The sequence below is a fragment of the Anopheles coluzzii genome, chromosome 2, assembly GCF_943734685.1.
Source record: "Anopheles coluzzii chromosome 2, AcolN3, whole genome shotgun sequence".
NCBI classification, from domain to species: Eukaryota; Metazoa; Arthropoda; class Insecta; order Diptera; family Culicidae; genus Anopheles; species Anopheles coluzzii.
The window spans coordinates 69,476,387-69,611,902 of NC_064670.1; the positions used below are offsets into that span (position 1 = coordinate 69,476,387).

The 135,516-nt window shown below is 39.2% G+C and overlaps 2 protein-coding genes across 6 annotated transcripts; one reads left to right on the top strand and one right to left on the bottom strand.

The window, feature by feature from the left end:
- Positions 1-27,390: 27,390 nt before the first annotated feature.
- On the bottom strand, positions 27,391-59,578 carry LOC120953214 (regulator of hypoxia-inducible factor 1-like). Its single transcript, XM_040372973.2, has 11 exons — positions 59,429-59,578; positions 59,185-59,327; positions 35,291-35,513; positions 35,130-35,232; positions 34,663-35,040; positions 31,826-31,982; positions 31,678-31,754; positions 31,488-31,601; positions 28,274-28,424; positions 27,887-28,216; positions 27,391-27,820 (listed from the first exon to the last, which is right to left on the bottom strand). Exons 1-11 carry the CDS (start codon positions 59,505-59,507, stop codon positions 27,695-27,697), a joined length of 1,881 nt encoding a protein of 626 aa, XP_040228907.1. The 5' UTR covers positions 59,508-59,578; the 3' UTR covers positions 27,391-27,694.
- A 1,711-nt stretch (positions 59,579-61,289) lies between these two features.
- Positions 61,290-121,649, top strand: LOC120953212 (O-acyltransferase like protein-like). 5 transcript variants are annotated; one of them, XM_040372970.2, is made up of 10 exons: positions 61,291-61,467; positions 61,531-61,692; positions 63,018-63,228; positions 63,289-63,566; positions 63,631-63,803; positions 104,091-104,247; positions 107,043-107,236; positions 107,341-107,824; positions 119,541-119,679; positions 119,760-121,649. In XM_040372970.2, exons 4-10 carry the CDS (start codon positions 63,534-63,536, stop codon positions 119,789-119,791), a joined length of 1,212 nt encoding a protein of 403 aa, XP_040228904.1. In that variant the 5' UTR covers positions 61,291-61,467; positions 61,531-61,692; positions 63,018-63,228; positions 63,289-63,533; the 3' UTR covers positions 119,792-121,649. The 5 variants fall into 5 exon arrangements, with proteins under 5 accessions (XP_040228903.1, XP_040228905.1, XP_040228904.1 ...); XM_049605562.1 differs by having other exon boundaries at positions 61,292-61,467; positions 61,550-61,692; XM_040372969.2 differs by lacking the exon at positions 61,531-61,692 and having other exon boundaries at positions 61,290-61,490.
- Positions 121,650-135,516: the final 13,867 nt, after the last annotated feature.

A 135,516-nucleotide genomic window follows, 5' to 3' on the forward strand; every position in this document is an offset into this window, starting at 1 on the left:
GAAGTTGTTCAGAGCAAAATGACATTTCTCGACTTGACATAACCGTATTAATACACGATGCGCAATCTCAGATTGCGCATATATTCGTTTTATCAAAACATTAGTCATTTCGCGTAGCCAACCCTGAGCTATAAACGTCATTTCCGTACATTTTCAGATTGCGCCAAGATTGCGCATAAATTTTCAAGATTATATGTAGGAGATATATAATTTTTTTTTGACAGATAAATATATCAAACAGACCCGTTTGACAGATAAATATATGCGCAATCTGAGATTGCGCATCGTCTATTGCTACGGTAACTGTTCCGTGGGCTTCGGTATAAAAATCATGGAGGGCGGGTGCGGGGTAATGAAATTTGTATACAGAGAGTAACAGATGTTGTTGTTGTTAGTATGGTTTAGAGAGGCTTTGGCTCCTGCGGAGTTCTTTCGCCTCGTAACAGATGTCTCCCACAATGTCGCCCAGTCATTATCCGATATACGCTATCGTACGGGACCGAGCACAATAGCGTATCTCGAGTTTTAGCGTACTATAGCGGATTTCTATGGAAAAATAATTTACACTACCGGTTCGAGGGTTAAAAAATATCGTAAAAGAGTTTTGCATTAATGTTTTTTTATGTAAAACAGGTATCTTTTACACAATTTTAATGCAAAATGCTTTAAGAACATCACGGAAATCCAAAAAGAGCATAAAATATTTCAATGAATTAAAATAATTGCAAAAAACACATGGAGCATGAGTCCAATTTAGAGGAATCGCGTATTGTGAATTCGCGTATATCGAGTGTCGCGTACTGCGGATAATTGCTGTACATTATCCTTGGTCTAGATTCCCAAGTGACATTTGCTCGAAATTTCCCATATCTGCTCGATTAGTACTCGATACGCCTGAAATTGTGGATTTGTGTCTGATCAAGTGTGTTGAAAGCGCTAAAATTTAGTGAGTTCGTAAATTAGACTTGCTTCTATCAATGGACGATGCCGTCGAGCTCATTTTACACACATAGCTTAGATTTTTGATGAAAAACAAAAGCTAATTTTGTGTGACGTTATTTTATAAAAAAAATCAATATTATTCATGTATAAAATGGCTACCTGACCAATTATAACGATAGGAAACATCATTTTCGAGCGAATCTAGAAGAAAACAACGAAAAAGCCTCATCACAGTTGATTTTAAAGGCCTTTTTCTAATTTCCCTTAAACTGGTGCAGTTTAAGGGAAGTTTAAGGCTCCAGTTTAAGGGAATTTGCTCGAATTCCCGATTATTCGTGCTCGAAAATGTCAATTGGGTTATGTTACCCAATTGACATTTTCGAGCACGAATAATCGGGAATTCGAGCAAATTCCCTTAAACTGGAGCCTTAAACTTCCCTTAAACTGCACCAGTTTAAGGGAATTTAGAAAAAGGCCTTTAAAATCAACTGTGGTGCGGCTTTTTCGTTGTTTTCTTCTAGATTCGCTCTGAAATTATGTTTCCTATCGTTATAGTTGGCCATGTTCCCAATTTATACTTAAATAATATCAATTTTTTTTATAAAATAACGTCACACAAAATTAGCTTTTGTTTTTCATCAAAAAACCATAGCTATGAATGAAAAATGACCTCGGCGGCATCGTCCATCGATAGGAACGTTTAATTTACGAACGCACCAAATCTTGGCGCTTTCAATACACTTGATCACACACAAATCCAAAATTTCAGGCTTATCGAGTACTAATCGAGCAGATATGGTAAAACAATTTCGAGCAAATGTCACTTGGGTAGCCTTAGGGCTAGAATTAGATTCGAGTACCTGATCGAAAAAATGGCAAAACAAGGTGATGTTTTCATTTATTCCAAGGTGCATTCAAGAGATCAGTAGGTGAAATCTAGAATCAAATTGTATGTACACCAGGTGGTCTCATAGCATGTTGTATATAACCTAATTTCAACGTCATTTTTTCACAGGGCGAGTGAAAACTTTTGCTCAAACAGGCTTTCTGGTAGCTTGACGAATACACAAAACGCTCTTAAAATCTTCATTCTTCTGAAGCGATAAAAATCAGCCTTCTACGTACATACACCTTGTTATAAGCCCACTTTTATATTCTACCCACTTAGATAGCTGCACGAAAACTGCTATACAATGCTGAAAATAGCTGACAGGCTGAAATTTCAGCCTACTTATTTAAAACGGAAAGGGGTACATTTAACCATTTTTCGTACCATTTTTCGAGAACTATTCGAGCAGATTATGGCTACAAATTTAAAACAAATGTCAGTTGGGTTGGGTAGTTTTAGCAGTTATAATTATATTACCGTGAGAGCAGTTATAACAGAGCGATTTGTAGCATACTAATACTAAGCATACTGAATTCAATTGAAAAAATCCACAAAGTACAAACAATCATGTTGACAAATAACACAGAAAAAAGAAAAAAATTATGAAAAAACTAAAGATTATTAAAATACCCTAAGTTTTTGAGTTTCTGATACTACTCGCAACCCTCACAATATTTAACAGGTGTGCTCTAGTTGAGGAAATACAAAAGAAAAAATGTAAGACCGAAAATACACGGACCGAAATTTCGCGGCCGCAGAATTCCGCCTGCTGTCAAAGCCATGTACAAAGTGTCAACGCCAACTTTCCCAAACTGTCATATCCATACATTTTTCAGCAAGCGAACTTCCGCGGCTGCGAAATTCCAGTCCGTGTTTTTTCGGCCTAATAGTAAGGCTCAGCCCTCTACGTTACACTAGCGTTACGCGTAGCGCCTGTTTATATCAAACCCAAGCAGCATTTTTTGAACGCCTGGTTTAACCGCCGTGGATAAGCAAATTGATAGATTAATATTGATTATTAATGTCTTAATATTGATTATTTTTATATGATAAAGAGAAAAGCAAAAAAATGACCAAATATAAAAAAGTACAGCAATCGCTGATAAAGATAACATTGATTGATAATTCATGAGTTTAAAAAAGTGATATTATTATTATATTGTTAAATTTAACAGCAACCAGAGTTTAAAAAAATTAAGAATTACTGTAACAACAATTTTAAACAAGAAAATGGATTGAATTATAAAAAATATGATTTATTTATTTACCCACCTGATGATAAAACAAGATGTAGACATTTTTAAATGTATTTATTAACTTCATTTATCGCTTTCAAAAAGAGCCCTTACACCTAAAGTAATTTTTGTTCCAAATTGCCTAAAACATAAATTGAATAGGTAATAATTTTATCTCATATATTACATTTATTTACATATATTTTCAATATTTGATATTTTCTACTTATTGGAAATGTCATTCCTATTTAAAGCATTAAGGGTGTTTAAGAGTTTCCAATTTTCAGACTATTTTTCATAAACTAAAGTGCAGCAATGAAACATATTAAACCTGTTTTTATTTTTTATTTAAGAATTTAATCTCGATGATATCAATTCGTCTTAAAGCAATGAACTTTTTTTCATCGCATTTTAAAATATTTTTTTTATATAAATTATGTACACTGATCGGACGCGTAGTTGACAAAACTGTAATAAAAATGGTGCTTGGGAATATTTTAAGGAATGTAACGCTTCTCCAATGTAACGTAGAGCGCTGAGCCTCACTTTTCCCAAAATAATAAAAAAAGCAAAAAGCAAAAGGTATTTACCCAACAACACTACAACACTGAACACAATACTAGTAGGCTCTACAGTTAGTCGTTGATGACACACAGCTGCTCTTGGCTAGGTCGTTCAGAGTTCATTGACCTAAGCGAATAATGTAGCAGAGCAAAAATAAAGGAAAATTTGACAACCCAAAAAAGTGACACTCATACGCAATACATACCCTTTCTTTCTTTATATCCCTATCTTTTCATATACACTTGTAGTTAAGGGGAAGTTAGATACATGGTTGTGTGAGTTCCTACGCGACACAGCACACAGCAACTCATTTTGACCTGTGACCGCCATCACACAATACTTTCTAGAACTGTTAAGTATAAGATGGTGTTTTTAAAAATCACCCAACTGTTTTTTATGTCTTTAAACACCACATTTTTCATTATCATCGTTCTATAACTTCAAAACAATCAGAGCAAACTAAAATGTGTGAGTTCCATTTACCGTTATAAAATTGACATCACGAAGCGCGAGCGACAAACCGAGTTCTGTCATTATGGGTTTTTTGGAGGTCATTGCCCTTCCTGCGTTCATTTTCTCTCTCGGTTTCCTTGTATATACTCCTACTCTATATAAGTCTTCTCTCCCAACATTGCAATCTTGTTCTGTGCGTCTTTCTCGAAGAAAAAGTGTACCCTTAGAGTAACTTATTTTCGTTTTCTTATGAGAGATTGCAGAGAGAGGAAAATAAAAGATGCCAGAGAAAACGAAAGCATTAGCCAACGCGCCAAAATTACATGAGTGTCTGCCGTCATTAGTTCAGTGGTCTCCAACCTATGGTCGGCGGACCACATATAATCCCTACGGTTAACAAATAAAATATGGTTTGCGAATGAATTGATTTTGTAAATAAATCCTTATTTGAATACATATACTTAAATATGTTATCCCCATGATCAAGATTAAATTTTCAAATGGTATGTGTTGATAAGATATACCTAAATGGCCATATTTGACTAGGTATGTGGAATTATTTTGCCAAACCGATCCAAGCGAGCAATTTGATATGAAAATTCTACTTGCTAGTCTAATAACACGCAGCTATCAGAATTAGTTTTTGTGATAATTATTGTACTTCAACGATAAATCACGTGTTATCACGTTGAAAGCTTCTCTTTGTTTGTTTTGCCTTTCATCTAAACGAATATAAGCTCATGTTTACTTTTGATTGAGCAATCTGACAATTAAATTTCTCTCGGCACGGAAACTGCCACATGCATGCACAATTTCACTTTTCCTACTGTGGTAAAAGCTGTCAAATGTGTTTTGGCGAATTCCTTTCCACCTTCCGTGTAATAGGGCCAAAAAAGGTTGGAGAGCACTGCATTAGTTTGTTGTATATGCTGTCGCTCTCTTATTCCGATGTCACTATCTCTCATATTCTGGAATATTTGATGCCACATTTACAATTGTACACTCTTGTTTCTTTCTCCGTTAGGGTGGTTTCTGTACTCCATTGCATGCGATTTTATCGGGCGTGCTGTCAAACGATGTTACGATTCGTATTGCGATTAATTTGGTGATTTTTATAGTTAAACGATAATTTAGGATTGTTACTTCTAGGCCTACACAAATAGTTTTGACAAATAAAATCATATACGACCATCTGACAAAATCATAAACCTTTGATTCCGTCGTACGAAGAAATCGCACATCTTATTTTATCTGTAAAATCCTATTAGTAATTTTGACAGCACGCCTAATAAAATCGCATGGAGCTCAAATAATGATGAGCTGGTTTCCCAATACTGTGCTCTTTTTTTGTAAGAAATCAAAGAAACCCTTGATGGTATTTTGTTGTATGTTGAATTATTATTTGTTAATATCATTCAAGTTCAACAACGACAGACTGCACCAACTTTTCTCTTGCTAATAAATTGGCATCAAAACGCACAGCTGAATGAATTATTCCAAAATAAACCATGTATTATTCAGCTTTTGTTGGAGCGATGAAGCGATGACCGATGTTGACCATCGCACCTAGTTTATGCAATCAATGGCACATATTTCATGTAAATGTTTGCTTCTGGATTGGATCATCCGCATATATTGTTTTAAACACCATGCCGTTGCCTGACATTGCCACGATACTAATCCAAATAATACGCAGCAATTTGTGTTAATAACAATTCATTCAACTCAATTTCGTCGATTGAAATAAAAATGCAACCAAATGCTAGTTCAATAGTGTTGTAAGCAAAACAAACAAAAAAATAACATTTTTTTCAAAATTGTATGAAAAAGTGTATGAAAAAGCAATATTATATGTTCGACTTTTTTCTTATTTCGCCTGTGATTCTTTTTTTAATATAGGCATTATAAGCCTTTTTTATAATAGGCATTATAAGCGGTGTATGAAAAAGTGTATGAAAAAGCAATATTATATGTTCGACTTTTTCTTCTTTCGCCTGTGATTTATTTACTTATAACTACGGCATTATAAGCGATCTGTTCGGCTATGGTTCGTACGGTACATAATACAAAAATGTTTTTTTCTGATAGATAAAAGTCGTCACTATGACATTGACCATGACTAACATATCGGCCGGATGTGTAACATCGGCTGAAATACCACCGTTGGCGCAAATCTGAAATGTATGAGAACGAAGGCTGATAAGACAATAAAGAGAGATAAACGGTAAAACACGAAACCACTTTCTAGTCACACAGAAGCCATGTTTCACAAACTACTGATCTCTCTTCGCTGTATAACAAGGATACTGCTATACGAGCAACAGGATACATCGTTGAAAAGAGAGAATTCGTGCTCCTGTAAGAGCAGCTGCAGTTACATGAGCAACCATAATTTCGAAGAGCGCACACTAGGGTTCAAACGAGAAATAAGTGTTTCAAGAAGTTATATGCCGCAGACGGAAGAGCATAACTAAAAGAAAATACAAAAAAAAATCAACTATCTTTGCCAAGGGGACGGTCATTGACCTTCATTCACGGGCACGTCAACAAATGTCCTCCTCTCGTCTTATTCTTGCAAACACAGGGGTTGAGTCTCTTTTCCACTATAAGCACTTGCATTGCTCTATATTGCTATGACATGACACCGTATATACATTTGCTTTAGGCAGTAACGAAATGTTTGCGCAAACTCGCCCATTGCTATTTTGAGTTGGTATTTTGGCGAGCATATAATTTTATTCACATCCCGTGTTATTTCGACCGATTTTAGATGATCATATCGTATTTATTCGCAGTTTTTTTCAACACGATAACATATTACATCTGATACAAAAACATTTATCAGAAAACCAGCAATAAATTTCCTGATGGATCCAGGAACTAGGAACTCATAACAGGTGCTGATGTAAAGAAAGCAAAGGAAAGTGATAGTGCAAATAAGCGCATCCCGTTCTGTCATATCTGTACATACAATATTTTTGTTCATTCCCCTTCTCATCCTATAGCTCACAATTCACTAGCGTTCACAATGCGGACAAAGGTCAATGGCCTTTGTACTGCCGGTGCTCGTTTTCCCCATGTTATGCAGGCTACATGTAAACGATAACGCCCGCGCGCTCGGGATACTCCTCCATGTCTGGAACGAGCAAAGGAATGTTACAGTTCAAACGTTTAAACGTCTAGATTAAAAACATGATCCCATATTTGTTCAGATTATAATAAAACAATTATAAATAAACAAGTATGTTATTATTGTTTCTCTGGTTTTAACATTTGATTATCATCCATATTGCGCTTTTTCTGTAATAACCAATTCAGCTTAACACACGTAAAAATCGGGGAAAGGGAAAACATATTTCCCTTAAAGCGCCGCCTTAAACTTCCCAATTGACATTTTTGGGCACGAAAATCGGGGCTTCGAGTTATTTCCCTTTAACTGGCGCCTTAAACTTCTCTTAAACTGCAACAGTTTAACGGACTTTTAGAACAAGCCCTATAAAAACGACTGTGATATGGCTTTTTCGTTGCTTTCTTCTATCCTTGGGGTATAACGTTTCTAATCTTTATTACTGGTCGTATATCCTTTTTATACCAAAAAACACCGAATCTTCACATAACAACGCAACACGAAATTTGCCTTTTTTTGCTAAATATTAAAGCAAATTAATCTAAAACGAATTGAACGCCATCATCATCAAATAAAAGAAGGTCATTCGCACACACAAACGAAATTTTAACACTTTCCCTTCACACACAAATCCTCAATTTTTGGTATCTTGAGCGCCATTTGGGCAGATCATCGTTAAAAATTTAGAGCAAATGTCACTAGAGAAGTTTTAAATCACATTTCGTGCGGGGTTATTTTGTGAAAATTGGGTGTTTTTACAAAATGGTTATACAATTAGTAATACGGAATAGAAACGTTATTTCCCATCCCAATTTTCGTGCACGAAAATGTCAATTGGGTAGCAGTCTTCGGCGAATATTTTTCGAAAATCCAAGCTATCCATCGCTGGACGAATATAAGAAATAATTGCTTGCCATCTTTTCATAGGAAGAGAGGAATAACGTGTTTTATCATGTTTTACACCGCTTCTAGACGACCAACTTTTGTACCGCGACAAATTTTCTGTGAGGTCTGTTCTAAAATTTTTTTCGCAGCGCTCGCGTTTAGCGACCAGATGATCGAAGTTAGCTATACTTTCGTACTAGAAAATAGACCCTAAATTCGAATTTTCATAAAAAGTCCTGTAATAATAGCCCAAATGATTTGAAAAAATATACAAAGATCTAAAATAGCATTTCGCTTAATTTATACATACACTACTTTTTTCTATCTCTTCCGGATTTTCTACAAATCACGAAAAATGACTGTCTATATAGTTACGGTAGATGGTGTTTGTTCATGTGTGTTCAAGTTGCATCGAAAAAAAGAAAGAAAACGTACAAAGAATATTGTACAGGTTTTGGTTCATATTTTTCGTGCATGTCGTTCTAGAAAATAAATTGTGTCAATGATCAATGATGAATGCTGTTAAGCAATCATTATTGTCATAACCACTCATAATACGCAACCCACGTTGGAACAAACTCCCCATTTATCAGGTCAGAGCTGCATGGGGCACGCCTAACGGAATTTGGGGCAAGAATGCCCACAAGCATTTTTAGCAATTTATTAAAAGTAATTTATAAAAAGCAATCATCCTAGAACATGGAATGTGGGTTTAGTTGAAAAATACTTTCTTTTTGACACCGACAAATCCAATTTAAAAAAAGTTACACCTTTTGGGGCGAAAGGGCCATCTCTACTTTGAGCGGTACAAATTGTGATCTACAAGGGTTCATTGGTGATTTAAGACCTGTAGCAATACATACACTATTGTCACACACGTGAAAAGCTAATTAAATTATATAGGAAATACGTTTATTTTAACCAGGTCTTGGCTCATGCGGGTGGCACTCTTGCCCCATAGCCCAAAGACTGACGTCTGTCTCAGCCCTTTGTAAAACGTTAATTATAGTTTTTTTTGTACTTATTGCAAGCGAATCTCATTTGAGGAAATAGATGTAAAATGGTTATGATATTTAATTCGGCTTCGGATAAATAAGTTTTACTGAGTCCCAAAATCCGATACATTAAATTCCATTGCTATGGTTATTGTTTTCTAATTTGATAGGGGCTATATCGATAGTACGATCGGATTGTCGGTCAAAATAAACGCAAAACATGCGAGTTCGAACAAAAATAATGGAATGGATGCGTACGCGGAAGCTCAACTTATACTCACGACGCATACCTATTTTGTCATATTTGCGCTCGCATACGCATCTACAACCGATTTCATATCTGTAACACGAGTTCAATGACCTCCAGATAGCTATCTGACTCGTTCACCCTGCTCTAGCTATATCTTGCTGTCGATATCTCTTGGTACTAGGGGAAGCTTACCGCGACAACAATATGCTATATAATGGTCGATAGAGCAGGCAGGCAAGTACATTTGCCGCTGCTGATGTTGTTGTTGTTGATAATGATGATGATGTAGGTTTTGTGTTGATAGGCGCACGATGATTTTCTCCACCCCCTCTATCACACAGCGTTTTGTACCCTTGTGGGCAACTTTGGCAGTAAAATATCGCAACGAATGCGCAAGGCAGTAGTCTTATCAAGGTTGATAAACGAAGGTCACCCTCACATAAGAAGTGTTGCAAAATCTGATTTGGTTGTAGTACAACTTTTTAGAGACATCTGCGTGCAATGTTACATGTAAATAGGTTTAAACCAATTGTATATACATTCATAAATGAAACACACAATTTTATAATTTCTACTGATTTATATTCTTCTTCTTCTTTTTTGGCACAACAACCGCTGTCGGTCAAGTCGCTCCTGTACCACTAGTGGGCTTGGCTTGATGGCTTATTGATTACCCATAGCAGGATAGTCAATCCTACGTATGGTAGCTCGGTCCATTCGGAGCTTGAACCCATGACGGATATGTTGTTTAGTCGTACGAGTTGACGACTGTACCACGAGACCGGGTTTTTCTATTATATTGTTTTGCATTGTTTATTTAAAAAAAAACTGATTGGCCAGGAGAAGTGGCCTTATCATTTAAAATTACCCTAACTCTAAGATTAGCAATAAATAATACATAAAAGACCGAACAAAAACACATAGGCACAGTAAGATAATTAACACTAGGTTTACGAGCGTCTCTTATAAACCTATCTCTACTGACACCCGTTAATTTGACGGATGGATAAAAATACGATAAAAATCCGATTGGTTAGTGAGAAAACCTATTTTATTAAAATAATGAACCATTTTACATGTTTTGGTTTCCCATTTCCCAAGTTGATAACCATTTCCGTTTGAGGCCACTTTATTTAAATCATTGATCATGCTTTTTTATGATAATAAGTTCTCTTTCATTCCTACATTTACTTTTGTTGAAAAATGTTACAAATTAACTAAATAAACTATATGTAATCAATCCACCCGTCAATTTCAAAACTATCAAAGTGAGCGTTGAATTTAAAAGCAGTTATTGGGTCTTTTGCAATGTAAGCTCGTCTTACTAGTTGGGTTCTGAGAGGTCAGTAGTTGCGAAAAGTTCTAGGCAGTACATTCATGTTGATTCTTGCTAGTAGCTTGGGCGCGTCAGCCTCACCTATAAATAACTTAGATATAAATTTCGGCTGTGCAACGTCACGTCTCTTTTAAGCGTCTCTAATCCTAACAATCTATTATATGTACAACATTTTTAATTCCATTACCTAACTTTTATGTTTGCCCAACAATATAGGGCTATTAACGGATGAACTACTATTGGCTTTCAGTGACTTATTGTTACCGTAGCAGGATAGTCAGTCCTACGTATGGGGGCACGGTCTATTCGCGGCTTGAACCCATGACGGGCATGTTGTTAAGTCGTTCGAGTTGACGACTGTACCACCAGACCGGCCCTTCGACTAATCTACCCTTGTTAAAACAACATACAAAACAAAAATTTATCGATATACCGCACAAATACGGTGCTGCTGGAATAAAGAAAATCTCTTAAATCATACATTACAAACAACTCACCTTAACTTCTTGTAGCTAACCATTATCGTCGGCCATGGCGTGTTTCGCTTCAGTAAAACAAAATATTTTTTTCACGTGGGACACTTCACTGTTAAATTCATGAAGAAAACCTCTAGTTTTCATTCAGCTGATCATAAAATGTATAGAGTTAAAAATTTCTCACACAATTGTTTGCACACTACTACTATACTGCAAGTTTACCATGCGATAAATACACTTGACATGGATCATTTTTTACATTTTTAAAAATGTTAAGCAGATGGTTAAACATTGGTTTTTCTTGTTTACACCCAAAATAACAAATACTTCGTAATGATCTGCACAAATTATTCACATGCATCTTGAAAGATTGTGCTTTTGTGCAGACAAATATCACCAATCCGGCCAGACAATATTGTTCTAGTACTAATTTTTTTTTAACAACTTAGATCACAAGCACAATGTGGCACTGGCAAAACAATTTACTCACTGAAAATATAAAACATACAATCAAATCCATACCACTTTCCCATCATCACATATTTATCACAACGGGCCACTCTTGTTTATAACTCTTCTTGTAACTTTTCTAACACGAAGTAAATCACAAAAAAACATGTTCTATTCAGAGCGAGAACCCGGAAATGCGTGCGCTTGCGTATGTAAATTTCATTATACGAAAATAGATCCAACGACTAAGATTGAAGGAATAAACACTCGGCCCATTTCTGAGGTTACATTGCTACTAATGTTATTAAATCAAAGAGATATGTGAATGGCTAGTAAATATTATACGTACGATCGTATCGTACGTACGTATCCTGCCATGAATAACACTGAGAATAGAGAAATGCATAATATGAAAGTTGAAAGCGAGTAAAAAACCTTATGTCTACAGAAATGCACCTGGCATACGCGTTGCAAGTCAGCGCTGACTATATCAAGTTTTTCGGTGCAATGCTTCTCTGGGACAGGGTTGATGTGCTGCGTTGACAGCACACAAAAAACACCAACAACCAAAAAATACAAACATGCAAAAACGTTCCGTTTCGTGAGAACATGCCGGCAGAAGCGAACCACGCTTGAGATCGTGTCGTCGACAGCAGGAACGTTTCGGAAACACAGAGAGTATCCATAAAAGAGCAAACCAACAATTTTACGCTCGATTCTCACGGAGACGCTCACATCCGAGAGCTCATTCTCTCTCGTCTACGTACAATAAACCGGCGAGAATCGAGGGCAACATCCTCGAGCAACCTTAAAACGGCATGGAGAAAAGGCTATTGCTCTTTTGACACATATTTAATTATAAAACATGGATCCAGCTATCGCAGCGCGCTACGTCTGGCGCCGTTGAAGGCACGAGTCTGCGACGGAGAGGCTCATCGTGCTTATCGTAGTGTGCGTGTTGCCGTTATACTGTTTGGCTATTAGAAAAAGGAACCTCCGGAGAATTGTCGTCAAAGCAAACACTTTCCGGGTGCCTTTACCTTTTCATTCTACCGAAAGGGCTGATGTAGATCGGCAAAAGTTTTATTTTATTAAAATGTGTTAACTGTCATATATTTTTTCAACACTCAGTTCTATACCAATGGTAATGTATGTTATATATTTTAACTATCATGTTTAATATGTAAAAGTTGGCTACAAGGGCTGTTGAAAAAAGTCCAAAACTATCTACAATACTTCACATCTCATAATAATACGAAAGCAATAAAAAAATTGAAAATGGATTGCGAACGTAAAATGATAGGTAATTTGGTAGGTACAGGCAACATAAATTCATTATTTTTTAAACCAACCAAACACTCAAAAACTTGTAACTTCATTTCAGTCACTTAAACAGAGAAATCGATAAACTTAAATTAAATAAAAACAAATGAGAGATTCCTGTACAATGCTGTTGTTTATCTGAAATTCGTATTGAAAGAATCTTAACACAATTTCCACGAACTGTCCTACAGATATTCTTATTTAGTGCCTAAAACCTACGAATTCAAGCAAAATTACACAAAAGTTCGTTATAATTTCACTGAAAACTTTGAACATCGATATACGCGAATATTCGAGATAAGCGGTTTCCTCCGGTCGCATTAATAGCGTATATCGGGGAACACGTGCAATTTTTATTCCTTGTTCTATTAAGTATATTGTGGCACAATTATTTTATCTAACAACAAAACTTGTAGCTAAAAAAGTCAATTAATTGGAATTGCTTTTGAACTAAAATGTGTTGTGCAGTAGCATTTTAAAACACAATGCAGTATTCAAGGTGAACTTATACCTATACATGTACCACTCCTCGAAACGTTATTGAATAAAGATACTGCACTATGTGATTGAACGACAGAGAAAGCAAAAGACACTTTCTATTAAGAATGAACTCAATTAGAAGCATAAACCTGAATGTACAAAAGAGATGAAAGGACTGTTACATTAAAGTGTGTGTGTGTGTGTGTGTGTGTGTGTGTGTGTGTGTGTGTGTGTGTGTGTGTGTGTGGAGGGGGGGGGGGAGTTTATGTTTGTAATCTAGAGCAGCCATGAGCAGTTGGAAAGAGCGAGAGAGAACTAGAAAGCGTACGAGTGCCATAATAACATTAAACCACAGTGCCCGGAAGTGATACTGACGCTGGTCACTAACCTTTTCAGCACATTCCATCATGTACATATATTTCTTCTCTCAGTCCATTCCGCGCATACTAAGAACTCTTTTCGCTTTTATTGATAATCGCTAATTTTAGGTACTCTGGATTGTGTACTTAATTTAATAATGACTCCATTATATAACGCAAACAAAACATTCCCTCTTTTTAGCAATACAATCCCACAATTAAAAATGTTTACTTAAACTTACTACACAAATTACTTCGCCATGTACGATTGCACAGTTCATTGCCATAGTTGTTAACACAACGCGTTCATCCTAATAAATTTCACTGAATGCACTAAATAACCTAATATCAACGATTCCTTTGAATTTGTTGATACTTCTTTGTCTACCGACAACTTCGCACTCCAAACTATCTATAACGATTAAACAGTGTATTGATTGTATTAGAATTCCACATTAAACTATTTATTTTTTCCAATTTACAAACATACATCGCTACTTGTAACAACATATTTGCATATTTTTATGCCTGCACATTATTTGCTTAGTACTTCCATAGATTCTAATAATACTTTGTTGAGTTGTTCACGCATTTCCTTCCTGCTGTTGTACTATTAACACCTGAAGTAGCAGAATTGTTGCAGGGTTAATTCATCAGCGCGTACTGACTATGCACTCAAGTAACCTTTTCACACAGTAACACAAACCAGCCGATCAACTCAAATGAGCGTAATTGATTAAACTTGCCGAGCAGCGGACAAATTTCACATTGAACTACGATGAGTAACAAATGCAGATAGGCATTATCGCCAAGCAGCGGTAATGATTCTGGTGTTCATATTCTGTTTGCACTTTGAACCGTGCGTGAAGTTGCAACAGCACCAATCGGTTCTATCCAAAATAATGCCGGCCGCGAAGTGCAATCGACCGATCCAATCGACCAAACTGTACCGCTTGAACTGAGGAACTTAAAATGGAACGATGAATGGAACAATGGGCAATGAGAGCAGAAGCCAGGAGACGACGGAGAGGTACGATTTGTTCTGATCAACGTTTGCTAGTGCGAGGGAGAGAATTTCGCTCTCTTCTTAGACTTGCTATTTCATTTGCTCATTCGTTGCCCATTTCAAATAAGTTAACAAAAGAGAAGCGCGAACAGCAATGAGCAGTATTCGACAGAGCCGTATGAAAGATATTAGCCATTTCTCCACATGTCCCACATGTTGCGGATATTATTTTGCTGTCTTTCATAGGCGGTAGTGGATCACACTATTTAAAAATAACACACTATTAAATATCTAAAAGATTTGCCACACAAATTTACCTAGTATTTGCACGATTAATGGTAGAGATGACAGCCTTCTGACTGTGGGACGATTATATGTAGTGAGAGTGGTTCTTGTATGTGAAGGGAGAGAGAGAAAGAGAGCGATTCAGAGAACGATAGAGAGATGTAGAAAGAGAAAAAGCACAAACGTATCATTTTAAGTTTTTTTCTCGGCTTTTTGGGGTCAACGACCGAAAGAGCGCGTGTTTTCAAACATCATGTGAGCAATAAGCATCACACACACTAGCACAAACTATTGAGGTGTTAGTGACGGTTCGAAAAAATCGCTGCACGCAGGAGCACTCGTAATGAGTTCCACGGATAAACCAAGATGCTGAAAAGAGTTACCCGTATAATCGAAATTGATGCAAATGATATGCACAGTGGATTTTACATAAATATCAAAAAAATTTAACCGTCTTGAGTACAACCAAAAAACTCTACTTAAAAAATTGATTAAAGTAAGGCTCAGCCCTCTACGTTGCTAGCGTTACGCGTAACGCCTGTTTATCACAAACCCAAGCAGAACGCCTGTTTTAACGCCGTGGATGAGAAAATTAATAAATAATCATGTTTTATGTATCGTCCGGACTATTATTGCCCACTGTGCTCTCAACCCGAACCCCGAACACAGCATTATAAACGCCTAATACTCTGACTGCTGAAGCACCCGGTGTGCAAGATGAACGGTCACCGTTCAAATAGACATACAGCGAAAACGTCGCGCGCGAAAAAAAAGTAGCTCAATGTTGCAAACAAAGCTACTCGTCTCGCGCGACATTTTTGCTTCATCCGAAATAATCGAATTATCTAATTTGTTTACAAGCCAGATTAATGTCTAACGCAAAAAATTAATTTTGAACACATTTTGACCTATTTTTGTAAGTTTTCCAATATGAAACAAGTTAGTTGACTGAGTCAAATGAGCTACTTTGATATACACGGAGTGAAATTTTGAGCTATTCTTCGTCGCGCGCGACGTAGTTGCTCTATGTCTATTTGAACGGTAAGGCTCAGCCCTCTACGTTACATTAGAGAAGCGTTACATCCCTTAAAATATTTCCAAGCAGCATTTTTATTCAAGTTTTGCCATCCAGGCGACTGACCAGTGAACATTATTTGAATAAAAAATATTTTTTACTTTGCGACGATAAAAAAGTTGATTGCTTTAAGATGAATCGATTTCTACAGGATTTTATTTTTAAATAAAAAGTAAATAACGGGTTTAATATTTTTCATTGTTGTCCTATGATTTATGAAAAATTGTCTGCAAGAAGGAAGTTCATAAACACCCCAAAAGCTTTTAATTGGAGTAACATTTCCTATGATTAGAAAATTTAAAATATTAAAAATATTTATAAATAAATTATATATATGAAATATAATTATTACCTATTTAATCCTTATTTCCGGCCATTTTGAATAAAAATTACTTTAGGGCTCTTTTTCACAGTGAGGTTAATGAAGTTAATAAATACTTGTATGTATTTCATTATCCTGCTTTATCAATAGCTGGGTAAATAGATAAATAATCATTTTTCATAAGTAACCCTCTTTTATGTATAAGATTGTTATAATTATAATACTTGAAGTTGTTACAGCTCTGATTGCTGTTAAAAATGATAGCCTAATAGTAATATCATAATATATTTATACTCATGAATTATCAATGTGTTTTATGTTTATTAGCGATTGCTGTACTTATTTATGTTTATTCAAAAAGTTGTCGCTTTTCTAAATATCAAAAAGTAAAAAATATCAAATATGTTTAATTTTTTTTTAATTATTTATGTATATACCCTTCACATGTATAACCGCCTACCCGGGTAGGCAATACATTTTGTATGGAACAATGATGTTTTTCGTGGTTAAAAGCGTATATCTTTTGAATTACTTGTTAGATTTGAATGAAAATTGTCTTATAGGATCACAATAATGTTTTATAACATATCGTTATTCAATTAGAATTTTAAAACTCCTATAAACATTTTTTTCAATCGTAAATGTGCTGTAACTCCAACAACCCAACCGGCTTTCCCGCATGTTTTGAGAGGATGCTTATGCCTTTTCTCTTCTTTCAAATGTTGTATTACAGTGTAACCATATATTGAAATTAACACTGAAATCTCTTGTTTTAAAATGATACCAACCACTAAAAGAAAACGAAATAGAATTGGCTGAAAGTTAACACACACATTCATACTTTTGTCATAGTGTTACTGCCGAATAGGGATGGGTGTTTTGGAGCGCACCAATGGCTCCGAAGTCGGCTCTGCACCCACGGCTCCAGAGCCAGATCCACACCAACAGCTCCGGAGCAGGATCCGCACCAACAGCTCCGGAGCCGGCTCCATATCAACAGCCCCGGAGCCGGCGACGAATCAATGGCTCCGGAGCCGGCGGTGAATCAACGGCTCCGGACCAACGGCTCTGGACTAACGTTTCAATTAGTGTTGGGCATTGTGCGCGAGTGCGCACTGTGCGCACAGCACACCTCATTGTGTGCACACTTTGTACTGTGCGAGCACACTTCGCACAGTGCGAGCACTTCGCACTTTTCGCACAGTGCGTGCGCACTCCGCACTTTACGCACACTTCGCACAGTTCGGGCACTTTTCGTACACTCCGCACAGTGCGAGCACACTTCATGCTGTGCGAGCACACTCCGCACAGTGCGCGCACTTTACGCACAGTGCAAGCACAGTCCGGACGTTTCGCACACTTCGCACAGTGTGAGCACACTTCGCACAATGCAAACATATTTTGAAAATTTGCGGAGTGTGCTCACACTGTGCGAAAAGTGCGGAGTGCGCGCACTGTGCGAAGTGCGCGCACAGTGCGGAGTGCGCACACAGTGCGGAGAGGGCGCACAGTGCGAAATGTGCACCGCACACTGAGATGTGCGTGCGTGTACGCACAGCACACTTAATTGTGCTATTTTACCCAACACTAGTTTCAATAGAGACGGCATTGTATGATAGCCGAATCTATCTTCTCGCAAGTGTAGAAGCTAACACCAGATGTGATTGTGTGATTGTTGAACGATGTTCAAAACTTATCATTTTTTTATAAATTCTTTTACAACATTATTTACTAAGCTATTTACGGATCTTTCCCATTGAAACTTTATTGAAAATAATTTTTTTAGAAATCTATTAAAACCGACTCCGGAGCCGTGGGTGCGGAGTCGATGGTGCGGAGCCGGCTCCGGAGCCACTGGAGCGGAGTCAGCTTCGGAGCCGTGGGTGCGGAGCCGTGGGTGCGGAGCCATGGGTGCGGAGCCGACTCCGTTGGGTTGGAGTGGAGGAGGTTCCGAAATTGTCTGGAGCCGGTTGGAGCCGGTTTTTAATAAAACATGATGAGCTTATTTTATAGATCGTCTACATATATTTTTATACAACAAGCAAAACAATTGAAAAATGTATATAACTTTAAAAAAAAACTTAAGTAAAACTAAGAAAAAGACTAATCATCCACTTAAACATGCGGCCTGGCCAGTTATGGTGGTGGAGTTAGAACATATTTTTGACTGAAAAAAATCTTGATAGGATTTTTGAAGTTCTAATTTTACTACGATAAAACATTATTACGATCCTTTAAGACAGATTTCATTAAAATCTTACAAGAAATTCAAAATATATATTCTTTTAATCACGAAAAACATCATTGTTCCACACAAAATGTATGGCCTACCCGGGTAGGCGGTTGTACGATTACGTAAAGTTTTGTGGTCGTACACAAGACGGTTAAGAGATGATCATCTATTAACCCGGCGCTCTCCCGCCATCCCGTCAAACATTGCGAGGGTTGCAAGTGGTATCATCTGCACGAAATCTTAAGACAGTTTAAACATATTTTAAAATATTTTTTTTTATTCATTAATTCTTGTTTTGCTGTGTTATTTGTCGAAAAGATCGCTGTTTAAATTTTTGTGGATTTTTTCAAAATAAAATCTCAAAATTTAGGTGTTTAGTAAGCTATAATTTACAATGTTATACCTGCTCTTGGGGTGCTATAATTATAACTGCTAAAACTAGCGGCGAAAAAACTGCCTAGGCTCGCAAGCTCTTTAATGCGAGGGCTCTGGGGCGGTGAACTTGTATGGCGTGCGAGCCCTCGCGCGCCCTCGCAAATCGCTTTCAATTGCATGGCGGGTCAGTTACAGTGGAGCGCCGTTTATCCGGGCATCTCGGGACTTCCCAAGTGACATTTGCTCGAAATTGTTTTACCATATCTGCTCGATTAGTACTCGATACGCCTGAAATTGTGGATTTGTGTGTGATCAAGTGTGTTGAAAGCGCCAAGATTTGGTGTGATCGTAAATTAGACGTTCCTCTATCGATGGACGATGCCGTCGACCTCATTTTTCATTCATAGCTATGGTTTTTTTGATGAAAAACAAAAGCTAATTTTTGTGTGACGTTATTCTATAAAAATGGGTATTATTTAAGTATAAAATGGGTACATGACCAACTATAACGATAGCAAACATCGTTTCTGAGCGAATCTAGAAGAAAGTAACGAAAAAGGCGCATCACATTTGATTTTAAAAGACTTTTTCTAAATTCCCTTAAACTGGTGCAGTTTAAGGGAAGTTTAAGGCTCCAGTTTAAGGGAGTTTGCCTGAATTCCCGATTATTCGTCCTATAAAATGTCAGTTGGGTTGACTTCGCCCGGATAAGCGAGTAACACGGATAATGAGTCAAATGATATATTTTATCACCAAATCCTTGTTATTTTTTGGAAATGTTTCTTATTTTTTGATAAAAATAACCCAGTTTTTATTAACTTCATGTTTTTCGATAGAGAATTTTTAAAATTTGCCATGAATTATAGTGTTTTTTGTTATGACAATGTGGTCTTATAACCGCTTTTTCAAATATCCTCCTCATAACGCAATGTCACTTTTGTATTTAACTGTCATTTCTCAGCAGCACGGATAAACGGAAATCCAGATAAAAGGTACCCGGATAAACGGCGCTCCACTCCCGCAGTGCAAGTGACAGCGATTTGCGAGGGCGCGTGAGGGCTCGCACCCCGCCATGCAATTGACAGCGATTTGCGCGAGCGCGCGAGGGCTCGCACGTCATACAAGTTCACCGTCCTAGAGCCCTCGCATTAAAGAGCTTGCGAGCCTAGGCAGGTTTTTCGCCGCTAGTTTTAGCAGTTGTTGTTTATTGTATTAAGTGATTGGCCAAACAAGCGGCCTTATCACTGAATTAAACTAAAACTTAAATAACTAACGCAGTGTACAATGACAAAACGGATCAACAAAATCTAGTAGGTAGGTGCCAGTCAATTGAAATGTAACGCTGATTAAATTTACGGGCCATCGCAGTCATTGGGTCGTTCTCGCTGTATGCACGTCTTGTAAGGTCAGTTCTTATTAGTCTGTAGTTACGGAACACTCTAGGAGGGACATTTATGTTGACTCTAGCCAGTAGTTCTGGCGAATCTATCTCACCGACAATAGGTTTGGACAAAAACGTACATTGGGCATTATCACGTCTCCTAGCAAGTGTGTCCAGACCAAACAACAAACAACGAGTATGATACGATGGACGAGGGGTTACATTACGCCACGGAGTGAAGTGTAGGACAATACGAGTAACTCTCTTTTGGACAGCTTCTATTCTATTGGACCAAACACTAGAGAACGGACACCAAACTGTAGAACTAAACTCGAGGATGGAACGAACATAGGACTTATACAGAGTTAACAGGCAGTGTGGGTCATTGAGTTCTCTCGAATGGCGACGAATAAATCCTAGCATTTTGTTAGCTTTGTCTAAAATATCACAGTAATGTTGTCGGAAATCTAGTTTGCGATCCAGGGTGACTCCTAAATCCCTGACCGTATTGCACCGCGGTAGTTGTGTCCCTGATATGCTATAGATATACCTTATCGGACTAGCTATTCTAAAGAAAGACATTGTCAGTTATAATTATAGCACCCCGAGAGCAGGTATAACATTGCAAATTATAGCTTACTAAACACCTAAATTTTGAGATTTTATTTAAAAAAAAACACAAAAATTTAAATAGTGATCTTTTTGACAAATAACACAGCAAAACGAAAATTAATGAATAAAAACTAAATATTTTAAAATATTTTTAAAATATCTTAAGATTTCGAGCAGATGATACCACGTGCAACCCTCGCAATGTTTGACGGGCAGGTAGAACATTGCAAATTATAGCTTACTAAACACCTAAATTTTAAGATTTTATTTTTACAAAATCCACAAAAATGTAAAAAGTGATCTTTTCGAGAAATAACACAGCAAAACAAAAATTCTTCTTCTTTGGCTCAACAACCGATGTCGGTCAAGGGTTGCCTGTACCCACTTGTGGGCTTGGCTTTCAGTGACTAATTGATTCCCCCCCCCCCCCCCATAGCAGGATAGTCAGTCCTACGTATAGCGGCGCGGTCTATTTATGGATTGAACCCATGACGGGCATGTTGTTAAGTCGTACGAGTTGACGACTGTACTACGAGACCGGCAAAAACAATAATTAATGAATAAAAAATAAATATTTTAAAATATATTTAAAATATCTTAAGATTTCGAGCAGATGATACCACTTGCAACCCTCGCAATGTTTGACGGGGTATATCGAGTTTTCCCGTACAGGCGTGCCCCGAGTTACGACTAGTGTTGGGTAAAGTAGCGCAATTCAGTGTGCTGTGCGCACACGCACTTTGCCCTAAGTGTGCTGTGCGCACTGTGCGCACAGTGCGCACTATCGCACAGTGCTAGCCAGTGCTGCAAAATGTCACCATCAATATCACAAAAAAAACTGAGTGAATCAAAAACCTTGTCAGCGTCACGTACTCAATTGCGATTATCACAGGTGAAATTCTCAAGTGGTTGTAACGAGTGATATGATTGGTGACAATTTGGGAATAAACTTTTAGTCAATCACTGAAATTTTCTGGACCAGGAGCAGCACTGTAAAATATCACTGTTTCAGTCACCAACGCTCATGACTGAAACGAACCTCAAATCAGCTCACGTACACAAGTGCGATGATCAGACGCAAGATGAACATAGTCGTTGTGACGTGTGACCAGATTGGTGACATTGCAGCAACCACCTCTTGGTCGGTCACTTTGACGTGACTTTGTTTGTCTGTGATCAATTTCGAAATGTCACTGGTTCTATCACGAGCACTCGTGATTGAAATGAAATTCATTTCGGTTCACGTACACATGTGCGATGATCAGGGGTAAGACGCACATGGTCGTTGTGACGTCTGATCTGATTGGTGATATTTTGGTAACCAACTCCTGGTCAATCAGAATCAGGATCAGGATTGTCGTGATTTTTTGGTATTTTACTATCGCGATAAACTTAGAATTTACGTGGCGCGGGCGAGTGGTGTTTTATTAGCCATGTGCATATGATTACAAGCAGTAGTCGGTTCTGCTAGCTGGTTAAATGATCCCGCATCCTACATATATTGCCAGACTCATTTTGCTGATCCAAACGTTTATGTATGAACTCTCGTAAGCAGTGCATATGCAAGGATGCCGCGAGCGTTGCCTTTCTGTGAAAAATTCACAAACCCGCGACAATCACGGTTGCCTCTGATTTAGTTCTAAAACTGAGAAGTTGTTTTAGAACAAAGAGCTCGCAAAAAATTGTCGCGGAAGATTTTGTGGGTCGTCTAGAAGCAGTGTGACAGAAAGTAGCCCAATTTTGCAAACAGAGCTACTTGCCTAGCGCAATAATTCTGCTGCACCAAATAGAATCAAATTATCCAGTTTGTTCCAGCCAGATTAATGCCAAACTAAAAGAAAAATAAAATTGAGCACAATTCAACTTGTTTTTTATGTTTTTTTTTAACAAAAAACAAGCAGGTTGACTGGGTAAACTGAGCTACTTTGATCTACTCGGTATCAAATTTATCAATTCAATTCACCAAAAACGTGAGCGAAATTGTCGCAAAAAACGTTGTCGCTTTAAGTCTATTTAAACGGTTACGGGTTTCAATCATAATATGCCATTCTATTAAGTCACTAATATTAAGATGTGTCGTACAAATTTGGAAATTAAAAAACAGGCTATGAGCAGCCTGGTCTCCATACACCTTGGGCTTGGAGAACGATTGTTGTTGATGTGTGTTTAATATTTACATTTCAAGAGGCATAGCAAGCGGAAAACGGTTTGGTTTGTTATTCGAAGCTAGGAGATAAAATTGCAAACGGTTCGTGTTTCATACCATTTAACATATCAGCAAGTCAAACTACACGTAGAATGGAATCGAAGTAACGGCTTCATATTTTGGAACCATGCACCAGCGTTGGATGCTGGTGTCATACTTAGCACTCATACTTAATTCATGGTACGTTTTGCTTCTTTCTTTCACTCGATTGATTGATAAACATTATTATTTGCTATTTTTAGGAACGGTTTATAATGTAATAAGCTCGCGTGAAGTTTTTCCAGCTTAGTTAGATTGCGTTTCAACAGCTTCTACCGTGTGATGTAGCTGTTTCTCCGAGTGTTGACGGTTTCAAAGGATACCCGCTCGCTGTCGGTTACTAACCAACGCTGGATGTATACAGGAGTGCATTGCCACGATTACGACGGTGCAGGCCATTTGACGTGCCGGCTGATTCTCTGACCGATCCAGTTTTGACTACCACATTTGCTCGCTTTGATGTCACCATGCTGTTGCATGCCATCGCCGAGATAAGCATCTACTTGGCTGTGAATCCACTGGATTCGATATCGCGTACAATGAACCCAATACATCACCGACGCTGAGCATTATAACATTTACCGAGGCGTGCAGCAGATCCTGTAGAACTACAGGACGCTCCAGGAAATAATTCCCATCCTGACAATGAATGAGCTGTTCGTAGTGTTGCACATAGTGCATTGTGCTAGCACTTTTCGCACAGTTTGGTCTACGAGAACGGTGCGCTTTTTGTGCTCTTAACGTGCTTTGCGCTTTGAGTTTTTGAGCCCTGTCCGCTCTTTGAGCACTTGAGGTTTGGTCTCCATTTTTTCCACGTCCACGTAAAACTTTCCGCACAGTCGCGTACTTTAAGCGCTGTGTTGTAATGCGCGCATAATATGATGTGCTATGCGCATGATGCGCCGTTTCTAGCGTTTCGAATTACAGGCGTTTCAAGTCACAGAAGTGTTCACGGGCTATGCCGGCAAGCTGGTGAACAAAGAGAACATTATCAAGGTTTACACCATGCTCATGAACGGCAAACTCGACCAACTGACGGAGATTGCCTTTTGGTCATGGTCGGTACGATCGAGAATTTTGGCAAAACGAAGTAAAGCGGCTGGCCAAGGAACCGGCCTAAGAATCCGGTCGACTCAAAAAGATAAAGTAGGCAGTTTTCCAGTAGTTGCGTCGGCGTTCGAATTCGGTTGGAAAACGATCAAGCAGAGCTCCTCGGATGTGAACTCACTTCAGCGGCACCTCCTCATTCACTGTGCTGTTAGTGTAATAATTTTAATCGAATCGATGATATTCTTAGCATACGAGGCGTGTAATTTGTTAGTTTCTCCATAGTGCAAATATAAAAAGATGTTTTATAGATGGATGAAAAGGTAGATAGTTTTTGTTTTACATCCTGGTTTTATTATTTTCATATCCGAAAGCACTAACTCTAGACAAAGCCACCAAATTCCTGCACCTTTCATAATCCACCTTTGGCGCAATTGACACCGCGCACGGGTACGGATTTTGTAACGGGCACGGCATGCTGACTCCTAGCGTCTATCCACTGCCACCAACAACAGCCCGTGTATCCGCCCCCGGAGATCATCATTAACATAGGATTCCCGTTACCATCGAACAGCGTAAAATTGGTCATCTGGACAAGAAACTTAGGTAATGTCCGCTAAAAGTCATACTCACTCTTCCTTCCCTTCTTCCAAATCGCCTGAAATTCCAGTGCCGGCTGTTTGTGGGTCTAAGTGTTTTTCTAGAGTAATTAATAAATACATTATGAAGCGGTAATCTTTGCATGTGCACTGCTTACGAGAGTTCATACACAAACGTTTGGATCAGCAAAATGAGTCTGGCAATATATGTAGGATGCGGGATCATTTAACCAACTAGCAGAACCGACTACTGCTTGTAATCATATGCACATGGCTAATAAAACACCACTCGCCCGCGCCACGTATATTCTAAGTCTATCGCGATAATAAAATACCAAAAAATCACGACAAACTGATTGACCAGGAGTTGGTTACCAAAATATCACCAATCAGATCAGACGTCACAACGACCATGTGCGTCTTACCCCTGATCATCGCACATGTGTACGTGAACCGAAATGAATTTCATTTCAATCACGAGTGCTCGTGATAGAACCAGTGACATTTCGAAATTGATCACAGACAAACAAAGTCACGTCAAAGTGACCGACCAAGAGGTGGTTGTTGCAATGTCACCAATCTGGTCACACGTCACAACGACTATGTTCATCTTGCGTCTGATCATCGCACTTGTGTACGTGAGCTGATTTGAGGTTCGTTTCAGTCATGAGCGTTGGTGACTGAAACAGTGATATTTGGCAGCACAGTACACAGCCAGCAATAGTCATGATTATGCTTATGCGGGCAGTAAGCTAAGCTTGTCAGTCAGAGTATCGCGTTAGACTCAAGAATTCACATGTCGTGTTCAGCATGTCATGATGCACTTTTATTAACTATCAACAATGAACATCAAGCTACCACGGATATGTTGATTGTTTTCGTTGGTGAAAATCTCGTGATAGTCATGACATTTTGCAGCACTGGTGCTAGCACAGTGCTAGCACTTTCGCACAGTGCGCTCTCTGAGCACAGTGCGGTTGTGCTAGCACAGTGCTAGCACTTTCGCACAGTGCGCACTCTTCGCACAGTGCGCTCTCTCAGCACAGTGTGCACTCTTCGCACAGTGCGCTCTCTCAGCACAGTGTCCTCTCTCAGCACAGTGCGTTCTCTCAGCACGGTGCGTTCTCTCAGTAAGTTTGCATGCAGTGTGTGTTGCATTGCAGTGTGTTCAGAGAGCGTACTGTGTGAAGAGAGCGCACTGTGCGAAAAGTGTGCTCAGAGAGCGCACTGTGCAAAGTGTGCGCATTGTGCGAAAAGTGCTAGCACTTCCGCACTGTGCTAGCACTGTGCTAGCACTTCCGCACTGTGCTAGCACTGTGCTAGCACTTCCGCACTGTGCTAGCACAATGCGCACTTCAAGCACTGTGCTGTGCTGTGCGCACAGTGCGCACAGTAGCACTTTACCCAACACTAGTTACGACCCCCTCGAGTTACGACGATTCGCAGATACGACGAATTTGATTTTGACCGTTAAAAGTTGTCATTGACAAGAAATTGATGTATTTTTTTTAAATTTCTTGGCTGATAACCGTTATACACACATTTCCAAAGATTCTAAAACAACCCGATCTTTAATATCTATATTGTGTACGGCTTTTGGAATATAATTATTACATTATCGAACATTACGAATCGAATATACACGATATCATAAATTCAAACTCTTCAACTTCGGCTATAAACTTTATATTCATAGATATTCGACATAGAACTTTTTCGACTTACGCCTTGCTTTGGGACATTTTTTCGGTCCCAAATACAGTCGTATCTCGGGGGACACCTGTATAGTGGATTCATCGAAAAATAGTTTACACTACTGGTTTGAGGGTTGAAAAATACCGCCACAGAGTTTTGCATTTGTTGTAAAACAGGTATCTTTTGCACAAATTTTATGCAAAATGCTCTAAGAACATTTAGGAAATTCAAAACGAGCGTACAATATTTCAAAGAATTAAAAGATTTACAAAAAAAACACATGGAGCTGTCAAATTTATAGGAATCGCGAACTGCGGATAATTCCTGTATGTTTGTTATATTATGTAATGTATGTAGCCTGGTTTTGCTTCAAGAGGGCCATTTGCGGTCCGTTAAATATATGCAGTTAAATATAAATAAATAAATAACGAAATAACAAATAAATAACAATATCTAATGAAAAAATCGATTAAAAAATATTGTTTTCAAAAGGTGTTTTTCGCATTTTTAATGGAAAACATGTACATTTTTCTATCAAACGATGTATTACTCATTCATGTTAGCAAGAATTGTGATATTCAGCTTAGGATGGATATAAACACAGCACACAAAGAAATAGCTTTTTTCTCGTCTACTCGCGAAGACGTTCCGGGTCAAATAGACCGCGTGTTTATTGAATCGTCAACAAGACCAAACACGGATGTAAAAGAAACGCAATAACGTAGCTGTCACTCATGACAGCCGCACAGGGTGAAACGCGCTTAGGCTTCGCTCTAACAACTTGCCTGTTGGTTGTATATTCTAACCTCTTAGTATATTCTTCACTTAGTACAGTGATTAACATCTTAACTTTTTACTCGAAAACTGGATAAAAATCGGGGATAAAAAGGCAGCAAATCCGCCTGGTAGTGCTTATGTGGAAGGTAGCTCCTCCCTCCGTACTATCGGTGAAAGGATAAATAGAAGTAACTAAGACGCGATCATACTTTTTCTACAATCGCGTCATCAGAAGCTTTTGTGAAAGATGAAACGTTTACACATTTTGATTCTTTTTTTTACTTTTTTGCTGTTTCGTTTCTCGTTATTTGTTTAAGAAACAAGTTGAATGGGAGCTCAATAAATAAATGTAACATAAACGCTACACAAAATGTAATGTTAACTATGGCAGCTGTAAAGAGAATCTGTGGTGGTAAAAAAACATATAATCAATTAATAATATTCGTGTTGATCAATTCAGCAAAACTTACAATTGTAAAACTTTCGTACACTAACGGATATGTTATGTGTTTATATACAGCATAAATTATACCATATTGTACAAGGTATATGCTATAGCTCAGTTTAGATCCAACTAATAATATAGGATGTTGCAGGAAATTTACTAATAAGGAATGCTTTTCCTGGAAAGCCAAATAAACCAACAGTACAGACGGAAATATACCCCATGCACTTTTCAACAATGATCCGTATATAGCCAAGGAAAGTGAAGGTTGGTTTATGTGATCTGAAGGCAGCATGATTGTGAGACTGTTCAATAAAATGAACATAAAAGCAGAAGCTGGCAAAATGAAGTTTAGCTGAAATATAAAAAAAAGATGTAATGAACTGTGACACACAATTCACCATTACGTTACCTTTAAAATACTCTTCGCGTTTGGGTTATCTTTTAGGTGGTAATACGTAATCCCTGCAAGCATACCGAAGAAATAGTTACCAGCATTGGTCTCCGACGGAATGTAAACATGTAAATAGTAAGGTAAAGTTCGAATTTCTTGCAGAACATGTCTGAAACAAAAAATATACATTTATTTGGAGATATTAAAATATCATATTTCAACGAACTAAATAAATATTTCCCCTCACTCACCACTCCCTCCCACCCCCTCTCTCTCCCTCACAGATTGCGCATACAGTTCCCGAGTTACGCGGTTTCTGCGTTCCCGGCGAATCCGCGTAAGTCGAATTTCACATTTTTTGAATAAAATACTATTCATTAATCAGAGTTTTTGATTTTATTTAGCACTTTTATACACGTTATCATTTATTTGATATGATTTGTGCGAAAAATTCTAATATTTCTGGCTTTTAAGCGGTTTCAATTTGTTAGCAAAAATGCAATTCATACCGAACTTGAAGCAAATTGTACTGATTTGACATTTGATCTGTCAAATTTAGAAAACCGCGTATCTCCGAATCCGCGTAAGTCGAGAACCGCGTAACTCGGGAACAGACTGTATATTTATCTATGAAACGGCACGATTCGCTATATTTATCTGTTAAAAAATGTGTATATCCCGGACATTTTGGGAAACTGTACCAGCTTTCGGCAGGCTAGTGCAGTGGTTTCACAAAAACTGCTCACACACATCAACATTTTTTTCTTATTTTTCATGAAAGTGATGTTATTTTTGTTGATAAACTATCGTATTATGTTACGCTAAAAATGCAATCACTGATTTTACTCCTATTTTCGGCAGCGCGAATACGGGTCAGCAAACGTTTTTATCAATTAAAATAGGTCAAAAAAAAAAAAATGTTTCAAGCATTTTAACAGAAAATTACTCCAGCTCCAGGTTGTGCTCGTTCTTATAACTGTTTCAAATTCTCAGTACTAGCCGGTGTTAGTACTGAATAGAGAATAGGTGTTTTGCGTTTGTTTGCAAACTATATCATCCACATTGTTGGTAACAACGATCCCGTCAAACATTGCGAGGGTTGCAAGTGGTATCATCTGCTCGAAATCTTAAGATATTTTAAAAATATTTTAAAATATTTAGTTTTTATTCATTAATTCTTGTTTTGCTGTGGTATTTGTCGAAAAGACCACCATTTACATTTTTGTGTTTTTTTTAAAATAAAATCTCAAAATTTAGGTGTTTAGTAAGCTATAATTTGCAATGTTATACCTGTTCTCGGGGTGCTATAATTATAACTGCTAAAACTAGCGGCGAAAAAACTGCTTAGGCTCGCAAGCTCTTTAATGCGAGGGCTCTGGGACGGTGAACTTGTATGGCGTGCGAGCCCTCGCGCGCCCTCGCAAATCGCTGTCAATTGCATGGCGGGGAGCATGTATAACATTGCAAATTATAGCTTACTAAACACCTAAATTTTGAGATTTTATTTTGAAAAAATCTACAAAAATTTAAATGGTGATCTTTTCGACAAATAACACAGCAAAACAAGAATTAATGAATAAAAAATAAATATTTTAAAATATTTTCAAAATATCTTAAGATTTCGAGCAGGTGGTACCACTTACAACCCTCGCAATGTTTGATACTAAACATCTGAATTTTGACATTTTATTTTGCAAAAATCCACAAAATTAGAACTCCCGCCATGCAATTGACAGCGATTTGCGAGGGCGCGCGAGGGCTCGCACGCAATACAAGTTCACCGCCCCAGAGCCCTCACATTAAAGAGCTTGCAAGCCTTGGTAGTTTTTTCACTCCTAAATTTAGCAGTTATAATTATAGCACCCCAAGTGTACGTATAACAGTGCAAATTGTAGCATACTAAACACCTGAATTTTGTTATTTTATTTTAAAAATTGTAAATAGTGATCTTTTCGAGAAATACTAACGCAAAAAAATAATCCATGAATAAAAATCAAAGATTATTTAAAATACCATAAGATTTCGAGCAGATGATATCATTCACAACCCTCGCAATGTTTGACGGGCTAAGGTAACTGTACCAGTATTCGACAGTCTACCTATTTTTGGCAGGTGTAATTACGCAAAAAAGGTGTAATTACGTAATTACGGCAGGCAACAACGTGTAATTACGCAAAAACGCGTTGAAATTTTTCTCAACGCATATCTTTCAGATTGTCTCTTTTTATCAATGCCTGCTTTGTTTACAACTCACACCAAAGTGATTGTAAAAACTGCCATTCAATTGACCAAAATGGGCAAACAAAAAATTAAAAATTTAAGTACTCTTCAACACTAATCTTAGGAAAGTAAGAGTATAAAATAGTTTTAAACATTTTTGTCTGGCTATTGGCATTAATTAAAACATTTACCGACCCGTATTCGCGTTGCCATAAATAGGAGCACAGCCTGCCGAAAATAGGACCAAACTGCCTAAAATAGGACCAAATTGCCGAAAATAGGAACAAAAACAGTTTTTGCATTTTCATGAATATCGCTAAAAAATGCACTTGAAACGGCAAATAAAAAATAGCACAACATAAAATGATAGTTTATCGTCCATAATAATGATGCTTTCAAGAAAAATAATAAACATTGTAAGTGTACGAGCTGTTTTAGTGACCTGCGTAAACCTGCCCAATACTGGTACACTTACCCTAGTGATCTTTTCAATGAATGCTAATGTATGGATAAAAAATAAATATTATTTAAAATACCATAAGATTTCGATCAGATGATACTACTTGCAACCCTCGCAACCCGTTATACATTGCGAGTGTTATTTGTCATAAAAATTTGCAAATGCTGGAAATATGAGAAGCCTATGGTCAATTTAAAGTAATCTACTACAGCTATTGTTGTTTTACGTTTTTTTATGTCAATGATTTTTAAGCTAACTTTTGTATCGTAACTATCATCTAAAAATGAAATGAAAAGATCTGCTAACGACTTGATTTTTGAATCAAACAATATAATAAAAACTAGGCTGCGGCCCGTGCTACTATATTTTAGTGGCATTTTGGCCTGCAGGGTATAATGAATTTAACATCACTGGTCTAAACCGACCATTATTGCGCTATATTGTAAATAATCCATATTTTTTTTATTTTTACTATTGATAGAAATTTGTACTGGTTTAAAATTATACAATAATTTTTGTATTACAATAATGAACAGAAAAAAAAATCTTTACCTTAAAATCATCATTACTGTAGCATCTAGATGATATCGATAGATGATGCCAATCGGCACAACAAAGGCAGTAATCGTCATGCATATTACAATTGGTTTGAATAATCTTGGAATCCTAATAAACCAATATACATAAGATTTATTTAAAATAAATTGTGTAAATTTAGAAGCAAGTTTATATAGATTCTCACCGCATGAGCAACATCAGTATTGTACCAAGTAGGTACAGCTGAAAATCTGCACCTAAATACCAGGAAAACTGAATACACTGTAAATGAGATTAAATTGCATAAATAAAATTTAATGCTGATTCATATAATTTATTTTTAGCTATTATACCGGTTCGCTTGGGTTAATGTAGTTGTTTATGAAAAACACATTTGTCCACCAGTTTATAGTGCAATAATCGCGAAAACGATTGCCTATTAGACCTTCTTTCATCCGAGGATACCATGAGGCATGAAATAAGATCACAAATATATACAGTGGAAGTATTCTGAAATGAAAAGAGAAATGTTTGTTATCTTTAAAAGTTACCCGTGGGTTTAGTTCATTCATTCGTAACAAGAAAAAGTAAAACCCCGCTGAATTATACCCGCTATACATTCCCGTTTAACATTGCGAGGGTTGCCTGTTGCGGCTTTGATCATCTGCTCGAAATTTTAAGGAATTTTAAATAATCTTTATGTTTCATTCATTTCATTTCATTTCAACTGCTAAAACTATGGGCGAAAAGACTGCTTAGGCTCGCAAGCTGTTTAATGCGAGGGCTGTTAACTTGCATGACGAGCAAGCCCTTGCACGCTCTCGCTTCCCGCCATGCAACCCGTCAAACATTGCGAGGGTTGAGAATGATATCATCTGCTCGAAATCTTATGGTATTTTAAATAATCTTTGATTTTTATTCATGGATTTTTTTTGCGGCAGTATTTGTCGAAAAGATCACGATTTAAATTTTTGTGGATTTTTGAAAATAAAATGACAAAATTTAGCTGCAATTTGCTACAATTTGCACTGTTGTACCTGCTCTTGGGGTGCTATAATTATAACTGCTTAACCTGCCACGCAATTGACAGCGATTTGCGAGGGCGCGCGAGAGCTCGCACGCCATACAAGTTCACCGTCCCAGAGCCCTCGCATTAAAGAGCTTGCGATCCTAGGCAGTTTTTTCGCCCCTAGTTTTAGCAGTTATAATTATAGCACCCCGAGAGCAGGTATAACATTGCAAATTATCGCTTACTAGACACCTAAATTTTGATATTTTATTTTGAAAAAAGCCACAAAAATGTAAATAGTGGTCTTTTCGACAAATACCACAGCAAAACAAGAATTAATGAATAAAAACTAAATATTTTAAAATATTTTTAAAATATCTTAAGATTTCGAGCAGATGATACCACTTGCAACCCTCGCAATGTTTGACGGGAAACTAAGGGTGAAAAAACTACCAAGGCTCGCAAGCTCTTTAATGTGAGGGCTCTGGAGCGGTGAACTTGTATGGCGTGCGAGCCCTCGCGCGCCCTCGCCAAACGCTGTCAATTGCATGGCGGGAATTGACAGCGATTTGCGAGGGCGCGCGAGGGCTCGCACGCCATACAAGTTCACCGTCCCAGAGCCCTCGCATCAAAGAGCTTAGGAGCCTAGGCAGTTTTTTCGCCGCTAGTTTTAGCAGTTATAATTATAGCACCCTGAGAGCAGGTATAACATTGCAAATTATAGCTTACTAAACACCTAAATTTTGAGATTTTATTTTGAAAAAAGCCACAAAAATGTAAACAGTGGTCTTTTCAACAAATACCACAGCAAAACAAGAATTAATGAATAAAAACTAAATATTTTAAAATATTTTTAAAATATCTTAAGATTTCGAGCAGATGATACCACTTGCAACCCTCGCAATGTTTGACGGGATATCACTGTAAAAAAACATGGCGGGTGATTTTCGAGGGCGCACGAGGACTAGTGATGGGTAACCGGAATCGCACCCACGGCTTGGAATCGCTTCCGAGCATTGCTACTCCGGCTCCGATTCCGAATAATTTAAACCGTCGATTCCGCCCGGAGCCGTCCGGAGCCATCCGGAGCCGTCGGAGCCGTCCGGAGTCGCTAGTCGGCAGTAAAAAAATACAAAAAAACTTCAAAGCAATAAACGAAGAAGACTCTTATTTTATTCGAGAGCTGTTTTTAAAATGAAATTATTGCTGATATCGGGAAATTAAAGCGCTTCAGAATACTTCCGACTATTACAACGACTCCGACGGCTCCAACGGGCTCCGTCGGCTTCGATGGCACCGATGGTCCCAACGGCTCCAACCGGCTCCATCGGCTCCAACGACTACGACGGCTCCGACCGGCTCCGGACGGCTCCGTCGGCTCCGTCGGCTCCGGACGGCTCCATCCGGCTCCGTCGACTCCAACTGCTACGACGGCTGCGACCGGCTCCAGCTGCCGACTAATCGGTTCCGATGGCTCCGACAGCTCCAACCGGCTCCGATGGCTCCATCGGTTTCGACGGCTCCGACTGGCTCCGGCTGCCGACTAGCGGCTCCGGACGGCTCCAGACGGCTCCGAGGTCGGAGTTTTGCACCTGCCTTCCGGAACCGCTTCCAATTTTGGCGGAGTCATCATTCGGAAGCGATTCCGGATTTTTGTTGAATTTACCCATCACTAACGAGGATTCGCACACCATACAAGTTCACCGCCCCAGAGCCCTCGCATTAAAGAGCTTGTGAGCCTAGGCAGTTTTTTCGTCCCTACCCGTCAAACATTGCGAGGGTTGCGAGTAGTACCATCTGCTCGAAATTCAAAGATATTTAAAAAAAAATGTTAATTATTTATTCATAATTATATATTTTTTGCAGTGACATTCGTCGAAAAGATCACTATTTAAATTTGCAAATTATAGCTTACTAAACACCTAAATTTTGAGATTTTATTTTGAAAAAATTCACAAAAATTGAAATAGTGATCCCTTCGACAAATAACACAGCAAAACAATAATAAATGAATAAAAAATTAATGTTTTAAAATATTTTCAAAATATCTTAAGATTTCGAGCAGATGATACCACTTGCAACCCTCGCAATGTTTGACGGGCTTGTATTGCGTGCATTGTAAATCACTGAGAATTGCATGGCGGGACATTTCAAAATCAAATTATTCAATGAAGCACTTACCTGATTAAACGAATTTTCACACGCTCGAAGAAATATGCTACTCCAATCCTTTTACAATTTTTCGTTTGCTCAAGTATGTTTACTGCTAATAGTAAACCACCAATTACGAAAAAAAGCTGTACCGTATACGTATTGCCTGCCATTGCGATCGGAAACCATGGTTGATTGAACTGCGCTTCCAAATCATTTGCATTTTTTAGCGGCATCCTTATTAAAGGTATTGAGGAATGGGTTAATAAAATGATTATCATTGTTAGAGCACGTATTCCATCAAGATGGCGGAGATTCATTCCAGATTTTGTTTCTCTGTCTATTAGCGTAGAAAGATTTCGAGAAATCGAAAAGGACTGGATTAATTTTGTTGTGGCCAAACTACGCCTTAGGAGAAAAAAGGATACATTTTAAAAGTTAAGATATGATCAAAAGAATTAATTGTTACAGGAAGCTTATCATAAAAAAGTACTCACGTCTCTGTTGGATCATTTGTATTCAAACCGTCGTAAACTGTTGCAAAAATCACCAGCATTATTATTCCTATTGAAATGAATAGAAATGCAAGCCTGGCAACTCCTGCAGATATTGAACCGTTGATTAAGCAAGCTACAACATTAGATTTTATTTAATTTACCTGATGTTTCGCTGGTGTCGTTCAATTCTTCTGCAGTTATACAGTTTAAAACATTGATCGATGAATTTAGTTCATATTGCGACCAAATTTTAGTCTCTACACACTCATGCAGTTCTGTTAATAGATTGTGTTCTACACTTTGCATTGTACGTCGACATTCTTGAAGACACGTTCCAGTTTCAATCGCTCTGCGATCGAAATGACGTGGATGTGTAGAATATTCCTTACAGTTTATAGAGCCAGTTTTGTGTTCATAGAAAAAAAAAAGTAATAATAATATTGAAAACGGTATTTGCATATGCTTAAGCATATCAAAGCAGAAGCACCTAGTGATAAAGCCAACTAGGCCATTTTTAAAAGAAATTAAAGAAAGATGCACTTTTCATACGAAATATTACCATGTAACAACACATAACACATAACACCATTACGTTAATGGGCCTACATGGTTTGTTAAATTTTAATCATTGTATTAAAATTATACACACAACTAGAGCAGTAGCGTGGTGATCTGGTGCTCTTGGTAGAAACATAGTCATGTCAGTTATGTGTTCCCTCCTTACCCCTTATACCAGCGGTCGGCAAACTTTTGAGGCAATGGGCCAACTTTAGTAAATGATCGTGTGCTGCGGGTCAGGAGAATGAGGGTTTTTTTTATTATTGCACTTAAATTATTACAGTTGAATCTTTTAGAAATATTTTTGGCATTGTTGTTATTTTTCTGTAATTATATCATCCAAGTATAGTTCAATTAATTAAAGATACCTTTTTTAAAATTAATTGTAATCTTTAATCATTTTAGAATCAGCAATAGATGCCCAAAAATATTATCAGTCAAAAAACTACAAAAAGGGATCAATATCGCTTCTTGAAGACCCCTTCTTCCCACGCCATAAAAAATATTGAAGATATCCCGGGGATGATACAAAAATCTGAAAGGCTGAAAAATTATCGAAGCAAACATAGATTCAGTAAAACGTTTTAAAAAAGGTTTATGGACAAGTCATGCCATGTCTGATAAATTGATAACTGATTCCTTATGAAAAAGCTCTTTGACAATCGTTGTACTCGTAAACAGCAACAGTGTGGAATCGTCGTTCTCGTTAAAATAACAAGGGTTTTTATTATTATATGTTTTTTGCTTTCAAATACGATCGAAAATACCTCTAAATAAATTTAAAGGGAAACCAAGTGATTTGTGTGAAATTAAGAGGAAAGATTAAATCATAGTAACAACAAAATATCTAAAAAAATGTAATTTCACTATATTTAAAACTTTTTATTGCATGTTTTGCGTTGGCGAAAGTCAAATGCTCTCCCATCGCATGCAAAACTCATCAATATAAAATTTCGTGTGCGATTTTCTTCATTCCGAAAGTCCTATTGTCGTGTTGAAACAATGTTAACCGTTATGTGATTAAATAATAAAAAAAAAAAAATAATAATAATAATAATAATAATAATAATAGTAATACTAATAATAGTAATAATAATAATAATAATAATAATAATAATAATAATAATAATAATAATAATAATAATAATAATAATGATAATAATAGTAAAATTAATAAAAAAATAATACTAATAATACTAATGATAATAATAATAATAATAATAATTTTAATTATAATAATAATAATAATAATAATAGTAATAATAAAAATATTAATATTTATAATAATAATAATAATTATAATAATAATAATAATTATAATAATACTAATAATATTTTTTATTAATATACACCTGTTCTCACTTTCCTCTGAATCTTTATCCGGTTGCTATAGATCGCAATCCATGAGAATGGATCGCAATCAACTACGTCTGAATCGTTGTCAGCTACGTTTGGATCGTTTTCAGCTACATTTGGATCGCTCTCAGCTACCTTTGGATTTTGGGGTAGTTCGCGCAAATTTCATTGTAGCGCAACCGTTTATTCAGTGACCGCGGGACACATTTGCATCCCAAGGAAAGCATTAAATAATTAATGCATTCAATTGTAAAATCTAATCATATTTTTTATGTAAAACTTACATACATTACCATTCATACATTTTTTTATTCTTTGACCAAGTTTTCCTAACAAATCTGCACAATCTTCTTCTTTTTGGCGTAACGACCTTCGTGGTCTTTCAGTCATGTTCCAGCTTTCGAGATTTAGCCGGATATTCCTTCTATGCCATGGAGGGACGGTCTGGTTGCGAATCTATTCTGATGCGTAGAAGCCGACAAATCTGTCAATTGTTATTCATTTCCTAATAATGGGTTTTCAACACAAGTTCTCAATTGGGTTCAAACATAGAACAATATTAAATTGTTGCTTTTCATATTGTCTGTTATGATGTGAATCGTGCGGTACGCCAAGCGGTCACTAAATAAACTTTACGCCGCAACGAAATTTGCGCGAACTACCCCAAAATCCAAAGGTAGCTGAGAGCGAACCAAACTTAGCTGAAAAAGATCCAAACGTAGCTGACAACAATTCAGACGTAGTTGATTGCGATCCAATCTCATGGATTGCGATCCATAGCAACCGGAAGATTCAGAGGAAAGTGAGAACAGGTGTAATAACAGTAACAAAGTGGAATAATAATAATAATACACCTGTTCTCACTTTCCTCTGAATCGTTATCCGGTTGCTATGGATCGCAATCCATGAGAATGGATCGCAATCAACTACGTCTGAATCGTTTTCAGCTACGTTTGGATCGTTTTCAGCTACGTTTGGATCGCTCTCAGCTACCTTTGGATTTTACGTTAGCTTGCGCAAATTTTGTTGCGGCGTAAAGTTTATTTAGTGACCGCTTGGCGTATCTCACGATTCACATCATAACAGACGATATGAATAGCAACAATTTCATATTGTTCTATGTATGAACCCAATTGAGAGCTTCTCAATGAATTCTGAAACCCCATTTTTAAGCAATGAATAACATTTGACAGATTTATCGGCTTCTATGCATCAGAATAGATTCCCAACCAGACCGTCCCTCCCTAGCAAAGAAGGAATATCCGGCTAAATCTCGTAAGCCTAAACAGGACTGAATGACTACGTATGTCGTCACGCCAAAAAGTAGAAGATTGTGCATGTTTGTTTGGAAAAGTTTGGTCGAATAATCAATAAAGTATGAATGGTGATGTAAGCTTCACATAAAAAAGTGATTAGATTTTACAATTGAATGCATTAATTATTCAATTCTTTCCTTGAGATACTAATGTGTCCCGCGGTCACTGAATAAACGGTTGCGCTGCAATGAAATTTGCGCGAGCTAATGTAAAATCCAAAGGTAGCTGAGAGCGATCCAAACGTAGCTGAAAACGATCCAAACGTAGCTGACAACGATTCAGACGTAGTTGATTGCGATCCATTCTCAAGTATTGCGATCCATAGGAACCGGATAACGATTCAGAGGAAAGTGAGAACAGGTGTAATAACAATAATAATAATGTTAATAATAATAACAATAATAATAATAATAATAATAATAATAATAATAATAATAATAATAATAATAATAATAATAATAATAATAATAATAATAATAAAAATAATGTATTAAATTTTTGGAAGAACGGAAGATCGGAAGACGCTTGCAGTTTGCTTGTTCAAACTCGAATGCCCATTTTATTTTTCTGCTGCTGTCACTTTCGGTTTTGACATTTATCAAGATTCACAGAGACATAAGGTGAGACGGAATACCACGATTGCTATAAACAAGATATTACAACTCGGCCGTGCTGCTCAAATTTTCCTCAATTTGTACGTTACTGTAAGTAGGTGTTGCTTAGAATTTGAACTCAGTCAGTCACCGACAAGGGGTACAATCCATCTTCTAATCTTATTTGACTCCAATACTCCGTCGTAAGGTAATTGTGTTAATTGGCATCCGACGATATCACGAATAACGTACCGATCATTTGGAAGCCGTTTGTGTATCACGTATGGACCCTTAAACTTAGCGATTAATTTCTTATTGGAATCTGGTGTGCTGTCCTTATTCTTTATAACCACGAAATCCCCTTCTTCAAATTCTATAGCCGGACGATTATGTTTTGCATGCTGCTTTTCATTATTTCTTTGAGATTTCTTAATATTTGTCGAGGCTTCGGCACGGATGGTTTGTAAGTCTTTACGCGGCTGATTATTCTTATCTTCTAAATGTTCTGTTATTTCATCAAGGATAGGGCCTCGTTGTTCGATACCGAAGAGCAGTGTAGCAGGAGCGAAATGTGTGGATGAATGTATGGTGTTATTAAGAGCGTACTCTACGGAATGAATTTGAGAGACCCAATCAGAATAATCAGAATTTTGTGAATTTTGCTTCCCTTGCACCTGTAGGTGCAGTCGGATAAAGCTTGACCAATTTTGTGAACGCATCTATAACTACTAGTATATACTTCTTTTTCAACAAAGATGTTGGTAAAGGACCTAAGTGGTCGATGTGACTAGTGTCAAATGGTTCAGGTTTTTTGGGAATACTGTGCATATTTTGGTTGTTGACCCTTCCAGGGGCAGAATAATACACACATTTCAAGCAGTTGTTAATGAAATTATGAACCCTTGTTTTCCTATTAGAGAACCAGTAGTTCTTATCAATTTGGTTACAACACTTGATTAAACCAAGGTGCCCAATTTTTTCATGTACAAATCTGATAAGATTATTCACCATTTCTGTTGGAACATATTTTAAGATGTTAGATGGCGACAGTTTGTACACTACTCCATCTTGCAATGCGTAACCATCCACCGGGTTTAATTCTAATTCTGTTTTTACTTCTTTAATAGCGGGGTCTCGCCACACAAAGCTGAAAATCCAGATCCACTTCATCTATTGTGGCAACGTTCTCAATACGACTCAGTGCATCTACATGACACATAACTGTGCCTACACGATGCTGTATCGTATAGTTGTATTCCTCCAAAAATAAAGACCATCGTGCAATCTTAGCAGAAGCGTTTCGGTTTTTTAATGTTTCGACAAGGGAGTTACAATCAGTAACTATTTTGATAGGGATCCCGTGCACATATGTGTGAAACCGCTTGAGAGCGTAAATTACTGCGAGTGTTTCCAGCTCGTAGCTATGCAGCTTTGCTTCATCGGAAGAGGTAGTTTTTGAAAAATACGAAATTGGATGAAATGTACCATCATCCTGTCCTCCATCCTTAGGATCGTAGATGGCCAACACAGGAGCTGATATTAGCTTGTTTCGTAAAGTTTCAAAATCGTTCTTACAAGATTCATCAAAATGAAATGGTACTTTATCCTTTAATAGATTTGTTAACGGTTTTGCAATGAAGGAGAATGAAGGAACAAATTTACGGAAAAACGAGAATAGTCCCAAGCATTGTTGTACTTGTTTAGCATTTTGTGGCATAGGGTAGTTTTTTTTATAGTTTTTATGTGATGGTCACTAGGAAAAATTCCAGAGGAGTTGGCTTTATACCCCAGATAGTCGAGTTCATTCATGGCAAATTAATATTTTGAAATTCGGAGTTCTAGGCTATTTTTTCGTAAGGTACGCAAAATTGTACCAATCAACTGAAGATGTTCCTCAAAATCAAAAGAAAGGAATCAATATATCGTCTATGTATACAACAATATTTCCATCATCGACAAATTATTTTAAAATATTATTTATAAACCGTTGAAATTCAGCGGGGGCGTTCTTTAATCCAAACGGCATACGAGTATATCCGTTTGGATTACAGGGTTTCACACTTTATCTCAAGACCGCGGGACCCCTTCCCGAATCTGTCTTAGCCAAAGCCAAGATTGCGGTATGATGCTTGACATCGTTGATGATACCTGAAAACGTTGATGATACCTGAATTCATCGGATGCAATGCTGAATCTGCGGCACATTTCTCGAAACACACTGGTCCGCGCCGAGGATATGCGGTCGAATATTTTTTTACACGGATAACCTTACATTTACGTATTTCACCATTCTTTTTACGTACTTACACTAGAGCAGATGCATAAGGAGAGTTGCTAGGCCGAATGATTTGATTCTTTAATAGATCTCTGACTATATCTTTGACCTTGTTTCTTTCAGCATAAGATAATCGCCGGGGTTTGATAGAAATAGGAACATCGTGCATAAGGCTAATTTTCATTCTATGATCCGGAATAATGATTTTATCGCTCGGAAATTTGTGATAGTTTAATTCTATTGCTGATTCTATTGCCGTAATTTGATCGCGAGATAAAGTTTCACCCAAAGAAATATTGTTAGTATCGCAAACATCAATCCCACACATTTCGGAAAATGCCTCAGTAAGACTATTGTGTGACTCTATAGTCGGAGTTTGTGGAGTATTAACATCATTAGAATGATATAACGAAAGATCTAGCTGATTTTCCCTTGCTTGGTCACCGACTGAGTCCCGGTAAAGATCAAGAGTTTGGAGCGTTTGGCAAATAGCTGATTTTAATACTGGCAAAGGTTGTTTCTTCAATTCAATCAATTTATTTTTATTATATCTGTATCTAAATTTTGTAAGAAAAAAATTCAATTTACATAATGCATCTCTTCCGACAATGAGCGGTAAATTCATATAATGATTAGATTTCCAAAAGTTATGCGAAGCTCAACGTTTCCTAACGTTTCTAGGTATTGACCTCCTATTCCTCTAAACCGAGTAGGTTTCCGTACACTGTTGTCACATCTTGGAATCAAGTCCTGGTTAAAAAAACTTTTAGGGCTGCCAGAGTCAAAAAGTGCATTTATCATTATTTGCCTGCTCCAAGCCCCTTGATCCCCTATAGCAACACTTACCTCTTGATGAGCATCTATTGTTGTTACTAGTGATTTTTCTTCGGATTCTTCGAATAGTGCAGCTGCGGCAATCGATTCGCGATTCAACGGACAGTTTCGGTAGTTGTGATCCATTTTCCCACAATGGAAACAGGAACCAGGAGTTCGTCGAGGTCGTTGACATTGAGCGGAACGGTGACCAAATTCAGAACAATTGAAGCAACGGTTCTGGCTAGGCGGTGTATCTCTGACTCTGACGACACTGCTACTTGAAGTCGGGTTGTACTGCGATCTGGCTCGACGCATTTGGAAGTACGTGTCGCAACGCTGGATGTGGTCAATGAGTTCGTATATGTTGTTGTAGTCTTCAGTGACTAGACTGCCGTAAGGTGCATCACGTGACATCCCTCTGATGGCGTAGGTAATAATTGCCTCTTCACTCACATTGCCTGATCGTCCCAAGGCATTGACACGGTATACATAAGCAGCATACGATTCAGTCTGTTTCTTTGAAACTGACATCAACTCTTTGTGTATGATGGCTTAATTACGATGATCAGGGAAAGCTTTCTTTATACCCTCAGCGAAAGCAGCAAATGATTTTAATGTTGTGCGGAATCCCTTAAACCATTCACACGCGGCTCCCGCTAAACGACAGGATGCATAGATGAGCGTCGCACCATCACTCCATCCATATAATTCTCGGTAGTGCTGTATTGTCTTTAGCCACTCCTCTATACCCAGTCCGTCAGAGAATTCTGGAATAATTCTGCTCAACTCGTCGGAATGCACAGTTTTCCCATCTGAATGTATCTGTCGCTGTTCCAACTGCTTTATTTTTTCACGCAGCTCCAGTAGTTCCAGTTCCAGTAGTGCATGGAAACTTTCAGAAAAACCATCAGCAGTAGCGTTGTTTACAACGTCATTACTGGAAACGGTGACGTTGTTGTTCTTATCACCAGCAGCCTCCGTCACTGTAACCTTCATAACCTTTTCCTCGTCCCGATAGGATATCATCGCTGAATTGCCAGAATTAGCCGATATGGCACCAGCAGAAGGTGTTTCAGGAACACGCATGTTTCGGTAAATCTCATTCGGTAAAGCTTATTCAAACCTTGGCCTTATTTTTCACATGACTGTGGGCTTCACCGATTTGAGGTGCCTTAAGGCATTGTATTGTTCCCTAGTGCGCCCTGTTGTTGAATATGCTTCTGTTGTCTTCTGTACTAACAGGGCAGGTTGAAATAACAAACTCGAAGGCGTGCAAAAGCGCTTCACTAGGTGCTTATATCGTCGCCTCTTTGGAAATTCCACCACCACATTACCGTCATACAGCGATCGTTGCATATTATTCAATCTCGACACCCTCGAAACTAGACGAACTAAAGAATGTGTGTCATTTATTAGCAATTTGTTACGAGGGAATATAGATGCTCCAGACTTGCTTTCCCAACTTAGTTGGTATGTTCCTTCCAGGTGTTTAAGAAATCGGACTGCTCTTGCAATACCTTTCCGCAATACAGCGTTTGGCATTAACGACCCGTGGCTAATTTGTTTGCGTCAATTCAATGAACATAAACGTCAAACGCACTGCTTAGACGCCTCCTATTTGCGCTCTGGATTATTGGTTATTTTTCATACGCCTTTGTGACTATTGTTATGTGAATTGGACCTGTGGACGGATAAACAACATAAGTGCATTGTTAAATTGTGTTATATGCACACTGACGGTCTCTTCTTGGCTTAATTCGGATTATCTTACTCGAGTGCTTTCCGTCTTTGCTGATTGTTATCGCCTCGGCATAGTGCATCTGTGTTAGTACCACTTCGACGATGTCAGTGTCCTGCCCAGCGTGTTCGCTACTGATCAACAACGCGGATGTGTATATGTGTGATGGACTCTGCAAGGCAACTTTTCATGTTTCCTGTATTGGGATCAATGACGGGGCGCTATCTGAACTTCTGCGCCCGAACTCCCAATCATTATGGATGTGCCGCTGCTGTACCGATTTGCGACGTAACGGGCGACTTGCACTCATCGATAACATTTCTGCTGAATTGGCCAACTTAAAATCGGAATTGCTTTGCGAGTTTGATAGCCGCTTAACTCAAGCGTTAGATGCTGTTCGCAACGATGTGTTCGTGATGCTTGACAGAGGCAGCGATCTCACGCACACATCGAATCTGAATCGTCCACCTACCTCGAACATCGCGGCAGTTACACCTATTAGCTCTCGGCCATCTGATATGGATCGTGCTTCGCAGAATGCACCGCAGCGGAATGCGCCTAAACGTAGGCTTGTCGATTTTACTCCTCCTGCTCTTGATTCTGCGGCTCCTCTACACATTGGTACAGCACCCATTTCACCTTCGTCTCGGACTGTGTTGACAATTCCTATGAATGCATCAAATGACGCCAGATTTTGGCTCTATATAACACGAATTGCTCCTTCGGTATCCGATCAGGAAGTTAAAGAGATGGTCATTGGACAACTGGGAACCGATGACGTGATTATAATAAAGCTTTTGCCAATTGGTCGTGAAGTAAGTACACTGACTTTTATATCGTTTAAAGTCGGTATGTCGCTTAACTTCAAAGAGAAAGCACTATCAGCATCAACCTGGCACCGAGGTATTGTGTTCCGCGAATTCATTGATAAACGAGCTACCAATACACAAAATTTTTGGAGGCCTGTCAATCACGATCCTCAATTTCCTACTGCTACTCTCGCACCGCAATGTTTACCACAAACACAGGCTCATCCACTGCACTACATCAGCGACCCGTTACAATGCCGATCACCAACCCAACATCTTCCATTGAACAACTCCAGCGATCCGATACACCTACACTCTCCTCACGCACCAGATTGTGTACCACTAACACAGCCACAGCACAACACCAACAACCCGTTACAACATACAATAGTTCCAGAGGAATCCCACATGGCGTAAACAACTTTACTACAGTCTCAACTACACTCTCCAATAATTTGTTTATTTACTATCAGAATGTGAGAGGACTTCGCACAAAAATCGCTGACATTCGTATGGCTATCATTGAGTCCGAGTTAGATGTATTTGTATTGACGGAAACCTGGTTGGACGACACTATACCTTCATCGTTAATCATCGACGAGACATACAACTTGTACCGCTGTGATCGTAATTCGGCTAATAGTTCGTGCTCTCGTGGTGGAGGAGTGCTTATTGCCTGCTCTGCAAAAATCTCTTCATCGATCATCCCGCACACCTTTACATCGCTCGAGCTGTTATGGGTTCGCATTCGATTGCGTCACTCTTCTCTGTACGTCGGCGTAATCTACATACCCCCTGACCGGAGTGGCTCTGCATGTGTATTTGAATCGCTTCATGAGAGTGTGTCGATCCTTTTGGAGAGTATGAAGGCTGATGATCTCATGCTCCTTCTCGGCGATTTTAACATACCTTCTCTCTCGTGGAAAGCTGCACCGCCGCCCGATAAATTCTTTATCCCTTACAACGTGCTGTCTAATGGGGCTTGGCTTTTGGACGGAATGAATTTAAATGGGTTATTCCAAATATCGGATGTAAAAAATTTCCGTGGGCGTCAATTAGATCTCGCCTTCGCCAACGATGCTACGGTTCGTAGTTGCACCAGTATTCTTGAGTCTCCTTATGCGCTTCTCACAATTGATCGTTATCACCCGGCAATGGAATTGTCCCTATCGATTCCCGATTCGATCCCGGTAATGACGCCTCGTGCTTCGTCTAATTTTTCATTACACCGTTTCAACTTTAAACGAATGGATTTCTTCAACTTCAGCCAAATCATTGAAAGCACGAACTGGGCATTTATTGAAGAGAATAGTGATATCGATGTAGTAGTAAATAAGTTTACCGATATTGTCAATTCCTCCTTCCCCCTATGTTGTCCTCTCCTTTCTCCCCCTCCCTATCCTGCGTGGTCTAATCAAACCTTAAAAGCACTTAGAGCAGATAAAAATCGTAAACTACGTTTATATCGGCGACAACGTACTTCATATTGTTTGCGTATATACAAATATGCAGCTAGTGCGTATCGCTCTTATAACCGGTGGCGTCACAACGCTTTCTTAATTAGGCTCCAAGATCGCTTCTCGATGCATCCGAGAGCTTTTTGGCGGTACTGTAATGCCAGGGTAAACCCTAATACTATTCCTTCCCTACTTTCCTTGGACGGCGAGTCTGCCAGTACTCCCGATGAGCAATGTAATTTATTTGCCAAACACTTCGCAAGCGTATTCGTTGACCCAACTACTTGTCCCTTGTCTTTGTCGGATGGCCTCACCCATACACCATCAAATATCATTCCTTCTTTTGATGTCGCAATAGATGAGGATGTTGTTGCTATGGCTATATCTAAGCTAAAGCTCTCTTTCTCTCCAGGTCCCGATGGTATTCCTTCATCTGTGATTAAAAAATGCGTATTGATCTTTGTCCCATTACTGTATCGTTTATTTAGAAAGTCGTTAAATTCCGGTTCCTTTCCAATGTTATGGAAATGTGCATGGCTAGTGCCTGTACACAAGAAAGGCGAAAGAACTAATGCCAAAAATTATCGCGGGGTGTCATTACTTTGTGCTTCGGCCAAGATTTTCGAATATGTTATTCACTTCTCATTCCTTAAGCGTGTAGTGCATTATATTTCACCTCACCAGCATGGCTTCATGCCCAAACGATCGATCTCTTCTAATTTCATGTCCCTAGTTTCGTTCATTTTCAACAACATGGCTTCTGGTCGTCAAGTGGACACGATTTATACTGATTTCAAGGCAGCATTTGATAGCGTTCCTATCAATTTGTTATTGGCCAAATTTGCTAAACTGGGATTTAATGAATCTATGGTCGCCTGGTTGAAGTCCTATCTAGTTGGAAGATCTTACCGAGTCCGTGTCGTAAATTGTCTATCAAACCGCTTTGTGGGCCTGTCTGGTGTACCGCAAGGGAGCGTTTTAAGCCCCCTTTTGTTTGTCTTGTTTGTAAATGACTGTGTAAATGTGCTTCCCCCCGATGGTCTTCTTATGTATGCGGATGACCTAAAAATTTTCTTTCCTGTCTCTTCTTCTGAGGATTGTTGTGAACTCCAAAATGTACTATCCTCTTTCTCTGTTTGGTGTGAACATAATGGCTTGCGTCTTTGTCCACTAAAATGCAACACCATCTCGTTTGGTCGGTCCACCCGTAAGGTACTTTGGAACTACACGTTGAGAGATATTCCTATCAATCGTGTAACTTCCGTCAAAGATCTTGGTGTCTGGTTGGATGAAAAGCTTACGTTCAAAGACCATATCGACTTTGTCACAAGCAAAGCTTACCGTACTTTGGGCCTTATTACCCGTCTGTCTCATTTTATCCGTGATCCCTTGTGTCTCAAGTCTCTCTATTGTTGCTGGGTACGCCCCATTCTCGATTACGCTTGTGTGGTTTGGTCCCCCAATAATGTGCAGGATATTGCTAGATTGGAAGGTGTTCAACGCAAATTTACACGACTTGCCACGAGGCGTTTTCTTTCGGGTCATGATAATGCAGTAATCCCGTCTTATCCACATCGTTGTCGACTCTTGGGTCTGGACTCGATAAAAACTCGCCACTCGCACTTGCAAGCTTGTTTCATTGCCAGCGTCATCCTTAATGAGCTTGATGTTCCTTATCTCTTATCTGCCATTTCCTTTTATGCCCCTTCCCGCCATCTTCGCAATAGGCCACCTCTCTATATTCCCACCCGGCTAACTCGATATGGGCAAAATGACCCATTCCTTAAAGCTCAGATTGCATTTAATTCATACTATCATTTGTTCGATTTTAACACTCCTTTATCCCTCTTCCGTTCTCGTCTTCACTCTTCCTCATCCTTATCCTTTCCTTAGTAATTAAGAAACATTGTTAAGCCCTCGAGGCGGACATTTGTAGAAAAAATAAATAAATAAAAAAAATAAATAAAATAAATAAACATTACCGCGATTTTAATTTCTAATTTTATGTTCCGGCTCTTTGTTATTCTTTCTAATTATGTCTCTTTTATTCTTAATTTCTTTTTTGTTTTAAATATTTTCTTGTTATCCGCTGCTTATTTTCCTTTCACTATGGATTTCCATTCTGTTACATCCTTTTCTATTTCCCCTTAGTTTAGTTAAGTTACAGTTAGTTTAGTTCCAATAGGGCCAACTAGGTTTTAAGCAATTATATGTTCAACCCCAGAGGCAGACATATTGAAATTAATAAATGAAATTAAATGAAATGAAATAGTATTAATAATTAAAATAATAATGATGATAATAATAAAAATAGTAACAAAAGTTATTATAATAAGAAAAAAATAACTTAGCATAGCAGTCCACACCCGGGGAAGATTTTGTCTTGACTTTATTGCTGCCGGGTTTACCACTGTGGAGCGACAAATGCACGGAATGCACTCGACCAAAGGACATGAACCTACCGAGCCGAACCCATTCCAAGGCAGTTCCGGTCGCTCGACGTCATGATAACGACACCATGCCAAAAAGCCCCCAGATTCTGAACGGACAGGGGTAGCACCATACGTGCACCGTAATAAACAAAACCAGAATCCTCCTTTGTATGCATTCAATTCAAGTTTTGTTTCTACTAGGCTAACTGAATTGGAAAGAAATGTTCTACATATCACATGCACATTTGCTTCGATCGTGTGTCTTTTTAACACCCCCAACTGCAGAACCAGTCGCAAAGATGGTGGTGCCAATTCAATGGTTGTATTGTCTCGTAGGTAGCGGTAATCGATCAAGCGGTGTGCAGTGCGTTTTATGAAAATGCATGGAATTTGTAGACGCAGTGGGTGAAAATGCACGCATCAGAATTATACAGTTTTTGGGTTCCCGCACACACACACACATCCTCGCTCGCACGCAAGCATGCAGGCGCGCACGCGAGCACGCACCCCCGAACCCACGCACACGCAAGCGTAATGGACTGACTATCTGCATCGAGAAATGCTACTGTGTGTCTTTTAGTCGATGCAGGAGCCCAGTCAGTAGTACCTACTTCATGGACGGCACTGCAGTTATTCGACAAAATCAAGCCAAAGACCTGGGCGTTCTGCTTGACTTTAGTTTGAACTTTAAACAGCATATCGATGACGTTGTAGCCAGAGGAAATCAATTACTTGGCGTGGTTATCCGGACAACTAATGTGTTCCCCAACCCCATGTGCATCAAAGCTGTCTACAACTGTATCGTTCGTTCGGTTCTGGAATATTCGTGCGTAGTCTGGAGCCCAATTACCGCTTCTTCAATTGCTCGACTTGAGGCGATTCAACGTAAACTCACGCGAAATGCCCTACGCCTACTTCCCTGGCAGGATCGCAATAATCTTCCTCCGTATGCTGCGCGGTGCCGTCTTCTAGGCCTTGAACCTCTTTCGGTTAGAAGACGCAATGCACAGTGCTCTTTCATCGCTGGATTGCTAAATGGCTCTATCGACTCATCGCCTTTGTTGCATCGAGTCGGTATCTATGCACCATCCCGAACACTTAGGTCTAGAGAAACTCTACGGCTCGCTCAACCCCGTTCCAGCGCTGGTCGGTCTGACCCTATGTTCCGCATGTCGGCTGTCTTCAATACTGTCTCGGATTGCTTCGACTTCGTCATCTCAACTCAGTGGTTCAAGGAACGTCTCCGGCTTTTGCCGTGGCCGCAGTGAATTGCGATGCAAATTGTGTTTTTGTTATGTATTTTTTTTTTTATGAACTGTTACATCTTCATTAGGCCATACGGCCCGTTGAAGATTAAGAAATAAATAATAATAATCATAGATTACTGTTACCTTATTGCTGGCTTAACTTGTAGCGCATCCTCATCCAAAACACCGGGCGGGGTGGGGGATCGCGGCATGATAGAGTGGACGGTCACATTCCCCGCGCTGTGAGTGTGTCCGTGTGTGTGTCGTGACCCGAAAACCCGAGACACATTTCGGCACATAAAAAAAATTTATTGCCACTATATACCGTGGTACATGACGCTTGGAAGGTCGTCGAAGCATCAAACATGTTAAAATTAAAAAATATTAGATTAGTGTTAGACGTTCTCCTACGCTTGTTTGAAATAGGCTTCTACACTAGGCTTGGGCAATTTGTTTTTTTTAGTGAACGCGTGCGATGTAGTTCGTTCAGTATGATGAACTGAACGCGTGCGGTAGGTCAGTCGGTCAATTGGAGCTAAGTACCATTTTTTGAAATATCATGTTTAATTTTTAGAGATATTAATGCAAGAACAGAAAGTTACTGCTTTTAAGGCTGCTTTTTTAATTATAAATACAGTCAGTAAGAAATACGCGGTTTATGCATAACTAGGTAACTAGGTTTTTACATTAAACCATTTATGTATCACAATTAATGCAGAAAATTTGAAAATTTCTGGGTTTGAAGAGGCTCTCAAATGTTTGGCAAAACAGTAATTTATCTTGCATTTGAGAATCCTTTGAGCCAATTATACTAATTGCACACACTAACTTAGAATACCTAGCTCGAAAACAGACTGTATATACTTAAGTTTATTTGTAACGAAAGCTGATCTAAACGAGTAAAATCTACAAGCTTTCTCTTTTATGTTGCTGTGTGCTTAACGAGTTCTTTTTGTGCGACTGAACGCGCATGCGGCAGTGTGCGGCAAGAGTTCTTTTTGTGCGACTGCACTAACTGAACGCGCGTGCGACAGTGTGCGGCCAGAATTCTTTTTTTGCGACTGAACTAACTGAACGCGCGTGCGGCAGTGTGCGACAAGAGCTCTTTTTTGTGCGGTAGTGTGTGACTGACCCTATTGAATACGCGTGCAGCAGTGAGCGACTGAACTAACAGAACGCGGGTGCGGCAGTGTGCGACAATAGTTCTTTTTGTGCGGTAGTGTGCGACTGACCCAACTGAACACGCGTGCGGCTGTGTGCGAATGACCCATTGGCTATGGGTGTTCTTTCTCACTTCGTATGGGGTCAGTGTGCGGCAGGAGTTCTTTTTGTGTGGCTGTGTGCGATTGATCAATCTGACCACAATATGTGCAATCTTTCTCGCTCAAAGTGCGATCGATCTTCTTGTGTCGTTGTGTGTGACAAATTCTGCCGACCCAAAACGAATGTTTTTTTTTTCGTTCAGTCTATGACACCGACAGTTAACTTGCATCTTGTTCGGAGCACATTTCACTTAGATCTGTATGCGTGCAGAAGACCTACCCGTTCACTTTTTCGCGTGCGGTGATCAACCGCACACTATAATGAACTGAGTGTGCGGCATAGGTCTCGCACAATTGTCCCATTCTACATTATTATTCTACCTATTCTACACACTCGATTGGCACGGGCATTAAATGGCCTCATCAGCAGCGACACGAAATAAAAGAAATCCAATAAACACCAATTACAATACACAACCGCAATGTACATACGCAACTATATTACACACACTATACTATATACGCAATGTACCAGCGGTATATTCGGTCGATACTAAATGTGTTGAAAATACGGCCAAAGTCGTAATAATGTGAATTTAAGTAAATAAATAAATAAAATTTGGTGACAGTGCTTCAAAGCTGTTTGTAGGGAAAAGCGGGACATAATGGGCATGTAAGCATTATTTCACTACAAAGATACTTTCCAATGCTCAAAATATATTCATTACAGTGTTCTATGAACACCATGTAAGTTTCATAACCATTACATAAAAAATAACCAAGAAAAATGCAAAATAGGGTTTAGTAACATATTGATGTAATTTTTGCCACTTCGAAAATAAGCTTAAACCAGTATCACAGGGATGCGTTGAAGTTTTACATGTTTGTTTTTTAAAGATGTGATATTTCTATACAATTTTTCCCAAGAAAGCAAGGCAATTGAATGCGTATTTTTACTAATCTCCCTATACAAAACGAAGTAAGAGGCGACGCTCACGTTACGCTCACGTTACGCTCATAGGTGAAACGATTGCTCACTATAGGATCTTCCTGTACGAAAAAGTTACTCACTATAGAACGGTTTTGCTAACCAACTATGGGTGCTTGGATGATTTTTATTTCTTTGCGGTGTTTCCATTCTCCGAGGCAACAAGCAATAGTAGAGTGATTGAATCATTGAGGCATTCAAATCAAAAGACATCATTGTTTTCTTCTACACAGGTGTTGAAAGTGTATCAATAATTATCAAATTATTCCCAGTGATTCTAAATAATTCTGTGGTGGAGATTCTACCTCGCTCCATCCGTTTTATCATGCGTAGTAGTGTTTTTTGTGTAGTTCAAAACGTTTAAATAAAAAGACTTGCTTCGAACTATCATGTACAGGCGGTCCCCGAGATACACGGTTAATGGGGACCGAAAACGGCCGCAAAATACCGCGTATCTCGAATTTCCGCGTAAGTCGAATCTCGTGATTTCCTGCTAAAATATCACAAATTTTCGTGTAATTTTGCAAGTAGGGGGCGGTTTTAGTCACTTTATGAATTATTTGATATGATTCTGACTGAATATAACTGTTTTAAACCTTTTGAAATAGTTTTTAACATTCGATCAAAACGGAAATTATTTGGCAATTTGAAATTGATGTGTCAAATCAGTACAATTTGCTCAAAGAATTGTCAAATTTAGAAAACCGCGTATCTCCGAATCCGCGTATAAGAGGTACCGTGTATCTCGGGGACCGCCTGTACTTGCTTCCTGTACCATCATCCAAATGCAGTCAAATGCTTGCTTGAAAGGATTGCCAAATCGTACGCTATGAACGTTTAACAATTACAATTTTCCATTGTACATTAACCCAAAAATGCGTGGTACCATGCAAAATAGTAAAACCATCGGAGCTGCATAACTAGGACTAAGTGAACAACTGTAAAACATGCATATAACGGGTTTATATTTCCCACGGAGTAATATACAATAATAATATACATGGAATAAGGACATTCCTGGGCCATGGGTTTTTTTATATGAGCACATTATGAAGCAACAAAGTTAAATGAAGTTAGTTTAATTGATTTTATTTGCATTTAGCACTCCTGGATATCCATGGCTGCTTGGTACACAAATAGTCTTGCAGAAGATAGGGTAGTGGTCAATAATAAGCCGTGACAGTGAGCCCTGTGGATGGAAGACCCATATGTCATATGAACATGTCATGACATTTAATAGAAGCTATTCCATAAGTTCAGCATGCCTAAATTAAATTTTCGTATGTCCTATATGGTTGTAAAAATGGTCAATGATAGCGGAATAGTCAAACATCTTCTTCTTTACCACAACAACCGTTGTCGGCCAAGGCCTGCCTGCGCCACATCGGAGCTAGGTTTTTAGTGACTTTTTGATAACCTATAGCAGGATAATAGTCAGTCATATTGGAACTTGAACCCACGATGGGCATGTTGTTAAGTCGTACGAGTTGACGACTGTCCCACAAGTCCAGCCGATAGTAAAACATATTGAAAAAGAAAGTGGGCCACGATTCCTAATGTAATGGAAACACAAACATTTGTAAATAAAACATTTAAATAAGTAAATAAGACAAAACTATGGAAGGGCTATAAACCGGGATAAGAATTCGATGGAAACCTGTACCAAGATAGCAACACTGAGAATGAGAGAATGATTATTAGCTACTTTTAGGACTTTTAAGAATGAAAAATTGAGCCTGCGGCACAGTGTGTAAACAAAACAAATGACAGCTCTACAGTATAACCGAACATGTCTACGCCTACTTCCGAACAATTCTATATTTCGCTGAAAGAGTCTATTATATGCCTGAACGAATCTACAACTCGCTGAACATGTCTATATAATCCTCGAAAACCCTGTAAAAAGTATCAGTAAAAAGACATCAAAAGAGAGCAGGAATGCTTATCTACATATTTGCATGAAAACATTTAAATATGCCCTGCAGTCAGTATACACGTCTTAAGTTCTGTTGCGAAACCTGCAACCGGGCCAAATTAACTAGTATGACAAAAAATACAAAAATGTTTCACGTGGGTCAAAATGGGCAGTTACGCTTGGGGCAAAATGGGCAGATGCTTTTGACATCTGGCGCTTGATGAGGCTATGGTGTTGTGTTTGTCGCCTCAATAATGATAACAGGCACAGCTTCAAAAGATTCGATTTTGTAGATTCAAACGTGTAAAAAATGTTATACATTACACATAACGTGCCCAAAAGCATAGACCATTATCTAAGCGCAGTTGTTATGGCCCATATTGCCCCAGTGTTTTGACGTTTCACAGTTTGTTTTCATATGCCCATTTTGCCCCAGGACCAAGGTGGATTGAAAAATATCAGGTGGTGGACTCTAGTGCATTTTGACAATTCGTCACTTGACGTAAGGTCCCCGGGATTCAAACTTTGTTTACATTTATTTAATTGGCTCTTTTAATTTATCTACCACATTTTATCGATTAAACATTCTTTAAAAATATATTTTGGACTTTGCGAGTTCTTATTTAACATTAGAACATGGATTAAAGTGTGTTATTTTGTGTCTTTCTGTGAATTTATTCAATACTTCATTGTGTTTTCGACATTTTTGATGATAAAAATTAAGAAAGCATTATTTTTTTCAATTTTCACATTAATTCCTCATTATCTACAAGCCGCATGGACAATTTATGTGAGATTAAAACTCTTACTCACATGATTTTAAATTTCGTGCATAAACAAATCATCAAATCTTTTGTTAATATATTACGTTTTTTCGATAAAATCAATAAACACACTAAAATGCACATAATAACAAAGAAATCTGTTATATTTGCTAAGCTTTGTGTGCGGAAACCAATGGTCAACGGTTCTAAAATGACGTAAAGTCCCTCAACTATGGCGACCCCCCAAAGGCCCTAATCCACCACCCGATATTTTAAATCCACCTTGCCCAGGACTATGCCCATTTTACCCCGCGTGTCAAAATAGGCTATCGTTAAACATCTACTTTTATTTTTCACCGTTTTCATGTTTTTAAGTTGTTGTCATTATATGTGGCAATTTTAATCCATAGAAAAATGGTGGAGGCATACAATAATGAATGAAAAATGGTATTTTGTGGTATATTCAAAGGAAACAAAGGATATTCAGTAAACTGCTTAACATCCCGTCAAACATTGCGAGGGTTGCAAGTGGTATCATCTGCTCGAAATCTTAAGATATTTTAAAAATATTTTTAAATATTTATTTTGTATTCATTAATTATTGTTTTGCAGTGTTATTTGTCGAAAAGATCGCTATTTAAATTTTGGTGGATTTTTTCAAAATTAAATTAGGTGTTTAGTAAGCTATAATTTGCAATGTTATACCTGCTCTCGGGGTGCTATAATTATAACTGCTAAAACTAGGGGTGAAAAAACTACCAAGGCTCGCAAGCTCTTTAATGAGAGGGCTCTGGGGCGGTGAACTTGTATGGCGTGCGAGCCCTCGCGCGCCCTCGCAAATCGCTGTCAATTGCATGGCGGGTTGCCATGCGCTACGTGCTCATTCAAAAACTGTGACGTAAGGCTGGTGGTCAAAGTGTTAACCACTAATGAAGCATATTATTTTTTATATTCAATATGAAAAGCCCTCCAGTTAATCTTTTTTCTAGCCATATTAATACAATTTCCATCGAAAAGTTATGAAGTATGCACAATAGTAAGAGTATTCACAAACGTTGAAGAGTTTATGTAAATTAGGGTAATTTGATATTATTTCATATGTTTGAGATGGATAAAACCACAATACCCGCCATGCAATTGACAACGATTTGCGAGGGTGCGCGAGGGCTCGCACGCCATACAAGTTCACCGTCCCAGAGCCCTCGCATTAAAGAGCTTGCGAGCCTAGGCAGTTTTTTGCCACTAGTTTTAGCAGTTATAATTATAGCACCCCGAGAGCAGGTATAACATTGCAAATTATAGCTTACTAAACACCTAATTTGATTTTGAAAAAATTCACAAAAATTGAAATAGTGATCCCTTCGACAAATAACACTGCAAAACAATAATTAATGAATACAAAATAAATATTTTAAAATATTTTTAAAATATCTTAAGATTTCGAGCAGATGATACCACTTGCAACCCTCGCAATGTTTGACGGGTATTCATCTTTTATTGTTGTGCTATAATAAAAAAATGGTTTTTTTTTGTATAGAACAATGTTTAGAACTAGACGAAACGACGTTACATTAGAAGTTCATCCTTGAATAAAGCCGAAATTCCTTAAAATAAGTTGTAAACATGCACATACTTCCGCACATCAATGGCAAATATAACGCTGTCAAATTGATTGCACGATGAAAAAGGTGGCTTGGGACTATGCAATGAAAAATGAACGAAGTACTCTTCTTCTTAAGCACTATTTGGCATAAACGTCTTTCGGGGATATGCCGGCTTAGGCTTTGAAGATTCCATTCAGTACCACGCTGGGGGTTATGCCCTTGCTACAGGGGGGCGGTCCATGTGAGGGTTGAACCAAAGGCGAACATGTTGTTAAGTCGTACGAGTTGACAACTTTACAATGGGACCGGCTCAAACCGAACTCTCTTTAGACTAAAAGTGGACTAAATTAAGTGTTTTTTTATCAAACGTCAAGCATTTTACTTTTTAATCTTGAGAACTACTTATATTTGTTTGAATTCAATCAAAATGTACAGTTTAGGTGCAGTGGCGGATTAAGACGAGATGAAGGCCTAACCTACATACGAATGTAGGTCTGTTCGAACAGTGGATTGAATCAAATATTCTCAACCAGAGAAGGATTGAGTTGCAATTTTACTTGTGAGCGGGGGCTGGGATCCCCCAGCTTAGTGCTTAATCCGCCCCAGTATACAGCGCCTACCACAACTATATGGACAGTCGTTTTTCGCGATTTGCGGAAAATCCATAAGAGATAGATAAAAACAGTGAATTTATGTGTTGTGCAGAATACTATTTTACATCTTTGTATATTTTTTAATTTTTTTCAACACATTTTTACACGACTTATGACGAAAAAACAAATTTATGGTCGTACCATAACTATAAAGACACTTAGAAAAACAGGTTTTATGTGCTAACTAACGCATTTAAAAATCGTGCAAAAATATAACATATTCTACAAAGATTTTAAAGAATATAATTTTGAACGATTTTTAAAAAGTGTTTTTATAAATCACAAAAAAAAAATTTTTTCGCCTGTAATGATTGTTTTGAAAATGCAAACTAAAGTATGTAAAAAGTTTTTCAAAAATTATTTTGAAATTGCCATGAGAACCTTATCAATTTTGTGAACAACGGTTCAAAACTGATCCGATCAAACAAAAGCGACACAAAAAGTTCAACAACGATTTTTTAACAGAATCTAAATATTTGCTGCTGTTACATACATAGTTGAGGAAAGTAATCCTAGTCTGATACTTTTTTCCTCCCACCACCCACTTCACCATCGATGTTCTCTTAGGCCGGGTTCCTTTTAACCGGTTTTTCAATTATCCGTGCTGTTGAAAAATGACAGTTCAATACAAAGATGACATTGCGTGCTGAAGAGGATATATGAAAAAAAATGTTTTCAGAGCAGATTTTCATAACAAAAAACGCTATAATTCCAGGCACATTTCAATTAATCTCATCGGAAAACATGAAGTTAATAAAAACTGTCTATGTTTTACCAAAACATAACATAATTTTCAAAAACAAATCAATTATTTGTGATAAAATAAATTCTTTGACTCAGTGATATTCAAGTATCGAGAATCCGAGATTCGATTCGAGTATCAGTGCGAAGTCGAGTCCCGAAGAGCCCGAATATTCGGCGCTCCACCGTATGTTTTAAAAATGTTCAATATTTAAGGAAAAATGCTAGCTTTCACAAATGTTTCATATGTATATGTCTATATGGATATCTTTTATTATTTTTCATGAAATGCTATCTTTTCTTATTTTTCATGTTGTGCTATTTTTTATTTGCCGATTGCAATGTATTTTTAGATATATTCGAGAAAATGCAAAACTGTTTTTGTTCCCATTTTTGGCAGTTTGGTCCTATTTTCGGCAGGCTGTGCTCCTATTTTTGGCAACGCGAATAGGGGTTGGTAAATATTTTAATTAATGCCAATAGGTACACAAAAATGTTTAAAACAGTTCTACACTCACACTTCCCTAAGATTAGTGTTAAAAAGTACTTAAATTATTAATTTTATGTTGCCCATTTTGGGCATTTTGCAGGCAATTTTTACAGGTTTACAGGCTATAGAGTACTGCTCCGACTGGCTCACAAATTATTATTTTTCTCTCAAGTTATTGGATTATTTACAGTGAAATTGATAATATTTGATACAAGAAATGTCGTTTTATGTGTCGACATACGCATTATAGAGTTCTGATCAGGTTTCAAATGATTATTCAGCAAAAACAAAATTGTGTTATTGTTCCACGTTTCGGCAGGATCCCACAGCATTGATCTGTCAAAAAGCAACATTCATCGTGTACCTATTTTCGGCAGTATTTGAAGTGAATAATTACTTGTTTTTTGTGAATTTAAAATTCTAAACGGGCTAGAATAAATTTTACAAGCATAGAATCTTTCCTAAAAACCACACTTTCATTAGTTTACTGTTTTAGTTCTCTTAATAACGAAACCTGTCGAACTATTGGCTGACAGCAAATCTGCCGAAAAATTGTGAACTCTGCACATTTTGTTTGATATTTTGAAAAATATGCAAGGAAATAGTGTGATACTTCGTATATGAATGACAAATGAGTAGATCTCTATTTAAAAAATATGTGTGGAGAGTATTTTCGACACGTTTTTAGTTATCCTGCTGAAAAAAAGGTACACTGCCGAAAACTGGTACAGTTACCCTACAAAATAGGTAAATAAATCAAATAGAAACATACATTTTAGCAATATTTACTACCATAGCAAAGGGTTACAACTGCGCCAAATAGCTGTTTCTTTACGCTTTTTCGCAAACGTCAAATTTTTTCACTTTTTGTCAGCTTTTGTCAACTTTATTTCCTGGCTGCTCCAGGTTACGAACTTTTGACAAAAGCTAAAAAAGTGACAAAAGCTCACGTTTTGAAAAATTTGTCAGCATTTTGTCACTCCCATGGCCTTGTGCCTTTAAGTTAGTTGATTTTACTATAGTTCCACATATAATGAATACCTGAATACTGGTCCATATTTTGGAATCAAAAGCAGGAACAATCTGAGATATCGCATTACAGTACACAAAATCACTATACGTTCGACGACATTCTTCATAGTCATCGTATCGGTAGATTTGCATCAATTCAATCTGATTCGCAACTGTTCCGGAAGAGCATGAGAGAAGAAAAATGAATAATTATTTCATTTGACTTTTTCAACATTATACCAATAACAGAGAACACTTCGCCATCATAACTTACACGATACACTACAGTACGCCTTGATCACAAACAGTACTAGTAATATTGATGTGATGGATCTATATTTTAATGTAAACATTTTTGAAACGTAAAGCGCTTTGCAGACTGGCACGTGTGATTGCAAGCGTAGTCGCGGTTGTACTGATGTTTGTCTTCAAACACAACGAGTCAGAGCTCTCAACCATATGGTTGACATTGAACAAGGTATTCGAAACATCCGTTGGTATGCTATTGCAATGATATGCTACATTGTTTTCGTTGGACTCACCAAATATGAGTAGGTAAGAAAAATGTTTGCTACATTTTGTTCATAATAAAATAATAAAGTGATACTTTGCGAAGATTTAATATGCCTATCATTTATATATATATATATATATATATATATATATATATATATATATATATATATATATATATATATATATATATATATATATATATATATATATATATATATATATATATATATATATATATATATATATATATATATATATATATATATATATATATATATATATATATATATATATATATATATATATATAAATTTACATATTCACAAATCAATATTTATTTATGTTCCTGGAAAAAGCTTTGCATAGCAATTATTATTTCATAATTGCTTTGATGATTTTACATCCATTCATTAATACATTCGTTCCGTTTGTATATTTCTTTAATAATGAAAAACTGAACCTTTGAAAATAATGAATAATGAAAATTTGAATTATATTCAAGTGTAACATCATTATCTTTTGCAACTGTTAAAATATATACCGAACAACCCTTCGATATACAGTACTGTAGTTAATTTTCGACCGTATCACAAACAATTTTTGCCCTCCCTATATATTGACACGAACCAGCAGGCAATTATAATATTGAACTTCCATCGACACTTGTACTGCTCATAATCATCACAGTGTAAATTTTCACACGTTTTCAATATGTTTAACAAGATTATGTATGGCAAACCAGCGGTTCCGTATTGGTATCTCAGTTTTGTCCATGAATTATAAAAACTACAAGAAAAAATTACAAACGCTTAACCTTTTTAAATTTAAATATGGGGTTAGCCTAGCTTAGCTCGAATTAAAAGATAAAAATAGTTCAATAAGATGTCTTTGCTCCTGTATCCACGACATATGTATGGAAAACAAATTGAACAAATAAAATACAAACAAAATAAATGAACAAGTAAGCGAGAGAAAAAAAATTTAAAAAATTAAATGAAAAAAACTTGTGTCAATAATAAATAAATAATAATGAACATAATAGCATGGAAACAAATACAAATAAATATTATATATATATATATATATATATATATATATATATATATATATATATATATATATATATATATATATATATATATATATATATATATATATATATATATATATATATATATATATATATATATATATATATATATATATATATATATAAATAAAACGATAAAATGTTTGTCACGTGTTGATATATCCAACATACTAAATTTGTATATAAGGTGAACAAGTTAATCGTTAATCGTTGCTACAGTTTGCTCAAAATGAGCATTAAACCAATTCAAAGGCTTATACGTCCGCCACGTGCGACTTAAAATTTATCAATCTTGAGTCACGCTCCAATGCACTTTAGAGCTTGCTGCAGCTATATTCATTGGCAGTCCGAATTACAATTAAAAAATCTCACACGTGTGGGCATTTTATGGAAGTGAGTATTTTTTCATCACTCTAAGCACTAATGCGTTTTTCTTTTCCCCTCCAAACAATGCATGATCTATTGTAACACCGTATCGTTGAGTGGGGACAGCCAAACTCATCGAGATTTGTTTATTTGTATGTGTGCTTAGTCTCAGGACTGACGCAGACTGAGAGCCTTGCAACATAGCTCAAAATATTTCTTCTCTTCAGTCAATTGCTTTGGATTGGAGGTGTATGGTCGCGTTCAAATTATGTATCTGCTCGTCGAAGGTGGAATAGTGCTTTCTTTGGCCTTGGGTTGTGCATTATGCGATCAACTTGATTGTGCGTGTTTTGATGACAATTGTGTAATTTTATTTATTTATCATTAAATGTGTTTAAACAAAGCTTCTTTTCTTAAATACAGCTGCTAATAGTGTGATAATACCGCAAATATACGAATATGAAGACTTTTACACGTGTCGACGAAAATTCAAAAACTTTGTATACTGTGTTAGCGATACTACACTTCAACCAAATACATCGAGCAATCTATGGAAACGCATATTAGTAAATACCAAAATATTTAATTATTTATTCTTTTAAATTTTAATAACATGTTTTTAAAATATTAGTTTATAATTTATATTTAAAAAATATATATATTTTACATGATTTTATGTTACATTATACATCTACCAACGCTTTCTCAAATTTAAAATTTAATTTTAAATTAGGTAAAAGTTTTAGAACATGTTTCCTTGTTAGTGTGTGCGTATGTAGCTGTATGTAAATTTACCAAAAATTAAAATAATAATAATACTAGTTTTAGTACAAGTTGTCTTCAAGCATCATCTTCCATTCACGGTCTTATGTTGTACTGTAATAAAGTTACTGAATAAAAACGGTCTTATAGATTTATATATCTAACTAAAGCCAAATTCATCTAGAATACTTTTTCTGAGATAAAAACCAGCAATGTTAATGTTCTCGCAACAACCTTCATAAGAAAAAGCTGGAAGTGGGAGTGGTAGTAATGGTACTAATACTCTTTTGGGAAAAGGATAGATAATATTTTGGAAATTGTGTTGATTTTATTTGGTAAAGCGACCAATTCGGTCACGAGACTTATATCTTTCCTTATTTATATCATACCCTCGTAAATGTCTGTTATGACAATACCTGCGTTATATCACAATATATGCCCTACTCCAACATGGACGAATGGGTTTATTCAAACAATAGGTTAAAAAGAAACGTAAAGCATATTCAGTCACTGTTTGTCGAATGTGGGATCATAAACGAGACAAATGTTTGAAAAGCACTCAACATGCTGGGTGACGCAATGTGGAGGGAACGCTAAGGTGCCTATGGAAGGTGCCTAACCTATCAATTTTCACTTTAGGGATATTTATCATCTTGCAGCGTAAGCGATCTTTTGTGTGAAGAATGTGATGAATAACGGTAATGCGTTGTGAACTATAGACAAAATGAGGATTGCTATTCAGAAGATAAAAATGACAGGTCATCATCGTATTAAATAGCAATCCTGAATTTAGACATATGTCATGAAAATCATATGAAAATATTATGTGTCTTTTTCAAAGATTAACATTTAATATTTAACATTTTTTATAAGTTAAAGGAACAAATCAATCTTGAAATAACATATATTCAATGCTTTGCGAATATCTCATAACGTTGAGTTTACACAATTTGAAATATTCAAATAATCTTAAGTTTAAGTGAATATTGGGTCGTTCTCGTGAATTCAAATATATACAATAGTATTTTTATTTTTATAGTAGCATTAAAAAACATTTTAAAAAAATCAATCGATCATATCAACTATTAAAGTATGACATGTATACTTTTGTTTTTTACTTACTTTTCAGCAATTGCAATCCAATCGTAGAAATTTCCCGCATGATCAACTGGAACGAGGATTGTGTCTAAACGAGTATTATGATGACGTGACCCTTAATAATGATACTTATAAGTTATTGGATATCTATATATCCAGTAAAATCTACAATCAGTATGGCCTGAACAGTCATTCAAAAATTAACTCTTGCTGGACGACAACACATTTTGCTCAGCATAGAAGTAAGATTCATAATAACTTTCATAGATTGATTTATTACAATTTCTCTCTCTTTTGGCCAGCATTTGGCGAGTGTTTCTTCGTTTTCATTTCGTTGTTACTAATCTTGACAACATCATTTGCTACCTGGAAGGAATTGAACAACTCTGCAACTGATTCAATCATAATTAAATCCTTTTCTTTACGAAGAAATTTGCAATGGTTATGGGTAGCCTCAAAACCAAACTCACTGCGCTATCTGGAAGGTCTTCGGGCGCTAGGCACACTAACAATATTGATAGTGCATTCGCAATTACCAATAATACGAATGCCTGTGTGGAACACGGAAGATTTAGAATCGGTGAGTATTTTTTTTGAATATGACACACTGACGTCTTATGTTGTTTTGTTTTCCTATTTTGTAGCAAGCCAACCATGTAATGTTTCCTCTAATTAATTCTGCAAACACTCATATGATACAATTTTTCTTTACTCTGGGAGGAATGGTATTCGGGATAAGCTGTCTCACTCACTTTGAACGATTTCCTGAATTCAAAATCATGTATTTCCTGAAGAAAATATTAAGGCGTTTGATAAGGTAAATATTATAACTATTATGTGCCATGAATCGTATGTTGAACAATTGATGGATTTAACGGTAAGAAAACTAAGCAGCCGCGGAGGAGCTTGTGGCCGTGGAGCATCGAGTACCAGCCCTATTAAAAACCCTCACTCCTCAACCCTGTATGCCCCATCCCCTTCCAAACGAAACCTGTATTAGGTCGGATCAGTACAGTCGCCATTTTTTTGTACAGTCGGAAATTTCCCTATACCCTCCCCCACTCTACTCTTACCGGGGTCCTCAACTAATAGGTTATGGTTCCAAGCTAGTGGGCGTTACGGAGCGCACCAACGGCTCCGAACTAACGGCTCAGGAGCCGAATCCATACCATGGTGCATTAATGAGATCAGGTGATGGAATGTACAGCATTTTGACAATTCGTCACTTGACGTAAGGTCATCAGGATTCAAACTTTGTTTACATTCATTAAATTTGTTCTTTTAGTATGGGGTAACTGTACCAGTTTTCGGCAGGGTAACTAAAAACGTGAAAGTCTGCACAAATGCGGTAAAAAATGTCACAAAACACAATTTTGTAGTGAAAGTATATTCATTTGTTATTCATATACGAAGTTTCACACCATTTCCTTGCGTATTTTCCAAAATATTAACTAAATTGTGCATAGCTCAACATTTTTTTGGCAATAGCCAATAGTTCGGTAGGTTTTGTGATTAAGAGAACCAGAACAATAAAACAAATAAAGTGTGATGTATATTGAATATTTTATGCTTCTTTCATTTATTCCAACTTGTTCGGAATTTTAAAATCACAAAGAACAAGTTATTTTTCACTTAAAAAGCTGCCGAACATAGGTTCAGGTTCATTACGCTATTAATGCGGACCGGAGGTAATAGCGTATCTCGAATATTAGCGTAAGCCGAATTTCGAGGTTTTAAGTCAAATTATAGTTATTTTTGGTATAATTTTGCTTGAAGTGGTGAACATTATAATTCTGTACCTTTTAAAATCGTTTTTAAAACTCGATCAAAAGGGAATTTATTTTGCATTTGATATTTGATGTGTCAAATTAGTACAATTTGCTGAAAGAACTGACACATAATAAGACCTTTCTTGTATCAAATATCACCAATTTCACGATAAATAATGCAATAAATTAGGAGAAAAATTATTATTATTAAGAAACCAGCATGGTTTCTTTCCTCGACGCAGTGTTACCACAAACCTGGTGGAATTCGTCTCCAACTGCCATGCAGCCTTTACTTCCGGAGCTCAGATGGATGCAGTATACACTGATCTTAAGGCTGCGTTTGATCGTGTGAACCATCGCTTGCTGTTGGCTAAGCTCGCCCGGATCGGTCTCTCTACTCCGCTGGTGAATTGGTTCAGGTCCTATATCTCTGAACGTAGCTACTACGTACAAATCGATGGTGTCTCCTCTAACGTTTTCGAGAGTTCATCTGGCGTCCCTCAGGGCAGCAACTTGGGACCACTGCTGTTCTCGCTTTTTATTAACGACATCACACTGGCCATTACGGAAGCAGATTGTCTGCTTTATGCGGATGATGTTAGGCTGTTTCGTATCGTACGTAACACTTCCGACTCTCTTTCTCTGCAAAGATCGATTGATGTTTTCTCTGACTGGTGTATCAATAACGACCTGCTAATTTCTGTTGATAAGTGTACGTCAATGTCTTTCTTTAGAATAGCTAGTCCGATAAGGTATATCTATAGCATATCAGGGACACAACTACCGCGGTGCAATACGGTCAGGGATTTAGGAGTCACCCTGGATCGCAAACTAGATTTCCGACAACATTACTGTGATATTTTAGACAAAGCTAACAAAATGCTAGGATTTATTCGTCGACATTCGAGAGAACTCAATGACCCACACTGCCTGTTAACTCTGTATAAGTCCTATGTTCGTTCCATCCTCGAGTTTAATTCTACAGTTTGGTGTCCATTCTCTAGTGTTTGGTCCAATAGAATAGAAGCTATCCAAAAGAGAGTTACTCGTATTGTCCTACACTTCACTCCGTGGCGTAATGTAACCCCTCGTCCATCGTATCATACTCGTTGTTTGTTGTTTGGTCTGGACACACTTGCTAGGAGACGTGATAATGCCCAATGTACGTTTTTGTCCAAACTTATTGTCGGTGAGATAGATTCGCCAGAACTACTGGCTAGAGTCAACATAAATGTCCCTCCTAGAGTGTTCCGTAACTACAGACTAATAAGAACTGACCTTACAAGACGTGCATACAGCGAGAACGACCCAATGACTGCGATGGCCCGTAAATTTAATCAGCGTTACATTTCATTTGACCGGCACCTACCTACTAGATTTTGTTGATCCGTTTTGTCATTGTACACTGCGTTAGTTATTTAAGTTTTAGTTTTAATTCAGTGATAAGGCCGCTTGTTTGGCCAATCACTTAATACAATAAACAATACAACAATACAATTTGTGGCCCAATCGGTGCCGTACGCTATAACCGTCAAGCTGTCCCTTTTTTCAATTGCTGCTCTGTTTATACAGTCAGTCCAAAAAGTATTCGTCTAGCTGAATATTTACAGAAAACAGCGAATTATGGGCGCAATACGTATGGGGCGATAAAAGTAATGATGAGGTTTGATAAAGGGACCATCAATACACATGTTTTGCTAAAAAAATAAGCATTTAAATAGTGCAATAGCAACCAAACTACATGAAAAACTAAAAAAGTCGTTTGATGGGCGTGCAAAAAGTATTCGTCCATCTATATTTTAAATTATTTACGCTGGACAAAATCTACGTAGACGTGAATTAAATTTATTAATATCAATCTGCTGGTGACTTCATTCTAAATTAATGCATTTCTGTTGTTTCAATTGCACTTCAAGCGGTCAGAGAGGCACTAAAGGCGGTGGAGTGAAATGTTTGGAGCATGATGGCGAAAATCGTATCTTTAACTTATGCATAACCTATCCTACCCATTTTTGAAGGTTACAAAATGTGTGGGAGGCCTCGTTCCTTCATTTGATCAAAGTTTGGCTATTTTTTGACACTAATTGTGTGACAAACTGTCATGTAAGCAGCCATTCTTGAAGGTTAATCTAACAAAAGATGCGGTTTAATGTCCAAAAAATCAAATATTACTCAGTAATAAGTGCATTTTGTGATGGCCAATAAAACCAGGAAAAGAGATTGGTCACATTTGGTTGATGGGTCATGATGCATTTCATCATAGCTGGTCATGTAATAGCTTGAATGAGTGAGTTGTTACAAACATGTTTTGTTTGAATAATACCATTCACTCTGTTACAAATACAAATCTGTTAAGGCGCATCAAATAATTCAGGAATTTATTTCAAATTAGGCTCTACTAATGTACACCTTTGTGGGCGCAGGGCCAGTCACCCAGTCTCACGTAACAAATGACTACAGAAAGCACCAGAAGGATACGTAACGGACTTAATGATACCGACCCAACGCAATGCCCCCGGACAACGATAAAAATGGGCTCATGGAACGTACGCACTCTTAGCAAAGCCGGAGCCTTGAAACAACTTGATGACGCCCTAGCCACACTGAGCATGGACCTCGTAGCTTTACAAGAGATTCGGTGGCTAGCGAACGGTGTGCACAACAGGCGTGGTAAGCAATGCTACGACATTTACTACAGCTGCCACGACCGCCACCACGTGCTCGGAACGGGTTTCGCCGTAGGTCCCCGGCTGAAATCCGTAATCATAGATTTCAAGGCTATAAACGATAGGCTATGCACCCTGCGCATGCGAGGCAATTTTTTTTAATATAAGCCTCATAAACGTTCACGCCCCTACCGAAGATAAAGAGGAAGAGGAGAAGGACCTTTTTTATGGCCGCCTCGCTAGAACTATAGATGCGTGCCCCAGGCATGACCTCAAAATCATCCTGGGGGACTTCAACCCAAAAGTCGGTAGGGAGCCAATGTACTGCCAATACACTGGCTGTCACAGTCTGCATGAGCACAGTAACGATAATGGTAGTAGATTGGTCCAGTTCGCCGCAGCGAACAATCTGGTTGTAGGAAGTACCAAATTTGCGCGGAGGGACATCCACAAAATGACGTGGGCGCACCCGGAAGGCGAATCCTTCAACCAGATCGACCACGTGTTAATAAGCCGCCGACGACAGTCGAGCCTGTTAAACGTCAGAACTTATCGAGGAGCCAATATCGATTCCGATCACTACTTGGCTGGCTTAGTGATACGTTGTAGAATCGCCCGCCCCCGCGTCAATGGGGGCGGAGAAAACACGCAGCCTCGGCTCAACACGGACTCTCTAAGGGACACTACTGTCCAACAGGAATTCAAAGCCGCTTTAGATGAGTCTCTACTACCAGAAAACAGATATGAAACTACGAGCGAGAGGTGGAACGCTCTAAAAACAAAAATAATAAACTGTGCAAGAAATATACTCCCACCATGTCGTGGCAACACCAAATCTGGCTGGTTCGACGATGAATGCAGACAAGTGACTGAACGTAAGAATACTGCATACCAAGCAATGCAACAACGGCATAGAACGCGGGCATGCGCAGAGGAATATTCACGGCTCAGACGCGAAGAGAAACGAGTTCACCGCTCCAAGAAGCATGCTTTGGAAGAGCAAAACATGCGGGAACTCGAGCAAACCAGAGAGGCGTACGGACCAACACGAAAGTTTAACCAAGCGATAGCAGGTCACCGAAACAACGTTGTACCTAAGGTAACCTGCTGTCGCAACAAGGATGGAGATCTGGTTAGTAACCAGCCAGAGGTCCTCTCGCGGTGGGCTCAGTACTTTGATGAATTACTCAACGACCAGTTAAACGAACAGCTAGAAGCGCCACTAGCAGATAGTGTCATGCTACTGCCACCTAGCATAGAAGAAACACGAAAGGCTATCCGTCGGCTGAAAAATAACAAGGCACGCGGAACCGACGGAATTGCAGCTGAACTGGTCAAGAATGGAGGTGCACGACTAGAAAACGAGATTCATCAAATTGTTACTGAGGTGTGGGATAGCGAATCGATGCCTTGTGATTGGAATCTCGGCATCATCTACCCCGTATACAAGAAGGGAGACAGGTTGGACTGCAACAACTACAGGGGTATTACGGTGTTGAATACGCCCATAAAATATTCTCCCTGATCCTCCAGGATCGGCTTGTCCCGCACGTCGAAGAGATAGTAGGAAACTATCAAAGAGGATTCCGAAACGGAAAATCAACCACTGATCAGATCTTCACCATGCGGCAGATCTTGGAGAAGATGGCTGAATACAGAAACGACACATACCATCTCTTCATAGACTTCAAAGCCGCATACGATAGCATAGCCAGGGTAAAACTGTACGACGCCATGAGCTCATTTGGAATCCCGGCCAAACTGATAAGGCTAGTTAGAATGACTATGACCAACGTCACATGCCAGGTGAGGGTGGATGGAAAACTCTCAGGACCTTTTGCTACCACCAAGGGTCTGCGCCAGGGGGACGGGCTTGCCTGTCTCCTTTTCAACTTGGCGCTAGAGAGGGCCATCCGCGACTCGAGGGTGGAGACTACGGGAACCATCTTCTATAAGTCAACCCAGATCCTGGCATACGCTGATGATATAGACATCATTGGTCTGCGGCTCTCCTATGTAGCAGAAGCCTACCAAGGGATCGAGCAGGCGGCAGAGAACCTCGGATTTTGCAGATAAACGAGGCAAAGACCAAACTGATGGTGGCAACATCAACGGACCTACCAATAAATAATCCGAATCTACGTAGGCGTGATGTACAGATAGGTGAACGCACTTTTGAAGTCGTCCCAGAATTCACCTATCTTGGGTCAAAGGTCAGCAACGACAACAGTATGGAAGTTGAGTTGCGCGCAAGGATGCTGGCTGCCAACCGGTCATTCTACAGCCTGAAAAAACAGTTCACCTCAAAGAACCTGTCGCGACGGACGAAGCTGGGACTATATAGTACCTATATAGTACCAGTACTCACATACGCCTCTGAGACATGGACACTGTCCAAATCTGACGAAGCCCTCTTAGCCGCGTTCGAGAGGAAGATGCTCAGAAGGATACTTGGCCCCGTATGTGTGGAAGGACAATGGAGGAGCCGATATAATGACGAGCTATACGAGATGTACGGCGACCTCACTGTCGTACAGCGTATTAAGCTCGCCAGGCTCCGGTGGGCTGGCCATGTTGTACGCATGGAAACGGACGACCCAGCCCGTAAAGTCTTTTTAGACCGTCCACAAGGACAGAGGAGGCGTGGTAGGCCCAAATTGAGGTGGCAAGATTGCGTGGAGGCGTCCGCCATTAAGGCCGGGATAACGGACTGGCAGACGAAGGCGCGAGACCGTGAGCGGTTTCGGACACTCCTGAGGCAGGCCAAGACCGCAAAGCGGTTGTAGCGCCGGATAAGTAAGTAAGTAAGTAATATACACCTGTTTCCAGCTACGTTCTAATCGCAATCCGCCTGCTTCGAATCGCATGCCACTATGATCGTATGAGTGCATCCTCGGTTGAATCGTATGTCAGTACGGTTGAATTGCCTTCCACTACGGTCGAATCGTGTACCACTACGATCGAATCGTTTGCCGCTACCATTGGATTTCTGAAAGGTAGAGCATAACAACGTTTCCAAGTGTATCTTGTTATTTTCATTTATATTTCGTTTCTAGACTGTTGACGCAAATCTGTTTTTCCATATAGAATGTGCAATCGAGTCTGCACAAAATTATGCTAATATTCAGAATTTAATCGAAACATAAAACGAATCAGCGCGTGGCCACGGAGCTGAAAAAATGTTGAAAAAATTTTCAACTTTGTCAAAATTGCTTGTCAACTGCAAAAAAGAGCTTTTCTCGTGGCCGCACCAAAAACATACACAAGAGCGAAAAAAAGCTCTAACATCTGAATATCATCGATATATTTTTTTTTTCATATTCATATTCAAATTTATTTGTCTACCTTTTGGTTACACAAATACTTAAATAATACTTATTACCTAATCTCCTAACCTAACAAAAATGAACAACAAATTATCTAAAATTTGAGAAATTTTTTTTTAGAAAATTAGAATTTAAAATTTAAAAATTAAAAATTAAGGCAGCACGGGATTATGGAGGGTTCTAATGCGGGATCGGAAAGAGGATAAGGGAAGGTTGAAATCAAACATAGAATATACACAGTTAAATCGACGAATTGCACGAAGAAGGGGGTCATTACGGCCCACTGCAGTTCGGCGGGAAGGGATCACTAGGGGAGGGCGGTTTCGAAGAACACGGTTAGGGGCGTAGAAAGGGATAGAAGAAAGAAGGGAAGGAGAATCAATGTTACCAAGTAGTAATGCGGCAATAAAGGTGGATTGGGCATGGGAACGGCGGTTTTCCAATAGTTCCAGGCCAAGCTGCCGACACCTGCCCTCGTAAGGAGGTATGGGGGAGGACAATCTACCCAGGATTTTACATATAGCAAACCTGGTGAACGATCGCTGCACCCGCTCGATACGTTCCACGTGGGTTCGAGCTGTAGGGGACCAGACTACTGAGCAGTACTCCAAAATCGATCTGACCAGAGAGCAGAACAGAGTCTTGAGGCACATAGGGTCGGAGAAATCGCACGCAATTTTCTTTAGGAGACCCAATGTTTTCCGCGCCTGATTGACAACTGAGTCAATGTGGTGGCTGAAGGTGAGGCCTCTGTCAAGCAAGACACCGAGGTCTTTTACGACACAAACACGATTGACTGGTACAGAATTTAGGACGTACGAGTAAGTGATTGGAGACTGCGAACGACTAAACGAAATGACGTTACACTTATCAGGACATAATGTGAGGGAATTACTAGAACACCAAGACGAAAAACGATCAAGAATATTTTGTAGGGAAATGCAATCACTAGGAGACGAAACTGGGAGAAAGATTTTGAGGTCGTCTGCGTAGCAGAGGAAACACTCAGGAGGGAGGGTGGTACGGACATCATTAATAAAAATTATGAACAGCAAAGGACTTAGAACACTACCTTGCGGTACGCCTGCACTACATGAAAAGGGAGTCGAAAACATATTATTAAATTTAACACTATAGGAACGATCACATAGAAAAGAACGTAACCAAGATACAAAAAGATTATTGACGTCAAGTTGTGAAATTTTATTTAGAAGTAAGGAATGAGGAATACGATCAAATGCAGATTTGAAGTCAGTATAAATAGTATCAACTTGTTTAACTGACTCTAACTGGGATGATACGAAAGAGGTGAAGGACATAAGGTTAGTTGTTGTAGAACGGTTAGGAAAAAAGCCATGTTGCTGAGGGATAATAGTAGAAGAGGTGAGTTTAAACACATAGGTATGGATAATATGCTCAAATACCTTGGTTATTGCGCATTGTACTGAGATGCCACGGTAATTGGAAATGACAGACGGGTTACCTTTTTTGTGAATGGGAACTAGCCATGCTCGCTTCCACAATAAAGGGAATGAAGACGAGGACAAAGATAGGTTAAACAATTTTACCAATAGAGGGACGAATAGAAAGGGTGACTTTTTTAAAACCGAGGCTGGTATTCCATCCGGTCCAGGGGAGAAGGATGGCTTAAGTTTTTTAAGAGCTTCAGAGACTGTATTAACATTGACAATACCCTCAGCCCAAGCGACGGAGTTTAAACCAGGCCATATGCCCTCAGACTCCGTCAGAGGTTGACTCTCCGGTCTAGACAGACCATTGGCGAAATGCTCAGCGAATAGGGAACAGGTGTCAGCAGCATTGTCCGTAGTGACCGTACCGAGCGACATGGAAGTAGGAAGGGAAGAGGGATTACGACGCTTCTTGGCATAAGACCAAAAAAGTTTAGGATTACGGTATAACATGCATTGAAGCCTTCCAAGATACAACCTATAACTGGCCCGATTATAAATACGAAAAGCAGAAGCAGCATATTTGAAAACTCTACGATTATACTCAGAAGGAGTTGAACCGAGTTTTTTGAGGGCACGTGTCCTATCCGCCTTTAATGACCGCAATGTAGCATCGTACCAAGGAAGGCGAGAGGAGGGTTTAGAACGAGGACAACATAAAGGGAGAGCTGCCTTAACAATATTACTAAATTGCTCCACCGCTACGTCCACAGTGGAGGGAGAATCGGTTCTAATTTCTAAAAAATTCCAATCAGAGTTGGTTATGATTTCCCTAAATTTTTCTAAGTTCATTTTCCGAAAATTCAACTCAAATTTGTTATCTCTAACATTATTACCATTATGCGGTAAAGGAACATTTACTACGAATTCCAGAGGTGGGTGATAATGATCTAATTTAACAATAGGGTCAATACTACAAGAAACTGGTGAACATGAATATGTCACTAACTCATTAACAAAAACTAAATCTAGTTGCCTCCGAAAAATATTTACGACCCCTGAAAGTTGACGCAGATTGAATTCAGCTAATCCATCTATAAAGTAGGATGAGGCAGGGTTAACGGCAAGCGGTGCGAAATAATCCTCATTTTGAGACCACGATAGTCCAGGTTGATTGAAATCACCGCATAAGACAAACAAATCCCTATCTTTCATGCGAGATTGTATTAATGTAATTGTATTGAAGAATGAGTCTAACGTGTATTCGAGCTGAGGTTTGGAGGTAAATACACACCACCAACAAAGAGTGAGTGACCGTTCAGTTTAATTTGAATCCATAAAAGTTCTAACGAGCATTGGGATACTTCAATGTGCAGCGACAAGAGCTTAGCGGAACAGGCAATGAGTACACCACCGCCGCGAGAGCAGGTACTGTTAGCGCTTGAACGATCACAACGATAGACGGTGTACTTTCGGTCACAGAAGAGGGATGAAGGAATCGAATCGTCCAGCCATGTCTCAGTTAGTATTATGACATCATAACTCGCAACTTCGAGAGAGATGCGAAGATCCGAAAGTTTGGTTTTGAGACCGCGAGTGTTTTGATAGTAAAATTTTAACGGAGATTTAGAGTGCGAGTGTGTAAGTAGTGTTGCTATTGCTGCTGTGATGATCGAGGAGGTGACGTCGAGACTGCAGTGTTGTTGGTGGAGGCAGTAATGTTGTTGTTTGTTTCCATATGAATAGATACATCAGTGTTTGTGGTGACAGGTACGTGTGTATTTGTTGGTGCTGTAGTGGTCGTGGTCAGGAGATTTGCCGACAATGTAGAAATAGGAGCATTCCTACGATCCGTGAACTCTTTGAAGACAGTTCCGATCGGCCACGATGAGCATAATAATGCTTTCTCCTTATAATCCGGCGACAAACCGACTTTAAACGAAGAGAAAGTCAGAGTGCGGACATCGCGGTTAAGTGGCACCAGCTTAAAAACGGTGACATCCTCGATGCCGATTTGCTCCTTGACGAAAGTCTCCACTTCTAAGATTGTGGCTGTCGGGCGGCAGCGCGACAGGTACAACCAGAATTTAGGCGTTTCTGGTGGTAGGAGCAATGTGGCATGAGCTGAAGTGGCGATGGGTGCGGTGCCATTTAGAAGCGGGGAGGTGGCGACAACGGACGGCGGAGAACGGTCCATTAAACGACGTTTTGCCGGGTTGCTAAGTTCGGTGGCTGGTGTTGACGAAAGAACTGGTGCTTTGGATGTCGATGTCTTGCGTTGAATGGTGAATGTAGAAGTGTGTGAAGCAGGACGAGTATCTGTGTGTTGATCGAGTGAGGATAGCATCGTGCGTTTTAGCGATTCCGCGGCAGCATCCATACGTGTTTGGAACTCAGCTGACAACTGAGATTTGAGATCGGTGAGTGCCGCCGTTAGCTCAGCAATCATCACTGAGTGTCCGTTGCGGCGATTCTCCGAACAATTGTGGCAAAGCCACAGAATTTGAGAATCTTCTTTGATGAGATCCTTGACTGCGGCACTACTCACACCAAGACACGAACGATGAGCCCATCGCTTGCAGAAGCCGTCGCAAGTATAAGTAAGTTCCTCGGATGACGAAGCACGGGCGCAGGTCAAACAGTGATCAGCCATGACGGTTCAATAGCCTCACCGCGCCAAGGAGTATACACTTTATATAACTTATACAGGCTTCGAGCACTTGAGTATATGAACAGTTTATTGAGGTTTGCACAACTGATAATGAGAACACAGTGCATTGATAGAACCAGATCGGGATTTGCGAAAATAAGTGCACAAAACGCAAATAACGCGGAGCGAAATGAAGTACGTGCTATCAGTGTGAATGTAAGCGAAGGAATATTTTGTTTAAGAAGCACTAACTAGGTACATACATCAATTAGAATCATGAATTTTAGCATTATTATCATAACAATGGGTCACAACTGCGCCAAATAGCTATTTGTTTACGCTTTTTCACGAACGTCAAATTTTGTCAACTTTTGTCAACTTTTTTTCCTGGCTGCTCCAGGTCACAAAATTTTGACAAAAGCTCAAAAAAGTGACAAAAGCTCACATTTTGAAAAAAATTGTCAGCATTTTGTCACTCCGGTGGCCATTCGCTAAATGAGTTTGCCTTCGATTTAATGTTTCTTACAGGGTTTTCAATGATATTATTAACATGTTCAGCGAGTTGTTGATTCGTTCGGGCATATACACCTGTTTCCATCTACGTTCGAATCTCGTGCCGTTTGCATCGAATCGCAAACCGCCTGCTTCGAATCGCATGCCACTACGATCGAATGCGTGCACCCATGGTTGAATCGCGTGCCAGTACGGTTGAATCGCGTTCCACTATGGTCGAATCATATGCCACTACGATCGAATTGTGTGCCGCTACCATTGGATTTCTGAAAGCAAGAGCATAGTAAACTGTTTGTTTACGTTTGAAAGCTGTTTCCTTCTTCGCCGACGGCATTTCATTTGTAAAATACTAATAAAAGGGATTTATTCGCTGATTATAGGTAAACCCCACGAATATTGGTTGAAACCAAGGATTTTACCATCAACAACGAACACCGAATATTAGTTGAACTTAATGATTTTACCATCAACAAGGGACCACAATATTCATCGATAACAAGGATTTTACGTGTAATCAGTGAATAACTGCCTTTTATTAGTACTATTTTACAAACGAAATGCCGTCGGCAAAGAAAGATATAGCTTGCAAACGTAAACAAACAGTTCACTATGCTCTTGCTTTCAGAAATCCAATGGTAGCGGCACACGATTCGATCGTAGTGGCATACGATTCTACCATAGTGGAACGCGATTCAACCGTACTGGCACGCGATTCAACCATGGGTGCACGCATTCGATCGTAGTGGCATGCGATTCGAAGCAGGCGGTTAGCGATTCGATGCAAACGGCACGAGATTCGAACGTAGATGGAAACAGGTGTAATTGACTCTTTCAGCGAAATATTGAATTGTTCGGAAGCAGGCGTTGACATGTTTGACGATACTATTGAGCTCTCGTTTGTTTTGTTTACACCCTGTGCCGAAGCGTGTAATTTTTCATTCTTAGATGTCCTTTTATTAGCAAATAGCCATTCCCCAAGCTTTTTATTACATACATTAGTTAAAACCAGCATATTTTTTCGAAAACTGTTTGCTTACCTTCTGATGGGAAAGATCCAAGCTGCAGTCCAAGGGGTACGAAAGTGACAGCTCTATAGTATCGCCGAACTTGTCAACGCCTGCTTCCGAACAATTCAACATCTCGCTGAAAGAGTCAATTATATGCTCGAACAAATCAACAACTCGCTGAAAACGTCAATAATATCATTGAAAACCCTGTAAGGGTCTCGGTTGTTCTGTACGTTTGTGTATAATAAGTTTGTTAGATGTTATGGGAACATTAATGTTAATTTAGAAAAATATAGCGACACAATGATTGTTCTTCTCTGGAAAATTGAATACACTTCGACAAATAGTAATAACAGATTTTTGATTTGCAGTACTTTCAGAACTTCTCAAAATATTCTCGCGGGCCGCATTCATAATCGGGCCGCCAGTTTGACATACCTACTCAATATGATATCAGTTGCCATTTTTTCAATGGATTTCAATGGATGGATTTTTTTTTCAATTTCTACCAGGAAAAAATCTTGTAGGATGAGTGGCTCAAAAATACGCCATTTTTAAGGTTCATTTTAGTTCTTGTGTTGTGCAATTCACCAATAGTCATAAATGCAATAAAAAACAAGATCAGGACATTTTTTGATTCCATAACCTTTGTTTTCACACGCATATTACACCAAAAGTCTGATTGACGAATACTTTTTGCGCACCAATCAAATGACTGTTTTTAATTTGTTATGTATTTTGGTCGCTATTTCACTATTTGAATGCTTATTTTTAGCTAAACGTGTGTATTGATGGTCTCTTTATCAACCCTCATCATTACTTGTATCGCCCCATACGTATTGCGGCCATAATTCGCCTTTTTCTGTAAAATCAAGCAAAATCATCAATATTAGCAAAGTAAGAATGTTAAAATGCATTAAACATTTTCTACCTATTTACATTGATAAAAATGTTTTCCGACCCGTATTCGCAATGTTTGCATTTTCACGATAATTTGAGAAAAAGTGCTTTGAAACGGCAAATAAAAAATATCATAACATATTACGGCAGTTTATTACAGGGTTTTCCATTCCAATTAACAACTGTCGACAGTCAACTAGCAATCCTCGATTTGAAAAACACGATTGTCTACCACTTACAAACAAGTCAAGCCGTTTTTGGTACACTGTTCATTTAAATTACACAATTGTCATCTTCGAAAACACACGTCAGATGCGGCACGGGTTGTTTTGGTTTTGGCTGGACAATCGTGTTTTTCAAATCGAGGATTGCTAGTAGACTGTGGACAGTTGTTAATTGGAATGGAAACCCCTGTATCCATCAACTTTCCGGAAAAAATAATAAAAATTGTAGGTTTACAGGGATTACCAGTCCAATAAACAACTGTCCACTTGTTTATAACAATAGTCGTTTTCAATAGACACCGCTGTCTACCACTTGTTCACACGTCAGATGGTGTAAGCTACTCTGTTCAATTCAATAACACAATTTTCGCCTTCGATTGCACAACGGTCGGATTCGGCACGGTTTCTTGTGGTTGTTGTATTGCATTGAAAAGGCATTGGGCGTTTTTACGTCGAGAGCAGAGTGGTTCAAGTCCGAGAAGCAGACACCGCTGATGGTAGGTGGGCCGAGCGTGGTGGGATTGCCATGGAAGGAGTCGAACCGCGTACCTGGTGAGTCTCCGTTGAATGGCTTCGAGGCGATTGATGTCACCAACGCCGAGCGGGCACCAGATCGGACAGCAGTACTCCAGGCACGACCTTACGATGGCACAGAAGATAGACTTGACGCACATGGGATCGGTAAACTCGCTACAGGTCCGCGTAATTAAACCAAGTAGCTGATTTCCCTTCGCAACAACGCTATCAATGTAAGGGCGAAATGACATCTTCTGATCGAGTAGCACCCCCAGATCACGGATACATGTCGACGGATACATAATGACATGGGACATCTACACATATTTCACATTATACAGTTTGTTCAACATATATGACGCAATTACGTTTGAAATCCGGCAAGCTTCTCGCATTCTTAATTTCATCTGGAATACTGTTGTACCGTTGAATCCCTTTGAAAACAAAGAGTTTCTGGCACTTAGAGAATGCAAGTTAGGTACCCTTGGCTCATTTGCCCTGCGTGTGTGGTGCCGATGGATATCGGACCCCCGAACTATGCCCCAGGTACCCAGGCAACAGGCCCTTTAACATTTTATATATAAAAGTCATGGTCTGGTACACAATCCGCTGCTCTACTGACATCCATTGAAGAATATTCAGCATAAGCGCGGACGGCGTACGTAGACTGCACCCCAGAATTAACCTCATAATCCGATTTTACAACCTTTGAAGTCTTTTAATTTGACCTTTGTTGCCAAGAAACAAAATGGATGAGCAGAAGTCAAAGTGTGGCGAGATCAATGATTTGTAGAGATAAACTTTCCCAAAAAATCGAGATCCTTCGTTAATCGACTTATCACTCCACACTTCTTTGCCACTTTAGCGATGACCCATTCAATGTGAGCGTGGAACTTCAACCTGTCGTCTAGGATAACTCCCAGGTATTTAGCCTGTCTAACTCTTTCGATTAGTTCCGAATTTATTACGATCGATGGAGGTTCTTCCAATACACCCACAGACATCACCATGTAACAAGTCTTGTTAATGTTTAATGCCAGCTTTTTGTACTTCAGCCATCCATCCAGAGCGTTTAAATCGATATTCATCAGAGACTCTGCTTGCTTGATTTCTTTATGCGAGAGGAAAAAAACAGTATCGTCGGCAAAAAGATTTATCTCACAAGCCTTCAAAACCTGTTTCATGTCATTGATGTACATGATAAACAAAATTGGTCCAAGAACACTACATTGCGGAACACCAAGGGTGTTTTCTATAGGCTCTGATACAGAGCTACCAAATAAAGTTATCTGAGTTCTTTCTTTTAAATAACTTTCGAACCAACTGAGCTCCCTCCCCACAATACCAACACGCCTTAAGGTAGAAAGCAACAATGGCCTAGATATTGTTTCAAATGCCCATTTTAGATTCAAGAAAACAGCAACTATCGATTCCTTCTTATCCATCAACACCTTCCACCTCGCCAGTACAAGATTCAAAGCAGTCTCACAAGAGTGTCCTTGCCGATATCCTGATTGCTCTCGGATCAACAGCTCGTTTCTGATCAGAAACTGAACCAATTGCTCCTTAACTACTGTCTCCAGCACCTTTTCATTTCATTTCATTTATAAATTCAATATCCGCCATCAAGGCTAAATAAAACAGACTTAAAACTAATTAAACCCTAACAAATAAACAAAATAATTCAAGAAAAACTAAACCTAACTAAACTAGCCTTGACCTAGCAAAAAAAAAAAATTAAAGAAAAAAAACATAGGTAGAGTAGAGGTTGAGACTATCATAAACTCAATGAAAACTTAGAAGAATAATTAAAGAGAATTAGAAGAAAAAATACGGTTACGGAAAGAGTTAAGAGAGGAGTCGAAATCAAAGAGATGGTAAAAGTGGTTAAACAACCTGAAACAGGATAGAAGAGGATCATTGAAAGTATAAAGAGTATGACGTGTTTTAATTGACAGAGGATCACGAGGACGAAGAGAACGAGAGGGAACATACAACGAGATGGACGAGAGTAAATCAGGAGCATCAGTATCAGAAAATAATAAGCCACCAATAAAACATACCTGAGACACTTGGCGGCGGAAGCTTAAAGAGTGAAGATTGAATAACTGCGTTTCATAGGGAGGTAGTGAGGCAGCACCGAACAAACGACGAAAAGCAATCCTGGTAAAGAGGCGCTGAAGGCATTCAATTCTCGAACAGCCATCAATAGTAGGACGATTCCAGATGATACTAGCATATTCAAGAAGAGGCCTTACCAGAGCACAATAAAGGTTTCTTAAGAAGCTTTGATCTCTAAAAATAGAGGTAAAACGTAAAATAAACCCAAGAGTTCGATTAGCTTTTAGTAGAACCTCATCAAGCTGCAGTTTAAAGTTAAGACGACTGTAAATTATAATACCAAGGTCACGGATGGACATAACACGAGAGAGGGACGAGCTAGATAGAGTATAGTTGAAAAAAATAGGAGAAAGAGAGTGAGAGAAAGAAATAACAGAACATTTTTCAGGGCACAGGCGAAGTAAATTGGATGAACACCAATGAACAAAAGCTTTAAGGTAATGCTGAAGTCTCAAACAATCAGAAGAAGAAGATACAGGTAAAAAGATTTTGATATCATCCGCATAAAGGAGATGACCATCAGGAGGTAAAACATTACAGACATCATTGATGAACAAAGAAAACAGAAGTGGACTTAGCGCACAACCCTGAGGGACACCTGACGAACAAAAAAACTCCTCAGATAAGTACGACCCGGTTTTAACCCTGCAAGACCGATTACTTAAGTATGAGGACAGCCAGCTAATAATGCCATCACCAAAACCAAGTTTAGATAGTTTAGCTAATAGTAAAGAGTGAGGTAAACTATCAAATGCAGCAAAAAAGTCAGTGTATATTGCATCAAGTTGGGTACCTGCCTCAAAAAATGGATCCGGCGCACTACTTATCAGAACACAACTGCAACATGCATATGGCCAGTTCCACTAGTGCCAATGATTGGCTCTAGGGAACTACCTTCCGAAGCAGGTGAACCTAATGTATTGCATGTGGAATTTGCCACTAACAATCATCAATGAGTGAATCCTGTTGTGACCTCCCAGACCGTGTGCAAACCGTTAATTCCCCCAAATAGATCCCGAATATCCACTTGTACGCGCGCGTGTCTCAAACCTATGTTGAATCTTTCTTATATTTTTTTTCTAATTTTAATTATAGTATACAGGCGTCCCCCGAGTTACGACCCCCTCGAGTTACGACGATTCGCAGATACGACGATTTTGATTTTGACAGTTAAAAGTTGTCATTGACAAGAAATTGATGTATTTTTTTGAATTTCTAGGCTAATAACCGTTATACACACATTTCCAAAGATTCCACAACTACTCTATCTTGAATATCTATATTGTGTACGTCTTTTAAAATATAATTATTACATTATCGAACATTATTTTAAATAAAATACACGATATCATAGATTCCAACTCTTCAACTTCGGTTATAAACTTTATATTCATAGATATTTGACATACGACTTTTTCGACTTACGCCTTGCTTTGCGACATTTTTTCGGTCCCAAATACAGTCGTATCTCGGGGGACACCTGTACATGTGTCCCCCGAGATACGACTGTATTTGGGACCAAAAAAATGTCCTAAAGCAAGGCATAAGTCGAAAAAGTCGTATGTCGAATATCTATGAATACAAAGTTTATAACCGAATTTGAAGAGTTTGAATTTATGAAATCGTATATTTTATTTAAAATAATGTTCGATAATGTAATAATTATATTTTAAAAGACGTACACAATATTTACAATATTCAAGATAGGGGAGTTGTGGATTCTTTGGAAACGTGTGTATAACGGTTATCAGCCCAAAAATTCAAAAAAATACATCAATTTCTTGTCAATGACAACTTTCAACTGTCAAAATCAAAATCGTCGTATCTGCGAATCGTCGTAACTCGAGGGGGTCGTAACTCGAGGGACGCCTGTATAAAGATAAATCTTATCAGCATCATAAAGATCGTGATGACAACTGCAGTTTCACATTTAATAATGACATGGGACAGCTACACATATTTCATTGTTAAACAAATTGAATTTTGGGCCGGTCTGGTGGTACAGTCGTCAACTTGCACGACTTAACAACATGCCCGTCATGGGTTCAAGCCCTGAATAGACCGTGCTCCCATACGTAGGACTGACTATCCTGCTATGGTAACAATAAGTCACTGAAAGCCAAGCTCACTTCACTAGTGGGTACAGGCAGGCCTTGACCGACAACAGTTGTTGTGCTAATGAAAAAGATGAAGAAGAAACAAATTGACTTTTTGTACTCCTTGCTTCAAATCTGGAATTGTTACTTATTTAAAAATGTGTGATGTTAGTTTTCACTGTGCACTTTAAAAAAAATGTTTAATATACTATTAAAGTCACATGCATTTTATCTTTATTGTTGAAATGGGATATTTTTCATTTGTCGCGTTCTCACACGGCAGTTTTGTTAGAAAATATCGCTCAACCCTACTTTTTCACTGAGGTAGGGGAAATCTAGCTGCCTGTTGCGAATCTTTTTGTAAGCAATCTGAGCTATCCATTGCTAGATGCATAAGAAATAATATGTGCCTGCAATTTTTTTGACAGTTCAAGAGAAAAATTGTAATAAATCGTGTTTAAACATTAGTTTTTGCTAATTTCCAAGTCCCAAATGTTCTGGTGGTATATTCATTTCTTATAACAAGAACCCGTTGTTTATGAATAATTTTGTTAAATTCCCTGGTCTATGCGATCATAACAACCTTTAGGACGTTGGAGTTTAGAGGGCTTACCTTGGGTAGGAGGACATAAGTAAACTCCTTAAATGAGAAGTCGATAGATGATGGATAGGCTTAGTCCTATCCTGACAATCCGAACAAATCTGACCTGCCATGATCGGAGTTGGTTTTATTTATACTCAAAAGAAGTTAAAGGTCGGAAAGTTATCGTTTTCGCTAAGCTAGTTACGTTTGTGTTTTATTGACAAGAACGATGGTTCTAAACCAGGGGTCTCCAAACTTTTCAGTTCGCGGGCCGCATTGCTACACAATCAATTTTGTTGAGGACCTTTTTGACGCTGCCTTTAGAATGGGTGGAAGTTCAAATCTTGTTTTAATAAGAAAATACTAGCAAAATACATAAAATTTCTGGAGCTTTCTTTTATTGAATCTTGATTTTCGTCTTCCAGAATTAAAAAAATAAATGTTGATTGGTTAGTCAGAAAAGAAAGCTATTTAATTTAACCTTCACCCAGTCATCGCGCATTAAAGGCTCTTGAGGGCCGCATGCGGCCCGCGGGCCGTAGTTTGGAGACCCCTGGTCTAGGCGATCATAAAAACCTTTAGGACGTTGGAGTTTGGAGGGCTTACCTTAGGTAGGAGGACATAAGTAAACTTCTTAAATGAGAAGTCGATAGATGATGGATGGGCTTAGTCCTATTCTGACAATCCGAACAAATCTGACCTGCCATGATCGGAGTTGGTTTTATTTGTACTCAAAAGAAGATAAAGGTTTCGCATTTTTAGTTCCGAGTTGTATGTCGGAAAGTTATCGTTTTCGCTAAGCTAGTTACGTTTGTCTTTTATTGACAAGAACGATGGTTCTAAACGATGTTTTCTTTCCTACATTACACTTTCCAGCTCGTGTTTCATAGTACGGACGATTTGATTTAAAATCGTCATCGTGAGCATAAGATGAAAACAATATTTTGCTTTTACGTTGGTGTTTACCTTTACAATGAATACTGAAGTAACGTCTTGCTACGGCCACTTCATTTTCAATCGGTAAGAGCGATAACTTCTTACACGCGGGAAAAGCAATATTTTCATTAGAAAGTAACTGGAAATACCCTGTATTGCAGTATGTTTGTCTCAAGTGATCCGCGGACCACAGGTTGGAGACCACTTCTTTAGATCAGCTGCTTTCTAAATGATAGAGCGTTGCGGACCAGGAATATGCATTTTTTTCTTTTACACATACATTATTACATTATTACAGTTAATACACAAAATAACTGGTTTATGATATTAAACAATGCGATTGGTTATATTGTTTTTTTTTTTCTTCAATTATTTTATCATCCAAGCAAGTTTCAAATTCATTTTATTAAATTACAATTACTAAAATTGATTGTAAAGATTCTTCAATGAAGAGTCAGCAGAATAGTTTGCAAAAGTCATCAAAAGTTCCAAACAATTAAGCAAAATCGCAATATCGCTTCTTAATGTACCCTTCGTTCCATGTTGGAAATTGTTTTCAGGATATATCTGAGGTATTGATTTGAGCTGTGCGCGCGTGTCGCAAGATTTCTTAGAACATTTAATGTGCTGCTTTGAGTAGTATGGGGCCCCGGTTTTCTGCAGTTCGGGGCCCTCGACAAAATACAGTGAGTGAAGCGATGGGAAAATAAATTAATAAAAAATAAGTTTTTTTGAAATAGATGGTAAAAGTCCCATCCAGAGAGGGGGGGGGGGGGGAGAATCGATACGAAGACGAACATCCACAACGACGGGGCCCCCTAGATCGCCGGGGCCCCTGGCGGCCGCCCAGTCCGCCCACCGTTTAACGCGCCACTGGAACGAAGCCAAACAATATCTCGGCAAAAATGTCGAAATAACAATAGACTAGTTGCAAGAACTCCAGTGCAACTTTGAAGATGCTTTGTAGCAAATCGTTTCTAGCTTTATTGAGTGAGCTCATGCCATCGTTGATGTAATGTACGTTGTACAGTGAAGCGCAGTTTATCCGAGTACCTTTTATCCGGCTTTCTGTTTATCCGTGCTGTTGAGAAATGACAGTTCAATACAAAAGTGACATTACAAAAGCACATTATCATAACAAAAAACGCTATAATTTATGGGAAATTTCAAATATTGAAATATGTAGTTAATAAAAACTGGGTTGTTTTTACTAAAAAATAAGAATTTTTTTTAAAACATAACCAGGAATTGGTGATAAAATATATCATTTGACTCAGTGTTGACTTATCTGTGTTATTCGCTTATTCGGGCGAGGTCAAGTCCCGAGAAGCCCGGATAAACGGCACTCCACTGTATGTACTTGGTTGGTTGTTTTGTGCTGTATAATGTGTTATATTAGGTTATCCGATGACTGTGCGATTATTTTTCCATCTTGCGTTGCGTTGTTGGGATTACTCGTTTGATAGATCCTTCCTCTCGGTTTATTTGAGGGATCTTTATGATATACAAAAGAGTTTGTTCATTCACTGCTACGCTGAGCTGCACAAGGCTGAGTGCTTCGTCTGGCAAGTTTATCGTAATTCCTTGGTTTTCTAGGTTCTTCCGGATTATGGATATCTCATTGAATGAGAGTATTTTATTGCTCGTTAATGCCATTTTAGATAAAATAGTTTGTTATCACGTTATCCTCTAATAGTTTGTTGATCACGTCTATTTTCATGATAGTTACTATAGTGTCTATTTCGTCAAGTGCGATTCTGTTTTTGGCCATGTTTTGTATGATCTCGTTAATAATCTTGATGATTGTATTTAGAAGATTATTAAGTTGTTCGTTTATCTGGTACTGTTCATTGTTGCTGGTAATTAGCTCGTTCATTGTTTTGTTGATAATTCTTAAGTCTTCTGCATCCGAGCTGCCTCCGATCCATCTCCAAGCGTTTCCTATTGGTTCTAAGCTACGGCGTTCCCTGTGATTCCTAGGTTTGATTTCTTCAAGATTTTAATATAACTCTCTTATTTTGAATTTGGCTATTCCGGTTAAATAGTTGTTTGTTTTTTCATGAACTAAACTAGTTTAAAGGTACACAGTGAATTCTAAATTTGCCAAATTAACGAGGTGAATCATATTAATGTTCCCTGTTTGGATCCTACATTTGCCTGTTACCAATGTTTAAAGGGATTGATTATTGATATTAGCCATTTTTGTGTGCTCGCGCAAACTATAGCAACAATTAAAAAAATGTTAACCTCTAGCATTATGGATAATATTAAAGATCGGTTTGGTTAGTTTACTTTACTATCTTTTTTCTTTTCGAGGTTGCTTATACCTTTAGGTTTGTTTATGATTACGTAGCTAGATGCTGAAATTAAAGAAAGAGGTGAAAGTCGTCTGGCCGGTCTTCTTCGTCAATAGTGTTTTCTTGTGTAGTAGTGGTTTTGGTTGCAAAGTGTTTTCTTCCTCTGAAATATAATTTTTGTTGTTAATTTTAATTATGTGTCACGATTCCGAGTGGTGCGTATTAGATCCTGTAACGAGGGGAAAGGAATTTTATTCTTGTTGCGTTTTACGTTCCCCGATATTTTAATTGTTTTGTTTCCTTTTTCTATACATTGAGCTATTGTGAATCGTGGGTCCAATTTTTTCCTTGTGGTATTTTTCACAAAAACGTCTTTGCCGACTGATGGGGGATGTTCTTTACAGTGTTGTATTTTTCCATGTTATTTTTAGCCTTGTTTAAATGAACTATTGCGTTATCAAATATTTTTTGTGAAGCTTCTGCAATTTCGGTGGGATTCACTACGTTTCTTTGGTTAAAAACGATTTCGTTTCGAGAAAACCAGGTGGCCGAATGGATTGTTTCGTTATATATTGAACAAATAATATTTAACATTTCTGGTGAATGTAGTTCAGGGTACTTATGCTTATTAGTATTAAAGAGTTCGATTATGGTGCTATGGGTTTTCTCTATTTGGCCATTGGATTCGAGCGATGACGCAAATTCTAATTGAACTCCTAGATTTGATAGGAATCCCTTCGATTGGATACTGGTGAAAGATGCTTCATGATCGCAAACTATTGTTTCTGGTGTTCGGAAGATAGCGAAATAGGTAGTTAGGGCGTTTTGAATGTCTAACGTATTTCGAGTCGCAATTGGTATTAGGTGAAAGTGTTTGGAAAATGCGCAAATGAGAGACAGGTAATTGTTCTTATCTATTACAAAAATATCCATATCGATGCTTTTGAATGGTGCTTTTTCTATTGGTCTTTGAGAGATTTTTATGTTATACGGCTTTCGCTCGTACTTGTGTTGAAAACAGATACAACATGAGTTATTATATTGTTTGATTTTTTTCAGCAGTTTTGGAAAGTAATACGGTCGTTTTAATTGTTTTTCTACTTCCTGAATATCGCAGTGTGCCCTATCGTGTTCCTATTTAAAAATTGTATCTTTGCTGAGAAGCTACATCGTCTACCATATTTTGTGTGACAACAAATTGTGTACGGGAGTACGAAAAAAGTTCTCAGTATGCTTCTTGAATGTGTTGAATCGTATCTTCCGGAGCAAAAATAGCAGTTTGTTTGCCTTTGTGATAGTTTTCTGCGGATTATCATGCGTGTATGGTGTGGAAAAACGGTTTCTTGTGAGGTAGTGTTTGAAGATAATTTAATTTTTATATGAATTGACTGGTCGTTTTGTGAAGTGTATGAAGAAAACATCAGATGTATCAGCAGAGTGGACAGTGTTTGCATCAGATTCGGCGATATTGTTTTGTACAGATTAATTGTCCGAGGAGGTTTCGTTTTCTATCATGTCAATTTCCACTTTCCTGCTCAACGCGTCTGCAACCACGTTCGTTTTTCCAGTTCTATTCTCTATTGAGTAGTCATAGTTTTCATGTTCAAGTCAATAGCTTAAAATTTTTAAAAAAATTGTCGATGTTTGGATATATGTTAGGAGTTTATGGCTGGTAATAAATATGTATTTATGTGCGTATAGGTAGGGTCGGAATTTTTCGACTGCTAACGCTAACGCTTCTTTTTCTGTCGTGGAATAATTAACTTCGTGCTTATTTAGGATTGCGGATGCGAAATTGTCTTTTCTGTCATTGACCTAATTGTCTTTTCTGTCATTGATTTGGCAAAGGACTGCTCCTAAGGCATAATTAGATCCGTCGGTTGTTAGAATGTACGGTTTTGTAAAGTCTGGATGAATCAGAATTGGGTCCCTAGTTAATATTTTCTTTGTAAACATTTTTATTTTTCACAATTGTTGGTTTTATCATAGACGAGGGCTTGCTATCGTTTTTTGTGTGTCGTAGGAAGTGCCGTTCTGTTCGCTGTCATTCCTATTTTATTGCAGTTCTTGTAGATTAGATTATTGCACCGAGATAAGTATAAGTAACCTAATTTTAAACTGTTTACAGCTCGGCCTATCCTGAAGTATGAATTTACCTCAATTTACATAATAATTACCCTAACTAACCTAAATCTGGTCCTGCCAAACTATCTGAGGGACTTACTTCTAATGATTCGGACGCCAGATCGGTTTCAGATGCAATCCATCTCCTAAGCTTATCAGATTCTAAAACTCCGTCGTAAGATATCTGAGTTTGCTGAAATCCTTCTATGTCTCGAACCACATAACGATCGTTAGGGAGGCGTTTATGGATAACATAAGGCCCCCTAAACTTAGCGATTAATTTCTTATTCGTGTTAACGCTATTGTCAACATTGCGTACAACGACTTATTCTCCGACTTCAAATTCTATAGCTGGCCGGAGGGTTTTCATAAATTGTGTTTCATTAGTCAATTGCGAATTGACAATACTTTCAGATGCTTGAGCACGGATGCTTTCTAAATCTTATATTGTCTTTGAGGGATTCTGTTCATTCATTTATATTCGGCCCTTTTTGTCCAATTCCATACAGTAAAAAAGAAGGAGAAATGAGTGTAGATGAATGTACCGTATTATTTAAAGCATACTCAGTTGCAATCAATTTCGAACTCCACCCTGCGTGGTCAATTGGATCAGAAAGCTTACTCAAAATGGGAACAATTACACGGGTTACTCGCTTTACTTGACCATTCGCTTGAGGGGAGCAAACGGTTGTTAGAACATGCGTGATATTATGTTTAAGAATAAATTGTTTGAATTCGGTCGAAGCACGATCGCTTATTAGTCGCCTAGGGCGTAAAAAGTACTGATTAAGAGCATTACAAACTTCACGATTACTAATATTAGTTGTTGGATATAATTATGTAAACTTTGTAAATGCATCAATGACAACAAGGATGTATTTCTTTTTTAACTGCAAAGATGGTAGAGGTCCTAGGTGATCGATGTGGATCGTATCAAATGGTAGTGGAATTTTAGGTATACTATGTAGATTTCCATTATTTTTTCGGGCTGGTGCAGAATAAATCATACATTTTAGACAATTTTTTATGAAATTTTCCACTCGAGTTTTCTTCAATGGAAATCAATAGTTTTGACTTATCTGAGTACAGCATTTATCCACCCCAAGATGACCTATACTTTCGTGAGTACTTGTTATTACACTTTTAATCATGTCTCTGGGAACGCGAAACTGCAATCTTCCATTTTCAAGCTTACGAAATATTAAGTTGTCATGCAAGGTGTAACCATTAACCATCCCTCTTTCGATGTCACTTTTGAGTCTTTCAATTTCCTGATCTCGAGATTGTGCAATTAGCTGCTGAGAATCAATATCAAGATCTTGTGTAGCTACTGCTATTTGTTGGCGGCTTAAAGCATCTACATGACTCATCGAACACCCGGGACGGTATTGCATAGTATAGTCGTAATTTTCTAAAAAAAGTGACCATCGTGCTATTTTTGCTGAACAATTTTTGTTTTTTAATGTTTCAGCTAAAGAGTTTCAATCAGTTACTATTCGTTTTGGTTCGCCATGAACATACGTGTGAAATCGTTTTAGAGCATCAATAACTGATAGCGTTTTCAATTCATAGCTGTGCAATTTCGCTTCCGCGGGCGATGCGGTTTTTGAGAAAAATGCAATATGATGAAATTTTCCATCAAATTGTTTCTGTACTGACCCAAATCCTACTGAACTAGCATCGCAATGCGGCTCTGTTTCTTTTAGCGGAGCGTAAATAGCTAAAACAGGTGCTTTTATCGACATTTCTTTCAGTGTATTGAATGCACTAATACAGGGAGCATCAAAGTTATACGGTGCATTTTGTTTTAATAAACTACTTAAAGGTTTGGTAATAGTCGAGAAAGATGGCACAAATCTTCGAAAATATGAGAAATAGTCCCAGACATCTCTCTACTTCCTTGCTATTTGAAGGCTGAGGATAGTTTTCAATTGCTTTAATATGATAATTGCTAGGTCGTATTCCTTTACTACATGCATGGCGGCCAAGGTAGTCTAGTTCATCATGAACAAACATACACTTTTCTATCTTTAACTCAAGGCCAGTTTTACGAACTGTTTTTAAAATTGCACTTAATGTTCGCAGATGATCGTGTAAGTCCTTTGATGCTATAATAATATCATCGAGGTAAACGACAATCTCACGGTTATCTATAAATTCCCGTAATACGAAATTGATACATCTTTGAAACTCTTAGGGAGCATTTTTAAACCAAACGGCATTTTAACGTACTCGTATTGTCCATCTGGGGTGACAAATGCTGTATAGTTAATCGATTCTGGGGCCATATCAATTTGATGGAATCCATTTTGAAGGTCCAGTAAAATAAAATATTATTTATCTCCCAAGAGTTCAATACATGTGTCTATCAAAGGTAACGGATAGTTATCTCGTACTGTTATTTTGTTAATTGGTCTATAATCGATAGACATCCTTGTTTCACCATTTTTCTTTTTAACTAAAACAATTGGAGAAGCATATGCTGAATTACTTTGTCGGATTATTTTTCTTTTAAGGAGATCTTTAATAATTTCACGCACATGATTTCGTTCGCAAAAAAAAAAGTTTCCGTGGCTTACAGAAAATAGGTGTGTGTTAAGTTAATCGTCATTTTATGATTTTCTGTGTATATTTTACCTGTCTTACGTTTGATATAGTTATCGATAATAATAGAGCTTATTTGCTTTTTTTCGCGAATTTCAACTATAGACCCAATATTAAAATCATGTTCCGGCAAATTGACATCTATAGCACACATTTCAGCAAAAGTTTCACCATATTTGAATTCGTTAGAAATGAAGGATTGATTACTATTATCATTTTTTTCCGATTAGAAAGAGAACTTCCTAGGATCGCGTGGTTTTGGGTATGGAATGGTATCTCTTTTGAATTGTATTTGTTTTCTTCTATAGTTTAAAAAAGTGGCATTTTACGCTTCAACCTGTCATCCGAATCATTTTTTCAAAATCCGCAATGAGATAAGGCGTTCCATCATATGTGGTTGCAAGTAATTCATTGTTTTATTATTCATGCTCAATAATTTCTTTTAACTATACAAATAAAATGAGTGATAAAAATGAACGTTCCAAAGCATCTCTACCAAACTTATCCAAAACATCTCAACCGATTATGATTGACCAATCCATGTCTGATTTTGAAAGGATTATGAAACGATGAGATATGATTTTATGACGTAATCCAATATTGCAGACAATGTGTCCAAGTGACGAAAGTGGTTTATTCCCTAGTCCCTTGTATCCGGAAGGAGAAGCCTTTTTCGCGGCTCCATCTGGGACGAAAGTTTCACTGACAAAACTCGTCGGGCTGCCAGAATCGAATAATGAATAAACATATGAATGGAACACCTTAACCCCATTTAACGTTTCTAAAGTAACACTTACTTGTTGATACGCTTTGATTTTCTCTATATCGGCATAGCTATCCCTCTCGCTTGTAGTTTCATTAGTTGCAAAAACAGATATATTATTCTTCCCGGCTGCATTGGCGCATTCAAGCTTTTGATGATCGTGCTGTCCACACGAGAAATATGCACCAATCGTTCGTCGAGGCTTTAGGCACTGGCCGGAATAATGCCCAAACCTAGAGCAGTTGTAACAACGCACACTAGCAAGTTCCTTTCTGTTGATCTGCGCTGCTTTGTTCGGTTTCTCACGTTGATTTTCCTTAAACCGTGTGTTTTCCAAAGTTGGTAGGACGAGGTACTTGGTGTATCACGCATTTTAAGAAGAGTCTCGCATCGTTGAATGTGCGCCATCAATTCATACATATCTTTATAGTCACGCACTACGAGATTATCGTAAATCCTATCACGTGCCAAGCCATTTATGATGTACGTTAAAATAGCTTCATCGCTTACATTTCCCGATTAACCAATAGCATTCACTCGATAAATAAATGCGGTGTATGTCTCGTCTCTCCTTTTAGCGACACTCATAAGTTATTTATGTATAGCCGCTTCATTTCGATTGTCAGGAAAAGCTCTCTTCAATCCCGCTGTAAATTCGGACAACCCGCCATGCAAATGACAGCGATTTGCGAGGGCGCGCGAGGGCTCGCACGCTATACAAGTTCACAGCCCCAGAGCTCTCGCATTAAAGAGCTTGCGAGTCTAGTCATTTTTTTCACCCCGTTAAACATTGCGAGGGTGTTTGACGGCCCCCTCGCAATGTTTAAAGGGAAGGTACATATTTCGCTACGACAACCATTGTACCATTCTTTGGCTGCACCGGTCAATCGGCTACTTGCATAAAGCATAGTTGTATTCGAACTGCAGGATGATTTGTTTCAACGCTTCTGGTAGCAAAGGCTGATTAATCTTACTGGCGTGTTTTTCATTTTCGAGTACCGCTATTTTACTTCGTAGTTCCAAAATTTCAATCCTTGGCTTAAGAATAGCAATTTCATCTTCCACACGGTTAGATAAATACATGGGTTTTGCTGACGATGCTTCTTCCTTTGTTACACTATCCGTTGACTTAGGGTCAACGTCTCTCTGATTAATGCATTCGCTTTCAATAGTGTTAGTAATCGATAGCACATCGTTGTACAGCGCACGAATTTTGCCAATTGTTGCGGGTTCCGAGTTAGGATTATTGACTGATTCCAACTCACGCAACACTTTTCCGTCTTCTTTGGACATTTTTGGTCATTAATCCCACTTCTGAAATGTAAACAGCTTTATTTTTCACAATTGTTGGTTTTATCGTACACGAGGGCTTTTTATTGTTTTTGTGTGTCGTAGGAAGTGCCGTTCTGTTCGCTGTCATTCCTATTTTATTGCAGTTCTTGTAGATTAGATTATTGCACCCGAGATAAGTATAAGTAACCTAATTATAAACTGTTTACATCTTACATTTTTCAAATGCTTGATTGTAGTTTACGTCGTTTATGTTGAGCTCTTTGTCTTTTTTAAATATGTAGTCATGGGATATTTTCTAGGTGCTCTTGTAGGTTTTTCCCGAAGATAATCATATCGTCTAGATAAACATTGCATACTTTACCAATCAGATCTCCTAGAATAGAGTTCATAGCCCGTTGAAACGTGCATTTTTTAGTCCGAATGGCATACGCCAAAAATCGTAGTCTCCTAGATTAGTACTAAATGCAGTTTTTTGTCTTGATTTTTCGTCGAGTTCTATTTGGTGGAATCCTAGGTTATGTAAAATGTCCTCGATCTATGGAATGGGGTGTCTGTCATCGATAGTTTTGTCATTCAGTTTTTTGTAGTCTATTAGACGAACGCACCCGTTCTTTAGCTAGAACAGTTTATACTTTCCAGAACCTTCGTAAAATCACTAAAAACGCAGCATACGCACATAATGACAGACACCTCACTCCAATACAATGTATAAATTGCACCTCATATCAATAACCTTTAATTAGGACAAAAACACATTCCAAAATCAAATGTACGAAACTTATCGAGTATAAATAAAACCAATTCCGACCTTGGCAGGTCAGATTCGTTCGGACTGCCAAGATAGGACGTTACGCTTCCTAATACTTCGCATTCCAACTTATTTCAAGAGTTTAGTTATGTCCCCCTACCCAAGGTAAGGCTTCTAAACTCCAACGTTTCCAGTAAGGCAGGGGTCTCCAAACTACGGCCCGCGGGACGCATGCGGCCCTCGAGAGCCTATTGTTGCGGTCCCTGGCATCTTTGTGAAGGATAAAATAAATAGTTAATTATTGTGACTATTTTAAAGAAAATGTAAGTTTTGCTTTTCAAAGACGTAGTTCATGCTTAAATAATAGAAAGCTATAGAAGTTAGTATATTATGTTAGTATTTTCTTATAAAGACGAAATTTAAACGTTTGCATTAGATACTGATAGGCAACTGAAAAATGGCCCTCAACACTATTATATGTGAAGCAATGCGGCCCGCGAACAGAAAAGTTTGGAGACCCCTGCAGTAAGGGAATCCTCCTAAAGGTTTCTATGATCGCCTGGATGATCAAGTGTTGAAAAGTCCGCTTCGAACAAAGTATTATTCCACCTCGGCTCATGTCAGTAAAAACTGACCTACCGCGACGTTGATCGATGTACAGTATGTACCGTATGTACGCTCATCACATTACATGGCGACCGTAACTATCTCTGAACTTATTACAACGACATGAAATTTCCTAACACCGGAGGCGTCTGTCTTTTTTGGAACAACCCAAATAGGTGCATTCCATTGAGATTCAGAATGTGTGATAATTCCGTTTTCAACATCTTCTATTTGTTCCTTGACTGTTATCTTATGAGCATGTGGATATCTGTACGTTTTCGTATAGATTGGAATGTCGTTAGTCGTGTTAATTTATTTTGTGCTTAATTTTAGTTATCGCTGTTAACTTTTCGTTCTCCCTAAGAATAATTTTATCATGTCTCGTAAAAGGTTTCCAGTGTCAATGATTTTTCTAATTCAGTTAGGTGGTCCGTTCTAATCAATGCTTTAGTTGTATCTCTTGGTATTTTAACTGATTGTATTTCATTTGAATAGAAATGATTATTTTTTCAAAACTGTTTACTTGTTTTTTATCAGTATATTTTTGATCAATTTTGAAGGTTTAGTGACAACCTAAATTCCATATTTGTCGCTTGGTAAGATTATGAAATGGTGGAGTTCTTTTGATTTCTACCACATTTTATAGGGTAAATGTACCTATAGTGGTGGTAGTACCAATAGTGGTGGTATTGCACTAAAATGCGGTTCATACGGCAAATTAAAAGCAATTAAGTTATTTACGTTAGTGTGAAATGTTCTTTAGCCTTTTACAAAGGGTTTAAAAGTTAAATGGGGCCATTCCGTTACTTAGTGACCGAAAAATCCATTATTTTGTGAAATGTGTCAACATTTTTCCAAAATCCTTAGGATTTCATAACGAAACTCATATTTCTGTTAACGTTCTAAATGACCATATAACCACGCAATTACAAGTTTTTCAACATAACTGTTATGAAATGTTATTGTTTTACTAAAATTATTTGCCGTTTGACCATATTTATGCATTTTTAAGTGTTTTTTACCATAGTGCCATTATAGGTACAGTATCGGACATAAAGATAGAACCCTGGTGTTTTCAACGCACCTTGCACTTGTTTTACCACGTTACTTGTGTTTGTGTGTGTGTGTGTGTGTGTGTGTGTGTGTGTATGTGTGTGTATGTGTGTGAGTGTGTGTGTGTGTGTGTGTGTGTGTGTGTGTGTGTGTGTGTGTGTGTGTGTGTGTGTGCGTGTGTGTGTGTGTGTGTGTGTGTGTGTGTGTGTGTGTGTGTGTGTGTGTGTGTGTGTGTGTGTGTGTGTGTGTGTGTGTAGTAGTAGTAGTAGAAAGAGAGTGTGCTTTTTAATGTGTATTTGCAAGTGCGCGGGTTTGTGTCTGAAAAACGTAGCTTGCTATGGTTTCATATTGCATGGAAAGTATTCTGATAATGTGTGTTATCATGTGAGACAGCGTGCGTTTGCACTTGGATAAAAGCTAAAGTTAGCATCGACAGCAGCGCTTGTTCCTCGGAAGAAACCGCAGGTGTGCTGGTTGATGAATGTGCATGCGCAGCGATGTGAAATGGACACGCGCACAACAACAATGAACTCGTCATTCCCTTACAGGTGTTTCTCCAGTGCACGCCATGGAAATGCCTGCGTGCATCTCTGCGTTGAACGTTGTGTGCGCATGTTAAACTTTGTGCGTGCATTGAGCTGGCGCGCAGTTGTTCTTTTCAATGGGCGTTTTGTTTCATGAGCGCGGCAGTATTCGGTTCTCGATTTAAATGGGTACACACTCACTCGCTTACTCATTGATAGTTTTTATCCATACGCTTTTTTTGCATGCTCTACAACGATGTAATTCATCACGTGTAGAAGCAGAACGCAGGCTGAGCACGGGATCAGCCGTGTCCAACTTTTTAACCAGCGCGTTCTTGACGGTCCAAGCAAGCAATGTTAGTAACAATGGGTCGAGCGCTTCTGGCTGCTGGCATTAAGCGCAAAAGGATCGAGTTTGTGATGGAACGATCGCGCACTTTTGTCGCAAACGCGCTTCGGACATCCGAAATGTGTTTGGACAACCAAAACGCGCTTGGACAACTGAAACGCGCTTGGACAACCAAAACGCGCAAGTCAACCGGACGAAGAACACGGCGGAAGAAGACCGTAAAGTTGTTAATAGATCGAAAAAACACTGATCGCGAGGGCGGTGGTTTTGCTTATTACATCAAAAACCTAACCCAAAACACAAACAAACTACTAACAAATCTATACGAAACGACATACTTGTGAAACAAACACACACACCAATACACATTCAAACATACATACACACACACACATGCACACACACACACATGTTCACACACATACACACACATACACACACTCAAACACAAACACACAAACCACACATAAACCTGTCCCAAAAGGTGCATGCTGCGTTGAAAACACCAGGGTTCTATCTTTATGTCCGATACTGTACACAAAACAGGCATGTTCCTATAGTGGTTATAGTTATAAAATCAATAAAAACAGGTCGTTTTCTGTTTATTCGAGGATATTTTCGACATGTCGTACTGTTTTCACTAAAATAAGCAACAGAAATGAGTTTTATGTAGGTAATTTACCAAAAACAGGCCAAAATTCGCTTATATGGCTGAATGAAAAATTGACTTCAAATCAAGCACACTCTTCCGGTTCAAGGTTCCGGCATCAAGGTTGACGACAGGTGTGATGCAGTACTTTCGTCAATAGTTTCATCGATTAACATTATACATTTTTTACGATCAAATTACGGAAGAAACCAATATTATGGCAGTAATCCTTGCTATTCATACGAAAACAGCTTCTAAACTAAGTTTCATTGATATTATACACCGTTTTTTATGCATCTTTGTTTACCACCACTATAGAAACACAATAAGACGACTATAGGAACCATACCACCATTATAGGTACAACGAAGCAGTCACAAAAATTGTATTTTTTCGAAAATTTGATGTATTTCATGGTAAAAATGGATGTGATTGCGAAGATAAAACATATTACAATTGCTATGTGTTAAAATATTCAGAAAATGTCCTTTCTGACACTTTAAATCCATTAAAACACATCGGTACCACTACAAATGGCACCACTATTGGTACATTTACCCTACTTATAAAACTTTATTTTTTTCCATTTTATTTAATATTTAAAGTTGTAATCAATTCTTGTAAACAAAAGTTGCTTCGTATTTTGAAAGCGTTTGTGATCCTATCAGTCCATGAAAAAAGTTGTGGAAATCTAATTCGTAAACGGGAATTGCTGGTAAATTCGATCCTAACAAAATCATCATGCTTTTCGATAAGATGGTTCTACTTCCTCAAAAGATTTCGGATACTGTTGGTTGTATCGTTCTAGGTTTTTTGAGAATTGCGGTAGTTTTGAGAAATATATAGTTAATCTTTCCCTTTACCGGTGTTTAGTCTTCTGGTAATGTTTACTTACACTACCGTTCATTTTGATGTGCCATTAGCAATTGTATTTAGACAAATCTTGTTTGTCTCCTACTGCAGAGATTAAAATTTGTTTAATTTCGTCAAACATTTTAGAATTTCCGTTTGTGCATAACACATCTTTAGCGTGGTCTTCAATTTTATTGCTCACACCTGTCAAACAAATTTGAAAAATTTCTGGTGAGACAAATGTTTTAAAATTATTCAGCGTGTTTTTGGCTGTTTCTAGCCACCACAGTAATTGTTTTTTTGTTACCGTAAAAGTTGGCTGAATTTTTATCGGGTCCGGAATTCTAAACGAGTCAGCTGCAAGCGTTCTCACGTTACCGGTGTTATTACTGGTGGTGCCATTGGGGTTTGTTAAACTTTGCAACGTAGTGTCGTGCGCTTGCTGATGAATCGATACAGTCAAGCTTGAAATTTGATAAATCAGCTGTTGGAGCACTTGCTCTACATTAGCTGTCTGTGGCTTGACCTTCGTTAAGGCTCATTTTTTCTAGTTGTATGTCGAGATTTGTCGAGATAGCGGTATGTGCGCTAAATCTTCTGAAACGCTTGAGCACTCACTATTACTGTCGTGTTCGTCGTCGTTTGTAGACGTGCGTAACGTCGACAAAATTTCTGGCAGGTGGCTCATAAAAAATCAAAAGAAAGGGTTTACCAACTTGTCGCCTATCTGGTAGTGCGTCAGGCTGGGTAGAAAATTTCGTTAGAAATTTCGATAATTTCGTTAGAAATTATCTAGTACTGCGAATTTTTCTGCATAGTTTTTGCGTCTATCTGGTAATGTGCAAAATCTCCTCGCAAGTAGCTCTGAGCTAGTAGAAGCGACAGTAAAGTAAAAGTCACCACGAATTTTCGTCTATCAGGTAGTGCGCAAAATCAATTTTGACTGAACTACTCACTTTTAATAGCAAAAAATACTAACGGTTTTGCTGTCGTGTCCGGAGGTTCTCGGTTGCCGTTGCTGGTGCTCCAGGTGATTAACGACGGGGGATCCGCAAATCTGGTGACGGCTACGCCTTCAGTCACTGATACGTCAACTCGTTAAGTTAATCCGCGGGATCACTTAATCGAAAGGGGTATTATACCACTATTGTCACGTTAATTCGCTGCAACCGTTCCGTGCGGCTGCGCCAATAATAAGAGTCGACCGGTCCCAGCAAGCAAAGTTTACGTTATTGCGGCTGCTTTGAGCGACCTTCCCAAAGATGCAACTCACGGACGGTATATTGGTATTAATCGGTATTAATGTTTCACAATGCTGTGTTAGACAAGGAATTCATTTGTTGTATAGGTTTCTCATTCAATAAAAAACTAACTTTAAAATTAATGGCATTTTTGTAAGATATAGTGGCAGTTTATGACGAGTTGTACCGCAGCTGAGCTAGGGAAGGAAGAGGAAGAGGAAGAGGAAGAGGAGGAGGAGGAGGAGGAGGAGGAGGAGGAGGAGGAGGAGGAGGAGGGGGAGGAGTGCAGTGGCATATTAAGCTTTTAAAATAATACTCTTTGTGGCTTCCTGGCCAAAAGGGACCCCATTATCACCCAGGTGGTAGCTCTAGGCAGACGAATTGCAAACCTAACCAACACCACCGCCTACGCTACGTTTGGTCGGGGATAGGGATGTGTGTGCTGCTCCTGGAGTTAGAATCGAACCGGTGGAAGCAAACTATGCTGAAATGGCATCGGATTCTTCGGCTTCCTCAATGACGACATAACGCAAAAGCCGAATCCAATCACAATGCTGTCAGCCGACAAAGAACCATCTGCAGTAGCACACGGTACTACGCTGGAAGACAGTTATTAGCTATGATTGGGGAAAGTCATGTTGCCACCGCTGGATCAATCGTTGAATCAACTGTTGTGCCACATGGTCTCGAAACAATCTTGGTGGAGAAGGCAAAGGGGAGAGAGGGAGGAAAAGCTGGAAGAGGATAAACAGGAGGAGGAAAGGAGAAGATGAAAGAAAACGATAAGGGTAAAGTGGAGGAAGGATGAAAACCTGCAATAACACTGGTGTTGTTGGGGGGGGGGGGTGATAATGGGATCCCTTTTGGCCAGGAAGCCACAAAGAGTATTTTTTTAAAAGCTTAATATGCCACTGCACTCCTCCCCCTCCTCCTCCTCCTCCTCCTCCTCCTCCTCCTCCTCCTCCTCCTCCTCCTCCTCCTCCTCCTCCTCCTCCTCCTCCTCCTCCTCCTCCTCCTTCTCCTCCTCCTCCTCCTCCTCCTCCTCCTCATCCTCCTCCTCCTCCTCCTCCTCCTCCTCCTCCTCCTCCTCCTCCTCCTCCTCCTCCTCCTCCTCCCCCCTCCTCCTCCTCCTTTAATTTTAATTCGTAAAAACCGATCGAAAGTTGAAGAAAGATTTTCATTCATTTTACACCGCAACCACTGTCCAACAGCAAGGCAGGCCCTCATTGGAGAGATACCGCACTACCACCAATATACCGTCCGTGAGTTGCATCTTTGGGAAGGTCGCTCAACCCGTCAAACATTGCGAGGGTTGCGAAAGATTTCATGTGCTCGAAATCTTATGGTATTTTAAAAAATCGTTGATTTTATTCAAGGATTATTTTTTGTGCGGTAGTATTTGGCAAAAGATCACTATTTAAATTTTTGTGGATTTTTGAAAACTAAAATGTCACAATTCAGGTGTTTAGTATGCTACAAATTGCACTGTTATACCTGCTCTTGAGGTGCTATAATAATAACTGCTAAAACTAGGTGTGAAAAAACTACCAAGGCTCGCAAGCTCTTTAATGCGAGGGCTCTGGGGCGGTGAACTTGTATGGCGTGCGAGCCCTCGCGCGCCCTCGCAAATCGCTGTCAATTGCATGGCGGGAAAGCAGCCGCAATAACGTAAACATTGCTTGCTGCCCGCTATGCAATTGACAGCGATTTGCAAGGGCGCGCGAGGGCTCGCACGCCATACAAGTTCACCGCCCCAGAGCCCTCGCATTAAAGAGCTTGCGAGCCTACCCGTCTAACATTACGAGGGTTGCAAGTGGTATCATCTGCTCGAAATCTTAAGATATCCCGCCATGCAATTGACAGCGATTTGCGAGGGCGCGCGAGGGCTCGCACGCCATACAAGTTCACCGCCCCAGAGCCCTCGCATTAAAGAGCTTGCGAGCCTTGGTAGTTTTTTCACTCCTAGTTTTAGCAGTTATAATTATAGCACCCCGAAAACAGGTATAACAGTGCAAATTGTAGCATACTAAACACCTGAATTTTGTCATTTTATTTTAAAAATTTTAAATAGTGATATTTTCGAGAAATATTATCGCAAAAAAATAATCCATGAATAAAAATCAAAGATTATTTAGATTAGTTTTTTCGCCGCTAGTTTTAGCAGTTATAATTATAGCACCCCGAGAGCAGGTATAACATTGTAAATTATAGCTTACTAAACACCTAAATTTTGATATTTTATTTTGAAAACATCCACAAAAACGTAAATAGTGGTCTTTTCGACAAATAACACAGCAAAACAAGAATTAATGAATAAAAACTAAATATTTTAAAATATTTTTAAAATATCTTAAGATTTCGAGCAGATGATACCACTTGCAATCCTCGCAATGTTTGACGGGATACTAATTTAACAGAACTTTCTTGAATTGATGTATTACGCAATTCCTTTAACTATTTTATCAAAATAATACCTGTCAGATGCTCAACTCCCGCATGGATTGAGTCCCTGACGGCCAAGCTACACATACCGGACGACATCGGACGATGCCATAAAACGTAGGACCGCAGACAAGAGATTCGCGTCGGGCCGGGCCGTGTCGGATCACAGCGGGCCAATTTTGTATGAGATTTGACAGTTGGCGTTAACGGATTTATGGCATCGTCCGATGTCGTCAGGTACGTGTAGCTTGGCCGATACTGAGGCTGTTTAATCAGGTATATGGGTAAGCCAATTAACTCACTGGTATCCAAATGAAGTATTGGGCCTGATCGGGAACGAAAGTCGATAACGGAATCGATAATTTAGTCGGTTGGTTAGCAAAATTCCATTGTTATACAATTGCGTTTTCTCAATCAGAATCTTCGCTAACCGATCGGTTTGGCAATGGAGTGGAATGGTGTTTGCCGCAATAGCAACGTGGTTAAAAACTCGAGCAGTGGGATATGCAGTTGAAAACTTCATATAAAAAAAACCATTTCAGTCGTATAGCCATATCTACTGCTCCACCCCAGTTGATATAACAGTGGAAAACTAAATAATGTTAAAAATAATATTTAAAAGCTCGCAAAAAGGATGTTTTATCGCTGTTTGAGTTATTTGAAACATTTATCGCAAATTAAAAATTTGTTTTTGAAAAATATAATTCACCTGTTTTTTTATAAACAATCAAAACACATAAATTTAGGTTTATAACACGTATCTAGTTTATATAGTTCATAGCTAAGAAATATGAATCCAACTAAAGAAAGCCTTTTCTGCTAATCCTTCTCTTTTATCCAACCTTATGTTATGGCCTTATGGCATGTTAGAATCGGTTCCGACTCGTAAATGCAATTAGATTGAGAAAACCCGTAGGATCACTATGCGCAAGAAAGTATAAGCAACTCATATCCGTTGGAGCGGCGAGTTCCGATCGGAATCGTTTGCGTTGTCTTGCACCTATCGAAGGTGTTGTGCCTACTTGTACCTTCCGGACTATCCCCAAAAACTCGGGGTCGCTTATGGATGGATACAGTCCGGGATTGTTCGGATTGATTCACACATCGCTAGTTCCACGCATCGTGAAAAACGCGTCACCCAATGATTTTTTATTCATTAATTTAAACCAATAGGTCCACTTGAATAGCTTCTCTACTGAATCACATAAAATATAATTTTAACAAAGTTTTTTAATTTTTATCAAATTTGACGATATCATCATTTTATGTGTGGAAGCACACTCATTGTCGTATCAAGATCGCCAAGCTTCAGTGGACAGGCCATGTTAAAGGCATAGAAACGAACGACCCAGGTGTTGTGCGGGGGCGGGGAAAGTGGATTTCACTACTGTACTCACCATATATGCTGGATTTTATATCCACGGGACCTCCCGCGGCCACTCAGTCCGCTTACCGTAAAATCCGCCACTGCGGAGGGGACGTAGTATATTTAAATTTAAGTGGCCAGATGACTTGGAGGCTTCAGCCATCAAGGCCAGGATAATGGACTGGCGAGGGCGAGAGACCTTGAGCGGTTTCAGACACTCCTTATTGCTTGGAATAATTGTACCGCGTTGTTTCTATATATTTTTGCACGAGAGCGTAAAATACGGACGTTCACGGATCCAACGTTCGCGGTGCCTGGAGTTGATGGGCGCACATGCTAAAAGACACAGGACAAGGCTCAGCGAAGGCGGCTAGTTCAGAAAGGATTCAAACCTCGTCCTCCAGTTCATACGATTTTGTTTCATCTAGACTTGTTCAGTCAACAACCTGTTTTACACTTTACCCGGATTGTATGAACTGGCCTACAGTCGGTACTGTCTAAGGCCACTTCTGGTGTGGATTCTTTACTAGATGGTCCGTAAATAAACCAAATTTACTATTTTATTTATTCCGCAAAACAACACCTCTAAATGTAAACAAAAGTGTGATTGACAAATAAGAAAAACCAATGGCTACTCGAATCGGAAAGAGTTATCCACCAGTGGATAAATTATCCACCGGTGGATTCGAGCATATTAACCGATCGAATAAATTTTATCGACTTTCGTTGGCGATCAGGCCCATTGATATGGCAAATCTAAACTACTTACGATTATTACGCCAGATAAGAAGAAACAAAGCTTTATGATAAACAGGCCTATTATATTGCGTTCGGCATTCGAGAAGATTCACTTGCACGTTCATTATGAAATGAAATGAAATGAAATGAAATGAAATTATGTTCATTTTCGTATCGTTTTGCTAGCGACGTTCCGCTTTGAGTAACTCATCGGCAGATTCGAGTCGACGAAGTAAAAATCGGTACCGTATTGCTCGAACAGGAAGGTGCATTCGAGAGATTTTATGCCGACAGCTCAAGCTGTAGGAAACGCGCAAATTTAACCTCACAAAGAATTTAAGCCACTGTCTACGTGTGTAATTAAGTTTAACATAAGTTTATCAATCATTCTCATCATTCATATTTACCCCATTTCCAACAAAATTTTGGGAAAACATATTTTTAAGAAGAGCTGAATCTGTTTGTTTACACTCACTCCGACCGCCGGTTGCTTCGAACAACTGTCAAACACACAGATTCTAGAATAAAAATGTCGACGAAACCTTCATCGATTCGAATGGCGAAAACGATACCAATTTTTCTCCCGCTCGACAGTTAAAAATAACACGACAAATATAAAACAGTTAAAATTAAAAAAGAGAACTTGAAATGAACAAAATAAACAACTTTATTTTACATTTAAATCATACTATTTTTAATAATTTTTAACATTTTTCAACAACTTTTTTATTTTTAATAGGTTGCTACCAGCATATGCGTTCATTATCTTTTACCAAGCAACATGGTATAAGCGTATGAAACAGGGGCCATTGGAGTATAAATTTAACGATTACTGCTTAGAGCATTGGTGGACAAATTTATTATTTATAAATAATTATATTCAACCGACCAAACCCGTGAGTAAATTATTATTACTATCATCTATAGCAGGGGTTTCCAAACTGCGGCCTACGATGAGTTTGTAAATATTAAAATAAATATTGTAACATTTTGACTTGAAAAAAATTACATTCCTTAAACGAATATCAAGCTTTCATAATACGATGCTGAACAATCCCGCCCTGCAATTGACAGCGATTTGCGAGGACGCACGACCCGCCATGCAATTGACAGCGCTTTGCGAGCAAGGTGGATTAACAATATCAGGTGGTGGATAAGGGCCTTTGGGGGGTCGCCATAGTTGAGGGACTTTACGTCATTTTAAAACCGTTAACCATTTGGTTTCCGCACACAAAGCCTAGCAAATAGAACAGATTTCTTTGTTATTATGAGCATTTTTGTGTGTCTATTGGTTTTATCGAAAAAATGAGATATATTAACAAATGATTTGATTATTTGTTTATGCATGAAATTTAAAATCATGTGAGTAAGAGTTTTAATCTCACGTAAATTGTCCATGCGGCTCGTAGATAATGAGGAATTAATGTGAAAATTGAAAAAAATAATGCTTTCTTAATTTTTATCATCAAAAATGTCGAAAACACAATGAAGTATTGAATAAATTCACAGAAAGACACAGAATAACATACTTTAATCCATGTTCTAATGTTAAATAAGAACTCGCAAAGTCCAAAATATATTTTTAAAGAATGTTTAATCGATAAAATGTCGTAGATAAATTAAAAGAGCCAATTAAATAAATGTAAACAAAGTTTGAATCCTGGGGACCTTACGTCAAGTGACGAATTGTCAAAATGCACTAGAGTCCACCACCTGATATTTTAAAATCCACCTTGTTTGCGAGGGCGCGCAAGGGCTCGCACGCCATACAAGTTCACCGCCCCAGAGCCCTCACATTAAAGAGCTTGCGAGCCTACCCGTCAAACATTCCCGCCATGCAATTGACAGCGATTTGCGATGGCGTGCGAGGGCTCGCACGCCATACAAATTCACCGCCCAGAGCCCTCGCATTAAAGAGCTTGCGAGCCTACCCCTCGCCATGCAATTGACAGCGATTTGCGAGGGCGCGCGAGGGTTCGCACGCCATACAAGTTCACCGCCCCAGAGCACTCGCATTAAAGAGCTTGCGAGCCTAGGCAGTTTTTTCGCCGCTAGTTTTAGCAGTTATAATTATAGCACCCCACAATTATAGAGAGCAGGTATAACATTGCCAATTATAGCTTACTAAATACTTAAATTTTGAGATTTTATTTTGAAAAAATCCACAAAAACGTAAATAGTGGTCTTTTCGACAAATAACACAGCAAAACAAGAATTAATAAATAAAAAAAAATATATTTTAAAATATTTTTAAAATATCTTAAGATTTCGAGCAGATGATACCACTTGCAACCCTCGCAATGTTTGACGGGTAGGTTCGCAAGCTCTTTAATGCGAGGGCTCTGGGACGGTGAACTTGTATGGCGTGCGAGCCCTCGCGCGCCCTCGCAAATTGCTGTCAATTGCATCGCGGGCTGCTCGAAATCTTAAGATATTTTAAAAATATTATAGAATATTTATTTTTTATTAATTTATTATTGTTTTGCTGTGTTATTTGTCGAAAAGATCACTATTTCATTTTTTGTGGATTTCTTGAAAATAAAATTTCAAAATTTAGGTGTTTAGTAAGCTGTAATTGGCAATGTTATACCTGCTCTCTATAATTGTGGGGTGCTATAATTATAACTGCTAAAACTAGCGGCGAAAAAACTGCCTAGGCTCGCAACCTCTTTGATGCGAGGGCTCTGGGGCGGTGAACTTGTATGGCGTGCGAGCCCTCGCGCGCCCTCGCAAATCGCTGTCAATTGCATGGCGGGAATGTTTGACGGGTAGGCTCGCAAGCTCTTTAATGCGAGGGCTCTGGGGCGGTGAACTTGTATGGCGTGCGAGCCCTCGCACGCCCTCGCAAATCGCTGTCAATTGCATGGCAGGTTTAGTATGCTACAAATCGCACTGTTATACCTGCTCTCGGGGTGCTATAATTATGACTGCTAAAACTAGGGGTGAAAAAAATACCAAGGCTCGCAAGCTCTGTAATGCGAGGGCTCTGGGGTGGTGAACTTGTATGACGTGCGAGCCCTCGCGCGCCCACGCAAATCGCTGTCAATTGCATGGCGGAAATGTTTGACGGGTAGGCTCGCAAGCTCTTTAATGCGAGGGCTCTGGGGCGGTAAACTTGTATGGCGTGCGAGCCCTCGCGCGCTCTCGCAAAACGCTGTGAATTGCATGGCGGGCGAGGGCGCGCTGGGCTTGCACGCCATACAAGTTTATAGCTCCAGAGCTCTCACAATAAAGAGCTTGCGAGCCTTGGTAGTTTTTTCGCCCCTAGTATTAGCAGTTATAATTATAGCACCGCGAGAGCAGGTATAACATTGAAAATTGTAGCATACTAAACATCTTAATTTTGACATTTTATTTTGCAAAAATCCACAAAATTAGATCTTTTCAATGAATACCACCCCAAAAAAAATAATTTATGAAAAAAAAAACTAAAGATTAATTCAAATACTATTAGATTTCGAGCAGATAATACCACTCATAACCTTCGCAATGTTAACCAGGAAGTCTCGTTAGTAGTTTGTTATAAAAACGAGATTTAAACCTTCAGCCATCAGTTAAAAGCAATGTTAAAATGGCCCTCAACATAGTTATTTTCCATGCAATGTGGCCCTGATCCATGAGCTGAAAAGTTTGGACACCCCTGATCTATTGATTCCGTTATTACTAATATATTTTATAATCCATTGATCAGTGCCTTCAGTTCAGTTGGTACTTGGGTGCAGATTTTCAGTTGTTCCTGATCGGTTCGGTTTTACTTATGGCAGTGTGGAAGTATCCTCACATGAAGAATCCTTTGATAAGTATGATGATTTTGGTTGCATTATTAACTCCGGCTTACGTGATCTATAATACATCAACCGATGCAACCATGAATTTTGACATGAGGTACGTAGTAAGAAAATCACAAGCTTACACTACAAACTTTGTTTGTTTCAAGCAATTTGTTTCAAGCTATTATTTACTATACGAAATGTTCGTTTATATTTTAGGCATGCGTTGGCTGAGCTACGTACCTATGATCATTTTTTAAAATATTACTTGCCATCACACACAAATATTAGTAGTTATTTTTTTGGAATAATTGCCGCAATGATGTACATGAAATTTACTAGAAGCGATTCACAGCACATAATTAAACCATTACTTAAAAAACTGCTAACATTTTCGTTGGTAGTATTATTTAGTTTGAATGCTTTTACAACTTTCCTACCATTTGTTAACATTGATAACAAAAAATCTATCTTTAATGCGATCTTTGGTAGCCTCCTGAAATGTTCGTGGGGCTGTAGTTACAGTATATTATTTCTAGTTTTTGAACTGAAAAGTAAATCAAGGTTGATAAATGTATTATCGCATAATTTAATGCATTATTTAGCCAAAATAAGTTATTGTGTGTACATAGTGCAATACTCAGTTATATACGGACTTTACACCAATTTCCATGTTCCTATGATTTACGGAGGATTCAATATGGTAAGATAATTCGGGTTTAAATTATGTAGGGTAACTGTACCAGTTTTCGGCAGAGCATCTATTTTCGGCAAGGTAACTAATAACGTGAAATTATGCATATCGAGGTAAATTTTGACCCAAATTTCGAAAAACAAAATCCTAGTCTTGTCTGTTCCTCCTTTTTTACACAATTTTTACACATTTTATATTGAAGTCGCTTACTTTTGGGTATGAAAATGTAATGCTTGTCACATCGTCGTGTTTTGGGTGACTATTTTCTCTATTCCTGTTTATTTTTCTCTCTTCACGTTGTATTTGGCACAACGTACTTGAAAAGATCCAAGTAATATTATGTTCGGAAATCATAAATGTCATGGTACATTGTCTGATGAAACGTGTAGTATGATGACTGTACTCATCAACCAAAATTAAAAAAGTATAAAAACAAAAACAAAATTATTTAATAACACGATTCCAATACACTAAAATAAAAAATAAATTTCCCACAGACGTGTTTTTTTCTTGTCTGTTTATGCGTTTCCAAGGTATCCGCGTATATCTAATAACTGCGTAAGTCGAAAAAGATGTTTTGCAACTAAAATACATTTAATAAGTGACCCAAGCGATTTTTTTAATGGGGATAATTAACGCAAAGCCATCTCTTTCTATTCTTCAACCCTCCTCTCTCATACACATCGATGAACTTTTGAACCCTTGTACACACCTTGTTGTTCATTGTGCTACATTTGAAGCCGTTAAAACTGAAAGATAGTGCAAAATGATCATGAAGCAATCATTGGGCCTGATCGTCAACGAAAGTCGATAAAATTTATACGATCGGTTAATATGCTCGGATCCACTGATGGAATTTATTTTCCACCGGAGGATAATTTATCCACTGGTGGATAACTCTTTTCGATTCGAGTAGCCATTGGTTTTTCTTATCTGTCAATCACACTTTTGTTTACATTTAGAGGTGTTGTTTTGCGGAATAAATAAAATAGTAAATTTGGTTTATTTACGGAGCATCTAGTAAAGAATCCACACTTAGACAGTACCGACTGTAGGCCTGTACAAACAATCCGGGTAAAGTGTAAAACGGGTTGTTGGCTGAACAAGTCTAGATGAAACAAAATCGTATGAACTGGACGACGAGGTTTGAATCCTTTCTGAACTAGCCGCCTTCGCAGACGCTTGTCCTGTACCATGTACCATGTGTGTCGATCAATTCCAGCCACCGCGAACGTTGGATCCGCCAACGTCCGTATTTTACGCTCTCGTGCAAAAATATATAGAAACAACGCGGTACAATTGTTCCGTGCAATAAGGAGTGTCTGAAACCGCTCACGGTCTCTCGCCCTCGCCAGTCCATTATCCTGGCCTTAATGGCTGAAGCCTCCAAGTCATCTGGCCACTTAAATTTAAATATACTACGTCCCCTCCGTAATGGCGGATTAAACGGTACGCGGACTGAGTGGCCGCGGGAGGCCCCTTGGGTATAAAGTTCAGCATATATGGTGTGTACAGTAGTCTCGTCGCGGGCCTCCGTAAATTATAATGGCTCCTTGGACGAAGGGACTCAAAGACTACAGGGGGCCTATATATGAGGGATTCCGACCAATACCCCCCACTCCCTCAAGAAAAAAAAGTGTATTTGATTAAAAGCCAAGTGACAAAATGAACCACTCTCCTCACCCCCGCATAACACCTGGGTGGTTCGTTTCCATGCGTTTAGCATGGGTTGTCCACTGAAGCCTGGCGAGCTTGATACGACAATGAGTGTGCTTCCACACATACGATGATGATTTCGTCAGAATTAATAAAAATTGAATAATTATGTTTAAATTGTTATCTATGTGATTCAGCATACATGCTATTCAAATGTACATATTCATTAAAATGGATGAACAAAAAAATCATTGGGTGACGTTGGTCACGAGGCGTGGAACTTAGCGATGTGTGTGTCAATCCGAACACTCCCGGGCTGTATCCATCCATAAGCGACCCCGAGTTTTTGGGGATAGTCCGGAAGGTACAAGTAGGCACAACACATTCGATAGGAGCAAGACAACGCAAACGATTCCGACCGGATTTCGCCTCTCCAACGGATATGAGTTGCTTACACTTTCTTGTACCTAGTGATCCTATAGGTCTTTTCAATCTCGTTGTATTTACTTGTCGGAACCGATTCTAACATGCGATAAGGCCATAACTGAAGGTTTTATAAAAGAGAAGGATTTGCAGAAAAGACTTTCTTTAGTTGGATTCATATTTCTTAGCTTGAACTATTAAAACTAGATACCTGTTATAAACCTAAATTTATGTGTTTTGATTGTTTATATAAAAAAAACAGGTAAATTTCTTCTTCTTCTTCATTGGCACAACAACCGTTGTCGGTCAAGGCCTGCCTGTACCCACTAGTGAAGTGGGCTTGGCTTTCAGTGACTTATTGTTACCATAGCAGGATAGTCAGTCCTACGTATGGGGGCACGGTCTATTCGAGGCTTGAACCCATGACGGGCATGTTGTTAAGTCGTTCGAGTTGACGACTGTATCACCACACCGGCCCAAGGTACAGGTACAGGTACAGGTAAATTTTTATTTTATAAAAAAGAATATTTTAGCTAAATCTAGTGATAAAAAATCTCAAATAACTCATACAGCGATAAAACATCCTTTTTTGCGAGCTTTTAAATATTATTTTTAACATTATTTAGTTTTCCACTGTTATATCAACTGGGGTGGAGCAGTAGATATGGCTAAACGACTGAAATGGTTTTTTTTATATGAAGTTTTCAACTGCATATCCCACTGCTCGCCTTTTTAACCACGTTGCTATGGTGGCAAACACCATTCCACTCCACTCCACAAATTTAAAAAAAAAAAAACACCGAGCTCAAAAACCTCTGACTCCTTCACTTATTATTAGAAATGCGTTTGTTTTAATTATTTTTTCTGTGACTTATTCCATGAATAATATAGAACCCTTCATGCAAGAAAACCAGTATAGCGCACGATCATCATCATAATACAGGGTTACCCACGATTTATTGGTTGGATCCCATCAATTTTTGGTGAGTTCCCATGATTTTTTGGTGTGTTCCCACGATTTTTGGTCCGTTTCTTAGAATTTTTTGGTCCAATTGTTTTGATATCTAATCGGAAAAAAACCAATAAATTATGGGAACGAACCAAAAATCTAAGGGATACGATCAAAAAATCGTGGGAACGCACCAAAAAATCATGGGAACTGGCCAATAAATCGTGGGAAACCCTGTAATTAATCTTCTCGTAGCAGCCGAAGAGTGCAGACGTGTTCTACCTCGCACTCCTCGCCTGACCGGAATGTTATACCCCCGAATGTTAAATTGACAAATTCCCGAATGTTAAATTGACAAATTCCCGAATGTTAAATTGACAAATCCGAAGACTCTAACTCCTCTTGCTCCCTATCCCATCTGGACGGAAGCAAAGCGACCGCTTTAAAAGCGCTTAAAAAACGAGCCCTCTCACGGCCAAGCTACACGTACCGGACGACATCGGACGATGCCATAAAACGTAGGCCGTCACGGCCAAGCTACACGTACCGGACAACATCCCGTCAAACATTGCGAGGGTTGCAAGTGGTATCATCTGCTCGATATTTTAAGATATTTTAAAAATATTTTAAAATATTTAGTTTTTATTCATTAATTCTTGTTTTGCTGTGTTATTTGTCGAAAAGACCACTATTTACATTTTTGTGGATTTTTTCAAAATAAAATCTCAAAATTTAGGTGTTTAGTAAGCTATAATTGGCAATGTTATACCTGCTCTAGGGGTGCTATAATTATAACTGCTAAAGCTGCTAGCGGCGAAAAAACTGCCTAGGCTCGCAAGCTCTTTGATGCGAGGGCTCTGGGACGGTGAACTTGTATGGCGTGCGAGCCCTCGCGCACCCTCGCAAATCGCTGTCAATTGCATGGCGGGATCGGACGATGCCATAAATCCGTTAAAGCCAACTGTCAAATCCCATACAAAATCGGCCCGCTGTGATCCGACATGGCCCGGCCCGACGCAAATCTCTTGTCTGCGGTCCTACGTTTTATGGCATCGTCCGATGTCGTCCGGTACGTGTAGCTTGGCCGTCAAAAGGCTCTTCTTTCTTCGGGGAAAAAAGTTCCCTCCCTCCCAAAAAACCTCTTCACAAAAAATCCCATCCCCCATCCCTTTCTTCTCTGATCCCCTCTACTCCGAGGGAGAGGAGCCCCTTCTTTCACTCGATAATGCCCCATTCATCGAGGTGAGGAAATCAGCGAGGAAGAAAACTTTTAAAACACAATGACCACATTCACCACACTTTCTTCTTTAATTCTACTTTTGCTTAGGAAATGGAAACTCTGTTACCACAGTTACCATTGCCTGCAATAATACTTGGCGATTTCAAGGCCCAATATTCTACCTGAGAAAATCCCGGCTATAGTACGCGTGGCCGTATGCTGCAGGACTATTTTGTTACCTCTAGCATAGAGGTCATTCATAGAGGGCCACACGTACCCGTGCCACTAGTGGGTATGGTACTCTTTTAGATTTTTGTGCTCTCTCCTCTTCTATAGCTTCTAGTTTTTCTGTTTTCATTAATAACGATATCCATGGTAGTGATCACCACCCACTTTTTGTCCATAGTCTGCTACAAACCAACAGCCCGCAAAAACATCACAGGTGGAAATATGAGGAGATACTTTTATGATACATCTGTACCACATAATTTTCTATATAATTTTCTAAGCCATAAATGCGTCTCTGAGTCCAGACCCCTTCCACCCATTGACGCTTCCGATCAAAATTACAATAGTCTTTATTCTCTTGATGACCTTAATTGGGCTTTTAATAAATGCCGTGGAATGTCTTCAGGCCCGGACAACATTGGTTATTGAATGCTTCAGAATCTCCCCTACCGGTCCAAAACAGTCCTCCTTCAGGTTTACAACAGTTTTTTTGCCCCTAGTTTAAGCAGTTATAATTATAGCAACAGGTATAACAGTGCAATTTGTAGCATACTAAACATCTGAATTTTGACATTTTATTTTCCAAAAATCCATAAAATTAGAACTAGTGATCTTTTCAATGAATATCACCGCAAAAAATATAGTATATGAAAAAAACTAAAGATTATTTCAAACACTATAAGATTTCGAGCAGATGATACCACTCGCAACCCTCGCAATGTTTAACGGGATACTAAACATCTGAATTTTCACATTTTATTTTTAAAAAGCCATTCAATTAGAAATAATGATCTTTTCGACGAAAAACACCGCAAAAAAATTATTTATAAATAAAAATAATAAAAATATTGTTTGATACCCGCTTTGCAAAATGTCGCGCAACATGCATGCTTGAAATCGATGCTTGTTAACATTTTATTTCAAGCATCGTGAGTTTCCCAGCGTGAGCGCTGAGCACACCTCCCCTCATTTTCAATGCCGCGTTTTTGGTTAATCCTCACTCCCACCCTTTCTTTCCTTCTCCTCAATGGACACACCATTCCCGCGAGCGTAGGCCGACCAAAAAATTCCAGGAAATTCCTACAGTAAGTGTGCAGTCTTTTATTCACAGTACTGTTTGGCAAAATATCAATTCTTGATGGCGCGTACTGGCGATCAAATCGTTAGCTGCTTGATCCACCGATGGTGCGTGCTGTTGGAAGAGAAACACTTGCTGTTTGATGCGTTTGCCTGAGGAATGAAAGATATATCGAGCATTAGAATGGTGAACAAAACTAGTACTATTTAAAACTTACCATTCACGAAGATGTTTTAAATTCTTTAAATTTTTAATTTAAACTCTGTATGCCCTATCCATCTGCTTTGATCTGTTATCAGAAGCTTTGGTGATGAAATAGCTACGAAAATAATAGAAGATTAAACAAACATTAAAAGCAGTACGATTGTTAGAACATAAACATAATTTGGAAGATTCTTCTTCTAATGCATGCACTTACCCGTAGATCCCCAAGTGCCACAAATCCAGTAAACGACAACTAAACGGCTTCTAAACGACTCAAGCTCTCTACCTAAACGGAATATAGAAAGACTTCGTTTAGCAGGCGGCAAACGACTCATGCATTCTAAAAATAGCAAAAAAGCTGGTGGCGCTATCTGTGGGTGGGATACCAACCAGTTGAGAGCTTCATCACTTGAAGGAGAGCTTTCTCATTTCCTCTGTACTGTTGTATGGTTTCGCATTGAAGTTATGCATCGCTAGAACTAGAACGGCGATACGATTGTTTAAATACTAAACTCCAACGGAAACCACCAGCTCTGAGGCGAATGAGATTTGAGTAATGGTCGTTGGTGTTGATACCCACGAATCTGACCACACGACCATTCAAATAGATTTTTGCTCAGAAAGTTAGAAGGCTATATAGGTCATGATAAGATGAAACTTGTCGAAACACATTGCAAGAAAAGGATAGCAATATAATGATGAGTTGTAATACGCCATCTCTTGATCAAACCAATGAAGTTGTGGAGCTTTCATTTTTTTCTATGGATATTCAATTTTCCAGTCGTTTAAGCTTAATCTGTGGCGCTTGGGTCATGTAACAAAACAAACTGCATTTACGCCTGCGTTGACATTTTTTACGATTAACTTTTATCACTTTTCTATTATCATTTCATAATTTTCTCTGCATCTTCCGGCACCGATCCTTCCAAAATGAAATTTGCATTCGTTCTGGCAATGAGTTTCGAACGATCACAACACAGCGCCGGAGTGAAGAACACAAAATAAATGGCACTATGTACAAGTGTTGATCATATGGTCAAAATAGAGTATAATGTAATTTATTTTATCTCAAATGAATTGATTTTATTCTGATTTAAATTTCAACTATTGTTATCAGCCTAGTTGTTAATGTTTAAAATTTTGATGAAGTGAAAACATCATTACCAGATAAATGAAACGATAATCGACGCATTTTGACCATATCGAATTATGATCGTCTTTACACATAGTGTCATCTCTTGCGCTTCAGGGTCTCACGCTCAGAGCAAAACTTCTCCCATCTTCGCAACGGTGGGTGCGTTCAGCTGTGGAGGGCTGGAGGAGTGCGAGTGTGTGTTTCATGCACACAGCGAAATTTTGGTCAACACCTCGATGGTGGGAGCGTTTTTCCATGGGATGGGGTAATGGAGTGCGAGTGTGTCGCAAGATTCCTTTAAAACTAGGGTCAGGGGTAGCGAGAGGCATCAAAATGAGTTACTCTTTGCCAAGCGGGTATACCTTAAGATTTCGAGCAGATGATACGATTCGCAATCCTCGCAATGGTTGACGGGCCGTCAAACATTGCGAGGGTTGCAAGTGGTATCATATGCTCGAAATCTTTAGATATTTTATTAAGTATTTTTTTGCTGTGTTATTTGTCGAAAAGACCACTATTTACATTTTTGTGGATTTTTTCAAAATAAATTCTCAAAATTTAGGTGTTTAGTAAGCTATAATTGGCAATGTTATACCTGCTCTCTATAATTGTGGGATGCTATAATTATAACTGCTAAAACTAGCAGCGAAAAAACTGCCTAGGCTCGCAAGCACTTTAATGCGAGGGCTCTGGGGCGGTGAACTTGTATGGCGTGCGAGCCCTCGCACGCCCTCGCAAATCACTGTCAATTGCATGTCGGGTAGTTTTAGCATTTATAATTATAGCACCCCGAAAACAGGTATAACAGTGCAAATTGTAGCATACTAAACACCTGAATTATGTCATTTTATTTTAAAAATTCCACAAAAATTTAAATAGTGATCTTTTCGACAAATACTACCGCAAAATATTAATCCATTAATAAAAATCAAATCTTATTTAAAACACCTTGAGATTTCGAGCAGATGATGAATCGCAACCTTCGCCATTTTTAACGGGATACTAAACACCTTTGACAATTTTGACATTTAACATAATTTTACCGTAGCAATAGACGATGCGCAATCTCAGATTGCGCATATATTTATCTGTCAAACGGGTCGGTTTGATATATTTATCTGTCAAAAAATATATATATATCTCGGACATATAATCTTGAAAATTTATGCGCAATCTTGGCGCAATCTGAAAATGTATGGAAATGACGTTTATAGCTCAGGGTTGGCTACGCGAAATGACTTATGTTTTGATAAAACGAATATATGCGCAATCTGAGATTGCGCATCGTGTATTAATACGGTTATATCTAAAATAGATACTCTCTTTGGACAGCGAGGCTTTTGAATGCTTGTTTGTACACGCAGGTTTGGATTCCTGTGGTTTGCTTGATATTGATGCTTCAGCCGTTTTTTTCATCGATCTAGATCGACCACTACTGCGAGAGCGAATCTCGATGAAAGCGAACGTCGCCAATGTCGTTCTCTTCGGTTTGAGATAATTCTTCCAGTGAAGAGTGTTTCGGGCGGTTCGTCCGCCACAACGTCAGGATGTGGTACGGCCAAGCTACACGTACCGGACGACATCGGACGATGCCATAAATCCGTTAACGCCAACTGGCAGATCCCATACAAAATCGGCCCGCTGTGATCCGACACGGCCCGGCCCGACGCGAATCTCTTGTCTGCGGTCCTACGTTTTATAGCATGGTCCGATGTCGTTCGGTACTTGTAGCTTGGCCGGTACAGGTACAGGAAAATGAGCCGGGCATTGAGCGGACACTGGTACAGGCACGTTTCTGTAAAGCGGGCAGAGTGAAATAAACCTTAGGCTCGGGTCTATATGTCGTGGCAACATTTGTTCAATGACAACACATAATGATTTTTCTGTTTATTTCAAAAATTGTGCACGTATTTCCACACAAAAACATTTTAAAATTAAGTTGAAATTATGTTTTATCCGTTTTGATATGGAAACAAGTACGAAAATGTTCCTGCAACACATAAACATGAAACAAATCGATTTGTTTCTCTTGCAACAAAAATGTTCCCGCAACATAAGTTTGACAGTTCGTCCATACGATTTGGCAACAAATGTTCCCGCAACATTTTCATAGACCCGGGCCTTAGTGAATCCTGTTTACGGCCAAGCTACACGTACCGGACGACATCGGACGATGCCATAAATCCGTTAAAGTCAACTGTCAAATCCCATACAAAATCGGCCCGCTGTGATCCGACATGGCCCGGCCCGACGCAAATCTCTTGTCTGCGGTCCTACGTTTTATGGCATCATCCGATGTCGTCCGGTACGTGTAGCTTGGCCGTTAGACTTCACGTGGTCGATTGTTGAATTTTACCTCGTGTAGGTTACCGGAAATGAAACCTGGAAGTCTGGCAAAGGTTGATCCAATTTGATTAGCATCCGGAGATCCTTGAATAGGGACTGCTCCGTGCGACAATCTGATGAGCAACGGCTACGTGCGCTGGCAGGCTACTCATTTACTCTTATTTTTTACACTTTTAATTTTACATCATGACATCACATTTTACATCATAACATCAAATTGTTCTACCACAATTATTCAATTAGATATATTGATTTAAACATTTTCTGATCCGTGTTCTCATTGCCGAAAATAGGAACATAGCCTGCCGAAAGTAGCAACAAAACCGCTGTTTGTTTTTTATATGTCATAAAAAAATGCCTTTGAAATTTTATATTAAAAAAGCATAACGTGGGGAATGGTAGGTAAAGACGGACAGCTTAAGGAAAATGTTAAAAATTTTGGAATATATTAACACAGCGACCATGAAAATGTGTCTTTATATTAAACTTTTTAAATCTTAAACTCGTGTATTATTAGAAAATGTGTTAAAACTTATAAATTTCTATCGCTTTTCATGTTTTTTCATGAAATAAAGCATGTTTTTGTTACTGCAATTTTGAAAGCCTGATATTGGAAAGATAGACACCATGAAGGTTAACACTTGTACAATACGGTGGAAATTGAAGAGGTTTATAATATTTTAACATACCCCATTAATATCCACTTCCTGGTATGTACATAAACCAATTCTTGGTCAATTGAAAGGACGGTTCATTCAGCCATTAATTTAGGAATTGTAAGCGCCACTTTTAACATCACGAAGAATGCAGAATCTAAAGCATTATTGAAATATCGAGCACTAACATCTGACGTTGCACCAGCTCAGAGAAAAACAGTTTAAAATTTCTCTTTAAGAAATTAAACCGCGAAAATTCTACGATGTTTGAGGGATTTGTTAATAGGTGCAGCCATTTTTTCAATTGAAGATAAACTTACTTATCTGGCGCTACAACCGCTTTGCGGTCTTGGTCTGCCTCAGAAGTGTTCGAAACCGCTCACGGTCTCGCGCCTTCGTCTGCCAGTCCGTTATGTCGAACTTAATGGCGGACGCCTCCACGCCATCTTGCCACCTCAATTTGGAGCTACCACGCCGCTATTGAAGATAAATACCTTTTGATATTTGTAATCTCATAGTATCTCTCATCTATTCATGAACGAATTCATATCAGTTCTCCCTTTTTCGTGGATTAAAGTTGTCAAAGTTGTGATAAGATATTGGTTTTTTTTAAGTGTCTCAGCAGCGTCGAACGAATAATAGCATAACGCATGACTGCTATTTTGACCGGTGTTAAGGAAAATGTAAAAAATCTTGGAATATATTAATACAGGGACCATAAAAATGTGCACACATTATCTTAAACTCGTGTTTTATCAGAAAATGTGTTGAAACTTTTAAATTTCTATCGCTTTTCATGTTTTTTCGTGAAATAAAAACATGTTTTTTTTACTGCAATTTTGAATGCCTGATATTGAAAAAATGAACAACATGAAGGGTAAGATAGACACTTGTACAATACGTTGGAAATTGAAGAGGTTTATAATATTTTAACAAATCCCATTAATTTCCACTTCCTGGTATGTACATAAACCAATTGTTGGCCAATAGAAACGACGGTTCATTCATTTCAATACTTTGTCCAGTCGCTGGAAGGTTTATATATTTGAAAAATACATATTAACGATGTTTGATGAAATAGATTAATTACCAATTGTCTTATATCAATTAAGTAAAGTAAATAAAAAAATTGGGAGTCCACCTTTCCCTACGACAGTGTATCCGTCTTTCCGCTTTGGTGTCAGGATTCATAAACTCAGGATTATTAAACTATCGATTAAACTAAATAAAATCACTCTTACATAAGCCACATAAAAATTGTAATTGTTTGAGCTGTTTTTGCGAGCTGCTGCACTTGCTTACTTACTTGTTCGGCGCTACAACAGCTTTGCGGTCTTAGCCTGCCCCAGGAGATTCTGAAACCGGTCACGGTCTCTAGCCTCACTAGCATGCCCAACACTGGTACAGTTACCTTATTCCTCAAGTAACTTTCTCAAATTCAACTTCCTCAATAATAATAGCCGGCATCGCGAATAAATGAATACATTTTAACAGTCGTTTAAAGTTCATTTTGGTTTAACCGAGTTCATTTGTTGTTCATTCCTGTTAAAATAAACGACCGTCAAAACAGTTAACGACTGCTCGATATCGCATATAGGCAAACACGGGGAAAAAATCGAGCAGTATAATTAAACGACTGTTAATTTGCATCGCATACGCTCTTGACAGTCGTTTGTTTAACGACGGCATAGGACCAGTCGTTAAAATTAACAAATGAACTCAATGCGATCGCGATGCCAAATTCTAGCAATTTTTAACGACTTTGGTTAATTTTTAACGACTGTTAATTTTAAACCATTTCTTTCGCGATGCCAGCTAATGTCTGTTTCAGCTTTTGTTGACATCTGCTATCATACTGCTAACACTTATTTGCGCAATGTTTCTTTACCTTGCGATAGAAGCACCCATCGTGCAAATCGGAAACAAATATATTACTTCACTATCAGCAAATAATACTAGTTCAAAGAATGGTAAGATATAAAATATTTCATGTGACATAGACTCATAACTTTTTACTAATTATTGTTTTATTGCATTGTGCATTCAACAGTAATCGAGATAAAGCAAATCAAACAACTCTAAACAGGAAATAAAATGTAAAAATGAGTGCAGTATCGCAATATAGATATCTGATACGAGCAAAATCACTTTTTACTAAATATTACAATACTGCAGTATGAACAATCATAATACATTCTATCGACAGAACATATCAGAGACTAAATAAACGACATAGGTGGAGACTCCAACGCTATGCAACAACTCTGGATTATTAACGATTTTGGGGTCTTGTTCCACGAAATATTACGATTCAAATCGATTTTACGAGACGCTTAAGGTGATATATGAGCTCCATCGCATGTTATTTTATCGGTCGTGTTGTTACATTTACAATGCAATTTATGGACGATCCTTATATTTTAACGATAAAATAATTGAAATGATCCTTACAAAATCTACGTTATCAGTTTTACAAATAAACTCGTATTATTATTTTTTTTTTGTTTACGGAATCGATTATTTTCATATTCCCTCGTACGACAATATCACACGCTCCCCGACAAACATTGCGAGGGTTGCAAGTGGTATCATCTGCTCGAAATCTTAAGATATTTTAAAAATATTTTAAAATATTAATTTTAAATTCATTAATTATTGTATTGCTGTGATATTTGTCGAAAAGATCACTATTTAAATTTTTGTGGGTTTTTTCAAAATAAAATATCAAAATTTAGGTGTTTAGTAAGCTATAATTTGCAATGTTATACCTGCTCTCTATAATTGTGGGGTGCTATAATTATTACTGCTAAAACTAGCGGCGAAAAAACTGCCTAGGCTCGCAACCTCTTTAATGCGAGGGCTCTGGGACGGTGAGCTCATATGACGTGCGAGCCCTCGCGCGCCCTCGCAAATCGCTGTCAATTGCATGGCGGGTATTTAAATTTTTGTAGATTTTTTCAAAATAAAATTTGGTGTTTAGTAAGCTATAATTTGCAATGTTATACCTGCTTTCGGGGTGCTATAATTATAACTGCTAAAACTGGCGGCGAAAAACTGCCTAGGCTCGCAAGCTCTTTAATGCGACCTCGCTTATCGCACCCGTCATGCAATTGACAGCGATTTGCGAGGGCGCGCGAGGGCTCGCACGCCATACAAGTTCACCGTCCCAGAGCCCTCGCATTAAAGAGCTTGCGATCCTAGGCAGTTTTTTCGCCGCTAGTTTTAGCAGTTATTATTATAGCACCCCGAGAGCAGGTATAACATTGCAAATTATAGCTTACTAAACACCTAATTTTATTTTGAAAAAATCCACAAAAATTTAAATAGCTATCTTTTCGACAAATAACACAACAAAACAAGAATTAATGAATAAAAACTAAATATTTTAAAATATTTTAGAAATATCTTAAGATTTCGAGCAGATGATACCACTTGCAACCCTCGCAATGTTTGACGGGAGGTTACGATACCGTCAGCGATAGGGAGCCCCGTAGGAAAAGAGACAGGGAAAGAAGGGAAACGACCTTTCTTGGGGATTAAGACGAGAGAAATTGTGTCTTCGGGAGAAAGTAGAAAGGTATAAAAGGGAGGGCCGCGGAGAACATAACCCAGGTGACAACTTTTCTACATTTTTAGCTTAAACTCCTCGTGAACAGCTCGATTTAACCCATTGCCTTATATGAACGCTTGAAAACATGGGTGTGTGAGTGAACAACGATGTGTTGAAGCGTTGAAGTTTATGTCAGAACTTCGGTAGAAGCCGGACAAACAAGAAGCTTGCAGTTTCGTCCTCGGTGTTCAACAGCCAAAACACTGAGTAAAAAGAAATAAACGATCTATCCAGGAGCATCAGAATAGCGGAGAAGCGCAGGGAAAATAACAAAACAACGTGAAAGAGTGTTTTATAATAAACTTGTTGTTTAATATGGATTGAAAAGTACGCATGTTTTGTTTTGGGCCGGTAGCTTGTGCACAACGTGATGACAATTCTCAAAATGGCACCAGAAAAAATGCTTCACACTGACGTTTCAACTGTTATAATAAGCTTAAACTCTGCAATATCGCTTGCTCTTTAAGCCAATTTTAAGCCTGCTGTTTAAGCTTCCAGCAACTCGAAAAACGCTATCAATCTGCTCGAAAATGTCACTTGGGAAGTCTCTTTGGAACCAATACGGATTTTTTTGTAGCATCACGAGTAATACACGAGGTAAGTTATAAGAAACCACGCAGTATTTAAATCACAAACATTCGAACGAACAATATTCCAGTTGCGGGAAGCAACATTTTACAAAAAAATCCAATTTTAATTGGAAGTTCGCGAAAGTGCGTCAAAAGTTTGCGCTTGAGGAAAGCGCTCGGCGTGATACGAAAAGGTGAACGACCTGCTGTGTTAACAGAATGGCTGACCCCGTGTGTGCAGTTTGCAATGGAGCGGATTTAACCTACAGTGTGGTGTGCAGCCGTTGCACTCGAGCATTTCATCTACAGTGCACTAACGTGGATGACTCAACGGGAGGTCAGTTAGAGCAAGTTGCAGTATCTCAACAGATCTTGCGAGCTGCTGAAAAAGGCCGGTGTAGGTCACCAAAGTGCAGCACCTCCTGTGTCAATGGGAAGTCAGCAAATTACCGCAGGAGAAGCCGGCCCAAGTGCCTAAATACACCTGAGACAAGTAGCATGTAGTGTCGTGCTGTTAGAGCCGGGCGCAGTATTTCGCCCACTTATGCCGATCCATCATGCTCGTCCGGTCAGTATCAATTTGGAGAATCAATGTACCTCTTCGAGAACAGCTGATTTACCGATCGACTATTCCGTTAATGAAGACACCCTGAGGAAACTTAACAGACGCTTCAACCAAGTATTGGACGGTATAGATACACTGCAACCAAGATCCAGACAGGAAGTGGAATACAGGCGCATTGAGAGACTAATGGAAGCGGTGTTAGAACGACTCAGCGACGAACCAGATGGAGGCCGACGCCGTGCCAGTCTGTATCATCCTAGTTTTACTATTTACGAAGATCAAGAGCAGACACACGACCTACTCCGCAGCCAGAAATCCGCGCGACAAGCCGTAAGCGCGGATCTACCAGAGTTTGACCGAAATCCCGAAGACTGGTCCCACTTTGAAGCACGTTTCGAGGAAACTACAGAACTATGCGGCTATTCTGACGGAGAAAATGTAGCACGTCTGCGCTAAGGGAAAGGTGCTGAAAGCGGTGCAAAGCAGATTGAGAAGGGGAGAGCACCTTTCGGAGATCATGGATACACTACGGAACAGATTCAGGCGTCCGATGACAGTAGTGACTACGCTCCTCGAGCCAATACGACGCCAACCCGTCCCTAAACATGATCGCCTTGAAAATCTAATCGATTTCTCTCTTTCAGTTGAAGAGATTTGCGCCACAGTGAGGACGAGTGGGGTCAAAACTAGTTATGATGGCCCGATATTACAGGAGCTTGTGGAACGTTTGCTTCCGACAGTGATGCTGCTATGGGGTATGCATTGTCGAACTTTACCAGCTGTAACCCTGCTGGAGTTCTGAAAATTGATAGTGAGGTTAAAGGAATCGGTTCTGTACGTGAAACCATTGAAATACGAACCACAAGTGCGACACTACGTTAATACACACTCTGTGGGTAAGCTTTCATGTGTTGCCTATTGGAGGATGAATCAGATGGACTGTCTGAATTACGTGAAGCGACAACACCTGTGCCGAGTAGTCAAAGTACTAAACTTTGGCATTCTACCACTCAAAATAACAGTATTGTTGCGATGCAACCGATTCTTTCTTCCCAGAGATCAATTAAAACGTTTTTTAGCCGAAATTAGAATGGTATAATTTATTACTATTTCGCAAGGTGGCGCTAAAAAATCACGTGCGTATGCTCGGGTGCGCGAAGGAATCTGCTCGTCATCCTGCTGCGCCGGTCATTCCCCCTAAGGGCTTCGGTTCGTGCCGTCGCTGGTCGGGTTTCGATAAACCGATTAATTTCGAAGCGACCGGCAGCGCCCTCTATCGCGTGACCCGTGCAAGGAGGCTTTTGCATCTGAATTGACGGTTGACGGCGTCAACAAGTATGCTTCGTTATGTGCCGGTTACATTAGAGGCCAACGGGCACAAAGTAAATACTGTCGCAATATTAGATGAAGGTTCCGCTATAACACTAATTGAAGATAAATTGTGCCACGAGTTACAACTGAAAGGAGCCAAGAAGCCGTTATGCCTCAGTTACACAGGAGGACAACAACGTGTGGAAAATGAGTCTATGGAGGTTAGCCTTAACGTTTCGGCTATCGTCGGCAATAAACGTTCATATCGCGTGCAGTTGGTTTGCACAGAGCAGAAATTACAGGGCGTTCGGGATATTTTTTACAGTTACATTTTTGTTTATAACTCGTGATCGAGTTGGCATAGGAAAACAAGCAATACGTCATTCGACAGCCTAAAGTGTACGCAACAAGCAGCGAAAACATGCCGTGATAAAAAAATGCCAAAAAGAGTACATTGTGGAAGCGGATCACATGCATCATGATGATCCGCGCCGGACGCGACAACCGCAACATCATGCAGTGCGTGCAGTAATCGCTGAACACGGTGAAGGCGATCCGGAGTGGACCAGAAGGTTAACACCCAGAACAACCGGTGGCTGGCTTACTGCCCGGCGGACGTGCCACGGGTGCCGCAAACCAAGTTCCCCCAGACGGTGATGGTGTTTTCCTGCGTGTCATCGGAAGGGGACGTGATGCCGCCCCACTTTTTCGAGCAGGGGCTGAGGCTGAACGCGGACGAGTACATTTCCATGCTGAACACCGTCGTGAAGCCTTGAATCACGAGAGTGGCCAACGGCAGACCGTACGTGTTCCAGCAGGATTCCGCTCCGTGCCCTACAGCCTCCAAAACGATAAAGTGGTTGGCGGCTAATTTAAACGACTTCACCGCACCGAATGTGTGGCCTCCCAGCTCCCCGGATCTTAATGCAAAGGATTATTTCGTGTGGGGCGCGGTGGAACGGGACACCAACAGAACCTCCAGCAACACCAAGGCGGAGCTGATGGTAAAAATCAGGTCCGTTTTCGCGGCCCTACCCCGCGAAACTGTCCCCAGGGCTTGTTTCCGGTTCCGGAAACGGGTGGAGGGCGTAATAGAAGCCGAGGGCGGATATTTTGAATAAAATGAATAAAATACATGGTAAGTTACTATTTCTAAAACAAAAAAAATTCCCCCGATGATTAATTTTGCCATAATTTTTTTTTTCTTTTTCCGTAGGTGACTGTCAAAATTATCCCGAACGCCCCGAACAATCGATTAGCTGCAACCAGTTGGCAGCGAAGTACAAACATTTGAAATCGCTCCCACTGTCATCATTCAATTCATCGGCACCAAAACTAATTATAGGGATGGATAATTATTTCCTCACAAGACCACTTAAGACAATTGAACGGTCTATGGACGAGCCAGTGGCCACCAAGACCCGTGTAGGTTGGGTTGTCTCGGGAAAGTGTTCATGACGATAATAGAATCACTTCAAGGGTATCGGTGCACCGAGTGTGAATGCCAAAACATCGATAAAAAAAAAGATGCTGCAATGAGAGAATGTTTTGCGTTAGACGACGTAGTCAATTCTAAAGAAAGAAAATTTCGCTCGAAGTGCGATGAGCGAGCGTTGGAAATACTTAATAGTAAAACAAAGTTGGAAGGGAACAGATACACGCCCGGTCCGTTGTGGCGAGGCGATGAAATAAGGCTGCCGAACAACTATTCGATGGCCCTAAAGAGACTAAACTGCCTCGAACGACGAATTAATCGAAAAAAACATCTATGGGACAACATGAACACAAAAATAAGAGAATATGTCGAAAAGGGTTACATTATGCGTGGGGTTACATGGCGCTGAAGTCCAGATCAAAAACCTCAAGAGTACAACTCTTCTAAATAGAGGGGAATTCTTCTAGTTACAGTGAAAAATTATAAATTTTGGTGAAGATCGACGCAATGAACTCACAGCATCGGCTGAGAATGATGGCAGGAATACCATCTGGGCCAGGACTAGCTTTGGGCTTAACTGCTTTGAGCACAGTTAGTATAGCTTCTTGCGATATATTAGTTAAATTAAGGTCGATGACATCATTAGGAGTATTAATTAGAGCGTTAGTGATAATATTCTCATCAGTAGTTGAAATTGTGTATGCCTCCTCAAATCTACACGCAAATATGTCACAAATATCTGAGGCAGTTGAACCAGCTCGGTCATTGTGGCAAATCGACTTAGGTGTCACATTCGTATTATTGTGTTTCTTACAAAAATTCCAGGGAGCTTTGGGCCTTTTAATGAAATTCTTCTCCAACCGAGACAAGTAGCCACCGTAGCGTATTCTATTGTAAGTACGGTACAAGCAAGCTTTTTCATTTAATATGCATTTGTTAACAGGTGATCGGTTCTTCGTATATTTTTTTAATGCAGCTGAAGTAGCTATTTTAAGTTTTTTTAGGTGGCGGTCAGACCAAGCAGGGCCGCTTTTTGGTGTGATGATTGGCACACACGAGTCAAACGAGGATAAAAGAAAGCGTATAAATATCGATAAAGCCTCATCAACAGAATTAAACTGGCTAATACTGAACGGTAACCCACACTTGCTTAAGTGAGTTACTAGGAAGAGTGAGTTCACGAGTGTTCAATAAGGATGAGCATGCGATCAATACGCCACCACCACGATGCATACACAGAAAACTTTTTTTACTGAACTTCAGTAAAATTTTACTGAATTTTTTTGAGCTGAAGTTCCAGTAATCCTTTCAGTAAAAATATTGTTTACTGAATCATTCAGTAATGTCCGGTGCTCACCAAAATGACAGCTCGTTTACTGATACCGCAGTAAAGCCATTCTCATATTACTGATTTTTCAGTAGTAAGTAGCGATTAAAAAATGACGAAATATTTCTTTTAAATTGTGTTTTTATTGATGCGTAGAGATTGCCAGTCCCTCAGTTCATATTGAATGTGATATTAGATTTAAACGCTGTGGCACACCAGTTTTGTTTCGGTTGAGGAGTACTATATATTCAATGTATCTCTTTCGGAGTTCAGGAAGCGATTAGCGCTGTACATTTATACATGAGTTCAATAAGAGGTACGCTCATTTCGTGTGAATTGACAGGAACGTCAGATTGCGTCATGGGTATTACTGACGGACATTGTATATCCCAACAATATTCATACATGTTTTATGTTGTTTTATACAGTTTTTATATTGTGTTGATGGGTAAGTAAGCGCTCACAGATACCACGAAATTTTAGCAAGCACCGTGATTTGTAGTAAACATTATACACACCAACACGGCTGCCAATTCTTTTAAATTAACCCCGCAAGCTCAAATATCATCTGAGTTTTTATCGGGGTGCCTGTAAGCGCCTACCAAATCAACTTTTTACACAACACGAGCACGAGTACACAGCGTTGTTTTGTTTTGATGTTCCGACTGACAGGTCGATTTGACATAATTTATTGCTGGATTTTCAGTAATTTGTTTTAGTGATATTCAGTGAAACGACTAATTTGACACTGATTTTACTGATTTTCTGTAAAATGTGTATTACTGAAATGCATCCAGTAGATTGTTTTACTGAAAATCAGCAAAAACATGACATTTATGCTGGAAATCAGTAAAATATTCTATTACTGAACCGTTTCAGTAAAAAACTTTACTGAAGCAGGATGAGAAAATTTGCAGTGTACTATTAGACAAGCTACGATCACATCTATACACCGAATAGCCCGGATCAAACAGTAGCGATGATGGAATGGAGTTGTCAAGCCAGGTTTCGGTGAGTATTATTATCTGATATTTGGCGTCCAATATGTTCAATCAGAATTCTGTGAGTTTGGTACGTAGTCCTTTAACATTTTGGTAGTGAAAATGTATATCACATGGTTTCAAAGCAGTGTCAGTCGGTTTGGCATGTGAAACGTTTTTAATATCGCGAACTGAGAACATTTTCAAGTGAGTTGTTGTGTTAGTGCGTGCGTGAACATCACATGAAGTGTTAGTGTGCGAATAGCAACTGGCTAATAATTCTTGTGTGTTTAAGCATGCAGCCGGTCTCGTAGTACAGTCGTCAACTCGTACGACTAACAACATGCCCGTCATGTGTTCAATCCCCAAATAGACCGTGCCGCCATACGTAGGATTGACTATCCTGCTATGAGGGGAAATCAATTAATCTCTGAAAGCCAAGCCCACAAGTGGAACAGGCAGGCCTTGACCGACAACTGTTGTTCAGCCAAAGAAGAAGAAGTATGTTTCATGAGCTGTGTTCATGATGAACGTCATTGTTTTGAGCCGTGCGATCAGCTGGGATAGTTTAATACTCCATATCATGCACTATAGGTTGCACGTTACAAGGTGACGAACTATTTGGCTTTTCATTGATGGTTTGCTCTTTGATGCATTGATGCTTTGAAGTGGGGTTTCATGTGCGTTCATCGGCGTGAGACAAGCCATAGGATGGGATGAGGCTGCACGGTTATCGCGTAGTATAAATTCACGTACACGTAGATTAGAAGGCCAACCCGTAGAGGATAACGCAGTTTTACGAAGATGAGCCGGGATGCGAACCTTAAACGGCATCGGTCTAGCCAAAGTGGTGTTGAAATTTTTGCCCATCAAGCTAACTGCGATGACGTCGATTGTGGCCAGCCGTCATTTCACAGATTCCACGACTTGTTCGTAGGAAGTGCCAGGAGCAATGTTAGCTTAGTGGAGCCACATTTTGGGCACAAAGCGGTTTTGAACGGTTGGGAGGGTTGGAGAATCGATATCCGTGCAATAAATAGAAATTAGCGGATCAGAAGTGAGGTTATTTGTGAAGTTAATATTATTGTGCTCAGCAAGTGACGGTACGAATGTGTTTTTGTTGATGTTGTTATTATTTATGTTTGTTGTTCTTTTGGCGACAAGCGAGATAGCAGGTGAAAAGTTCGTAGCACTGACCAACTCGGAGAATAATTTCTTCACTGGTAAAACTCTGCGCAATTTGGCAGGAGGGTGACTGCTCAGTGGTGTTCTCTTCTGCGATTCATTAAGCTGCGATAGACCAGTACGAATTTCTTTTGCTAGAGGTTAAAGTGCAGATTTGTGACTATTTACGATGGCATCCATTGTTGTTTGTATGTTCGACTGGGCCAAAGCTTGTTTGATGTATTTAGTGCGAGGATTAAGAATCACATTATTGCACGATAGGCAACACCAGTGGAGTTGTTGGTATTCGTTGGTAAGCTTTAGTGCATCCTCAGGAATGCGCGAACAGCGGATGTGGAACGGTGAGTTGCTAATCAGCTAATCAGGTCATCGGTGATCTCGGTTGCGCAAGAGTTGCAAGTATGCTCCATTTTGAAAAATAATTCACAGCCTTGACCACAGGTCGTCCTTTCCTGGATAAACCTCAACTACACGAGCTAATGGCCAGCAACTAGATGGAATGTTGTCTTCCTTAATGATGACTAATGTCTCGGGTGTAATACAATCATTTTTTGATTTAAACCATTTTGATCTAGTTTGCAACTGCTGCAAATATTCGTGATACCATCTATCCCAAAATCGACGCGACAATTGTTGCAAGTGCCCCCAGTGGGTCAGCCGATTCGCTGGAAGCTGTGTCGTATCAATGTACGGAAATTGAAGCAACGGTGCACCAACCAAGAAATGGCCCGGAGTGAGCGCCGATACATCGCTTGGGTCATTCGTCAGCGGCGTGATGGGGCGAGAGTTCAGGCAGCATTCGATGTTCGCCAATAGCGTCGCCATGTCTTCGAACGACAGCGAGGAGCTGCTCAACACACGCAGAAGATGATGCTTCGTAGACCGCACGGCTGCTTCCCACAACCCACCAAAATGGGGAGCTCGAGGGGGGATGAACTTCCAGGTGATGCCCTTCTCCAGGGTCCACGATTGCACGGCTGTCTGGTAATCATCGGAACGAAACAGTTGATATAAACTGTTGAGCTGTTTGCTGGCTCCCTTGAAGTTTGTGCCATTATCCGAATGAAGCTCGGTTGGAAGCCCGCGTCGAGCCACGAAACGTCTAAGCGCAGCGATGAAGGCATCTGTGGTGAGATTTGAGACCAATTCAATGTGAACGGCTGGAGTGACGAAACAAACAAAAATATAAACGTATGCTTTAGTCGCCACAGCTCGTTTGTGTGGGCCCTTAACAAAAACAGGACCACAATAGTCGATGCCACTCACGGAAAACGGTTGTGCTGCTACTACTCTTCCGACTGGAAAATCACCCATCAGTAGTTCGGTTGAAACTGGACGTGCTCGAAAAACATTTAAAACGCTAGCTGGCATCGCGAAAGAATTGGTTTAAAATTAACAGTCGTTAAAAATTAACCCGAGTCGTTAAAAATTGCTAGAATTTGCATCGCGATCGCATTGAGTTCATTTGTTAATTTTAACGGTCATATGCCGCCGTTAAATAAATAACTGTCAAGAGTGTATGCGATGCAAATTAACAGTCATTTAATTAAACTGCTCGATTTTTCCCCGTGTTTGCCTATATGCGATATCGAGCAGTCGTTAACTGTTTTGACGATCGTTTATTTTAACAGGAATGAACAACAAATGAACTCGGTTAAACCAAAATGAACTTTAAACGACTGTTAAAATGTGTTCATTTATTCGCGATGCCGGCTACTGATGATACATTTTTCGAGCCACGTTTCTACCACCGACTACCCAATAACGTTGACGACTGTAGCTCAACATCAACTGGGGACCGGCATGTTCCAACAACAGATTATAGTATTTCATCAAAAGGGTTGCCAACGGGTGGTTTCCGGGAATAATGAGCGGGTGTTTGGCCTCAGTATGCAGGGACGAATTTTCCAAACGACCGTCAACGCGGATGATTTCATCGACTCCCAACTGCGAGTGCAGCCTCTTTAGTTTTGAAGATGCGTAAACTGGCTCCTTTCGTTGAAGGGATTTCAACTCTTCCTGAAAGCAATCGCGTTGAGCAAGACGACACAGAGCTTCTTCCGCTTGCTTTAGGTCGGCTGTCGTCAAACCCTTGCGGTCATAATTACGTCGATGAGAACAGCGTTTTAGGAATTGCACGCAATAGCCCATTATTCGTCGTAGTTTTGAGAATGACGAATAGACAACAGGTAGGATCAGCTAGCGTATATTCTAATGGTGTATTGAACTCGGTTAAGTCGAGCTGATAAGCTGGCAAGTCTGTTGACGGTTTAGAAATCACAAGCAACTCAATGGCGAAAGTTTCTGTGATATAATGTGGACGTATTGTTGCGTTGACTGAATACCGGCACATTTATCCCGGTGCTGCCACCAACGCCTAAAAGCGGAATATTTACTTATCTACGCGGCAGTCTTAATCTCTGCGCTAATTCACCGGCAATGAAATTAGACTGAGCCCCACTGTCTAACAAGGCTCGTGCTTGGTGCTCCATACCACTACTATCCACAATATATTGATAACAGCACTGTGGATTGCATTCGTGCATTGAGAATGGTTTGTGGCGAGCTGATGTGGGTGGCACTAGAAGTGGAAGGCAGCGGCTCAACTGGTATTTCTGTTACACCTGTATCCAAATGCACAAGTGAATGATGCCTTTGTTGGTACTGTCTGCACACCCATTTAGATGGACTCTTTTTTGACGAGTGTCCCGACCCAAGACAGTTGAAACACTAGTTTAGTTCCCTTGCTCTTTCTCGTCTCGTTGTTACTGGCAATGCTAAAATCTCCGAGCATTTATTTATGTAGTGTGGCTGTTTTTTACATACCTTGCAGTTCTATATTGTGCTACTATAAACCTTTGAGAATGCTGGTTTAGCCTTGCCCTTATCCTCTGCTCCATATTGCTCTAGCACGTCACATTGCGGAGTGATGAATTTAAGGATGTCAAATAGTTCGGGAAACTCTTTGTGCTCGAGTGTTCGCTCGCAAAGTTTTCTTGTTTCCGATTCGAGACAGGAAATCAAGATGTGCGTAATTATTTTATTGTTTAAGTTGTCAATTGGGTGCTTCATGTAGACGAGAGCCTCTACATGCGTTGAGCATGTTTCAACCAAATCACGCAACCCTTTAGCTGATTCGCGTGCCAATGGCTTTAGTTTTAGCAATCCACTAATGTGGTGCTCTATTATAACTCGTGGGTTTTCAAACCGCTCTTCTAGTAGTTTTCACGCCGAGGCAAAATTCTTAGAAGCAATCACACTTGCACTTATGACACCTGCCGCCTTTCCAATTAATGCCTTGTTTAAATGATGCAGCTTCACTGCATCTGAATCACATGACCGATTCATCAGGTTTATAAACATGGCCTTGAACTTTGTCCACTGTTGGTATGAACCATCAAATGTGGGCATCGGAATCGAAAGGTGTTGGCCTGCTGACGGAAGTACAGGCGATGTGGAGGTAGTTGATGTGCTTGGTGGCGACTCAATTGCAAACGATTCAAGTGCTACTTCTATGATAGTAGCAAGCTTTCTGAAGCTTTGATCGTGCTTAAAATTATGTTCTGTGTCAGGGGGGAGTTGTTTTAATATTTGATTGAGCACTCCACGTTGAGAATTTTTCAATTTACTCAATTCCCGTAAATTTACTCGACTGATGGCCGCTGTAAGCTTAGCAGCTTTTAGCTCAGATTCGAGTTGAGTAACGCTTCGCAAAAGTGCCTGGTGTTTCAGTCGTTACATCTTCAAAATAGTAACCTTCTCTTGGATTTCTTCTTCGGAAAATCCCTTGAAACCCTGGAACTCCATCAAAGCATCGTCTGCGGGTGATGTCGCCATTTTGGTTTCGCGAAGGAAGGGTACGTCGAGTTTGATTCACTCCCGGGTAGGTGAATTTAATAAGGTTCGTGTACTTACCGATGTGGCGCCACAACGTACCTGGCTGTGCTCCGACCACCGGCTAATTGACGCACTGTAGCACCGAGGAGAAGCTACAACACGCTTGGTTGTGCTTCGGCCTACGGCTGCTGGACGATGACGCTGCAGACACCGATGTGAAACCACAACACGCCTGGTTGTGCTTCGATCACCGGCTGGCTGGCGAGCGATTTGGGTAGCACCGAGGAGAAGCTACAACACGCCTGGTTGCGCTATGGCCTACGGCTGCTGGACGAGGAGGCTGCAGACACCGATGTGAAGCGACAACACGCCTGGTTGCGCTTTGGCCTACGGCTGCTGGACGAGGAGGCTGCAGACACCGATGTGAAGCGACAACACGCCTGGTTGTCGTTCGATCACCTGCTGGCTGGTGAGCGATCCGGGAAGTACCAAGAAGAAGCTACAACACGCCTGGTTGTGCTTCGGCCTACGGCTGCTAGACAATGGCGCTGCAGACACCGATGTGAAGCCACAACACGCTTGGTTGTGCTTCGATCACCGGCCGGCTGGCGAGCGATCTGGGTAGCACAGAGGAGAAGCTACAGCACGCCTGGTTGTGCTTCGGCCTGCCGAATTGTACAAGAGCGTAACGTGTGTTACGATGGCTCGTGCCGGCCATACGAATGCCGAAATTCGGAAGGCGGCGATGTGTTCGCTGAACACCGTAAAAACAATACGGTGGCCAATGGGCGGCCGTACATTTGGCAGCAGGATTCTGCACCATGCCATACGGCCGTAAAAACACGCCAATGGCTCACTGCCAATTTTGACCGATAAATCAGCACCGACGTTTGGCCACCCAGCTCCCTTGACCTTAATCCTATGGATAACTTTGTGTGAGGCACAGTTGAGCGGGACACCAACAGGGCGTCCTGCAATACCAAAGCGGAGCTGGTGGCCAGAATAAAGGCCGTGTTTGCGGCCATCCCCAGAGACATAGTTGTCCGGGCTTGCGCGCGGTTCCGGAAGCGGGTGCAGGCGGCCAGCGACGCCGAGGGGGGGTTCGTATAAAAATTCGAATAAAAAATGCGGCAAACATGGTAAGCTAAACTTTGTAGAATTTTTTTTTAATATTTAACATAAATTTGATAAAAAATCCTTTCCTATTCCTTCAGAAACTGTCAAATTTATCTCGAACACCCTGTATGTGAGGGGGCGCAAATTAATCAGGCTCTCTGAGTCTGCAAGAACGATGAGTAGAATTTCGTCATTTAATTTTCCCCTATCGTCAAAGGCATTCAATGCTTCTTTAACACTCCTCACCATTCGCTCCCATACTCCGCCCATGTGCGGTGCTGAAGGTGGATTGAATCGCCACGTAGTGTGTGCGTCGGTAAAGGTGTCGGCTAAGGAGTACTTATTGTCTGATATTTGTTTTTGCAGCTCGTTGTTAGCGCCGACGAAATTTGTGCCGTTATCGGAAAATATTTCGGTAGGTGGACCCCTTCGACTCACAAACCGACGAATTGCCATGATGCACGCTACTGTAGGCAAGCTGTGTGCGACTTCTAGATGCAATGCTCGTGTAACGAGGCAAGTAAACACAGCTACGTGCCGTTTTTCTCGCCGTCTTGCATTGACCACCTCTATTGGCCCCAGGTAGTCGATGCTAAACTAAACGGATGAATGTGGGAGGTAAGCCTCGCTTCTGGGAGTGATGCCATTCTGGGTATGCTCGGCTGACATTTTCTTATTTTGCAGCGTTGACATTATTTCATTGACCTGGAGACACACGAACGCAGGTGTTGTATGTAGTACCGCTGCCTAATCTCATTCACAACCGTTTCGCGATTGGCATGCCCGAACCTGCGGTGATAATCGCTAATGATCAGTTCCGTTACGGCGTGATTTTTCGGGAGTATGATCGGATAACGTGCGTTGATATCTATCTGCTTTGCTTTGCATATTCGGCTATTCACGTGTAGAACTCCGTGTGCGTCTTTAAAAGGCATAAGCAAGAATAAGGGATTGTTTTTCTCCAGTTCGGTTGCGGCATCCTGTTTTAGGTCTGGCTGGCAGATCTCTAGCTTTTGCATTTCCGCATGATATGGAAGCTTACACAAGAAGGCGCATATCGGCCTTCTCAAACTCTTCGGAGCTCAGGGGTAAGTTTTCATACGAAACAGATTTTAGAATATGAGCTTGCTGTTTTTTAGTGGCCTTTAACGTTAACACTGGTAGACCTGCACGTTTTCGTCTACAATTTGACATAAACCGGTACAGAATCGCTACTGTCCGCACAAACACGCTCCATTTAGAAAATCGTTCAGGTTTTAAGCTAAAACTCTCTATTTCTGTGTGCATCATTACATATCGGCGATGCTCTTCGGTTGTGTTATCGATTGGTCTCTGTGGTGGCCAAGCCTTTTCTGGTTTGTGCAAGAACGGTGGTCCAAGAAACCACATTCCGTTTGGTTGAATGACTGTCTCTTTGCACCATTTTTTTAAGCAGTGTTGTGTTTTCTGTTTAATAATTCAGTTCCAGTTTTATTCACGTTAGGTTTGGTTACAAGATAGAGCGGGAGTGCGTAACAAAAGCGAAGCTTAACCCGAAGGCGCGCCCGAAATTGACAGACGTCGAAACGAGGTTGGGCAGGTAGCGCAATAATTCCAAACAGCAGGTTGGACCATACATAACAAGCTGTCTGCCGGATTTTCTTTCATGGGAACATGCCTCCAGTTGTGCAGTTCGGTTAGCGTCAGTATTTCACCAACTCGGCTGGCTACAAATTGTTTAAACTCTCGCGTGGGAGAACGAATCCAGGACAAGACAACTTCAGAGTCTGTATGTATGAATTTGTGACGAATATACAGTAGAGCGTCGATTATCCGGGCAGCTCGGGACCAAGGTGTTATAAATGACAAGGTGCAGTTGTTCAGAGCAAAATG

Coding starts and splice junctions, on each gene's coding strand:
- LOC120953212 (XM_049605562.1), top strand. CDS start 61,395: ATGTATCTGCTCGTCGAAGGTGGAATAGTGCTTTCTTTGGCCTTGGGT. Junction 63,229..63,288: donor ACATTTTGCTCAGCATAGAA/GTAAGATTCATA, acceptor TCTTTTGGCCAG/CATTTGGCGAGTGTTTCTTC. Junction 119,680..119,759: donor TAATACTAGTTCAAAGAATG/GTAAGATATAAA, acceptor TGCATTCAACAG/TAATCGAGATAAAGCAAATC.
- LOC120953214 (XM_040372973.2), bottom strand. CDS start 59,507: ATGTTTACATTAAAATATAGATCCATCACATCAATATTACTAGTACTG. Junction 35,514..59,184: donor AAATATGGACCAGTATTCAG/GTATTCATTATA, acceptor ATAAACTGTAAG/GAATATTCTACACATCCACG. Junction 28,425..31,487: donor ACAGTAATGATGATTTTAAG/GTAAAGATTTTT, acceptor TTTTTGTTTCAG/ACATGTTCTGCAAGAAATTC.